Source organism: Microcaecilia unicolor, chromosome 13 (genome assembly GCF_901765095.1).
Source record: "Microcaecilia unicolor chromosome 13, aMicUni1.1, whole genome shotgun sequence".
In the NCBI taxonomy this organism is placed as follows: Eukaryota; Metazoa; Chordata; class Amphibia; order Gymnophiona; family Siphonopidae; genus Microcaecilia; species Microcaecilia unicolor.
The window spans coordinates 48367277-48510380 of record NC_044043.1 but is presented as its reverse complement, the minus strand read 5'-3'; the positions used below and the strand labels follow the sequence as shown (position 1 = coordinate 48510380).

At 42.5% G+C, this 143104-nt stretch overlaps 1 protein-coding gene across 3 annotated transcripts; it reads right to left on the bottom strand.

Annotated features, from left to right (window-relative positions):
* Positions 1–21837: 21837 nt before the first annotated feature.
* TBX4 (T-box transcription factor 4) lies at positions 21838–111414 on the bottom strand. 3 transcript variants are annotated; one of them, XM_030186198.1, is made up of 9 exons: positions 111348–111414; positions 90940–91089; positions 84131–84225; positions 50716–50835; positions 49052–49199; positions 34027–34179; positions 28474–28562; positions 26275–26519; positions 21838–23391 (listed from the first exon to the last, which is right to left on the bottom strand). In XM_030186198.1, exons 2-9 carry the CDS (start codon positions 91084–91086, stop codon positions 22760–22762), a joined length of 1629 nt encoding a protein of 542 aa, XP_030042058.1. In that variant the 5' UTR covers positions 91087–91089; positions 111348–111414; the 3' UTR covers positions 21838–22759. The 3 variants fall into 3 exon arrangements, with proteins under 3 accessions (XP_030042058.1, XP_030042057.1, XP_030042059.1); XM_030186197.1 differs by lacking the exon at positions 111348–111414 and adding an exon at positions 99655–100108; XM_030186199.1 differs by lacking the exon at positions 111348–111414 and adding an exon at positions 93054–93098.
* Positions 111415–143104: the final 31690 nt, after the last annotated feature.

Here is a 143104-nt window from a genome sequence, read left to right as displayed (position 1 = left end):
ACTGATTAGAGTTTTAAGTGGCTACACATAAAATCTATGCCTCAGAATGACCTGTATCGGTCTTTATGAGGTCTTTTCCTCCATGTTTTTGAACATTGTTATGTTATGAGAGTTTCCTGTATTTTTCTGAAATTCACCATCATTCTTTTTCACATTATCACATGACCATTAATACAAAAAATAGAAAATCGGCCATTTTATGGCTGTGGTAAAAATGTCCTTAGCACTGGAAAGGGCACATTAAGGACAGTTTTTTTTTCTTCTGCAGCTTAGCAAAAGAACCCCTATATTTGAGAAATAAGGAACTCCTGCTCACATGTGGTGTTTTATGGAATACATTTAAGCCCTTGTAGTCTGAAATAATCATACAAAGTTACTTTTTGCTTGCCTGAAAAGGATGTTTAAAAAAAACCTCCTTTCTGTTTTTTTTCCCCAGTCATCCTATTTTGCAGCTTCTTTCATTTAGGGGTCCTTTTACTAAGGTGTGCTGAAAAATGGCCTGTGCTAGTGTAGTTGCGTGTTTTGGGTGCACGCAGATCTATTTTTCAGTGCACTTGTAAAAAAAAATGCCTTTTTAAAAATGTTTGCCAAAAATGGACGTGCGGCAAAATAAAAATTGGCATGCATCCATTTTGGGTCTGAGACCTTACCACCAGCCATTGACTTAGCAGTAAAGTCTCTCTCATTAACCATGCGGTAATCGCCTATGTGTGTCAAGTTGGACTTACTGCCCAATTTATGCCGCACGCCAGAAAATAAAATATATTTTCTGGCATGCGTACCAGATGCAAGTCAAAAATTAAATTACCTAACGGGCCACGTGGTAGCCGGGTGGTAACTCAGAAATGGAGTGCGTTGGACACGCATAGGCACCTACGTGGCTTAGTAAAAGGGCCCCTTAGTTTATTAACCTGCTCTTATAAGCAGCCAAATAATAACAGGAAAGGTGACAGGAGAGTTGGTAAATAGGGTTCTTCTATCGGTTCAGATGTGGACTGGCTCCTGTAGCTCAGTGCTGAAATCTTAGCTATGGGATTAGAAGGTTGTAGGCTGAGATCCTGACATCACCAGTTGCAAGCACTGAACCCATCAGTCCTTAGATGTTGATGGTGGTCTCCTTACTTTACACACTATTAGGAAGGTCATCAGAGAAAACTGTAAATATTACCATTTGAACCATTCTCTCAGATCCTGATGCACTAAAGTGGGAAATCACTTTGGAAAAAGTGGACTCCATGCTGAAAATAGCACAAAGCATGCAAAATTTCAAAATTTTAGGATTTGCATGCTATTTTCCACTCAAAACCCACTTTCACGAAATCTCTTTCCAAAAGTTGGCTTCGTGGTAGTGAACTTTCTTTTGAAAGTTTAAGCAAAGTCCTTATGAGCTGTGAAAAACAGCTTGCAAAGCATCTCATTAGTGGGGAATTTAGCAAAATGGATGTGTGAAAAGGCTTTGTGGGCATGCCCCCCTTTAACTACAGCTAAGTGAGATATGATTATTATTAAATATGGCTGCCAAAGCCCAGTTTAATGCGGTAGTGGGCACTTCTTTAAAGGGGCAGTTAGTCTCTTCCAGGAAGATCTCAAATCCCTTGTGACCCACAACCCCCTCTGCCCCAATTTAGAGGCCTCCTCTGTAACCCAATCTCATTCTGGTTCAGGGATGAATTATAAAACACTGCATGCCTCCCTGAGATGCCCTGTCCTCTCATGCCAAGTCCTGTCCCTTATATATATATTGAAAAAAAAAAATAAAAGCTGTCAGGCCACAACCTCTAACTCAACACCAAAACATCCATTATAGGAGGGGGTCAGCAGGGATCCCTGTTAGGTTTTGCCATAGTGGTGCCATCTTGAAAATAGCAACATCTGTCTGACGTCTAGGATATTCTAATGGAAGAGCCAGGGCAGAAATGAGTGAGGATCACTCCTGTCTCCTGGAATGGATGGTCTGGAGGTGGATTTTGGGGCTGAAGGGAGCCAACTCAGCCCAGTACTGTTTTTTAAGAAGGCAACGCTTGGCTTTCCTACATGACTTTATACTTTTAACTCCAGATTGGTGTCAGGAAACAAATGATCTCATTCAAGGCTAGTGGCCACATTAAAAATAAAGAGGTTGCAGGAGGGAGTTTTTTTTTTTTTTTTTTGGGGGGGGGGGGGGGGGGGGTCTTTTTACTAAGGTGCACTAGTATTTTTATCTCACACTAAAAACCAGCTGGCACTAAACGCTGAGACACCCATAGGAATATAATGCGCATCTCAGTATTTAGCGCCAGCTGATTTGTAGCGCGATCTAAAAACTCTAGCGCACCTTATTAAAAGACACCCTTTAATGCTTAATTTTCTGGGAAATTTGCAATGGATACAGATGAGCCAGGTGCTGATCTGCATTCATAGTTACATTTCATGGAAAATGGCTGGCAACCCTTAAAAATGTTGTAGGTTTATTCAAGGGTCTCCTGGTAAGAGATTATTTAGAAAGGTTTTTATAATCTACAAAAATACACGGAAGGACTTTTTACCTCTTTAGGTGTGGCTAATAAAGCTGAAAGAAAAGTCTGGAATACCTAAAACTAATACGAAGTAGGAGGCTTAGAGTTTTCCCTAGTGATCATCACACTCTTTCCTTGTTCAGGATTGCTCTGCTGTAAGGAATATGAAAGCTTTGGGTAGCATAGATATCCGTCATGTTACAGTTCACTCCTCTCATACTTGCTTTTTAAACTACCTTTATTTTCTCATTTATAAAGTTAGACATGTGGTAACATAGATTACGGGCCATAATTCATGCAACTCCTCCTTTCCTCCAGCGCCTCCCCCACTTGCTTCACCTCTTCTTTTTTTCTTGTGTGCAGATTGCAGATCTCCATGACTGTGTGTATATTTTTTTCTCTCCAGTGCTGTCTTCCTAAATCCCTTCGTCCTCATAAGAGTACAGTATGTATGTTTGTCTGCCGAAGTGCATTCCTCTCTAAAGTATGTCATGTTCCTTGTGATGTCAGCCAGCCCTGAATCCAGATTTTCACCAGTCCTCAGATTGATATGTTTTAAATTAATGAAGTCTATGTGTTCAGTCTTGAACCTATTTGGAAAAGCTACTTGTAAATCGAATGACTTGAAAGGATAAATAGCTACTCTTCAACCTTTTGGGGTCTTGCAAAATGATTTGTTGGTGTTTTTCTTTGACTGTTTGGAGGTTGCAATGACTCAAATGAATACTTGTAAATTATAAGTATGATATACATGCAGATAACGTCTGATGTGTTTGCTGTTGAAACACCTTGGAATATAGTTATAATAGCTACTACTGCAGCATTCTCCAGTGAATATTTATATTTCTTGTAGAATTTAACCATGATATATGAACGTGTTAAATATTAAACCTTAGCTTTCCCTGGCCTTTTAGCCCTGTGGTTAATGTTTTCTGCTGCCAAGCTATGCTCTAGGCTGAATCAAAAGATGAACTCAGATCAGACATGATTGGAAAAGTTCTGTTGTAGATGCACATCACCCCTGGAGAAAAGGCTGAGCCATGTCCTGCTCTCATGACAACACCTGGTCAGAACAGCAATGGAAGCGTTTCTGGAATGAAATGATATAGGTAGACATGACAATGCTTGTCCTACACAGGACGGGAAGGGGCAAAAAAGAAAACACTGCAAGCCGTGCTTTGCAACTCCCTGATGAGAGCCAGATGGGAAGAGGATTAAAAACCCCATGCTTTTTATTGTAGCCAATTAAGAAAGCTCAGACATATCACCATCTGTAATGTGCTTATACCCAATGCATTGCTTGGCTTAACTAGGTACTTTATAGTAAGCAAAAGCACAGGTCTGGATGTTCATAGTGGAAGGTTTTATGCCAGGGATAAAGATAAGGAGTGTGTGTGAGCTGGAATTTCCTTACAAAAGGCACATTTCTAGAAATAAGACTCAAGGCTCCCTTTAATGTCCCATTTTCTTTTTTTTCTTGGGTGTCCTTTCACTAAGGTGCTCTGAAAAATGGCCTGCAGTAGTGTGGACATGTGCTTTGAGCACGCGCAGAATCGTTTTTCAGCGCACCTGTAAAAAAAGACCTTTTTTAATTTTTGCCGAAAATGGACATGCGGCAAAATGAAAATCGCTGCGCATCCATTTTGGGTCTGAGTCCTTACCACCAGCCATTGACCTAGCGGTAAAGACTCATGCGGCAACTGGGCAGTAATGACCTATACATGTCAAATGCCACTTGGCAAGCGCCCAATACGTGCGTCAGAAAATAAAAATTATTTTTCAGACGCACGTATCGGACACATGCCAAAAATGAAATTACCGCAAGAGGTACGTGGTAGCCGGGCGGTAACTCCATTTTGGTGCGCGTTTGGCGTGCGTAGACGCTTATGCAGCTTAGTAAAAGTGCCCCTTGGTTAAGTTAGTTTACTATTATTACTTCTCCTTTGTACATCTGGCTGTTTCCATCATCTTTATATTACTGTGTATGACTACTAATCCCATCAGACCTAAAATCTGAGTATTAACCCCCAGATTCTGTAAAGAACGTCTAAAGTTGCATGTACAAATCAGCATGCGTAGCCAATTTGCAAGTGCAAATTAATTGTTTAACAAGCTGATCAGCACTGATAATGGCCAATAACAAGCAATTATCAGCACTAATTGACACTAATTAGAATTTATGTGCGCAACTTTCTAATCATATTCTTTAAAGTGGTCAGCGTAAATTCTAATGCGTGGATCACAAAAGGGGTGTGGCCATTGGAGGGGCACGGGCGGGTCATGGGTGTTCCTGAAAATTAGGTGCACTGTTAAAGAATATGCCCAATCCATTCCTAAATAAGATGTTGGCATAAATAGCTATGCCTAAATTTTAGTCATGAGATGGCCTCTATGCATATTCTATAAACTGCACCCAACTTTAGTTGAGGTTTATAGAATAGTGCTAAGTGCACTTTTTTTCAGCGCTGATTTTTTTTGGGCGCCATTTATAGAATATGGTCGTAATAGCAGGAAAATATCCAATCTCCTTCAGTTACATAATTTATCACCTAATTCTATAACATTGCAAATACATTTACATAGACTCCCCCGGATTCTATATATCACACCCAACTTTATGCGCATCAGAGATGCGCATGCAAATAAATTGACTGAGCTTGGAAACATAAATAATTGGGTGCTATCAACCAATTGGCAGTCTTAAATATTTGCATGCATCTCACTGTGTGCTATTCTATAAAGCATGGTGCTTTACTTCAATTACACATATCTGAAAAGGGGGAGTGTTCCAAAAAGTTGCACATGGATTTACAGAATTTGCCCGAGCATGTGTAGTTGGTTGCCAGCATCTACACCTACTTTTAGCAGCTGTAAGTACAGCACCCAAAAGTTAGAACAGCGCTGAATGCTGTTCTATAACGGGCATGCTTTTTAAAAATAGCTCAATATTTTGGTGCTAAATTTTCAGTGCCCTTTATTGAATTCCCTCCATAGCATGCAAAATTGCCAAAGTATGTTGTAGAATGCTAACTGTTCTCCCCAGATTCAATGAAACTATGATAGAGGGAATCCATAGCACACCAAAGGAACACCGACACAAAAGTACAAGGGGCCTTCAAGGTTAGGACGTCAACTCTGAAGTTTATTGATCAGACCTGACACAGTCCGTGTTTCCGTGAAACCATCTGCATCAGGGGTCTTACAAATGATGGCGATAAAAGGCACAAATACTAAAAAATGAAAATAAACTCTCACGCGATACACACTCTGCTCTGGAAATGCAGAGACTTCTGCACAGTGTTTCTCTGCATTTCCAGAGAACAGTGTGTATCGCGTGAGAGTTTATTTTCATTTTTGAGCATTCACACCTTTTATCATCGTCTTTTTGTGACCTAAGAATTGGCATTCTCCTTTGAAGGGTTGCTATAATTGAACCTGTTCACATTTGTAAGACCCCTGATGCAAGCGTTTTGCCAAAACATGGACCATGTTGGGTACTTTTGTGTCTGGTGACCCACATATTCTACATAAGATGTGGCAAGTAGCGTGCATTAAATTGTGCATGTGGCCAATCTATACGTGCTACTCAATTGAGTAATGAGCCAATTAGTCATGATAATTGGCCAATAACAGATAATTATCACTAATTTGCAATAATTGTATCATCACTAATTTGCATAAATTCCAATGCATGTGCTGAAAGGGGTCATGACCGTAAGAGGAGTGTAGGTGGTGTCAACCACATTTACACGCGTTGTTATAGAATTCAGGGGAGCATGTGTACATTTAAGTATTGGCATTTACACCAGGTTTTCAGGCTTCTAAATGTAAATGCATTTCCCAGCCTATGCATATCTTACTATAGATGCGGTTTATAGAATAGTGCTATGTGCGTTTTTCCAATGCACCTGCATTTAAGATGCCTTACATAAAATCCGGCCCTAAGTGTGCGGCTTAATTACTGACACTAAGGAGCAGTAATTGGCATTAATTAACACTAACTGATTTAAATTTACCTTTACGCTTGTAATTATGATAAGCCACTATGCTAAAATGTTAGTGCCTAAATTGTATAGCACGCAAATGCACGGGAGTGTACATGTGGGCAGGGCATGGGTGGGTCTCGCATGTACATGTGTAACTTGAAGAACACTGTAAGTTAGGTACTAAAGTACAACACTGCGATGTGCGCATTTACACCTGCCATGGACCAGGCATAAGTGCTTGTGCAGAAATGTTGGTGTGAAAATGCCAACTTCTTCTCAATTCAATAATGGCTTCTGAGTGTCCAGATGCCATTACAGAATTTATTTTATTTATTTATTTGTGACATTTATATCCCACATTATCCCAAACAAGTTTGAGTTCAATGTGGCTTACAATAAACAGTATAGGATACATAACAAAGAATAATGGATAAGGGAGTAATTTGTTGTAAGAATCCAATTTTACAATACAGTATCATAAACATCCTGGGATATCTATGGATGTTTAACATTTAGAAAATCTATTATGAATGAGAAATTGTACATGCAGCAAAGAGAAAGTTAATGGTAAATAGAGTAATAACCAATTCAGGTAATAATTAATTGTCTGAGATATGCACTTAGGGCCAGATTTTATATATGCCACCTACAAATCCATGCAGAAAACATGTCCAACTAAGCATATTCTATAAGCAGAGCCTAGATTTAGGCATGGAATATAGAATGTACTTAGTCAATATCCCAGTGGCTAAAACTACGCTCATCCATTTACACCAACGAATACATGGCGTAAATCCTGACAAGTAGATTTAGGTGCAGAGGGCCATATTCTATAACTACGTGTGTAAATTTCAGAAGCACCCAGTTCCCTGCCCATAACCACGCCTCTTTTTGCCTGCAGTATGTTAAAGTTAGGCGCACTGCGTTAAAGAATACGCTTAGCGAGTTGTGCATGTAAATTGTAATTATTGCCAATTAGTGCTCATTGTTAAGTGCTGTTATCAACAATAATTACCTTGTTAAGCCAATTAAGTTATTCGTGCTGTTATAGAATACGCTTGGATTTCGGTGCGAATTTCTAGGTGCTCTATATAGAATCCAGAGGTTAGTGTCCTCCATTTCATGCGCGCTTTGGTGCCTAAATGTTGGTGAACTATACTGAATTTGCCACCTTATTAGATTCACCTATCACTCGCTTCAAAATGGCAACCAGCATTTGTTTACAAATCTCAGCAGCGGCAGTTTCTTGCCTCCAGTGCAAAAGTTGATAAAATGTGCCAGTTGATAACACTCCAGTGGTTGCTTTTACATTTGCATGTTAGAAAATCTTTATCATATTGGTTTTGTGCTATGAAATGTCCATTGACCCCGATGAGGGCTTATTAGGTGAAATGTGGCCACTTTGGGGGTATCCTTTTATCAGTAAACCTTGGAATTTCATCTTTGGACTATTTTGTCCAGGGCCGTGCCAAGGGTCTCTGGCGCCCCCCTTCAGACTACCAGTTGGCGCCGCCGCCTCCCCCCCACCCCGCACCTGCCTGGCTCCAAGGCAGCGATTCCCCTCTCTCCCTGAGCCCTACCCTCCCACCCATCCATGCCCTTCTGTCCCCTGCCCCCGCCATTCATCCCGATCAAGCAATTCCCCTCTCTCCCTTCCATGAACCCTGCCCTCCCATCTATGCTCCTCTCTCCCCTGCCCTGCCCTCCTGCTCCCATGTAGGAACTGCCCACCCTCTTCTCCCCCCCCAAGATCCCTTTCCTTTTTTTTCTTTTAAATTTACCTTCCTCCGGCAGCGCAGCGTCAGTGAAGGAGGCGGCGCTCCCACTCCCGACGTCTCTAGCCTTCCATTCGTTCGCTCAGTGTCCCGCCTTCTTCTGAGCGAACGAATGGAAGGCTAGAGTCGTCGGGAGTGGGAGCGCCGCCTCCTTCACTGACGCTGCGCTGCCGGAGGAAGGTAAATTTAAAAGAAAAAAAAAAGGAAAGGGATCTTGGGGGGGGGGGGAGAAGAGGGTGGGCAGTTCCTACATGGGAGCGGGAGGGGCAAGGTAAGCACGCAGCGGCGGCGCCCCCAGAGGATGGTGCCCCCCTGCGGCGCTTACCCCGCTTACCACATCGGCACGGCCCTGATTTTGTCTTTTGCTGCTATTTGTTGTTTCTATTGAGATCAAAGTTTGCACAGCTCTTACCCATCAATAGCAGCAGCCACCAAAATGCTGAAATTTTTAGCTGACTTGAGTTATGTAATTAATGTGTGATATCACTATTATTTAGACTCTATACAAACTTCGCTTTGTCTTACGCAACCGATAAACTTTGCCAGAAAGACTGAAAAGTATTTCTTGGCTGTTGTGACAGGAAAAACCTTCCTGCAAAAAGCACAGACCTGGGCATGGAGACTGAACAGACCAACTGCTGTAAAGCAAGCATTTAATAAGTCATTAAAATGCCACTCAGCTGGACATAGAGAAAAGCCGGAGAAAGAAAACTATTGGACTAATTAAGATCTTATGTTCAAAATCAACTTGCAGTCTGAGCACTGGAGGCAAGTTTTTCAGAAACTTGGCCTGGCTAAATCTAACCACCTAATAGATTTGTTTTAAAGTGTAAAGTGTAGTCTAGAATTCTGTTTAAACACACTTTGCTGTATATATTCCTGTTTGTTGTCTTAGCAAGCAGCTCCCAGGTCATGTATTCCCACTATTGTAGCCAATCAGGAGACTACCTGGCCCTCCAAGGGGTCCTTTTACAAAGGCGCGCTGAAAAATGGCCTGTGATAGTGTAGGCGCGGGTTTTGGGCGTGCGCAGGATCATTTTTCCGTGCACCTGTAAAAAAGGATTTTATTTTGTTTTGCTGAAAATAGACATGCGGCAAAATCAAAATTGCCGCGTGTCCATTTTGGGTCTGAGACCTTACCGCCAGCCATAGACCTTTTTGCTGGCCTCCCACTTAGTCACCTCTCCCCTCTACAGTCGGTTCAAAACTCTGCTGCCCGTCTCATCTTCCGCCAGGGTCGCTTTACTCATACTACCCCTCTCCTCAAGACCCTTCACTGGCTCCCTATCCGTTTTTGCATCCTGTTCAAACTTCTTCTACTAACCTATAAATGTACTCACTCTGCTGCTCCCCAGTATCTCTCCACACTCGTCCTTCCCTACACCCCTTCCCGTGCACTCCGCTCCATGGATAAATCCTTCTTATCTGTTCCCTTCTCCACTACTGCCTACTCCAGACTTCGCGCCTTCTGTCTCGCTGCACCCTACGCCTGGAATAAACTTCCTGAGCCCCTACGTCTTGCCTCATCCTTGGCCACCTTTAAATCTAGACTGAAAGTCCACCTCTTTAACATTGCTTTTGACTCGTAACCACTTGTAACCACTCGCCTCCACCTACCCTCCTCTCTTCCTTCCCGTTCACATTAATTGATTTGATTTGCTACTTTATTTATTTTTTGTCTATTAGATTGTAAGCTCTTTGAGCAGGGACTGTCTTTCTTCTATGTTTGTGCAGCGCTGCATATGCCTTGTAGCGCTATAGAAATGCTAAATAGTAGTAGTAGTAGTAAAGAATTTGGGCGGTAATGACCTACGTGCCACTTGGTGTGCGTCCACTACGCACGCCAGAAAATAAAAAAATATTTTTTCAAACACATGTATCGGACGCACGCCAAAAATGAAATTACCGCAAGAGCCACATGGTAGTCGGGCGGTAACTCCATTTTGGCGTGTGTTAGGTACGCGTAGATGCTTATGCGGCTTAGTAGAAGGGACCCCCAAATGTGCTGGTGGGTTTACAGTATTATTTACTATTGACTATTTACCTTTCTCTGTGGTTCCTTAAAATCTGAAACAAATTGCTATTTATGATTCTCAGGTCCACTGCTTTTTGAACTTTTAAAATAAAATTTCAGATTCCTTGTGTACTGTGTAAGACTGCAACTTGTTAAACCGATGGCTTTTCTACAGACAGCATCAGCAGAGAGATTTTGCAGGGCAGCCCAATGGGGCTGACTTTTAATTTAATTTAATATTGGAATTTATAGTGCGCTTAACCTTAAAGTTCTAGGCGAAGAACAAATAGGAGAGCATATCAAAAGGGAGACCCATGTCATACCATTGCCAAAAAAAAAAAAGTCTGCAAGGACCAGTGAAACATGGCCTGTTTTGAAAACTTTACAAAACTCAGAGCTGAAAGCTTTTACAGTCATAAAATCTGCTGTAGTGTTTATATGTGTGTAAATGCAATGGTATAACTGTACAGAGAGGGTCCAAAGTACAAAACACACTCCAAAATACAGCAAAAAGCACCAGGAGCCGTCAGAAACGGGACACAGTTCTATTTATTTAGACAGTAGATATTTCAGTATAGACCTGACACGAGCCGTGTTTCGGCGCACAGCGCCTCCGTCAGGGGTCCAATTATTTCTGACAGGAAATGAATATTATAAACAGCAATCGAATTTTCTCAATCAAATGAGAAGATATCCCGTCTGCTATGAAATAGTAATTCGATATAGGTAGACATGACAATGCTTGTCCTACACAGGACAGGAAGGGGCAAAAAAAGAAAACACTGCAAGTCATGCTTTGCAACTCCCTGATGAGAGCCAGATGGGAAGAGGATTAAAAACCCGCTTGCTAAACAGAAAGTACCGCTGGGCTACTTCAGCAGCCCGGAGGTACTTCCCACCCCTAGTATGCTGGAGTGTACCCGGCAAGCTGCCCGGTTACCCCTGGGTTAGTGCGGGAGTCCTTACTGCCACCTCAATGAGTGGTGGTAAGGGATCCCCCTCAAAATGGCCGTGCGGCAAGTGCTTTACTTGCCGTACGGCCATTTTCTGCAGGAAAGAGAGACTTCCCTTTTACCCGCTGCTGTAAAAGGGGGCCTTGGCAAGCGAGAAAAACACGCACCGATGGCATCGCAGGCCCCCTTTTGCTGCAGCTTGGTAAAAGGGGCCCTAATTTTCCCATTAGTGCATGAGTTCCCTCCACTACCTATTTTGTAGGCAATAAGGGCTTACACACTAACCATGTGCTAATCGGTTAATGCGCACAATGTAGCTACACTAACCGATTAGCGCAGAACACGCCTACTCTCCGCCCCCAGACCCACCCCCAGCGCTAAAAAATAAAATCTATTTTTTTTAGCATGTTGGTAGCGTGTGCTGATGACAAAATTACCGTGGGACACCTGAACACACCCCAAGGTAAGGCATTTTAAGCTATGGTAAGCACACGTTACTGTTTACCAGAGCTTAGTAAAGGACTTCAGTGTGTTTTCAGAACTTGATTAGAGCTGAGCCATGTGCCCAGCTTTTAACTGTAGAATATAAACCTGGTCCGTCTTTGTGATACTTCACAGAAATCCCTTTGGACATTTTTGGGCTGGCGTGTCTGATGATAAATGGTGGAAAAGGAAAAAGAAATACCTAATCTTAGAAAACAGTTCCCTTTTTAAGGAAGAAACCAGAGAAAAACTGCCATAGAAAGGTAACAGACCACTTAGTAGTAACTCACACCATGGCCTAGTCTTCTCTGTTTTGTGGTTTATATTTTTTTCTTACCCTCCATTGTTCATCTAGATAATCTTTCATTTTTAAATCTTTTATTTTGTAATGATTATTTTTAAAGTTTTTAAACAACATAACAGATTGAACCACTTGTAAAGCAAGATTCAAGAATTTGGGTCAGAAAAAATATTACTATGAAAAGTGAGGAGGATGAAGATGGCTTGAAGAGTTTTGTCGCATTTTAACTTTATAAGTCGTTATGATCTATTATAGTAATGTCTGCTAAATGCAATAAATGGTATGGAAATTACAAAAAGGAAAAAGAAAACACTCTGAATACCTTGACATTAGTCCAAAAAATATGTATCAACTAATTAAGAGGCACTTTTACTAAGCTGTGTAGGCGTCTATGTACGCTCAACGCACACCAAATTGGAGTTACCGCCCGGTTACCACGTGGCCCTTGCGGTAATTTCAATTTTGGCTAGGCGTGTGTCTGAAAAATATTTTTTGTTTCCTGACGCACGGCAGCTACGTGAATCAAGTGGCATTTGACGCGCAATGTCTCAGACCCAAAATGGATGCCTGGCAATTTTCATTTTGCTGCATGTCCATTTTCGGCAAAAATTTTTAAAAAGGCATTTTTTTTGTAGGTGCGCTGAAAAATAATTCTGCATGTGCCCAAAACATGTATCTACACTACCACAAGCAATTTTCAGCGCACCTTAGTAAAAGGACCCTTAAAAGAGAAATTCAATTTTGATATGTGTGGTTGTACCACATAGAGTTCTTGGAATAATGTTGGGAGCAGAGGAGGCGGGGGGTTAGGAAGTATAATGTTGGGGGTGGGAATTACCACCGGGCTCCTGCTGTAAAAAGGCCCCACAGTGGGGAAGATATTAAGCCAGTGGCGGTCAGCGTTTTTTTTAAACACTGACCACATCTGGCTAAATTACCCCCAGATATTCAGTGTCCAGACTAAACGGTGCTGTGCTGGCTGCTGGAGTGTGAAATTGCAAGAGGACCTTGGGATCCTAAAAGACCTGGCCATCCAAATAGCCAATGAAATTTAATGTGGACAGATGCAAAATAATGCACATCGGGAAGAATAACCCGAATTATAGCTACATAATGCTAAGGTCCACATTAGGAGTCGGCACTGAGGAAAAGCATTTTGGCTCATTATGGATAGTACGTTGAAATCTTCTGCTCTGTGTGAGGTGGCAGCCATAAAAAGCAAACAATGTTAGAAATTATTAGGAAAGGAATGGAGAATAAAACAGTATATCATAATAAATGTGTATTGCTCCATGCTGATACTGCTTCTTGAGCACTGTGTGCACTTTTGGTCACTGCATCTCAAAAAAGATGTAGTGGAACTGGAAAAGCTACAAAGATGGGCAACCAAAATGATTAAGGGATGGAATGACTCTCATGTGAGGAAAGGTAAAAGAGGTTAGGGCTCTTCAACTTGAAGAAACGTTGAAGAGCCCTAACCTCTTTTACCTTTCCTGTCGCTCCATGGTGCACCTCAAATATTGTGTTCAATTCTGGTCACCGCATCTCAAAAAAGATATAGTGGAATTAGAAAAGGTGCAGAGAAGGGCAACGAAAATGATGAAGGGGATGGGACGACTTCCCTATGAGGAAAGGCTAAAGCGGCTAGGGCTCTTCAGCTTGGAGAAAAGGTGGCTGAGGGGAGATATGATAGAGGTCTATAAAATAATGAGTAGAGTTGAACTGGTAGATGTGAAGCATCTGTTTACGCTTTCCAAAAATACTAGGACTAGGGGGCATGTGATGAAGCTACAATGTAGTAAATTTAAAACGAATCAGAGAAAATGTTTCTTCACTCAATGTGTAATTAAGCTCTGGAATTCGTTGCCAGAGAATGTGGTAAAGGCGGTTAGCTTAGCGGAGTTGAAAAAGGGTTTGGATGGACAGACGCCAGAGGGTGGTGGTTAATGGAATTTGCTTGGATGAGGGAAAGGTGAGTAGTGGAGTGCCTCAGAGATCGGTGCTGGGGCCGATTCTGTTCAATATATTTGTGAGTGACATTGCCGAAGGGTTAGAAAGTAAAGTTTGCCTTTTTGCGGATGATACTAAGATTTGTAACGGAGTGGAAAACATGAAAAAGGATCTGCAGAAGCTAGAAGAATGGTCTAAGGTTTGGCAACTAAAATTCAATGCAAAGAAATGCAAAGTGATGCACTTAGGGAGTAGAAATCCACAGGAGACGTATGTGTTAGGCGGTGAGAGTCTGATATGTACAGATGGGGAGAGAGATCTTGGGTATCTGAGGATCTGAAGGCGACAAAACAGTGTGACAAGGCGGTGGCCGTAGCTAGAAGGTTGCTAGGCTGTATCGAGAGAGGTGTGACCAGCAGAAGAAAAGAGGTTTTAATGCCCCTGTATAAGTCGTTGGTGAGGCCCCACCTGGAGTATTTTTCAGTTTTGGAGGCCGTATCTTGCTAAGGATGTAAAAAGAATTGAAGCAGTGCAAAGAAAAGCTACAAGAATGGTATGGGATTTGCATTACAAGACGTATAAGGAGAGACTTGCTGACCTGAACATGTATACCCTGGAGGAAAGGAGAAACAGGGGTGATATGATACAGGCATTCAAATATTTGAAAGGTATTAATCCGCAAACGAACCTTTTCCAGAGATGGGAAGGCGGTAGAACTAGAGGACTTGAAATGGGATTGAAGAGGGGCAGACTCAAGAAAAATGTCAGGAAGTATTTTTTCACGGAGAGAGTGGTGGAATGCCCTCCCGCGGGAGGTGGTGGAGATAAAAATGGTAACGGAATTCAAACATGCGTGGGATAAACATAAAGGAATCCTGTTCAGAAGGAAGGGATCCTCAAAAGTTTAGCCAAGATTGGGTGGCAGAGCCGGTGGTGGGAGGCGGGGTTGGTGGTTGGGAGGCGAGGCTAGTGTTGGGCAGACTTTTACGGTCTGTGCCCTGAAAATGGCAGATACAAATCAAGGTAAGGTATACACAAAAAGTAACACATGAGTTTATCTTGTTGGGCAGACTGGATGGATCGTGCAGGTCTTTTTCTGCCATCATCTACTATGTTACTATGTAAAGGAAAAGTTCATAGACCATTATTAAATGGACTAGGGGAAAATCCACTATTTCTGGGATAAGCAGTATAAAATGTTTTGTCACTTATTTGTGACCTGGATTGGCCATTGTTGGAAACAGGATGCTGGGCTTCATGGACCTTTGGTCTTTCCCAGTATGGCAATACTTATGTACTTATGTACATAATGAGCCAAAATCTTTTTCCTCTTCTAGATGGCTGTAGGGAGATATTGTAATATTCTTTAAAATCCTGAATGGAGTGGAACAGGTAAAATTGAATCAATTGTTTACTCTATCAAAAAGTACAAAGACTAGGGAAATCTCCATGATGTTATATAGTAACACATTTAAAACAGGAAGGAATTTTTTTTTTTCACTCAACGTATAATTAAGCTCTGGAACTTATACCAGAGCAAGTGGCAAAAGCAGTTAATATAGTTGGGTTTAAAAAAGATTTGGACCATTTCCTGGATAAAAAGTCCATAAACTGTTATTAAGGTTGATCTGAGGAAAGCCGCTACATGTACCTGAGGAATCTTGCTACTTTTTCAGGTATTTGGGAACTGAACTGGCCAATGTTGGAAACACTTGACTAGATGGACCGTTGGTGTGATCCACTATGGCAACTCTTATGCTCTTATGTTCTACTTTGATCCCCTGACCTTTGAACCCTATCTTACTTTTGACCCCACAACCTTGACCGCCTATAAACTTTATCAGTAGGCCATAAGCAGCTTATAATAAGTTTTAGGTATTATACTGGACTCTAAATTATCACCCCAGGGGTCTCGCGCCACCTTTCCACCTGGGGTCCCAGGCGGGCAAACAAAATCCAAAATTTTTTTCTCTGATACACACAGCTCCACTGGCCAGAATCACATGAGCTGGGCACAGGCTGGGGCTGGACTTACTCCGGTAGGCCGAGAGTACTCATTCTGTTTTGTTCTCTTGCACACCAAAGACTAGTCAGCAGTCCCAGTTGCAGAAAACTTTAACTTGCTTTACTAACGACAACATGAAAATCGTTCATAAACTTGTCAAGTTGGTCTGTACATTTTAGGGTGTTTTTCTTTCAGATGGTCAGCACAGCGCAAAACAGAATAGTCAATGATATTAGGAAATTTAGGGTTGTCAGTTCAATCTTAACTGAAAAATCTCCGTTATTTACAAAGCCAGAAACAGTACTTGGTGATTCTCCTCTTGATTCAAACTTAAGTCAAAATCGTCTCCACACACAACTGTTGCAGTTTGTCTAATAATCCCTCAGTTCCTTTTTATACTCCCTTTGATCATGACTTTTATTTATTTATTGCATTTGTATCCCACATTTTCCCACCTATTTGCAGGCTCAATGTGGCTTACAGAGTTTTGTTATGACATAGTCATTCCAGGATATCAGATACAATTAGTAATATACAGAGATTAAGAAAGGGAAGAGAGAAGGAAGGTGTTGGGCAGGATATTATAGATGGTAGATTTTAATAACTGGGTGGGTTGGTGAGGTAGTTTTGTAAGGCTATGGGTTCTCTTTGTAGGCCTTATTGAAGAGATGTGTCTTCAAAGATTAGCAAAAGTTAGTTATTTCGTCAATGGTTCTCAGGGCTGTAGGTAATGCATTCCACAACTGCGTGCTCATGTAAGAGAAGGTGGTAGCGTGTATCAGCTTGTATTTTAGTCCTTTACAGCTGGGAAAGTGCAGATTGAGAAATTTGTGGGCTGATCTTATGGCGTTTCTGGGAGGCAGGTCCACAAGGTTTAGCATGTAGATTGGGGCGTCTGCATGAATGATTTTGTGTACAATCGTGCAGATCTTGAACGCAATGCGTTCCTTGAGTGGGAGCCAGTGAAGCTTCTCTCTTAGAGGTTTTGCACTTTCATATTTATTTTTTCCAAATATGAGTCTGGCGGCGGTATTCTGGGCTGTTTGGAGTTTTTTGATAGTCTGTTCTTTGCAGCCAGCGTACAGTGTGTTGCAATAGTCCCAGATGACTTATTACCATTGACTGTACCAGGGTATGGAAGATTTGTCTCGGGAAGAAAGGTTTTACTCTCTTGAGTTTCCACATGGAGTGGAACATCTTTTTTGTCGTATTCTTCACGTGAGCATCGAGGTGGTGTGAGGTAACCATCTACACTATGTTTCCTTTAGTCCTTGATCATTTTTCCATGATTTCCTCAGTTCCTCTGCCCCAATAGAACTTTTAAAATAATCACTATTGTGTGAGAAAATAACTTTAGAAAAGTTACCATCTCCTTAAATTTCCTTAAATAGGACCTTTTTCTAAACATGTCACACTAAAGTGCCCACTGACTTGGATCAGGTCCTATTGGAAAGTGATGGCTTTTGGTAAACTTTATAGTGGAATTCACCAAGCCCCGAATTGTGAAGAAAGTAGTCTTTAAGGTCTGATTCTGAGGTTGCAATGTGCTAGATTTTTTTTTTACATATCCTCTGATAGCTTTCTAGCCCAGTTATCAAGGTTTCAGTGCCTCCTGAGAAGAGAAATAAGGGATTTGAAAAACAAAGAATGCCACCTTTGAGAAAATTCATATTTTCACAATACCATACTTTACGCCAAGGAGCTCTGATTAGATGGATCACTGGGACTGTAGACAAACCCCCCATAAATTGTTAAGAGGAGGCTGCCACTTGTCTGGTCTGGTGTTGATTCAGTGTCACTATGACAAATGTAAATGTACATTATAGCCTTTAATATTTACTAATTCTTTTATTTTCTCCAGGATATTCTTTTGAATCGAAGACTTGGCATTAAATATATCATCAAGATGTATTAGCAGTCCATTCTCAGTGTGGACGTTAACCCTCTCCTTTCATTTAACACGAGCAGTATTTTCGAGTGTGGACTATTGATTATCTCTGTGCCCAGAATGTGGAGCATCGAAATTACCCTTAAAGAATGGAATTCAAAGTATCAGTAAAAGTGACTAGAAGCTGGGGAAAAGGTCTTAAGTTCAAGTCTGTATCATGGGAAAAGGCAAGATAAATATGTCAAAGAGGGGAAAGGAAGAGAAAGATCACATCTCTACTGACTCATAGCCAAAAGCATTAATAAAGCAAAGAAATCCACTAACTGTACCCAACGTTGGCCTATAGGAAATTGTACCAATGGTATAGGTATTGTGTTTTAACTATGAAACAAGAAATGCTGTAATTACTGTATTTAATATAATATAGTATAGTATCTTTAGACATTTTAAAAATTAGCTAACGTATAACCATTTTGTGGTTATATCAATGTACAATAGAAAAAAAACATTCTTTCTAGAACCTTGTATTCATTTTTATTAAGTACTTCATGTGTAAAAGCAAAGCAGAATTGGACATGTGGCCTGCATTTGTGATTAATTATATATATTTATATGTAATTAGTTATATACAAAGAGCTATTCAGCATGCAAAACTGTAGTGATTTCTCAAATTTTAAGAACATCTGTACAGAATGCAGACTTTTATATTATAAGGACCACAAATCTGCTACCTGTTGTCTAGCAGAGCTTTACACCCTGATTTTTTTTCACTTGGTTTTAAAGTTTTAACCCTTTTTTGGCATGCTCTGTCATTGTTCCTGTATTAAAATGGGTGAAAAAGACAAGCAGATCATATATAATGGCAGATTTTGTTCACTGATTTATGTTCCAAGATTCTACACACACATGTCCAACATGGTGCATGATTAGCAACTGGTTTAAGAATCCAAACTTCACCAAACTGGTAAATATAGAGGGGCATAATCGAACAGAAACGCCTATCTCCATGGGCATTTATCTCCGAGAACGGGTCCGTGAAGGGGCGGACCCAAGCGTATTTTCGAAACAATTAGACGTCCATGTTTTATTCGCCAAGTTGTGAGCTGGGCGTTTTTGCTTTTCAGCGATAATGGACAATGAAATCGCCCAGCTCAAAAACGAATAAATCCAAGGCATTTGTTCGTGGGAGGGGCCAGGAGTCGTAGTGCACTGGTCCCCCTAACATGCCAGGACACCAACCAGGCACCCTAGGGGGCACTTTTACAAAAACAGAACAAAAGGTAAAAGAGCTCCCAGGTGCATAGCACCCTTCCCTTGTGTGTAGAGCCCCCCAAATCCCCCTCAAAACCCACTGCCCACAAGTCTACACCATTACTATAGCCCTAAGGAGTGAAGGGGGGCACCTACATGTGGGTACAGTGGGTTTGGGGGGGGTTGGACGACTAAGCATTAAGCAGCACAATTGTAACAGGTAGGGGGGGATGGGCCTGGGTCCACCTGCCTGAAGTCCACTGCACCCCCTAACAACTGCTCCAGGGACCTGCATACTGCTGCCAGGGAGGTGGGTATGACATTTGAGGGTCAAAATAAAAAGTTGTGAAACATCATTTTTTGTGGTGGGAGGGGGTTTATGACCACTGGGGGAGTCAGGGGAGGTCATCCCCGATTCCCTCCAGTGGTCATCTGGTCATTTAGGGCACTTTTTGGGGCCTTATTCGTGAAAAAAACAGGGTCCAGGAAAAGTGCCCTAAATTCTAGCTAAAAACGCATACTTTTGTCCCATTATCTGTGAAATGCGCCCATCTCTGTTCGGCAGATAACCACGCCCCAGTTCCGCCTTCGCCACACCTCTGACACGCCCCCATCAACTTTGTCCGCATCCGCGACGGAGTGCAGTTGAAAACGTCCAAAATCGGCTTTCGATTATACCGCTTTAATCGTTTTTGTGAGATAAACGCCCATCTCCCGATTTAGGTCGGAACTTGGGCGTTTTTCTCGTTCGATTATAAGCTGGATAGTCCCCCTGGTATAGAGCACTATTTAACCGGCCAGGAACAACTCCTGGTGGGTTAAATAGCATTAGCAGGCTATCTAAGGGGTCCTTTTACTAAGCCGCAAAGGCGCGTACATGTGTCAATTTTGAACTACTGCCCAGCTACCTCGTGGCCCGGGCAGTAATTTCATGTTTACATATGTCCATGAAGCGTGCCAGAAAAATTGCGGCGCACGGCACTAACTGGGCAGTAATCAGCATTGTTTGCGCATAGACAATTACCACCCAATTAACATGTGAGACTTTACCGCTAGGTAAATGGGTGGCGATAAGGTCTCAGGCCCAAACTGGACGCGCGCCAATTTTTATTTTGCGCACGTCCATTTTTCGGCAAAAAAAGGAGGCCTTTTTTGCAGGCATGGTGAAAAATGGTCATGCACACGTCCAATACATGCGTCTACACCAGCACAGGCCATTTTTTGGTGCACCTTACTAAAAGGACCCCTGAATATTCAGTGTGAGACGGCCAGTTATCTGTGCTGAATATTCACAGTTAGCGCATACCCGCGGATTCTATGTAGCGCATCTAGAGAGCTGTGCTGAAATCGGTGCAGATTCTATAACAATGTGCATAACTTAATTGGCTTAACAAGTAAATCAGCATTGATAACAGCTCTTAACAAGCAATAATGAGCACGGATTAGAATTTACATGCACAACTCATAAAGTGTATTTTGTAATGAATTGTGCCAAACTTCTAACACGCAGTGGGGAAAAAAGGGCATATTATGGGTGGGGGAATGGGCGTTTTGTGGGTGTTCTAAAATTTACATGTGTAGTTATGGTCCAGTGTGTGTAAATCTAAGTGCCAGGATTTATGCCACGTTTTCATTGGTGTAAATGGATGCATGCAATTTTAGGCACTGAGGTATCAACTAAGTGTATTCTATAATCGGCACCAGTGGTGTAGCCAGTATGGGGCCACGGGGGCCTGGGCCCTCGTAGATTTGCCCCTGGACCCCCCTGCTGACGATCCTCTCGACCCCCACTCCCGCCGCCAACCTGCCATCGCCTACCTTTGCTGGCGGGGGACCCCAACACCCGCCAGCTGAGCCGTGGTCCTGTTTTTCCCAATCCTGCGCGGGATTGGGAAAAAGAGGACCTCGGCTCGGCTGGCGGGGGTTGGGGTCCCCCGCCAGCAAAGGTAGGCGATGGCGGGTTGGCGGCGGGAGGGGGGTCGAGAGGGTCGTCGGCAGGGGGGGGTCAAAGTTGGTGGGGGGGGTTTCAGCAATGGCGGGGGCGCCGGCGCCGGGGGGGGGGAGCTAAAATGTGCCCCCTCACCTCGGGCTCTGGACCCCCCTCCTGCCAAAGTCTGGCTACGCCCCTGATTCAGGACTATTATAAAATACGCTTAGTTGGCACTGATTTCTGTGCTGAATTTTTAGGCGCCATATATAGAATCTAGTCCATAGCGACTAACTGGCTAAATTGTGCAATAAAGCCGGTTAGCACCGATATTCAGCACTCGGTTAAATGGTTAAATAGGATGGCATAAATAGTGTCCTATCTTTAATCGCGAGGAAATTAGGGGCCCTTTTACTAAGCCGCGCGTCTACGCGCACCCATTGCGGGCCAAAATGGAGTTACTGCCTGTCTACCATGTGGCTCTTGCGGTAATTTCATTTTTGGTGCGCGTCCGATAAACAATTTTTATTTTCTGGCACACGTCTGCTACGCGCCAAGTGGCATTTGACGAGCATAGGTCATTACCACCCAGTTACCGTGTGAGACTTTACCGCTAGGTCAATGGCTGGCGGTAAGGTCTCAGACCCAAAATGGACATGTGCCAATTTTGATTTTGCTGCATGTTCATTTTCAGCAAAAATTTTAAATAAAGGCATTTTTTGCAAGTGCGCGGAAAAATGGATCTGCGCGCCCAAAACCCGCACCTACACTACCACAGGCCATTTTTCAGCGCACCTTAGTAAAAGGACCCCTTAACCAGTTAGCACTGAATATCGGTTTACATTCCGGTGGCCAAAACTGGATATTTAATGCCAGTCACTGGGACTGAATATCCGGAGTCAGTGCTGACCACGGCATTTATACGGGCTGCCTCCCGCTGGATGCACATCAGCACCAGTGTCTCCAACCTGTGCTTCCAAATAGTGAATCATCCGAGAGCATAAAATAGTAAAACAAAAAATCTGCCGTCACATATGGTCTGCTCTTCTTTTTCACTCATGTTGGATCTTACAAACCGTCAGTCTTGTTGTTTTATTGGTTATTGTTCCTGGACTTTCATACTTTTCCTGTGGGCTGAAGATTTACTTCAGGGAGAGGCGAGACTAGTTCTAACATCTGTTTATCTGAGGCTCCTGACCTTGTGACACAGGGCATACGAGGCTTTCTTAGATGATGATTTTGAGGAAGTCTTTGAATCAAATATTATAAGTAATTTTATTTATGAAAATAAGGCATCTATTACTTTTTAGTCTCTTTAGATAGCATTCTATGAGATGTCATGATTTTTAAAATGACCACACTGAAAGCCTTCCCTAAACGACAAAGCAACAGTTCTAATTAATCTCTTGGCCGAAAGAACCTTCACTTGAGTGACCTGTACTTTCAAATTTTACTTGATTTGAATAAGTTACTCATGAAGACTACCTTTCCTATATATATTTTTTAATATGCTGCACTTATAAGATATCCTTATACCTAACCATTCTTATTGCAGTCTGACTGGATTACCGGGGTCTAAAGTAATACACAGTTCTGTACACAGCCTCTATTTTATTTTTGTTCAAAAGGTCTATTTTGAAGGTTTCAGAAAAGTACATAGTCTCTGACAGTGAATTTATACATATTCAGGTCTGATGAAAATCAGCTGTTTAGTGTCACAAGAAACCACAGTCATCCATCAGACCAGTTGTCCACGGTCCCCATTCCCGCATGATACTGTAATGAGGATTCTCTTGACAAGGAAAAGCTTTGTGAGTACAAAAATTCATTGGCTGTATTTAAGTGAGGTGAGGGGGGTTTCCTCTCAGACAAGGAAGGATGGACCCTCTCTCTTGAGTAGGAAGAGGAAAGAACTCTCTCCCTGCCCTGAGCCTGGGAAAGCTGGTTGTAGACACTGATGTGGGATTCACCAGGTGGCTGTGAGCTCTGACTTGTTATGGAAGAAAGGCGTGGCATCATGGTGGTGGCAGTAAAGTGTGGCGGGAAAGGTTGGTAAGGCACAGTTTCCATTGTCTGAACACTGTAGCTGGTGTAAGGCGCAACAGAAGTCCACATGTTACAGCTCAGAGGGGGTGGGGGAGGTGGCATGTCTTCAACCGTTGAAATGCTTCCAATTTCAGCTCCAGAGGTGGAATACATGCAGGCCTCTCTTGGGCCTACTTCACTGCGATATGAAGGACTCAGCATTTGCTGATCATAGGGAGGTGGAGACCGAAAATAATGATCGTCTCCCATTGAGGCAGAGGAGGAGGCTGCATCCAGATAGGATCTCTTGCAGGGCAGGTCCAAGTGACAAGCACTTTCTGTGAATAAGAAAAGTAGAAATAAAGGTCAGATAAGTTGTAGATGATATTATTATTAATTTGAACTTAGCTCACACCTCTTTTTGAGTAGTATCTCAAGGTGAGTTACATCCAGGTATACTAATAATTTGCCTGTCCTTGGAGGGCTCTTTTACTAATTCCATTAGCGCATGCTAAGCTTTAGTAAAAGGGCCCCCTAAGGGGGGTCATTTACTAAGCCGTTGTAGTGTTTTTAACTCGTGGTAGAAATCAGCTTTCTCTGGGTGTCTCGGCATTTACTGCCAGCTGATTTCTACCATGAGCTAAAAACGCTACCATGGTTTAGTAAAGACTTACTAAGTTTGTACCTGATGCAACAAAGGGTTACGTGCTTGCTCAATATCACAAGGAGCTGCAAAAGACTTTGAACGCTGGCATCCCTGGTTATCAGCCCACTGCTCTAACCACTAAGCTACAACTCCACTTTTTTCATTGGTTTAATACATCTTTGATTAGATTTCAGAAGTTAGTCTCCCTTCATTAGATTTGTCTAATACAGCAACCATCATTCTGTAAGCAAGAAAGAAAGAAATGGAGCTTAAGGTGATATTTGGAAACAGACTCCATTTAGGAGCCCTTTTACAAAAGGCTGGCTGCACGCCAATTCGGCAGGACCTGGTGGTAGTTCCCACCCCCAGTGTGTGTCATTTTTGTAGCACCAGGGCTTACCTGGCGGTAATCGGGCAGCCCTTACTGTCACCTATGGGGCCCTTTCACTAAGGCGTAGGAGGGGCTAACGCATGGGTAGCACGTGCCAAATCGGCACTACCGCCGGGCTAGCGTGTGTGTCTGCTGGTAATTCTGAGTTCGGTGTGCGCCGAATCCCACGGTAGAAGATAATTTTCTATTTTGTACCACATAGGGTGTTCCTGGCAGTAACCAGCAGTTGGCGTGTGCTGCATGGTTATCGTGCAGGTAACACATGAGCCCTTACCAATAGGTCAATGGGTAGCAGTAAGGGCTCAGGCCATAAATAGGCACACACTAGTTTTAATTTCAGCGGACACCCATTAAAAAAAAGCCCCTTTTCCCAGTCGTGGTAAAAAATGGCCCAGCGCATGACCAAACTGCAGGAAAGCAGGGCAAAGATTTCAAAACCCAAGTAGATTAATTCATATCACCCCAGGGATTAGTAGGTGCTGTTTTCATTTAGACTGTCTATCCCTCATTAGCATTCCAGATGTGGTTGAAGAGGAGTTCCCCTTGTACAAGAAATTGGTGCAACGTTTTGAGTTTGGACATTGGTTGGGATGTTATCAGCACATATTGCACGGTAAATATTGGATGGAGATATAATTATGCCTGGTGGCGTTCACAATATTGTGGGCATGTCCTTCTAAAGATGTATCTCTAAGCTAATGGTCCATAGTAATTTTTAAATAAATCTTGAATGAACATTGTATTTCACTGTCTTTTGAGATTATTGTATTTAGAGTCACAGCGAGGGATAATATCATTGCTTTTCAATTCCTTCTTGAACATCCTGTAGAAAATGGTGCTTCATATGCAGGAACAAAAAAGAGAAGGTGTGAAGAGTTAGAAGGTGCTTAAAGTCTGGAAACAGTATGTAAATTCCAGGAAGCCCTTGACATACTGCACTGATTCACTCTGCTGAACTAACACTACTCCAAGAAGAGTGCTGGAGAGATTTTGTTGTGAACACTGTGCTCCTGCTTGATGTGATTTAGAAGATTTTTATGATTTATAAGGACTATAATTTGAACCTTTAAGGACGATATCTAAGACACAAGTGGAAGATTTGAAATTGAGGAAACAACAATTGGGGAGCATGTACACAGATTGTGGATATATAGAAATGTGCCCACACAAGGTTTATGTGAATGGGTGGTGAAGTGAAGGGTGTGACTGGGCAAGTTCCGGAACTTACACAGCATAAGTGGTTTTATGTGATATATGTATTGTAATAAAAGAAATTAAATATTTTAAAGGAAGAACGTTTTTTGTGATATAGCTTCATATTTATCACCACCAACAAAAAGTTCCTCATTGCTTACATGTTTGGTAACTGTTCTCAGGTGAAAGGGAGTGATGGAGTTGGCCAGTTTCCATCTCAAAAGGTTGCGTTTTATTTATTCAGATAACCTGTACCGCTTTGCATTTTGCTGGGTTACCCTTGACAAATTCAAGAAACCTTTTACATTTTCTTATCTTGTCTTCTTTTCCTCCTTTTACTAGAATTACCAGCATGTCCAGGGCAGAAGAAATGTTTGAAGATAATACAGAAAGAGTGACTAAATATCTGCTGACATAGGGTCCCGCTTAATACTGGATAGAAATGCTTTCCTTGTGGATGTCAGAAGTTGTCAGACAGACTTCAATTACCTGTCTGTTGTTGCGATTTACTATCTAGTAAGATGCTGTCTTTGGATACTGTTACTTGAGATTAAAACAATACTTCTTCTCAAATGCGATGTTCTCTGCTCTGAAAAGGCTGCTCTATAATTATGCATATAGAAGGGAAAGTATGGGTAATTGCACTAAATGACTGTATTACAATTTTCCTCTGAATACATTTTACTTTTCATATTGCAACTTTAATAATTGCACACATTAAAAAAAAATCACAGTGTAAATAGAACAAAAACTGCTTTTATACATTCAAACCTGAATACAAAGTAACAGCAAGAGACCAAAGATTAAAAGGTTTGTAAAAAGTCACCAGCGTCCTCACTGCATCTTGACAACTTTATTATACAAGTGACAGAAAATCCAGGAAAAAGGTATTATACTTGGAATTTATGTTTCCTCAACTATATTTGTGAGTGTACCCAGGAAATTAAGGCCATCCATGCATTTATTCCATTTGTATTTTCCCATGCTTACCTCTTCTTTTCAGGCAGTGATAAAAGAGTCCTGATTCTCTCTGTGCAGCGAAGGTGTTGAGTGGCAGGTCCTGAGCATCGGAACTTCCAAACTGCACGTGAGGCCCATTTTCATACTGGTAATGCTGCAGGGCCTGATGGTTTCCATGAAGTGGATTTGCCTCTCCTTTCCCAGAAAGTGGACCATGATGGCTGGAAACCAGTCTCTGTCTCATGATGCTTTTGGAAATCACTGGATACTCTTTACTGGAGATAAAGTAGTTAGGTAGTTAGCAGCAATACAGGCCTAGGACTACACAAAATAGGTTGGTACTTTTTATTGTGGAAAGTACTCGCATATTGTAACAAACTTACTCTGGTTACTGGGGTAAAATAAGGGCATTAGTTGAGACCAAACAGTAGACTTTCTATGGGTAGGCCAGAAGATTCTTGGCTCTGGTTCTAACTGAGGGGGTTAGTTTTTAAGATGCCTTACAGCCATAATGCACATTATTTGCTCCTAAACAAATGTTAAATGGCAATAACACAGCTGGCCAATATTCAACAGGCAGCGGACAGTGTATTTTTTGTCTGCCACCAGTGCTAAAACCAGAAATTCAAAGCTCTAGGCCCTGTGTGGGCTTCAGCATTGAAATTCCATTTTTTTTTTAAAGCTGGCTACCACATGACAGGTTAATTAATAATCATACTTAACTGGCCATGGGTTAGCGCATAAAGATAGAATGGCTATTTATGCGATCCCATTTTTGCGCGAAACCTGGCCGATTAGGTCTGAATATCGGGACCTAACAGGACTCCACCTCCAGAATGCCCCCGGCATAGCCAGCGTTAAGTACCACCGGAAATGACCGTATAGCCATAACCAATCGAGTTGACCGGTCAGAGTCAGTTTCCGGCTGGTTAACTTGCTTTGAATATCAGCCAGATGTTATATTACTGTGAAGCACATTAATATTAGTTATCATGGGATACACAGTAAATAGAAGCAAAGCATGCAAATACATGCAAAACACCTAAGGGTTGATATTCAACACACAGCAGTAAGTGGCTTTTATGCTGCTCATAGCCACAGGCTGAGTTAACCCTGTGTATTCAATGCTGGGGCGAATCCGGCCTCCAGTAGCGACTACCCAGGTTAGTGTGGCAACCTAGAAATTAACCAGGCGCCGGCTAACAGTAAGCTCCTTTGAGCAGGGACTTTCCTTCATTGTTAAACTGTACAGCGCTGCGTAACCCTAGTAGCGCTCTAGAAATGTTAAGTAGTAGTAGTACAAGGCAGAAGCAATTTCCAGTCACCTCTGCCAGCACTGGGTTCAAAGTGGCACCAGTGACCTGTAGTCTTGTGGTACTTATGTAGGAGTAAACAGGGAGGAGAAGTGGCCTTTTGGAAATTGAAGGGTCATTGAAAATGGGGACCAGACACTGGCAGGCATTGTTTCGATAATATGGGTTTCCCCGCCCCTTCACCGGGATGTCCTGCGAGGACGTCCTCAGGAAAACTTGGGCGCCCCTTTCGATTATGCCCCTCCACATGACCCCTGATGCAGGCACTGAGCACTGAAACACTGCCCTTGTCGGGTCTTTCTGAGGATTGTTTTACAAATATGTATGATTAAAGGATCTGTGTCCCTATTTTGAAGGCTCCTGGTACTTTTTCTTTTGCTATTTGGACTTTTGTTTGTACTTTGCTCCCTCTCTCTGCTGCATTACGTAAACCAGAAGTACCACCAGGCTACTGCAGCAGCCCGGCGGTAGTTCCCACCCCCAGGGCATGCCGTTTCCAGTGCTACAAAAATATATTAATTTTTGTAGCTCCGGTGTTTACCCGGCAGTAAATGGGCAGTGCCACATGCTGCCCAGTTACTGCCAGGTTAGTGTGGGAGCCCTTACTGCCACCTCAATGGGTGGGGGTGGTAAATGCTCCCCCCAAAATGACCATGCGGCAAAAAAAAACAGCCTTTTACCCACTGTGCTAAAAAGGAACCTCAGCGCACGTCAAAAACACGCACTGACGCCAGTGCAGGACCCCTTTTGCCACAGCTTAGTAAAAAGACCTCTAAGCTGGGTACTGAGATATCACAGGATAGTCACACCTGTGATTAATTAAGGTGTAGCAAAAACCAAGACAAATATTCTCAACCGATAACTATTCTGCAATACAACACATTCACAAATGATAACTATATAACTATTCTCACACCTTTGTAGACGTGCCACACGAAGATCACTGTCATCACTGCCCCGAAAGCCTTTGGCAAAGGGATTGTTCTCGATTTTTAGCTGGGTTATCTTAAAGAAAGAAGGAAAAAAATCGATGAAGCCAAACTGCAACAGAATTATCTAGGCTTTATGAGTGCAATTCTACAAGGGGTACCTAGATTTAGGAGCTAGTAAAATGCTTATTTTAAGCCTATTCTAGAAATAAAAGTAGGCACCTACTTTTCTTTATGGAATAATAGTGTAAGTGTCTGAAAACATGCTATATTTAAGGTGCAAACATTTACATTAGCCATAGAGCTGGTGTAAATGCTTGCTCCTAGATTTAAAATAAACCACACAGAAATGGTAAGATTTTATAATCTGACCGCCCAATATTCAAAAGTATTTAACTCCCCATGAACGGCACCTGGCTGGTTAAATACCCTCAAGCCGGCTATCCGCCAATTTTCAGCGGGAGATAACCGGCAATCTCCTCCTGAATATCCCGGTCAGTGGTAAGCCCGGTCATTGACTATGTCACTGGCTCACAGGTTACGTTTAGTGACCAGATAGGCCCATGTAAATAGCAGCATCTAGAAGAAGTAGGAAAGCAGTGATCAAAACTGGAAGGGGCTATTGTAAGGGAAACAAACATTTTTGTAAGGAAAGTAAATATAAGTAAGAGGAAAAGCAGGCCGCTTTGGTTCTTAAAAGTAGTAGCTGAAAAGGTAAGGAAAAAAAGGTTAGCCTTCATAAACTACAAGAGAGTGCAGAAAGAGGACGACAGGCGACAATATCTGGAAAATCTAAGAGAAGCTGGTAGTCGGGAAGGTAAAGATGCAAGTGGAAGAAAAAGTAGCCAATACAGTAAAATTGAGGGACAAGACATTTTTTTAGATAAGTTAGTGACTGGAAGAAGTGCACAAGTGGCATTGTGAGACTCAGATGGTGAAGGGGAAGAAGATGTAGAAGCTGATAATGATAAGGTGGAATTTCTTTACAAATATTTCTGTTCTGTGTTCACAGCCGAAGAACTGGGACCAGGACTGCAGAAGACAAACACAAATAGGAATAGAGGTGTGGTATTCCATGAATGATTTTCAGATGACTGTGTTTGTGAGGAGCTGGCTAAACTAAGGATGCACAAAATGAAGGGGCCAGAGGGCATACATCTGAAGGAACTTAGGTAAGTGGCTGACCTTTTCAGTGCTTGCCTTCTCCACAGTCGAGAGTAGTCCTGGAGGACTGGAGAAGGGCAGGTGTGGTCCATCTCCACAAAAGTGGGAGTAAGGAAGAGGTTGGGAACTACAGGACAGTTAGTCTGACTTCTGTGGTAAGTAAATTAATGGAAACACTTTTAAAACAGAGAATAGTAAATTTTTTTTGAATCCAATGGGTTACAGGACCCGAGGCATCTTGGGGTCTTGTCTGACAAATCTGATTAATTGGGTGACCAGAGAGTTGGATTGAGGGGCAGTGCTAGATGTGGTGTATTTAGATTTTAGCAAAGCCTTTGACATGGTTCCGCATAGACAACTAATAAATAAATTAAGTGCCCTCAGTATGGGTCCTAAAGTGACTGACTGGGTTAGAAACTGATAGAGTGAAAGGCGACAGAGGGTAGTAGTAAATGGAGCTCACTGTGAGGAAATGGATGTTGCCAGTGATGTGCTGCAAGTTTCAGTTTTTCGGCCGGTTCTTTTAAACATTTTTGTAAGCGATATTGCTGAAGGGCTGTCTGGTAAAGTTTGCCTCTTTGCGGGTGATACCAAAATCTGCAACAAGGTAGACACCCTTGATGGTGAGGATAACATGAGGAAGGATCTAGCAAAGCTTGAAGAATGGTTGAGCATTTGACAGCTAAGATTTAATGCTAAAAAATGCAAGTTTATGTATTTGGGCTTCAGAAACCCAAGGGAATGGTGCAGTTTAGGGGGTGAAGAACTTTTGTACATGAAAGAGGAATGGGACTTGGGGTGTGATTGTATGTGTTGATCTTAAGGTGGCCAGACAGGTAGAAAAGGCAATGGCAAAAGCTAGAAGGATGCTTGGAAACGTAGGGAGAGGAATGGCCAGTAGGAAAAAGGAGGTGATGATGCCCCTGTATAAGAATCTGGCTAAACAGTAAGATAAAGGAAATCATTAGAGCCAAAAAACAATCCTTCAGAAAGTGGAGAAGAGAACCAACTGAAAGTAACAGGATAGATCATAAGGAATGCCAAGCCAAATGCAAAGCGGAGATAAGGAGGGCAAAAAAGGACTTTGAGAAGAAATTAGCGTTGGAAGCAAAAATACATAGTAAAAATTTTTTTAGATACATTAAAAGCAGGAAACCGGCCAAAGAGTCGGTTGGGCCGCTGGACGAAAATGGTGTTAAAGGGGCGATCAAGGAGGACAAAGCCGTAGCGGAGAAATTAAATGAATTCTTTGCTTCGGTCTTCACCGAGGAGGATTTGGGGGGGACACCGGTGCCGGAAAGAATATTTGAAGCGGGGGAGTCGGAGAAACTAAACAAATTCTCTGTAACCTTGGAGGATGTAATGGGTCAGTTCAGCAAGCTGAAGAGTAGTAAATCACCGGGACCTGATGGTATTCATCCCAGAGTATTAATAGAACTAAAAAATGAACTTGCGGAGCTACTGTTAGAAATATGCAATCTGTCCCTAAAATCGAGTGTAGTACCGGAAGACTGGAGGGTAGCCAATGTTACTCCGATTTTTAAGAAGGGTTCCAGAGGAGATCCGGGAAATTATAGACCGGTGAGTCTGACGTCGGTGCCGAGCAAGATGGTGGAGGCTATTATTAAGAATAAAATTGCAGAGCATATACAAAAACATGGACTGATGAGACAAAGTCAGCACGGATTTAGTGAAGGGAAGTCTTGCCTCACCAATCTAATGCATTTTTTTGAGGGGGTAAGCAAACATGTGGACAATGGGGAGCCGGTTGATATTGTATATCTGGATTTTCAGAAGGCGTTTGACAAAGTGCCGCACGAAAGACTCCTGAAGAAATTGCAGAGTCATGGAATCGGAGGTAGGGTATTATTATGGATTAAGAACTGGTTGAAAGATAGGAAGCAGAGAGTAGGATTGCGTGGCCAGTATTCTCAGTGGAGGAGGGTAGTTAGTGGGGTCCCGCAGGGGTCTGTGCTGGGTCCGTTGCTTTTTAATGTATTTATAAATGACCTAGAGATGGGAATAACTAGTGAGGTAATTAAATTCGCCGATGACACAAAATTATTCAGGGTCGTCAAGTCGCAGGAGGAATGTGCACGATTACAGGAGGACCTTGCGAGACTGGGAGAATGGGCGTGCAAGTGGCAGATGAAGTTCAATGTTGACAAGTGCAAAGTGATGCATGTGGGTAAGAGGAACCCGAATTATAGCTACGTCTGGCAAGGTTCCGCGTTAGGAGTTACGGATCAAGAAAGGGATCTGGGTGTCGTCGTCGATGATACGCTGAAACCTTCTGCTCAGTGTGCTGCTGCGGCTAGGAAAGCGAATAGAATGTTGGGTGTTATTAGGAAGGGTATGGAGTCCAGGTGTGCGGATGTTATAATGCCGTTGTATCGCTCCATGGTGCGACCGCACCTGGAGTATTGTGTTCAGTACTGGTCTCCGTATCTCAAAAAAGATATAGTAGAATTGGAAAAGGTACAGCGAAGGGCGACGAAAATGATAGTGGGGATGGGACGACTTTCCTATGAAGAGAGGCTGAGAAGGCTAGGGCTTTTCAGCTTGGAGAAGAGACGGCTGAGGGGAGATATGATAGAAGTGTATAAAATAATGAGTGGAATGGATCGGGTGGATGTGAAGCGACTGTTCACGCTATCCAAAAATACTAGGACTAGAGGGCATGAGTTGAAGCTACAGTGTGGTAAATTTAAAACGAATCGGAGAAAATTTTTCTTCACCCAACGTGTAATTAGACTCTGGAATTCGTTGCCGGAGAACGTGGTACGGGCGGTTAGCTTGACGGAGTTTAAAAAGGGGTTAGATAGATTCCTAAAGGACAAGTCCATAGACCGCTGTTAAATGGACTTGGAAAAATTCCGCATTTTTAGGTATAACTTGTCTGGAATGTTTTTACGTTTGGGGAGCGTGCCAGGTGCCCTTGACCTGGATTGGCCACTGTCGGTGACAGGATGCTGGGCTAGATGGACCTTTGGTCTTTCCCAGTATGGCACTACTTATGTACTTATGTACTTATGTACCTCATTTAGAATATTGTGTACAATTAAGACAGGAGTGACCTAGTGGTTAGGGTGGTGGACTTTGGTCCTGGGGAACTGAGGAACTGAGTTCGATTCCCACTTCAGGCAGAGGCCGCTCCTTGTGACTCTGGGCAAGTCACTTAACCCTCCATTGCCCCATGTAAGCCGCATTGAGCCTGCCATGAGTGGGAAAGCGCGGGGTACAAATGTAACAAAAAAAAGATAAAAACAGGATGGAGTTGGTTCAGAAGGTGGCTACTAAACTGGTTAGTAGTCTTCGTCATAAAGTATATAGGGACAGACTTAAACAAAAAAAGTAGGAGAGGGGAAATATGACAGATATGTTTAAATACCTATGTGACATAAATGGAGGTGAAGCTTTCAATTGAAAGGAAGCTCTGGAATGAGGGGGCATAGGATGAAGTTGAAAAGGGATAGACTCAGAAGTAACCTGAGGAAATACTTCATCAAAGAAAGGGTGGTGAATTCGTGGAATGGCCTCCTGGTGGAGGTGCTGGAAATGAAAGCAGTATCTGAATTCGAGAAATTTTTGGGACACTTACATAGGATCTCTAAGGGAGAGATAGGGAGATTAGATGGCATGGATAGGCAGACTGGATAGGCCATATGGTCTTTATCTGCCTACATTTTTCTATGTTTCTATGAATGGAAAAGTAATTCTGAGTTGAGTATGATTGGGTGGTAGAATGTTGTATGGTCAGAAGGTATGAGGAGGGTTCTGCAATTAAGAGGAGGAGCTTGGCACCCTATAAGAGAATGTGGGCACCTCATGGTACTTATCGTCAAGTTAGCAATATGTAGTTTGTATGTAATCCAGCATTGCATTATGATGTGACCTGGGAGGAGGAAGGGAGCTTTCAAATTTTGAGTTGTTGTTGTTTCTGTATTGTATTTTAAAGTCAATAAAAATATTGAACTAAAAAAAAGTCCTAGTATTCTGTAATATTAGGTATGCAAGAGGCACAAAAATGCAAGTGCCCAGTTATAGATTTACCCTTCACATTATTCAGGTTATCCTCATCAGCAGAACCTCTTTTCAAATATTTAAGCCGTTCAGCTCGTGAATTCCACAAGCTCCTGAAGTCTTAAAACCGTACAGAAAAGGTATCACTGTTTTCTTTAAGTGAGTAGAACTGACATTCCCTTTCTTTTAATTATGCAGGGAAATCAGGCCACTTTGTTCCGTATGCGCTACAGAAATGGTAATCATGGGTAAACATTATAAAACCACAAACCATTCTTATGGATCAGAAAATTAAAGAGGTTTTTAGGTACAGCAGTGTTTTGTAAACAGATGTGGGATGTTACATGCCTTACCTTGTGATTCTGATAGGATGTTACAGATATAAAGGTAGTCTCAGGAAAGACATGTGTGCAGAAGGCTGTGTTCTTGGAACCAAAGGCATTATTTTCATCTGCTTTCACAATGTGCAATCTCGGCTGATACTTGTGCATGGAATTCAGAATTATCTGCAATGTAAAAGTGAGGCTGGTTACAGCAGCCTCAGTAGTTCATCTATGACCATGTGAATAGGGAAGTTAATAGGAGCAAATGCACAAGGTAAACTCAATCTGGCCAATTTGTAAAACCAATTAACGGGCCAGGAATGGCTCCTGGCCAGTTAAATGGCACTTAACTGGCTATCTGGCAGTATTTAGTGGAATATAGTCAGCGATCTCCTGCTGAATATTGCTGGTTTGCGATTAGCGGAGAGCCGGTTATATTGCGTGCTATAACTGGCTATCTGCCAATATTCAGTGGACCACCAGCTAAGTTTGGTGGCCAAATTAGGCCACCAAAATAGCTAGAATATCGGCTTGGCCGGTTAAATTTAAACCGGCCAAAAAAACCCACCCGGATATTCAATGCCAGTTGCCAGAAATGGGCCGGCATTGAATATCTGGGCTCAGGGCTGACTGCGGGAGGTTGACCGGCTACCTCCTGCGGCGTGAATATCATTCCCAATCTGCTTTATTTTTGTAATATAATAAAAATGTCATGGAGGTCAAAAAGCAAATGGTATTATTTTGACTAATCTATCCACAACTACTGTCCATGTCATCAAAAACCTATGTAGGGCAAAATGTAAAAATCCAGGTTAATTTCTCTTTAGTTTTTTGCCAATGTAGTATGATCTAGAGCAGCGTTTTCCGACCCAGACCTTGGGGAACCCCAAGCCAGTCTGGTTTTCAAGACACCCACAATGAATATGCATGAGATAAATTTGCATGCGCTGCCTCCATTGTATGGAAATATATCCCATGCATATTCATTGTGGGTAGTTTGAAAACCAGACTGACTGAGGGGGTTCAACGAAGACTGGGTTGAGAAACCCTGTTCTAGAGGCTTCACAGGCCATAGGGGGTGGGGGGAGGGACATCCAAGGGAAACATACATGGAATTGAACAGTGAAGAAGACCACAAATGGAACAATGCAGAGGCAATCATGTGAGGAAGCAAAATTTATTGAGGGATTAGATTGAAGTTAGCAGAATGATGCACATGGGTAAAAAAAATATTGCTGTCCAGTAGGAGAGTGGGGGTCACACAAAATTTGTTGTGTGCTAGTGCTGGCTTAGTAAACACCTTGGTTTTGGTGTGCCATGCAGGGGCGTCGCTGCTATGGGGCCACGGGGGCCAGGGCCCCGTAGATTTGGCCCTGGATCCCCTACCATCGTCCCCCCTGCCCGCTCGCTCGCTGTTGCCTACCTGGGCTGGCGGGGACCCCATCCCCCGCCAGCCAAAGTCTTCTTCCTTCCTTTCAGGTTTCTGAGTCTGATGTCCTGCACGTGCAGGACGTCAGACTCAGAAACCTGAAAGGAAGGAAGAAGACTTCGGCTGGCGGGGGATGGGGTCTGCGCCAGCCCAGGTAGGCGACAGCGAGTGAGCGGGGGGGTCGAGTCGGCAATGATGGCGGCGGCGAGGGCGATGGTAGTGGTGGCACCGGGGGGGGGGGGCTAAAATGTGCCCCCTCACCTTGGCTCTGGCCCCCCCTACCGCTGACAGTCAGATACGCCCCTGGTGCCATGAGATTTGAACAAACTCAAAAATGTGCCACAAAATTTAAAAGATTGAAAGGCACTGTTTTAGACATTCATATCTTAGCTTTATAAAATTGGGGGTTGGATGTCCATGCAATATTGATCTCGAAGTGCCCTTTTTCAGATTCCAAACCACGAATAGAGCTTCAAAAATAAGAGCCATATTGTGGGAACCAACCCACTGCTGGAATGGAGGAGTAGCCTTAGAACCAGGGTAACCCAGTACAATTCCTACTGCAACTCTTTGTGACTCTGGGTAAGTCACTTAACCCTCTGTTGCCCCAGGTACAAAATAATAAGTATCTGTATATAACATGTAAACCACACTGATTGCCACAGAAAGGCAGCATGTCATATCCCATTCCCTTTTCCATTATTGCAGCATGGAAAAATAGAAACGGATGTCTCGTTAGAGATAGCAAGACTGAGTCAAGGAGTTTCTAGCTTGTCACTGATTCTTTAGACCTTTTCCTATTTTAGGCCTTTGTTGTAAGATGAGTGAGATGGATTAAGTTGATCTTCATTTTATAGCATGGCATGGAGTTCTATCTTGTGGCCATTTTGGGGTACCTGTGAAATTGAGCAGATGTCGAGAGCCTGGTTTCTAGTAAGTAGGCATGAAAGTCACAATAAAAATCTAACATTATTGGCATTATGTAAGCCACATTGAGCCTGCAAATAGGTGGGAAAATGTGGGATACAAATGTAACAAATAAATAAATAAATTCATTTTAAATACTATAGAGTTTTGATCAGTAAGCTGCAGACACTGATTAATTGACTTCATCTTATAATGTTTAGCAGTAAATAAATAATATGACCCCCCCCCCCCCCCCCACCATCACAATATGCTACTGAAGATCAGCTCCTTGTTCAAAAGTCAATTGTTAATCAAGAAAGTCGCTTTCTTTAAAAACTAGATAAAACTGAAAAGTCAAGTGTTTCTATTATGGTGCTCTTGATACTTCTGCTACCACTACTTATCATTTTTACAGTGCTTGAAGACATACTCAGCCTGCTACGCTCTGTTTTGCTTCATGAAGCTGCCAGAGCCAGGCAGGAGAAACAGAAGCCCACTTTGAATTTAAGGTGGATAAGAGACCAGGTATCTGCACATCAGATCTGGCAGTGCCTCATCCTACCCCAGTGCTCTATATAACATTTAAATGTATTTTTTATTGTTGACGTTTTCCAGATACCCCCAGGAGGGAGAATGAGGAATTTTGGACATGTTATAAACCATGCATGATTTCTGTTAACTATTTCATTGCCATGTATGGGACTAGTTATCCTGTTTTATGGAGAATATCTTAGCCTTAGCCTCTTCATCATATAGCCAAGGATTACAAGGATTCTGGAGGGTAATTTTATTACTGGATGCCGGTGTGTACCTGGCGGTAATTGGGCAGTGCCGCGTGCTACCCAGTTACTGCTGGTGTAGCACAAGAGCCCTTACCGCCACCTCAATGGGTGGCGGTGAGTGCTCCCACCTGAAATGCTTCACTTGCCGCACTTCCATTTCTTTAAAAAGAGGCCTGGGCATGCATAAAAAAACACCAGTTCGGGTCCCCTTTTTGCCGCAGCTTCATGAAAGGATTCTTCAGTGAATCAAGGCTAGAGTACACAAAGCAAAGATAATACATGACTACTTCATACTATGTTTACAATTGAATAAAAATAACTACAAAGAGACAGCTGGGTAAGAGTGATCAAATCTGTCGAAACAGGAGTTTCAGGACGCGCTCCCAGAAATCTGCTAAAGAGGAAGGTCTTCAGCATTTTTCAAAATGACATGATTACTCATTGCTGCTATATTTTTATGACCCGAAGTCCATCAATGTTACCTATATGTTTGACACTTGAAGCCTACAATGACTTAACACTGATTATTAGTTAGCTTCCATTAATATCAGAGCCATTGAGGGGCATAATCGAATGGTGCCGGCCAAATCGATGGCCGTCCATCTTCGGGGCCGGCACCGTAAGCGGGTGGAGCCAAGCATATTTTCGAAATACGCTTGGCGCTGGCCAAATCGCTCGCCGGGTTTAGAGAAGGATTGCCGGGTTTATATGAGATGGCCGGCTTTGTTTTTCAGCCATAATGGAAACTGGGCCCGGCCATCTCAAACCCGGCGAAATGCAAGGCATTTGGGCGTGGGAGGAGCCAGCATTTGTAGTGCACTGGTCCCCCTCACATGCCAGGACACCAACCGGGCACCCTAGGGAAAAAATGTAAAAAAACAAAACAAAAATAGCTTCCAGGTGCATAGCACCCTTACCTTGTGTGCTGTGCCCCCCAAATCCCCCCCCAAAACCCACTCGCCACAACTCTACACCATTACCATAGCCCTAAGGGGTGAAGGGGGGCACCTACATGTGGGTACAGTGGGTTTTGGGGGTTTTTGGAGGGCTCTACATTAACCACCATAAGTGGAACAGGTAGGGGGGATGGGCCTGGGTCCACCTGCCTGAAGTGCACTGCACCCACTAAAAATTGCTCCAGGGACCTGCATACTGCTGTCAAGGAGCTGGGTATGACATTTCAGGCTGGCAAAGTTTGTTTTTTTTGGGTGGGAGGGGGTTGGTGACCACTGGGGGAGTAAGGGGAGGTGATCCCCACTTCCCTCCGGTGGTCATCTGGTCAGTTGGGGCACTTTTTCCAAACTTGGTCCTAAAAATAAATGGACCAAGTCCGGCCGGTGAAATGCTCGTTCGAGCCGGCCTCTTTTTTTCCATTATAAGTCGAAGCCGGCCATCTCGTACCCATGCCCCCGCCCCTCGTCTCGCCTTCACTACCCTACCAATACGTCCCCTTGAAGGTTGGCCGGTGCCGTGACGAAACAGCAGTTGAAGCTGGCCAAAATCGGCTTTCGATAATACCGATTTGGCCGGGATCAGGAGATTGCCGGCAATCTCCCGATTTGTGTCGGAAGATCGCCGGCGATCCCTTTCGAAAATGAGCCTGATTATTCTCTGTATGTTTAAATACAAATATGCTGATTTTTAATAGATCCCCTGGACACAGTTATTATTGCCAACTCACCAGTCTATCAAGGTATGCATCAGCTTGCTTTGTGTTATAAATTTCATTTCTACATTTTAATAGATTTTTTTTTCTCAGAAATAAATATTTAATTTTAAGAGAGTACTCTTAGAGGGTGGTTTTGAAAGCCATTTTTACACAGGCAAAATTTAACTCACATAAATGATCAGTTTGAAAACCACCCTCAATGCAGCTAAAGGTTATGTGTTCCTGGGTGTGTGTTTTGGTTGGATAATATGATTCTACATAAGGTGCCTAAAAAATCTGTACGGTAAACATTTCCGCCTAAGCAAATTCTATAAGCAGCGCCTAGATTTAGGCGTGGTATATACAATACGCTTAGAAGGATATCCCAGTGCCTAAAACTACGTACTTTCATTTACACCAATGAAAATGTGGTGTAAATCTTTGCACATAGATTTACGCGAACTGGGCCATATTCTATAACTATGCGTGTACATTTTGGAGCACCCATGAGACGCCCATTTCCACGCCCATAGACATGTCCCTTTTGAACTGCATGCAATAAAATTTAGGTGGTTTATTACAGAATACACTTAGTGATTTGTGTGCGTAAATTCTAATTATTACCATTTAGTGTTTATTATTGTTTAAGTGCTGTTATCAACACTGATTAGCTTGTTAAGCCAATTAAGTTATGCGCACTGTTATAGAATACACCTGGTTTTCGGGGCGGATCTCTAGGCGCGCTCTATAGAATCCAGGGATTTGGGGGTAATTGTATAAGAAGCCACATAGATTTAACCAGGAAGTGCATGCACAAATGTCAGTATTCTATCATTTAAAAGACAGATTGGGATAGGCTGGAGTGGGCTTTGATTGGGACAGTGCTGGGTGGATTTCTACTGTCTATATCCCAGAAATGGCAAAGAAAGATCAGGATCAAGTATTTGTACCACATTCATAGTTTAATCACAAATTGATAATGAGTGTGACTGTTGGGCAGACTGGATGGACCATTAAGTAATTCATATTGCTAGAGATAATCCTTTTTTAAATAGTTTGACTTGGTTTCTATATTTTAATAATCAGTGCTGAATCGCAAAGATGAGTCATCAGTAGAATTAAAAGTCATTTCTCTTACTTGATTCCTATGTTGTAATGAAGCACTAGGCAGTGTATCACTGATTGTACATCAGTTTGAAATTAGAGGGAGATCCAAAAGATATAGAAAAGCTCTGAAAGATAAGCTCATGAGAATGCTGGGAGTTGTAGTTGCTGGGAGTCCCTGAACTGACAGGAAGTGAATTCATATTGGAGGCAAGCAATCCAGGAGATCTAGTAAGAAAACAGCTAAAACACAAGTAAAGAAAATTAAGCGCCATGGGCCAATGACAGTCTGTTAGTGCAGGGAAGAAGAAAAGCCCAGGAGCTGCGGAGCTGCAAAGCCATAGAATAAATTTAAAGGGCAGTCTGGAAGCGGGAATGTGTGTGGGTTGGGATTGTTGCTGTCCAGGGGTCCATGGGAACCTATCTTCTTGATTAAAACAACATCAAGGCTAAGGCAGACAAGGCAACTGTAAGTGTGTTGTAGATGTTAATTACCCCATGAAGGGTCAGAACAGCTAGGTCTAGAAAATGTTACTTGCATTTACACTTTGGATGGAATTGTACAAGGAATACTATCTGTTAGATCTGAAGTTGCTAATTAAAAGCCCTTGGTAAAACAAACTTGTAAATAAAGCAAATAAATGATATACCAGTGTTCTGCCTTACTTAAGAAGTGGGAAGTTAATGCTGAGTTCCTGACTCAGTTACGAAGGAGTGGTTGCAAATTTCATTAGTATTTACCGAAATGATAACTTATGTGTTGTTACACTAAACATCCGGAAGGAAGCATTAATGGTTACTGTCCTGCACACATCCAATACATGCGTCTACACCAGCGCAGGACACTTTGACGCATCTTAGTAAAAGGATCCCTAAGGTTCCTTTGTCATACTTACTTGCCTTTTTAACACTTAGCATTTCCTACTATTGGAGAACAAGAATATTTTAATACTTTTGCCTGCTAACATTAAGAAGGAGTTCTAGAAGGTAAACATGGAACCAATTTTTTTCCTGTCAAGGCTGTGTCTTGTGTGTTAATGTGCTGATAGGGAAACATAAGTGACCTGCAGTAGACAGCTTTCATCATGCTTGCAGCTTCTATCAAACATGTCTGGCACTAGAAGGAGACCAGGTGCTTCTTTTCAAGAAATAGCAAAGGCTAGGACAGGAGGCGGGTAAAGATTGAACTAAGATTGTAGGCATTGTTGAGTGATGTTTCACTCTTTCATCCATGCTACTCAATGGCATAAACTAATAAACTCAAGAAATGTGTATATTCATCATTTACTTAAGAAGACAAGCAAAGAAAACTTCTAAAATGTTACTTCTTTCATTGTTATGAGACTACGAATTTCAAAATGGTCGACAGGTTTAGGATTAACAAGCAAGGCATAGCTTCTATAGTGTTCCTTCTTTAATTACTACATATATTTCATTGAGATGTGGGATCTGTATGTGGCTTATTAAGGCCTTCAGAGGGGATTTGTGAACCTGGGTTGGTTCTTTTAAGACTGAGCTTTTGCTTCAACATTGAATACCAAAAACTGAACACACGCATTTACTTGCAATATGCACTGGTGGTAATTGCAGATGTAACATAATCAAGAGCAAATTGTTTGACTTCTCCCAGTAGATCACTAAATGTTCCGGTTCTACTGTGGCAGCACCTATTGTATAAAATGCAACAGTTCAAGGTTGAGAGCAAATTGCCTGCCCATAGCAGTGAGAGAAGAACTGTGGCTATCTGAAGTCCTTCATAGAAACGGAGAAAAATGATGACGGATCCAGTCTGCCCATCCACACCACCTACTAAGTTCTACACTCTCTTCTCACAGATGCTCTGTGCTGATCTGCTGTTAGTAATATGTAACCTGTTGTTAAAATTGTCCATAGTACCTGAAGATTGGAGGGTGGCCAATGTGATGCCAATTTAATGTGGACAAATGCAAGGTGATGCACATTGGAAAGAATAATCTGAATCATAGTTACCTGATGCTAGAGTCCACCTTGGGGGTCAGCACTCAAGAAAAAGATCTAGGTGTCATAGATAATACGCTGAAATCTGCTCAGTGTGTGGCAGAGGCCAAAAAAGCAAACAGGATGCTATGAATTATTAGGAAAGGGATGGTGAATAAGACCAAAAGTACTATAATGCCTTTGTATCGCTCCATGGTGTGTCTGCACCTTGAGAATTGTATTCAGTTCTGGTCGCTGTATCTCAAAACAGATATAGCGGAATTAGAAAAGGTTCAAAGAAGAGTGACCAAAATGATAAAGGGGATGGAACTCTTCTCGTATGAGGAAAGGCTAAAGAGGTTAGGGTTCTTCAGCTTGGAAAAGAGACGGATGAGGGGAGATATGATTGAGGTCTACAAAATCCTGAGTGGTGTAGAACGAGTAGAAGTAAATTGATTTTTTACTCGTTCCAAAAGTACAAAGACTAGGGGGACACTCAAGGAAGTTGCATGGAAATACTTTTAAAACAAATAGGAGGAAATATTTATGGGACTTACTATATTTTAACTGGAAAGTACCTCCAATCCCCCTCCTGGCCTCCCAAATAGCCCCACTTCTTCCTACTCCCCAAGCCCACCAGACTCAAAGCCCTCCAATCCCCCCCAGAACAAGCCTACCTATATCCCTGGTGGCAGGGCTGCCGAGAGACCAAGCCGGGCCCGGGGCAAACAATCTTAAGGACCTCCCGCCCAAACAGTTGCACATTGAGACATACATACATCAAATATCTCTTAAAGCAACGCCTTGTATCTCATGAGAATTCAACATCCATTCCTAGGTTCTAATACTAAGGATGTTCCCCATGCTGAGTCTATGGTTAAAAGCCTACAAAGGAGACCCAAATCCATCAGTTTACATATGCTGTTTTTGAGGATTGGGGATAAAATTTATATCAAAAATTTCTTGAAATGAGACTACATTGACTTGGTGGCTGCAGAAAAATGCCCATTTATCAATCAAAAATAAGAAGCCATCATTGTAAATCCAGGATATTTATGTGCTTCCTTGACCTGAAAAAAATGCCTTTTCTTATCTAGTGATGGTAAATGAATTTTGTGGGGGAGGAGTCTGAATTATGGGAATGACATTTTGACATAAATTAATGCAAATAGTCACAGTTTCTGTATAGAGTTTTAGCTACTGTATCAAGCAGTATTAGATATTTGATATGATACAATTGATATAACATTCACAGCATTACTATTTCCAGTACTTTAAAAGGTACCTAATTACAAGAAAAGCAAACTTTTTATTTAACATAGATAAAACGTATACTCTAAACAGTGATTCAAGAGCATAAAAAGTATTTACACCATACATAAACCTTCCTGTATCTTTCCTCAAAATTTCACTATCCTCTCAATCTAACTAAACAATAGCTACCATAATATCATATACACCACAGACCCAATATAACGTGGTAGATGGGGTCCAAATTTTTATACCACATTGTAAGTGAGTCTGCATTATATTGGGTCTATGTTATCCGCACTGGCACCCACACCCCAGTTCATTAAAAGGCTGCACGTTTCATTGATAAATCAAATGTACTTTATTAAAACATTGTATCCACATATTAATAGTGAATGTGGTCACAACACAGAAAACACAGGCTAAAATTAACATCCTGCTTTAGTAAATAAGTCCAGAGTTGACTGTTTTGCTGCTTCTCGTTTCTTCCGTTTTGTAATTTCAATAATCGATTTCAAATGAAGAATATGAATCATGTCAACATTTTGCAATTGCAGCCATTGAATAACAGTATCCATGGCCGCTAAAGCCGATGTAAGTTTTGGTGGTGGAGGTGGAGAATCATGTTCATAACTGCCATCCTGAGTTGGGTTTTCAGTTTGTGCTTGATGACTTAAAGCATTCGTTGCAATTGTCTGGTCATTTAGATGATCATATGTAGGACACTCGTTATCAATATTAATCCATTCCATTGTGTCCTCAATACCACACTGTGTGAACAGTTCTTGAAACAGAGCTTCCACCTTATCTTTGGAATCCAATTCACCTTCTAGTTTCCTTGAGTGTCAGCCGATTGAACTTCACCAGAATTGCAACTTTCCGGATGCCATGCCTTTTTTTTTAATCGGGTAAACCAACCCTTAATTGCTTTAAATTCCTTCTCCTCTGCTTGTAGCCCATGCTGGCGGTCCAGTTCCTTTTTTAGTTTTTCTATTTGACTCCTGATTATTTCTTTGGAGATAAGTGTTCCTTCTGCTCGTTCTTGGGTAAACCAAATGAACATGGCTTTATCTAGGGGGATATTGCTTGCATGCTTTAGCTGGTTTCATTGGAGACCCTCATCAGTGTCAAAATCACTTGTGGCTTGCTGTAATTTGCTTCTTCATCGATCCACCCCCGTAGAGTGGACTTGCCAATGCTCATGTGTCTGCACACCTCCACTTGTGTTTTTCCTAATTGTAAAAGATCTAAAGCTTGTAGCTTTTCTTGTACTGACCATGCTTTTCTAGTTTTTTAGAAATTTCCATGTTAGCCAGTACTGCCTTACATCAATTCAAAGAACTAGTTTAGAACTAATTAGCTCAAACCTAAAGCACATGAAAAATCTGGCATCCAAGCTTGACCGCGTTGTAACTGATCCCTCGTTACATCAAGCTGTGTTATAACGGATCTATGGTGTACTACTCAACCTCGACTGTTTAAATGAAAGAGAGCAGTTTTACTATTTTTAAATGTACATGACCGCTGATATTACACATGTACCTCAAATGTATAGTTTAGTCACTGCTATAGAATGGAAATTTCTCCTTTATAAAACAAAAAATGGACTTTTAAAGGATGTGTAGCATAACCTCTCCTCAATTGTAGATGGGAAAGAGTCTGCTCAGGGAGAAAAGCTCAGCCTCTGAGAAACAGCTGTAGAATCTCATTGGGTATTATCAGCCATGCGCCATGCTTGCTGCCTCCTCTGACTGCAGAACTCACCTTCCCTTCCCTTGGCTGTGTCCCGCCTGCGCAGCAACAGGAAGTTGCATCATAGGAGACAGGACGCAGTCAAAGGAAAGGAAAGCCTGGTCAGAAGCCGCCTGCTTGAATCGCTACAGCAGTAGCTGCTGCCAAATTTGAAGGCATCATTTCAGCACCAGGGGGAGGGAGGAAGAGGCAGAGACATTGAATGGACCCAGGGAATGGAAGGAGAGGGAGCCAGATCCGAGGCTGCTGGAGAGATACTTAAAAAACCGGCGACATACACAAGCAGGCCAATGCAGCCTTCTGCTTGTGTGTGCCTGCCTGCCTGCCACCAGAAGTTTTGCCAATGTGGTGGCAGCATTAGGCCCCCCTTGGAGACCTGGGCCCAGAGAATCTTGCCCCCTTCTCGGCATCCCTGCCTGGTGGTTCTAGTGAAGGCTTTGGGGGCCCCTTGTGGCTGCTGACTGCAAATGGCTGCTGTGACATCTCGCGGCAGCTTGAGGTACTTGGGTAGCACCCACTTTCCTTTATAGAATACTAGCATAACAGGTGAAATACACATCAATAATTTAAACATGAGCGCTTATGCCAGCCATAGACCTGGTGTACAGTAAGTCCTCACATCTAAATGCCAGAGATATGCACATAACATAGTATTCAATAAATGACACATGTAGGTGTCAGTCCTGCACAGACTCCATCTATATGTACACCTACCTATAAAATACACGTTGTGTAAGGAATACACATATCTACAGAAGAGCGATTCAATGGAATTTACTTTAATCATTGCACATATACTCAGTGTAATCTTAAAGCTCACTTTATAGAATTACTAGTAAAAAAGCCCCGTTTCTGATGCAAATGAAACGGGGGCTAGCAATGTTTTCTTCTGTGTGCATGTGGGAATGTGTGTGTCCCTGCCCTCTGGGCTCTCTCCCCTCCCCCCTCTGAGTCCTTCACTGTTACAGAGCCAGCGATTTGATTTCGTGCTCTGCTGTTTTCCTTCACTGACTGTGTTACAGAGAGGGCGGGGCAGACACTCATAGGGAAACCGGATATCTCGCCCCCTTCACACTTCCGGCTGGAGGCTTCATAGAATGTTGGTGTTGCCTTTTATATAGAGAGATTATTTTTTAAAACTTCATTGTGGCCCCCGGGCCAGATGGTTATAGGGCGGAGTTTTATAAGCTTATGGGGAGTGAAGTGGTACCCCCTCTCATCCGTTTGTTCAATAATATCGTAGAGGTAGAAGCCTTACCATCATCTTTAGATATAGCTAATATCATAGTCCTACCTAAGCCGGGTGGGGACCCTACGCTTCCAGAATCATATCGTCCAATCTCACTTCTGAATTATGAAGCCAAGTTATTGGCAAAAATCATGGCAAATCGTTTGGCCCGAGTTTTGCCCAGGATTATTCATGAAGCGCAGGGGGGTTTTGTGCATGGGCGCTCAGTGGCCAAGAGTATTCATAAAATACTTACGACAATGGAATATACTGTAGACGCCAGAAAGAGATGCACTACATCCTTGTTAGTTTTGACGCAGAAAAAACTTTTGATAGGGTGCACTGGGATTTTATCTTTGCATCGCTGCACACGTATGGGTTTACCGGGCGGTTCATCTCAGTAATAAAGGTATTGTACTCGTCGCCTAAGGCATGAGTGTTAGTGAATGGACATATCTCCCAAGAATTTGCGGTACACAGGGGCACTAGACAGGGGTGTCCCTTGTCACCTCTCCTGTTTGTGTTGACACTAGATCCTTTTATTAGGAACATTATGGCGAATCCTGAGATTAGGGGTATTCAGGTGGGTTCTTGCTGTTTCAAGGTGGCAGCGTTTGCCGATGACCTGTTAGTTCATCTAGCAGATCCGAAGGGGTCTCTTGCCGCCTTGCTGGAGTCATTCCAAGAGTATGGAGACTATACTGGATTTTGTATTAATGTTGACAAATCGGAAGCTTTACCGTCCTCATTACACCTTCAGAGGGATTGGGAGGGGGAGTTCCCTTTGAAGTGGGCAGGGAATTCCTTTAGGTACTTAGGTCTTCTCTTGGCGATGGATGTAGTATCCCTGTACCGGCTCAATGTGGGAATGCTCATGGACAACACTAAAAGACGCTTAGAGGCGTGGAAAGATCTTCCTCTGTCCCTGTTAGGGCGAGTGACTCTAATAAAGATGGTTCAATTCCCGCGTTGGCTATATGTTCTTCAATCATTACCGATTAAAATCACAAAAAGAGACATGAGGGGCTTGTATCGGCTCTTCAACGGTTTTTGTTGGAGGGGGAAAAAAACAAAGTTGCGCCTTTCAGTCTTAGTGGGGGATTGGAGCGGGGGTGGGGGGGGGGCATGGGTCTCCCTAATTTGCAACAATACAATCAAGCTTGTTTACTGCGTCACTTGGGAGATTGGTGTGGACAGACAGACTTTTACACCCACAGAACTAGAAAGTGAATATTTTGCACCCCATAAATTTTTTTCATTGCTACACCTGTCTAAGAAACAGACGCCTCCTCATTTGAAGGGCAGTTTGTTATTACATCCGTTGCAGGAGATGTGGTGCTTCCTAGTGGAGCAATTGGGAGCTAATCCAGCGGTAACTGATTTACTCACTCTTAGGGGTAATGAGTTTTTTCAACCGGGCATGGATAATCCGATCTTCGCTGAGTGGGAAAGGAGGGGTATTCATAATTTGGAACAAGTTTTGGAGAGAGAAGGAGAGTTGATTCCCTATGAAAGGCTGCAGGCGCAGGTGGGATCTCAATGGGGTAACCGATTCGCCTATGTGCAGCTCAAACATTATGTCTCATCCTTGGATAAGACACTGTTGGCACTGTAGTTAGGCGCTAAACTCCGAGAGTACTTTCAGGGGATTGAGCTTAGAGGCTTGTCGGTGTCAAGTCTTCGGAAGAACTTGATGAGGGATGCCCCAGAAAGAGACTTTACCTGGCTGAGGACACATTGGGAAGAGGATTTGGGAGGGCCATTGGGGGATTGGGATGTCGCTGCTACATTACGGGGGATCCTATCACTTACTACAGAGGCGAGGCTTCGAGAGTGTGGATTTAGGGTAGTTATGCGTGCCTATTGGACCAAAGTTAATATCACGCATATGGTAGGCAATGGGGAGTCAGTCTGCCCTAAATATAATCATCAGAGACATACATATTTTCACACTTATTGGCTCTGCCCTGGGATCAAACACTTTTGGGGGAGGGTTAAGGGCACTTTAACGCAAATGTTGGGCTGCCACCTTCAAGGGACAGTGGGAACAATTTTTACTAGACAAGCCCGGGTCATTTCATCCCATGGGCGAATATAACACTCTGCTGTGTCGGAAGCTGGGCTTGGTTGCTAAAAAAGTAATCTTGCAATATTGGACATCGGCAGAATCCCCAGCATTTTGGCATTGGCGGAATCAGGTTCATCTTCTGACCACTTGGGAGGCTAAGGAGGCACGCGGGTCCCACAAACGCAAACAATTTTTTTTGAAGCTTTGGAAACCCTACTTGCAGCGGCTGAGTCAGCATGGGCGCAGTCTCCTTATTAATAACCTATAACACTAGGACGATATGACTCTTCCGAGTCAGTAGTTGGAGTAGGAGATGGCGCTGATAACGACATCTTCTTGTTGCTTTGCTTTGCAGTAGCATGGGCTAGTGATAAAGGTTTTGGTTGTACATTGGAAGGGACACAAGAATCAGGATCCTTCGAGATATGGGAGTTAAATGCTTTAGGAAGGATAGTTATCAGTAAGTGGGTAGGTTAGAGGGGGAGGGGGGATGGATTTGACACTGCTTATTGAGGGGTCTATTATTTGGGATGGGGGGAGGAGGAGGAGGAGGAGGGTGGGGGGTTGAATATTTAATTGATGATGGCAGGCATATGGTCTTTCTCTTATTATGTTGGCGTATTTAACAGGTAGGTTCCTGAGTTTATTGACTTTGTGCTTTGATGTACCATCAATAGAAATGTTGGAATATATAGTTTATTGGGGGGGGAGGGATGGGGGCGGGGTTGGATTAGGTGCGGAGGAAAAATTAAAAGATTGATGATGAGGTTAATGCCTGCTTATGCTTAGCTTGATATGTTTATTGTTTCCAATTCATTGTATACTGCACTGGTTGGATGCTTTCTTTGCTAAATCATCAATAAAAATTGTTGAAACATAAAACTTCATTGTGATTTGGCAGATCGGTTCCTTCTAATTAATTGTTCCTTACATGTCCAAAGGGATCCAAGTGGTTGTTGGTGAGCTTCAGTTTTTGAAAGGAGACCAGCTGTCGCATCCAGTGGGATCCTGAAGCCGGGGAGTCCGGATGTACATAGAGCCTTCCGGGCATGGCTGGTTCTGCTTTTCCAGCCACCATCCTGGAACAACAATATCCATTTTCTTAGTTACACAGACATTTTCAGCCTGTTCCCACACTTATTTATACCCCTACAATCTAATCTCCTGATATTCAGCTGGTGACGGTGAGCGTTTTGCTGCCCGCAGCTGTTGTTATTCCTGGATATTCAATGCTGGGCCCTGTCTGGGCTTCTGCATTGAATATCCATGGTTTTTGTTTTTGAGCCAGCTAACACATAGTCGGCTAAATCAATACACATCCCTTCCTTGCATAAGCCAAACTGATTAAACATACAACTATTATTTATGTGGCCCGATTTAAATGGTTTACTTATTTGTTGAGGAGCCGAATATTGGCACTTAACATGACTCTGCCTAGAAGTTAGCCACTTTTGAATTTGACGCTAACCGGTCATTTTCAGCGAAGATAACCAGTGAACAAGCAATTTAAGCAGTTGGCGGCCGTATATGGACAGTTAAATCATTTTGAACATCGACCAGTAAATAATTAGGTGCAACTAGCATTAGACTTTATATTAATGAAGCAATAGACTCTTCTAGTGTTGAGAAATATAGAATCCATCACAGGGTGCTCAAAAACTAGGAGAACATTTTAATGACCATCAGACCAACAGAGAAGATAAAGGGTTACATATACTGATAGATCAATTTTTAAACACCCATTAAGTAGTAAGATAATTAGGTCATTTTGGGACCATTTTACTAAGCTGTGGTAAAAGCTAGCGTTCACCACGTGTTTTTGCCATGCGCAGAGTCCCCTTTTACTACGGTGGGTAAAAAGGTGGAAAAAAAGAAATGGCCATGTGTAAGTTCACACTTGCCACGTGGCCATTTTGGGGAAGCACTTACCACCATCCATTGAGGTGGCAGAAGGTCTCCCATGCTAACCTGGCAGTAAAAAATATACAATTTTCTATAGTGCTGGAATGGCACACAATGGGGGTGGCAGTAGTTCCGGGTTGCCTTTATCTGGTAATCTTGAGCCAGATAGCCAGGTTAGCATGGGAGCCCTTACAGCTCCCCCTGAAATGGCCATGCGGCAAGTGCTTCACTTGCCGCATGGCCATTTCTTTAAAAAAAATGAAGACCTACCTTTTATCTGCTGCAGTAAAAAGGGGCCTAGGCGCACGTTAAAAACACATGCCGACGCCAACGCAGGCCCTCTTTTGCTGCAGCTTGGTAAAAGGGGCCCTAAGTTTGCATGTGCAATTTTTAGTGCCAAATATAGAATTAGTGGGTTAGTACAGCCCGTTTAAGTGCTGCTGAGTATCGGTGGCTGGCCTACCAAGCGCAATTTGAGCGGACAGGAATCTTTCCTGCCTGCTTAAATTGCTTTGAAAATGGGGCCCATAGAGAATAAAACAAACATTATGATCTATGGATTAAGTACACTGGGTCAACTCCTTCATTTTTTAAAGTTTAATTTTAAAAAACAGTTATTAATACGGAAGGCAAAATGAAATAGATATGCTGTGATCTTTCAACTAAAAAATAGGAATCTCTTCAAATTCTTACCATTTGTTGTCACAGAACTTGTATCGATGATCATCAGCTGGGACAATGTCAATCAACAAGATGTACTTGGTCTTTGGATTCATCCCAGTTACTTTAACCTTGTAACTTGGAAACATCCTCCTTTATAGAAGCAGAGTTAAGAGAAATAAGTATGTATGCTTGATACATTGACAAATAATGCAAAAAAGAAACTATTGTCTAAAAACTAGTTTCTATTCAAGGTTTTAAGCATAGGTTTTCCGACTCATTGGTCATGGCATTATTCTCTCATTATTATGATGGGTATGATCACATCTCTCAGGGCCGTGCCGATGCGGTAAGCGGGGTAAGCGCCGCAGGGGGGCACCCACCTCTGGAGGGCGCCGCCGCGGTGCTTACCCTTGCCCCGCGCCACCGAGGCCTTTAAATCTTTTACCTGGTCGCAGCAGCGTCAGTGAAAGCACTGCCAACGTCTCCCTTCCCTTGCACTCATTGGTTCCCTCAGTGTCCCGCCTTCTTCTGACGTCAGAAGAAGGTGGACACTGAGGGAACCAAGAGCGCGAAGGGAAGGGAGACGTCGGCAGCACTCCGCTTTCACTGACGCTGCTGCGACCGGAAGTAAAAGATTTAAAGGCCCCAGGGCACGGAGGAAAGAGCAGAGAGGCATGGATGGGAGGGCAGAGAGACAGGCATGGATGGGAGGGCATGGATGGGAGGGCAGAGAGGCATGGATGGGAGGGCAGCAGCAGGGCCCAGAGAGAGGACAAATTGCTGGAAGGGGAGGGGAGAGAGGAGGATTGCTAGCTATGGATGCAGCAGGGAAGGGCAGAGAGGGACAAGGATGGACATGGGGGCCCAGGGAGAGGACAATTTGCTGGAAATGGAGGGGAGGGGAGAGAGGAGGATTGCTGGCTATGAATGGAGGAGGGAAGGGCAGAGAGGGACAAGGATGGACATGGGGGCCCAGGGAGAGGACAATTTGCTGGAAATGGAGGGGAGGGGAGAGAGGAGGATTGCTGGCTATGGATGGAGGAGGGAAGGGCAGAGAGGGACAAGGATGGACATGAGGGCCCAGGGAGAGGACAATTTGTTGGAAATGGAGGGGAGGGGAGGAGGATTGCTGGCTATGGATGGAGGAGGGAAGGGCAGAGAGGGACAAGGATGGATGTGGATGGGAGGACAGGACCTAGGGAGAGAGAAGAAATTGCTGGAAATGGATATAGAGCAAGAAATGAAGAAGAAAGGAGGAAAGTAAAGAAATAAATGGAAAGGAAGCCCTGGAAATGGAGTTAAGAGGACAGATAGCAGCAGACTCAGATACTGGGCCAGCATGATCGGAAAAAGAAAGTCACCAGACAACAAAGGTAGAAAAAAATCATTTTATTTTCATTTTAGCGTTTGGAATATGTCCACTTTGAGAATTTACATCTGCTATCTTATTTTGCAATGTATAGCAATTTGTTTCTAAGAATATTGCTGACAATTCCTGTCAGTGTAGCAAGTGATGAGCGATCATTTTCACCGGGGGGGGGGGGGGGGGGCGTGATCATTTTCACGGGGGGGGGGGGGGGGGGGGGCGCCAACTGATAGTCTGCAGGGGGGCGCCAGAGACCCTAGCCACGGCCCTGACATCTCTGTACAATAATATGACCTTCATACAGTTCATTATAGCTGGGACTTCCAGTTGAACATTTAGAATGAAATTTACACTTATGAAGGAATGGACACAGATCTTATTGGTAAACCACTGTGATCTACCAGCTAGGTATGGCAGTATATCAAGCCTCAATAAACCATAAACTGTATGATCCACTAGAAAGATCTACTACACGGAAAACACCATTACTATTTTGCTCGAAATTGCCACCACCCACTAGAAGCAAGTTACATCTACACTTGATAACAAGGTGTATCTTTACTATTGTTCTTTGCCAGACTTCTTTCTTGTCTCTTCATGCCTTGGTGTCACATGGCAGTCATTACAGTCAATATTCTCTTCTACTGTTTATGCAATGTTCCCATTCATTCTATAAAAGTATAAGATGTTCCATATTGGTCAGGCCAATGGTCCATCAAGCCCAGCATCCTGTCTCCAAGAGTGGTCAATTCAGTTCAAGAGTACCCAACAAGATCCCAAAGAGCAAATATCTTCATTTTTGTTCACGCCAAGAGCTAAGCAATGGCCAAGACAACATGGCTAATAATGGTTTATTGACCTTTTCTCCAGGAACTTTTCTAAATCCTTTTAAAAATCCAGCTATCAGTGACGGCCCTACCATTAGGCCAACTAAGGTGGGGGCCTTAGGCGACACTCATTATAGAGCGGCATCTTTCCCCCTTTCTTCCTCAGCTCCCCTCCACAGTCTACTATCTTTTTTTGTTTTTCAAAAGTCGTCGGCAGCAGCAATCCCCATGTGCTGCTCTGCCACCAGCACCGGCACATCCTCTGTACTTCAGCCTGCCTCTCTGATGTAACTTCCTGTTTCCTCAGAGGCAGGCTACAGTACGGAGGAGATGCCAGTGCCGGTGGCAGGGCAGCATATGGGGATTGCTGCCGCCTCTTACTTTTGAAAACAATAACAACAAAAAAAGAAGGTAGACTCGGGGGGGGGGGGGGAAGAGATGCTAGACCGCAGCTGGGGGGCAGTAAGGAGCTGGTGGGGGGGGGGGCATGATGCTGGGTCCAAGGCACTATTTCATCCCTGCTTCAGGTGGCTGTCCCTGCCAGCTATGCTAACTGCTTGATCACATCTTCTGACAACAAATTCTTCAGCTTAATTGTACACTGAATAAAATAAATATTTTTTCTGATTTGTTTAAATATGCTGTTAATAGTTTCATAGAGTGCTATTTATGCAGTCTTCTACCCAAAGCACTATTGTGTAAGATCTTGCTTAAGTGGCATAGCATGCAATTGTGAAGGGGACGTACACTTGGAAGGAGCATGAGCGGGACATGGGCCTATTAACCATGAATGTGCACAGCTTATAGAATAAGTTGCATGCATTGCTTGGTGCACCTTGGTAGGTCCACTTATGACTGCCATTGGCAGGGTAAGTGGGCCTGCCTTCTTTTGGGTGTGCCAATTGGGGTTTGTGCTTGTCTTTTATAACAGATACAGGATGTACTGATGCCAATATAGAATAGGCACTTTCTGTGCTGCATTGAGGCACCAATTTATAGAATTGCCCCTTAGGAAAGAGAAGAAGATCTCATCCTTGGTAGCAAAGGGTTAGGTGGATTAAGAGTGAGTTTGTAAACTTGCTATGCAATGATACTGGGATCTTATATCTCGCAAAATTGCTTTTCAGGTTCAATGTATTAGGAAGTTAGAAATGTTATGTTCTCCACATGGTTTTCAACTCAGTAAGAGTTAGATCGAGTGGGCATAATATACCTTCCCTGATAGCTCCATATTAAAGGTTGACAGGGTGTCAAAGATATTAGGTGTATATTTAGATACTTCATTATCTTTAAAGTCTCGTGTTGATGCAGTTGTAAAATCTACGTTTTATAAGTTATACTAGCCGTTGAGCCCGTAAAAACGGGCTAGTAAAGGAAGGGGGGGGGGGGTTGAAAGGCCCGCCCCCGGATAGGTCGTCGTCGCCGCCGCCCCCCCCTGGGGTCGCCGCCGCCGCCACCCCCCCCTCCCGGATTCCCCTCCGCCACCCCTCTACCCGGGCCGGGTACCTGGCTTCACTATTCAAACCGCCGGAATGCAGCACACAGCTCATCTGAGCTGCCGTCGGCCTTCCTTCTTCTCTGCGTGTGTTCCGCCCTCGTGTGACGTAACGTCAGCGAGGGCAGGACACAGGCAGGTAAGGAAGGCCAATGGCAGCTCAGATGAGCTGTGTGCTGCGTTCCGGCAGTTTGAATAGTGAAGCCAGGTACCCGGGCTGGGTGGAGGGTGGGTGGCGGTGGCGGCGACTCCAGGTGGGTGGGGGAGCGGTAGCGGCAACCCTGGGGGGGGAGCGGTGGCGACGGCGGTTCCCTCACTCGCAGGTGTGCAGGTTCCCTGTCACGTCCCCGTCATCACGTATTGACGCGGGGGCGGGACAGAGAGGGTCTCTACTGCGCATTTGCGAGTGAGTACGCCTCTTGCCATTATATGTTTGATTGTTTAAGAAAAATCCATTCTTGCTTTGAGATGAAACATTTTTTGAGTTTGGTTCAAGCACTGATCCTCTCTAAATTAGATTATTGTAATGGCCTATATTGTCTTCTTTCAGCCAACTTGACTGCTAGACTGCAATTACTGCAAAACACTGCAGATGATTATAGAGCAGAAGAGATCAGATCACGTTACGCCTACATTGATCAAATTTCATTGGCTGCCCATTAAAGCCTGAAATATTTTTAAGCTTGCATGTTGGGTATATAAGATGTTATTTTTATTTTCATTTCCATTATCTCCTATTTCATCACATGCTATAAATTTGTGCTTTATTTTCCATCATTTGTAAAAGTAAGATTTAAGAAATCTCTACCGACATCATTTCCGTATCAGGCAGTTTCAACATGGTGTTCACTCCCAGTTGATATCAGAAAGATTAATTCTTTCCTACTGTTTCAAAAACAATTGAAAGCTTATCTGTTTAAAAAAAATTCTGCTTCAGAGATAGCAATCTTTTTTTGTTTCTGTTTCTTTTCATTATTGTGTAATAGTTAATTCTTGTGTTATCAGCTTTGACTGGGAGTTGGCAGACTCTAAGCACTGTTACCATTACCATTACATATAAAAAAAATTCACAAAAATACAAGAAATAAAAAACATTACAATTATGCCTATTTTCAAAGCTACCTTATATTGGAAGTGGGATGATGAATAATGAGATGTCACTGATCAGTGTATTGCATTACATAAACCAAGGATGCTATAAAATCTACTTCATTATGCAAGTCACAGTACAAATGTCATAGATTTTTATATAGAAGTGTTTTACATTCTTGAAAGTACCTTTGGCACATCCTTGATATACCTAAGTGAATAATCCATATACACCTGAATAAAGTAGTGTGGTTGCCATGTTACTCCACTTGAATGAACAAAAATAAAGATTAGTGATCAAAATCAAATTGAAAAGTATATTACTTATAGTGTGAACTGTGGCATGTTTCCCTTTTTCTCCATATACAAACTCATGTATAGCTGTGTAGGGTAGGGACAATGGGAAGAGATATGGCAAAGTGTGTGTCGTTTCGGTGGCAGGACCTGTGGGGCTGTCTGAAGCATCTCTGTGAGAGGTGTTGTATAATTTTCTCTCTTTTGAGTGTATATGGAGGGGGTGTGGTGGGAGGTGTGTGAGGGCAGAGACAACCCAAGGGTATCTGACACCTTAGCAAACCTGGAGCTGTGCACTCCTCCCCCCAGGGGGAGGTTGAGGCCCTACTCCCCCATAGTCCAGCATCCTCCTTCCCCTCCCTGTCTCCCCAGATGGCCTTCTTCTCATGCATTCATACCGTCAACCATCCACTCACTTGCATTTTTCCCTCACACCTCTCTGCTCCTAATTTCCTTTCCTTAGCCTCTCTTCCCCTTCCCTCTCTTTTATACTCTCACTCCCGCCCTCTATTCCTCTCTCCAGACTCTCTTCTCTTTCTCATCCCCATTGCACTCATGTCCTGACCTCTATCCCCTCTCCCCCATGTTCCATTCTCACTCCCCCCTTTCATGTGCCCTTTCTTCACACCATCCCACTAGCCACAATTTCTAACATTTTTTAGCACTAAGAGGGGACGGGTCTCAACCCCTGCTGGCAGACATTGTAACATAGTAGATGACAGCAGAAAAAGACCTGCACGGTCCATCCAGTCTGCCCAACAAGACAAATTCACGTGTGCTACTTTTTGTGTATACCTTACCTTGATTTGTATCTGCCATTGTCAGGGCACAGACCGTAGAAGTCTGCCCAGCACTAGCCCCGCCTCCCAATCACCAGCCCCGCCTCCCCCCACCGGCTCTGCCACCCAATCTCGGCTAAGCTTCTGGGGATCCGTTCCTTCTGAGCAGGATTCCTTTATGTTTATCCCACGCATGTTTGAATTCTGTTACCTCTTCTCTGTAGCCATGATCTGCTGTTCCTTTTTCATCCGGCAGCAGGTATCAATACTTTTTGCCATGACCCACCTGCCCATCTTGTGTCAGCAAGGGCTGGGGTCCTTGCCAGCCCGTTAAAATGGCACGGCTTTAGGAAGTTGGAGTACATAAGTTACATAAGTAATGCCAGTATTGGGGAAAAGACCAAGGGTCCATCGAGCCCAGCATCTTGTCCACGACAGCGGCCAATCCAGCCAAGGGCACCTGGCAAGCTTCCAAAATGTACAAACATTCTATACATGTTATTCCTGGAATTTTGGATTTTTTCCAAGTCCATTTAGTAGCGGTTTATGGACTTGTCCTTTAGGAAACCGTCCAACCCCTTTTTAAACTCTGCTAAGCTAACCGCCTTCACACCATTCTCTGGCAATGAATTCCAGAGTTTAATTACACGTTGGGGTGAAGAAAAATTTTCTCCGCATTTTGTTTTAATTTACTACACTGTAGTTTAATCGCATGCCCCCTAGTCCTAGTATTTTTGAAAGCGTGAACAGACGCTTCACATCCACCTGTTCCACTCCACTCATTAGTTTTATATACCTCTATCAGTTCTCCCCTCAGCCGTCTTCTTCTCCAGCTGAATAGCCCTAGCCTCCTTAGTCTTTCTTCATAGGGAAGTCGTCCCATCCCGCTATCATTTTAGTCGCCCTTTCGCTGCCACCTTTTCCAATCTACTATATCTTTCTTGAGATGCTGCGACCAGAATTGAACACAATACCTCAAGGTGCGATCGCACCATGGGAGCGATACAACGGCATTATAACATCCTCACACCTGTTTTCCATACCTTTCCTAATAATACCCAACATTCTATTCGCTTTCCTAGCCGCAGCAGCACACTGAGCAGAAGGTTTCAGTGTGTTATCGACAACGACACCCAGATCCCTTTCTTGGTCCATAACTCCTAACGTGGAACCTTGCATGATGTAGCTATAATTTGGGTACTTTTTTCCCACATGCATCACCTTGCACTTGCTCACATTAAACGTCATCTGCCATTTAGCCACCCAGTCTCCCAGTCTCGTAAGATCCTCTTGTAATTTTTCACAATCCTGTCGCGAGTTAACGACTTTGAATAACTTTGTGTCATCAGCAAATTTAATTACCTCGCTAGTTACTCCCATCTCTAAATCATTATAAATATTAAAGGCAGCGGTCCTAGCACAGACCCCTGAGGAACCCCAATAACTACCCTTCTCCATTGTGATACTGCCCATTTAACCCCACTCTCTGTTTCCTATCCTTCAACCAGTTTTTAATCCACAATAGGACATTTCCTCCTATCCCATGACCCTCCAATTTCCTCTGTAGCCTGTCATGAGGTACCTTGTCAACGCCTTTTGAAAATCCAGATACACAATATCATACCGGGCTTCCCCTTTGTCCACATGTTTGTTTTACTCCTTCAAGAATTGAAGGTAAATTGGTCAGGCAAGATTTCCCCACACAAAAGTCATGCGACTCGGTCTCAGTAATCCATGTCCTGGATGTGCTCTGTAATTTTGTTGTAATGATACCTCTACCATTTCCCCGGCACTGACGTCAGACTCACCCGGTCTATATTCCCGGATCTCCCCTGGAGCCTTTTTTTAAAATGGGCGTTACATTGGCCACCCTCCAATCTTCTGGTACCACGCTCGATTTTAAGGATAAGTTGCATATCACTAGCAGTAGCTCCGCAAGCTCATTTTTCAGTTCTATCAGTACTCTAGGATGAATACCATCCGGTCCAGGAGATTTGCTACTCTTCAGTTTGCCGAACTGCCCCATTACGTCCTCCAGGTTTACCGTGAAGTCAGTAAGTTTCTCCGACTCGTCCGCTTGAAATACCATTTCCGACACCGGTATCCCACCCAAATCTTCCTCGGTGAAGACCGAAGCAAAGAATTCATTCAGTCTCTCCGCTACGTCTTTGTCTTCCTTGATCGCCCCTTTTACCCCTCGGTCATCCAGCGGCCCAACCATTTCTTTTGCCGGCTTCCTGCTTTAATATACCGTCTCTGTCATGCCTTTACTGAATTCATAAATTTGTGCATGAAATCTTTCTCGTACTTATTCATTATGAATATCCTGAAAACCCAAGTGGCTAGAGGTCACCCAGGATCTGTTTGGGAATTATTACCTTAGACTGTCTGAGGGAGACAACTTTCACCTGGACTAATCTAAGGAATTATCCAGTTAAATGCCTTTGAAAATTGTCCTTTTATTGTTGAGAGCTCCTGGACTCTGGAATTCGTTGCCAGAGAATGTGGTAAAGGCGGTTAGCTTAGAGGAGTTTAAAAAAGGTTTGGACGGCTTCCTAAAGGAAAAGTCCATAGACCTAACCGAAATCACAAATGAAATTAAACACAGCCTCCAAATAATGAATTCATGGGCAGACACATTCCAACTAAAGCTAAAGGCAGAAAAGACACAGTGTCTCATCCTATCCTCACAATATAACACAAACAAACACAACACCATAAACACCCCAGATTACACCCTCACCCTCCCGGTCTCTGACAGTCTGAAAATTCTGGGAGTCACAATTGACTGAAATCTCACACTCGAAGACCATGCGAAAAATACAGCAAAGAAAATGTTCCACTCAGTGTGGAAACTTAAAAGGATCAAACCTTTCTTCCAAAGGGAAATATTCCGCAGCCTGGTACAATCAATGGTGCTAAGCCATCTAGACTACTGTAATGCCATTTATGCCGGATGCAAAGAACAAATCATTAAGAAGCTCCAAACCGCTGAAAACACAGCAGCCAGAACTCATATTTGGGAAAGCGAAATACGAAAGCGCCAGACCCCTAAGAGAAAAACTACACTGGCTCCCATTAAAAAGAAGCGAATTGCATCAAAGTTTGCACCCTGGTCCACAAAATTATACACGGGGAAGCCCCGACCTATATGTCAGACCTTATAGACCTACCTAACAGGAACGCAAAAAGATCAGCACGCACATTCCTCAATCTCCACTACCCCAGCTGTAAAGGACTAAAATATAAATCTACATACGCAACCAGCTTCTCCTATATTTGCAACGCAACTATGGAACGCACTACCGAAGGCCATAAAAACAAGCAAGACCTAACTATTTTCTGAAGACTACTGAAAACTGACCCATTCAAAAAGGCTTACCACAAACAACCATCCTAATTACTAAATAATAAAACCGATCATGAACTAGACAACACCGAACTTTTATCACTTGACTGACCTACCTCACTGATATTAACGAAGAAGCACTACCACTCTAATCCTATGACGAAAATGATTTCTCTATAATTGATGAACTAACATATGATACAATCCAATCTATTACTCAGGAACCTACAGACAATAACATAACGTATTCTTCTTTACCATGTTTGTATGCACCTTAATGCAATACCACTTTCATCCTTACGTCGAAAAAGATTTCTCTATAATTGATGTAATCTTCTTTACCATGTATATATGCACCTTAATGCAAAACCATTGTAACTCTGCTAACCGGAAATGGCAATCGCCACTATGGCAAATGTAAGCCACATTGAGCTTGCAAATTGGTGGGAAAATGTGGGATACAAATGCTACAAATAATAAAAATTATAAATGAACTTGGGGAAAATCCACTATTTCTGGGATAAGCAGTATAAATGTTTTGTACTTTTTGGGATCTTTCCAGGTATTTGTGACCTGAATTGGCCACTGTTGCATCAGGATGCTGGGCTTAATAGACCTTTGGTCTTTCCCAGTATGGCAGTACTTATGTACTATGTATGTATTTGTTTTTCTGTAGCCTAGTGGTTAGTGCAGTGGACTTTGATCCTGGGGAACGATTCCCACTGCAGCTCCTTGTCACTCTGGGCAAGTCATTTACTACTACTACTACTACTTAGCATTTCTATAGCGCTGCCAGGGTTACGCAGCGCTGTACAAGTTTAAACACGGGGAGGGACAGTCCCTGCTCAAGAGAGCTTACAATCTAACGGTAACAGACTACGTAGTCAGTGTAGGTAACAGGAATGGGGAAGGTGGTTAGGCGCCAAAAGCAAGGGAGAAGAGATGGGCCTTGAGTAAGGACTTGAAGATGGGCAGGGAGGGCGCATGGCATATGGGCTCAGGAAGTCTGTTCCAGGCATAAGGTGCTGCGAGGCAGAAGGGGCGGAGTCTGGAGTTAGCGGTGGTGGAGAAGGGTACAGATAGGAGTGATTTGTCCTGAGAGCGGAGGTTACGGGTTTAACCCTCCATTGCCCCTGGTACAAAATCAGTACCTGAATATATGTAAACCGCTTTGAATGTAGTTGCAAAAACCTCAGAAAGTCGGTATATCAAGTCCCATTTCCCTTTCCCTTTAATTGATTGTGCAAGCTGTTAAGTAGCAAGAACGGCAGGACTCATAAATGCTAAGTGCTTTTTTAATGGCAGCTAAAATTAAGCTTGAGCATATGGAGCTCATGTGGGATAGACTTTAGGGCACTGGTAATATTCTTTGGTTTAGTCTTCTTAAATAAATAGATGAACCAGTGTACTACGGCAGGATCTACATATATGGATCTATCTATTTATACATCTATAGGTGTTATATCGATGTCTGCATTTCTATCTATAGTTACATATATACACAGTTTAAACTCATTACTGCTAATAAACAAATCACATCTAATTAGAGATGTACCTTAACTTGCAACAGGCTTCCCCATCTCATGGTGGTAGTTGCATTTTTATCAAGTCAGGAGGCTACAATAGTGTAATGAAATCTACCAAAATTGTGTGTGCGCTCTCTTCCAGTAAAGATTTGTTTAGAAGTCAGCGGGCCTGCTAGTTTATCCTCTTCTCATGATTCCCAGCTTTGGGTTGGTGAACTGACCTTTTCCTTAACAATTTACATAATGAAAACGGATTTTTTTTTAGCGCTTTTCTGGCAATCCAATTTCTGTAAATGCATTGCATCTTAATCTATGATATCAGACACCAACATAACCCATAGAAAGCCTTTTGTGAGGATAAAGGAGCTGTATTCAGAAATGCAGTCCTCAACACTCTGGTTTAAAAGGAGTGAAAGCTGTATTTGCGTCTTCTCTTTTTTCCATCTGTCCAGTGGAAGGAAGTTATTATGCTAGCATGCAGTTCTTAGAGAAAGCAAGAAACAGCCATCAAAAGCCATGCAGGACCCAGTAAATCAAGCTGGTTTTGCTTTTCCACTTTACCAAAAGTAACATACAGTACAATCCCAAACTTTCCAGAATCTTGAGCAGTGCAAATTTTATTGGACATCGTTATGAGGTTTTTTTTTTCCTTTGCTTAGATGTCTTGTGAAAGTAAAAGAGAGCCAAAAATGAAAAGAATAATAAGTAACTTTTGCTGGCTCATCTTGGGGGGCGGGAGAGCTTCTTCAGTTTATTGATGAATCCTTGACATAGAACCCACAATATCAGTTTATATTTACTGCACAGTACAACAGTGAACGCATAGCCCTCGCAAGCATTAATGGAAAATAATGCACACAGGGCAGAAAATGAATAGAAACCTTTTAGCTTATTTTCCAAATGGTTTTAAGTGGCCGCAATGCCGAGAACCTATTCATTCTGACAAAATATACAGTCAAACTCTTTCAGGCCAAGACAACTCAAAATCCCCTCTGCCAGAAATGTGTCATAGTGTTCTGTAGCAATACGAAATCTAAAAAGCAAAAACCCTGAAGTCCTTGCTGCGATGCTATAAGACCCTTACTTAATCTCTGGCACTCCTGATCCTTCTTCACTTTCTTGAATTCTGTACATGCTTGTAGAACAAACTTTTTAGGAGCTTTTACCAAATATCGGTACAAAGTGGCCTTAGCGCACTAGGGCCGTTTTTACCGCTGGGGTAAAATGGTCAAATTTTCTATTTTTGTTATTCATGGCCATATGCTAATTTTGCCATTAATGTGTGGTGATTAGCGCATAAGCCTCTGCCACCACCCATTATGTAGGTGGTAAGGGCTCACACGCTAATCAATTAGCGTGCAGAATGTAGCTGTGCTGATTAGCGCAGAACACACCTACTCTCTGTCCCCCAGTCATGCCCCCCTATGCCAAAAATAAATAGTTTTCAGCATCCTAAAATTACAGCGGGATGACTCAGCACGCTCCGTGGTACGCCACTTTTTGCTGCAGTAAATACACATTAGTGCTTCCTGCAGCTTTGTAAAAGGACCCCTTAATCTCTGGAACTCTTGATCCTTTTTCGTAATGAAGGATACTCTTCATTATCTTGAATTCTTTACATGCTTGTAGAACAAAATTCTTAGGTCCCTGTTTACGAATCTGTGCTAGAGATGAGCTAGTGTTTTTAGCGCACGCTAAGCATTAGCGCATACTAACTGTATAGATGCCCATAATATTCTTATAGGCATTACACAGAGCGTGCTAATTTTTAGCATATGCTAAAAATGGTAACACACCTTAGTAAACTGGGCCCATAGGGCCTCTTTTACATTCCGTGCTACCAATTCTCCGTGCGGCAAATGAGAAGAAGCCCATTCAATTCCTTTCATTTGCCGTGTGCGAATCGCTAGGGCGGCTCTGTAAAAGAAGCTCTCAGTTTGGAAAGACTGGCGAATGTCAAAGGATGGAGGGGAAGGTTCTGCTTTTACTAAAGATTTATTTTCAGTTGCTCGTTACATTTAGAGGGTCATTTGCTATTGGTTAGCACATGATATCAGCTGTTGGGTCCATTTTATTTTCTATGGGACCTGTGGCAGATAGCTCACACTAACCATTAATAAAATGACCTCCATTTTTATTTAGTGGTATTTATTAACCACCTTTATGAAGAAATTCACATACAAGGTATCATGGCATGGACCACTGTGGTCAGACTTGTCTTTTCAATATATGGAGAGAGATTTTGTAGCTGCCGCTGGTGTTAGAGACAATTTTTAAAAATTGTTTGAATTTGGGGGGTCAGAGTGAGTGATGAATCTAGTAGTATCCCAAGATTCCTGACCTGTGATTTTAGGGAGAGATCAAACTTCCCAAAAGGTATTTTGAAGTCAGGTACCTGTCCAGATGTGTTAGATACCCAAAGAATCTGTTTTTCTTGGGTTCAGGCAGAGTTTGTTGTTGTTTGCCCATTCCAGAGTTGTGGTTAGACAGGCCATAGGAGCCAACTTTTCAAAATTATTGGGGTGCTAAACCCAATGAATATTACCCCTTCCTTGGACAGTCGAGGAGTTTGATCAATATTGGGAGTGCTCAAACACCCACAGAACTGGCTCCCATGAGACAGGCAGTTTACTCAAAGCTTTGGGTAGATCTGGTTCAATGGGTATGAGTAGTTACTTGCACATCATCAACATAGATATAGCATTTTATGTCCATCAACCGAAGCAGCTCAGCCAGAGGCTTGAAGTAGGTATTAAATAAAAAAGAAGACAGTATGGATCCCTGCAATAACACCTCAGTTTTAGGAAATGCATTGTGCTTTTCAGTTAGAGCTATTCAGAAACACACATACAGATACCTCTTAGGTGTTTGATCCAGAAACTAATTTTTTTAAATGCTTGGAAACTACAAGACCACCTAAGAAAACACAGACCATCATTATTATTAGTGGTAGTGGCAGTACTTACAACTGCTATAAATACGAAGAAATTTTGGGTCTCATGTATGTGGGTGATTTCAGTTTTCCAAAGAGTAACTGGGCTTCATGTCAGACCTCATAGACCTACCACCCAGTAACACAAAAAGGTCAGCACGCACATTCCTGAATCACTACCCCAGCTGCAAAGGACTACAATATAAATTGACATATGCATCCAGCTTCTCCTACATAAGCACGCAACTATGAAATACACTACCAAAGGCCATAAATGCATGACCTAACAAACTTCCGAAAATCACTAAAAACCAACCTGTCCAATAAGGCATACCACAATGATCCATCCTAAATACCAGACAACGAAACCTATACCAGAAATGGACAAAACCGAACTCTCTACAATCAACTGCTTCATTCACCATGTTACTAATGAACTTTAATGCAATACCACTTTATTTCTTATTCCGAAAATGAATTCTCTATACATGACTGCTTAATCTACTCTGTCACTTATGAACTTTAATGCAATACCACTTTGTATTCCTCATTCCGGAAATGGCGATCGCCATCATGGAATAATGTAAGCCACATTGAGCCTGCAAATAGTGGGAAAATATGGGATACAAATGCAACAAATAAGTATAAACAAGGAGTGGTGCTCACTTACAAAAGATGACTACCTGCGTACATCAAAAATCATTAAAAAGGTCAGGCAGAATTGCAAGAGACCCAGTGGCATAGCCAGGACTAGATTGCAGCTTTGACGTCATGCCCCAAAGACTTACTGTCGTTAGCCTGCCTGCTATTCTGCACTGCTGGAATTAGGGCTGCTTCTAGGTGTATGGAATCAGAAATGCTGGTTTAATGAGATAAGCAGCCCCTTCTGGAGAGCAATTTTCAAAGCTATTCAGTTGGCATGCATGGGAGCTTTTGAGTTCTGCTATACCTGAAGGTGGTGTAGATTAGATTGGATGGGGGGTGTACATGAATGTTCTCCTTTCCTCCCACTCCTGGAGATTGCCTCTCACACATGCTCCTCCAGAATGATCCCAGGGCTCTCCGCTTTCTCCCCTCTCTAGACTGGATTCTTCTCTTTTCTGCATCCAGTCCCAGCCTCACCAGCCTCTAACTCTGCCAGAGATAAAGCTGTGACTGGAAGCCGGTTCAGCAGCTGCTTCTTTCTCCTTCCTGTGGCTCATTCAGCCAATGCCTCTGCCACTTTCTGGGCCAATTCAGCTATAACCACTGCATCCTAGACCACACAGATCAGTTCAAATGCAGCCACCTCCTCCTTCCAGCCAACGCAGCCAAGCTTAGATTTAAGAATAAGCAACATGGGAAAATGTCTAGGACACCACATTCTGAACACTCCAAATACCTGGGCTAACCAGGATCTGGATTCCACTTGCTTTAGCAGAAACCACCGCTCACCCCTGTTCTCTGGTCCTGCCTATGCAGTGAAACCCAGAGAACTCTTGGGTGTCTAAATTTAACTGGCTGAAAATTGCTGTTAAGTCAAACAGGAGAGAGGGGTAGTCCAAAGCGCAAAATAACAAGCCAAGTGAAGCACAGTGGGCCTCCAAGGATGAGTTGGCATCCAAAGTTTATTAAAGTATCCAACATGAGCTGTGTTTTGGCAAAGCATCTGTGTCAGGGGTCATCAATATAAATCCTTTGTTCCTTCAAAGATTGGTAAATGTTGCCAACACATACAATGGTTAAAACAACATGCTAATTTGTACAGTTAAATTAAGGCTGCCAAAGCTGTCCAACAACAGATCTCTGCTCAGTAAGATAGACGAACGATCTTTTGTAGGGGAAAGACTGGTAGAGTTTCTTTAGTGGTGGGGCTTAATTTTTAAAAATGCAAATGAATGAAATGTTTTTCATTTCAAAAACAAAATTAAATGAAACAGGACATTTAATTGCAAGCACATTCTGTAGCTAATGTTTACCTTGTAGGGATTTTGTGGTGATTGAAAGTACTAATGTAAATCTACAATTATGCCCAAATGTAAATCTAGAGCTATGGTGGGGAAAAGGTGACCGTGGTCTCCTGTGCTTGTTAGAGATAATGATGCATTGCAAAAACAAAAAAAGGGAAAAGTTCTTGATGCAATGACAGCAAATGCACATAAGCACTGCCACGCTGGGAAAAGACCCAAGGTCCATCAAGCCCAGCACTCCGTCTCCGACAGTGGCCAATCCAGGCCCAAAGAACCTGGCAAAACCCCCAAATTTAATAACGATCAATGGACTTTTCCTTCAGGAATCTATCCAGACCCCTTTTAAACTCAGCAAGGCCAGCTGCCGTCACTACCTTCTCCAGCAATGAGTTCCAGAGTCTAACTACGCGCTGAGTAAAGAAAAACTTTCTCCGATTCGTTTTAAATCTACCACATTCTAATTTCATCTTGTGTACCCTGGTTCTATTATTGTTAGAAAGTGTAAACAAACGCTTCACATCTGTCCGCTCTACCCCACTCATTATCTTGTAAACCTCTATCATATCACCCCTCAGCTAAAGAGTCCTAGCCGTCTTAACCTCTCCTCATAGGGTAGTCGTCCCATCCCTTTTATCATTTTTGTTGCCCTTCTCTACACCTTCTCCAATTCATTTATATCTTTTTTGAGATGAAGCGACCAGAACTGAACACAATACTCCAGATGCGGTTGCACCATGGAGCGATATAACAGCATTATAACATATTCATGTTTGTTTTCCATCCCTCTTCTAATAATACTCAACATTCTGTTCGCCTTCTTAGCTGCTGCAGCACATTGAGCTGAAGATGTCAATGTCCTATCCACAATGACTCCCAGATCCCTTTCTTGGTCCGTAACTCCTAAAGTGGAACCTTGCATAACATAGCTGTAATTTGGGTTCCTCCTTCCCACATGCATCACTTTGCACTTGTCAACGTTGAACTTCATCTGCCATTTGGACGCCCAATCCCCCAGTCTCATGAGGTCTTCTTGTAATCTTTCACACTCCTCCTGCGACGAGACGACCCTGGATAACTTTGTGTCATCTGCGAATTTATTTACCTCACTAGTTACTCCCATCTCAAGGTCAGTTATAAATATGTTAAAAAACAGCGGTCCCAGCACAGACCCCTGAGGGACCCCACTAACTACCCTTCTCCATTGAGAATAATGGAGTGTTGTATGAAAGAGAGTGAATGAAGATACAACAATACCTTGAGAAAATATTAACACTTAATAATTGGTCTATTTGTAAGAAAACTAAAAAGTAACAAAATTGAAACAAAGTCACCTGATTGAAGAGTAATGAATACATATGAGATAATTCTCTATCTCCATTGTATGCAAATCTATTTTATACATGTTGCAAACCTGGCCTGTCTGTGGCACTTGAGGCCTGAACTCCTGCAACCATGCCCTAAACGAACCTTCAGCCTTATGTCCCTTCCTTCCCCAATTACCTTTTGGCCTCTTAGATGCCCCCCCCCCCCACCAATATTTAATAATTCAGCTTAACAACCATCATAATCCCAATATCATTCCTGCCAGAACGGTCCTATAAAAACACATACATGGACATCATACTTTAAAACATTAAACAGTTAAACACAGGTTGATGGTTCTTAGAGTTTCTGTGACTGTCCAGATCTATTTTGCATTGAATGCATCTTCTATTTGGTGAACCACCCCTCTCCCCCAAGAAGGTACCACCCTAGGTGACTGCCTAATGTTTATGTTTATTATAAAAACTTAGTATACCACCTAGCTAATAAAGATCAAGGTTGTTAACACAACAATAAAATCATAAATTTAAATAGAAAAGAATGCCATTTAATTAATAGAGAAGACCTGACCACATTCACTGAAGGCATACATAAACATACACAAGGCTTCACAATACGAAAACTTAATAGATTCTAGATTCCTCTTGTCCTATAAAATTGAACACCTATCTAACATTAAAAAACAGTTTTTAACATGATCTTAAACTTTAGACCCGACCCTGGGTCTAAAGACAACAAGTAGAGAAAAGTGTCCTCAAGAGATTGTGCGTTGGAAATGCAGCTTATTGTACTTTAGATCCAAGTACTTTAAAAGCTCCCTTACAGTTGCTATTAATTATAGTAAAAGGTTTCCTGCTACAGTTCTCCCTCTCGAGTTTTGAACCATATGGGAGAAGAGATCATAAAAATGTTTCAATAGTATAGCAACATGCATTTCTAATGCGCTGAGAAGACCAAAGCTTAAGAATGAGCAACCAAAATAAACAAGTGACAGGATCTCATTACCCACCACTGGCCTGGGAGCTGGTATGTGAGCAAGTCGCTGGCTCTGATAATACAGCAGGGCAGTTTTTCAAAATGTTTATTTAATTTTTGTGTGCCGTGTGCATTTTAATCTTGCTTTAGGCTCACAAATGGTTTTAAAATGAACTGTGTTGTGATGAGCTCTTTGAGTTACATCTTGTTTTCTAAGTCGAGTTCGCTCTAGTTTCTCTCATTGAAACAGAGCCAACTCTAACGAAGTTCCCTTGCTTTCTCTCTCTCTCCATCTCATGTTTCATACTAGTTTATTACCGTCTTTTGTCACTGGTATATTCTGCTTATACCATATCTTACATTAAGTGCCCTTGGTATAGGCTGTGATCTCTCTTAGCAAAACCACAGCAGTGCATGGGGACCTTCCATGCACCTCAACTTCATTCTGTGAACCAGTGACCAAGTCAAGCAGCAGCTGAACTTTGTCAAGCCCTGGTTGGGTACTTTTTTCCATGAATGTGGCTTCAAGGGCAGACAGATACAGGGTGAAAACTGTAGTTATTACAGATTCTAGTGAATGAAACCAATCCAGCAGTCATTCACCGTGGTTTTAATACAACTTTCCTCATTTATAGTAATATAGTATATGATGCAAATAAGACCACATGGTCCCATCCATGGTGGTCAGAGACACAACTTGCCACTCTGTGCAGGTTACACTCCTTTATATCAGATGCCGGCCATCACAGATAGGACAGTCACAATTTGCCTTGATACCAACCAATTATATTTGCACAAACATGAATGAGGGGGTTTTATAATTTGGTTGCAGCATAGGCACATTCTTGCCAATATTTGATTAAACTAGAAAATCCAACAATGTAGTATTCAAGATTCTGGCTTTGTCCCTCAGCTAATCACCAATTGATTGGTCTAGTTTATTCGGGTTTTGAACTTGCAAAACAAGAGAAGCTTCTGTTCCTTTTGACTCACACCCAGAAATTCCCCTGTTTCTTTTGGAACTTTTGGCCCCTTTTCCCTTCACAGATTTCAGTAACTTGAGAGTTTCTTTACCAGCCATTAGCTGCTAAGACATGCTTTTAAAATAGCATCCGTCACTGCCTTCCTCTGTCCCAATTCATACATTAACACCATAAACTTAGTATGGCTCGCTCAGATCATATCACCCTGGCTCTGACACGGCTTCACTACTTACCTGTTGAGCAACATATACAACATAAGGTACTTATATTCTTGTTTAAATCACAATGGTATAGACTTTATGTTCACTTCTTCAGCTGCATATAATGAATGGGCCATCATGTATGTTTTCTCAGTCTACATACACTTTCGCTGATGGTAGGTGTGAGGGTATCTATGGGATGCTACCTCCGTCCATCACAGAGTAAGGACCACCTTAAGCCCCATAGTCCCACCCAAAGAGGAAGTGACATGGAAAGGGAGGAGCAGGAGGACAGGAGTTGTGTTAAGGAGGCCGAGAGAAAGGAGAAGCATGTCTACAGCATATGCCTTGACTACCTATGTGTAGCTACCTTAACCTGGGTCAGGTAGGCTAAACCTTACCTTGAATCATTGTTAGAATCCTATTCATGAGGCCTGGCTGGAGTAGGGCTGCCAACTCTTTGACAGAGAAAAACCTGACTCCTGACCTGCTTTGTGCCCCTCCTTTACCCCACCCATGCCCCTTGTCTCACCCAGTGCCCCACACCAAGCTCCAGTACCTCTCTCTCTTCTTCAGCTCCAGCCCTTTTGCCTCCCACTGGTTCAGCACCTCTCTCCCTTCCCTTCAGCTTCAGCCCCTGTCCCTCCTTCAGGTCCAGCACCTCTCTTCCCTTCCCTTTAGCTTCAGCCCCCCCCCCCCACAGGTCCAGCACCTCCCTCTCTTCTCTCCAGCATCCCCCACCATGGGTCTTGCACTTTGTCTTCCTCCATCCCCTCTCTCACCATGGTATTTAGCTTATGCAGCCAGCAGCTACCAAAAGGATCCCCACAGGCCTGCTCCAAGGCTATCCCTCTGCCAGGTCCTGATGCACCTTCTGATGCAACTTCCTGTTTTTGCAAAAACAGGAAGTTGCATCAGAAGGTGGGACCTGGCAGAGAGAAGGCCCCGGAGCATGCTTGTGGGGATCCTGCTGGTGGCTGCTGCCTTATGTAATACAACTGTAAACGTGTTCCACAGGGGAGGTGCATAACAAGAAAAGGCTTGTGCACGGGTTAGCGTAAGCCTACTGTGATATGAGTGAGGGTTGAGGGTGGGCCTTCAGATTATATAACCAGACAACGTTACAAAAGTAAAGCACACTCTTTATTAACTCAAAAGCTAAGGACTGTAACTTTACAGCCACAGAAATTAAGGGGTAAAGTCTTTTGCAATTCAGAGGAAATCTTTGCATAGGCCTGCAGCTGACAGGCCCCAAGAGGCACCAAGAGGTCCTGAGGCACCTTCTGATGCAACTTCCTGTTTTTGCAAAAACAGGAAGTTGCATCAGAAGGTGGGACCTGGCAAAGAGAAGGCCCCAGAGCATGCTTGTGGGGATCCTGTTGGTGGCTGCTGGCTGCAGATAAATACTGCGACTGGAAGGAACTTACCATGGTGGGAGAGGCTTTGCCTCAGAGACTGAAAAAAAAACCCCAAGAGAAAAACTGTAGAAGCTATGTCTTGGGGCCTGTCAGCTGCAGGCCTATGTAAAGATTTCTTCTGAATTGCAAGAGACTTTACCCCTCAATTACTGTGCCTGTAAATTTACAGTCCTCAGCTTTTGAGTTAATAAAGAGTATGCTTTACTTTTGTAACGTTGTCTGGCTATATAATCTGAAGGCCCACCCTCATCCCTCACTCATATCACAGTAGGCTTACGCTAACCCGGGCATAAGCCTTTTCTTGTTATGCACCTCCCCTGTGGAACACGTTTACAGTTGTATTACATAAGGCAACTGAGGCTGGTGATTTCTGTAGGCGTTTAAAGGCTTATTCATTTAGAAGTGTTTATTTTTGTTAGCCTTCTGTAATTTGCCATCTGTTTCTTCTGAGTTTGTGTATTATGTTTTTTAAATATTGTAAATATTTGATTGTACATGATTCATTGGTGGGTTATAAGCGATAAAGAAATAAAATAAGTGGACACAGAAAAATAATTATAAATAGAGGTTTCAGATAAAGAATCAACTGTAAAGTTTTATATCTTGATTTATACAGCTCATAGAGTTTCTGCTCCACAGAACTCAGCTGACATGACTTTTCACATTTTACTAAAAATAGGCAAAATACAGGTCTATGTGATTTGCTCTGATGAATAGTTTAATTCCCAGTCCTTGACATCCATTAGAACAGTCATTACGGCTACAATTACTAGGGCTAATCCTCCCTCTGTAGTCAAGCAGGAGTTCTTTCAGACAAATTACTCATCATGACTGGGCTGGTCTCCTCTTCACCAGCCAGACCACTACTTAACCAAGAGATATATTCCTATGTCCACGGTCAAATGTAAACCTCCAACAAGGCAGCACAATGTGCTCACCATTTCTTGGAATGGGGTCTGATTGTGGCCCAGTTGTTGGGATCTGTGTGATACAAGCAGGGACGTAGCCAGACACCCAATTTAGGGTGGGCCTGAGCCCAAAGTGGGTGGGCACGACAACCCCATCCCCTACCTGGCATCTCTCCTTCCCCACCCAACATCTCTCCCTCCCCTCCCCGCAGGTGATTGTGTCTCTCAACTCCACCCCCCCCCCCAACTCTCCTGGTACCTTCACCGGCAGCGAGCAACAACTCCTAGCCCTGAGTCTTCTCTCTGGTCCTGCCTATGCAGAAACAGGAAGTTGCATCAGAGAGGAGGCTTGGGGCCAATGCGAGCAGCAGGTATGAGTTGCTGCTTGCTGTCAGCAAAGGACTGAAGGCTTTAAAAGGTACCGAGGGGGGGGGGGGGGGGTTAGGGGGATGGAGCTGTGAGACTTGATCGACTATGGTGGTAGAGAGAGAGATTCCAGATTTTGTTGGCAGGGCTTGGGGATTCCTGCCAGCCACATCACAGCTCTGCCTCTGCTATGGGCCTGAGCTCAAAGTGGATGGACCTGTGCCCACCTGGACCCACCTGTTGCTAAGAACATTGGTCTTTTAGTCCTCTAAATATATATCATACTACTCCACCTACTTATCATGTCGATAGCACTACTAGACATGAGCTTATACCGGTAATGTTTCAAGTTATGAGGCAGTCAGATAGAGGCAGTAATAATTACTGAAATTTTGCAAGTAGCTTCACTTAAGACAGCATTTTTACATAGCCAACAATGGTTGGCTTTTGTTTTTGCTAGAGTGAATCTTACCCAAGTGATTCTTAAAGAAAGAATTGTTGTATTAATTCAGAGTCTTAGAGAAATGCCTCCAAGAAATACACAAATAGCACTTTGTGGTGCTGGACGCTTTTTTTTCTAGGTTTTATATGACATTTTGCTGGATTTTTGCTTTAGAAAAATAATTTAAAGAGATCAAAGAAAAAGGGTTTTCCTTCCCACAGAGTCGTTTTCTCAGTGAATTTGGCCCTTTCAGTCCCAGATTTCTCTTATCACCCATGCCACTCTGCGATAACTGCACTGTATACAAAGTAAGGGCAGTTAGCTTTGAAGTGCTGGATTAGTTTATCCCAGACCCCTGCCTCTGAATAACAAACAACGCAGGTTCAACAGGAGTTCCCATCACTGGTTCATTTTTCAAGCTTCCAATTTCACTGTCACTACCACATGCAACATTGAACTCAAAGTCTGGGAGAAGAGAGAAGAGATTTATCTGGTTGTAAGGCTGAGATCTCCTGATGAGAAAGTCAGTCACTTAGGGAATTTCTGGGGATAAGGGTGACGAATTCAGATGTTCTGTGCATTTTGTAAAACATTTCTATTTCACACTTTTCTTCTCTTGCTTCCAGGCAAATGAAATTTCAGACACAATGCAACAGTTTCGCCCAAATTCTATATATGGCGCCTTAAGTTGTACGTACTAATTTGGCTGAATGGCCAAATTGCGCACACAACCTAATTGATTAACAAGCCAATCAGCACCGATAATTGGTACTTAACCAATTAGCAGCACTAATTGGCTTTAATCAGAATTTACATGCACAACTCTCTAGGTGCATTCTGTAACATGGTGCACGTAAATTCTCATGTGCACAGTTGAAAAGGCGGCATGGCCATGGGCATGGAATGGGTGGGTTGTGGACATTTCAAATTCCTTCAAAAAGGTGGTAAATAAATCCTAATAAATAAATAAATAACTATGCACACAGTTATAGAATACACCCAATCTGCACCTAACTTAGGCGCAGGTATTTAGGCTCAGTTTTAGGAGGCCTAAATGGGTGGTCCTAAATTTTAGTTGCAAGAATGGAGTATGCACTTATTCTATAAAATATGCATAACCTTAGTTCTAGTGTATAGAATCACATTAACCGCATGTTCGGCGTCAATTTTTAAGGCACCAATTATAGATTTTGAACCTTTACCCCAACTGTTCAGATGGAACCCTCTCTGCTGCTCTACCGGAAGCAAATGAAAGCATTTTATTTTACTGCCGCTTTCGGGACCTGATTTCCTCCTTCCAGCATCTCTGCTTCGTTGGACAGGTGCTGTTTTGGCTCCGCAGAACTTGTAGACAGTTTGTCTGTTTGACTTTTGTGGTTTGGTTTGTTCAGTTTGTTTTTTCTTTCTCTCCTTTTTTTCTTTTCTTTCTCTTTCTTATCTATTCAGATTGTCATTCCTTTCTATTTTAGGGCCCCTTTACCAAGTTATGGCAAAAGGGGGTCTGCGCTGTCGTCAGCACGTGTCTATCACGTGCGCCGAGGCCCCCTTACCACCAGCTGATTTCTACTGTGAGCTAAAAACACCATCACAGCTTAGTAAAAGACCTCCTAAGGAAATATGGTGGAAGAGACATAACTGTAGGCATGTTGATGCATATAAGTGCTATCACTTCTTTGATCTGGTTTTTAGTGTGGCCGACTCACATTCAGCTCGCAGGATGTGAGCCTTGAGTTCCTTGTGGATGCACAATTGTCAATCTCTTATTGTATGAATGAGGTTCATTCTTTTTCTTTTTAATGGAGTTGTTTTATGTTATATGTTTTTATTGTAAACTGTATTGATCCATGCATAGGAAAATGTGGTATAGTAAGCATTATTAAAACATTCATAGGTGCACTACCTGCTTAATTTGAGGTGGTGCCTAGTTACAGAATTGCCACCTCAGTGTAGCTTTTTAATATGCTAAATAGTTTTAGCAGGAGAAAAAATATCCGTTACTGAGATATAACCTCTGATCCTGTTAATTCTCATCATCAGAGTCTGCAGTGGATTAGAACAATGCTATAATTCCAGCATTTAACAACATGCAGAAATGAAAAGAGGAGAAAGAAGGCTTATCATGCAATACCTTTTCAATAAAGTTAATAATTTATGATCAGCTCTTTACAGTGAATTACAGTAAATCTTGATTATCTGACATAAATGGGACAGAGCCGTTGTCAGATAAGTGAATAGTCGGATAATACTGAAAACAATGGTAACCCCTTAAAAATGAATGTTATACATACTTTATGCACAAAGAACAGGGTAACTGTATTTAAAATACAAAAGCACGGTCTCAGGTTATAAAAGCACAGTCTCGGGTCAAATAGTGCTGCCTTTGCAACACGATGTCACTAGTGAGGAGAGGGATTGGGGGGGGGGGCTGTCAGATGTGCTGAATGGTCAGATTAGCTAAGGTCGGATAATCAAGACTGTAGTATACTTGGTTAATACAAAATGTACAGTAGTTACTACATTTCTTTGAAGGGGTGAACAAACATGTGGATAAAGGTGAGCCGGTTGATATTGTGTATCTGGATTTTCAGAAGACGTTTGACAAAGTACCACATGAAAGACTCCAGAGGAAACTGGAGAGTCATGGGATTGGAGGTGGTGTTCTATTGTGGATTAAAAACTGGTTAAAAGATAGAACACAGAGAGTAGGGTTAAATGGTCAGTATTCTCAATGGAGAAGGGTAATTAGTGGGGTTCCCCAGGGGTCTGTGCTGGGACCGCTGCTTTTTAACATATTTATAAATGACCTAGAGATGGGAGTAACTAGAGAGGCAATTAAATTTGATGATGACACAAAGTTATTCAAAGTCGTTAAATCGCGGGAGGATTGTGAAAAATTACAAGAGGACCTTACGAGACTGGGTGTCTAAATGGCAGATGACATTTAATGTGAGCAAGTTCAAAGTGATGCATATGGGAAAGAGGAACCCGAATTATAGCTACGTCATGCAAGGTTCCACGTTAGGAGTCACGGACCAAGAAAGGGATCTAGGTGTCGTCGTTGATGATACGTTGAAACCTTCTGCTCAGTGTGTGGTGGTGGTGGCTAAGAAAGCAAATAGAATGTTAGGTATTATTAGGAAAGAAATGGAAAACAAAAATGAGGATGTTTTAATGCCTTTATATCGCTCCATGATGTGACCATACCTCGAATATTGTGTTCAATTCTGGTCGCCGCATCTCAAAAAAGATATAGTGGAATTAGAAAAGGTGCAGAGAAAGGCGACGAAAATGATAAAGGAGATGGGACGACTTCCCTATGAGGAAAGGCTAAAGCGGCTAGGGCTCTTCAGCTTGGAGAAAAGGCGGCAGAGGGGAGATATGATAGAAGTCTATAAAATAATGAGTGGAGTTGAACGGGTAGGTGTGAAGCGTCTGTTTACGCTTTCCAAAAATACTAGGACTAAGGGGCATGCGATGAAGCTACAATATAGTAAATTTAAAATGAATCGGAGAAAATGTTTCTTCACTCAACGTGTAATTAAACTCTGGAATTCGTTGCCAGAGAATGTGGTAAAAGCGGTTAGCTTAGCGGGGTTTAAAAAAGGTTTGGATGGCTTCCTAAAGGAAAAGTCCATAGACCATTATTAAATGGACTTGGGGAAAATCCACTATTTCTGGCATTTGTTACCTGGATTGGTCACTGTTGGAAACAGGATGCTAGGCTTGATGGACCTTTGGTCTTTCCCAGTATGGCAATACTTATGTACTTATGTAGTGTCTGGAAGTAAAGAATATGTTCTGGCCTCAGCTCGCTAAGATTTTAGCAGAGACAGCTGAACTCACAGTAGAAAAGATTTATCAAATGTTTTATGACCAAAATATGAATTTGGATTTGATCCCACGACATTATCCCTCAGATTCTATAAATTTGTGCAGGCAAATTTGCATATGCAAGTTATAGGATAAGGGCAGTTACATGCAGAATTTAATTTAATTATTGGCTGTTAATTGGAAGTTAATTGGGCATTTACACCACATTTTCATTGATGCTAATAGACACGCCTACATTTATGCGTGAGCCCTGTGCTTAAGCGCTATTCTATAAACCAGTGCTAACTTTAGGTGCAGCTTATAGAATAACACTTAAGCATTATTTTAGGCACAATTTATAGAATTCACCCATTAGCATGCATTTTCCCAGTGCCTACATTTTGGCACTCTTTCTTGAATCTACCCTTGTAAGTGCAAGGTGTGTATTAGAAAATGTCAAGCAAAATTAACTTGAAAATAGAGAACAGACATACTATATAAAGGAAAAGCAAAAAAATGTAAGCATTAAGGAAAAAACAAATCCAACTTTTAGTCCACAGTAAGAAAATTAGGAGGAACTACAGGAAAACTCATAAGATAAATATATATCAAAGAAAAATCATATTTAACAAGAGTGACAATAGACTACAAAACCCTGTAGTCGGTACAAGCATAATTATGGGGGTCTAACCAAAAACCCTGATTCCCTAGCCACCAAGAAGTTTAACAGTTGCTTCGACTCAAAGAAAAGAACATTTTACCAGAATGGTTATACAACATTTTGCAGGAAATTTCAAAATAAAGGTAGCACCTAACGCAAAGACTCTTGACCTCTAATGTTAGAAAATTTTCAATATTTTCCCTGAGTGCCGACAGCAGGGAGCACAGATCACTGCATCTAGGAATGCACGCTGATCCTTTGAAGTACACCTCAATTTGTCTTTATTGTACACATATGAGACAGTATGAGGGATTCAGGAATGTGTGCGCCAGTATGAGAAAGTACAGTCTGTATAAAGCTGAATACATCTCGGTACCCTACATAAAATATCTCTCTGGGCAGATGCTTCTGCACTTCTTAAACAATGTTGTTCAGACTCAAGAGCAACTGATTTAAGACAGAGTATTTCACTTATAGTATTGCAAGAAATATACATTTTTTAAAGGTTCTATATTTAAATCTACTATTGTCTTCTCTTACCTGTCCCTTGCTGAGCAAAAGAAAGCTATCATGGGGAGCCATCAGCAAAGGATGAAAAGGCAGAAATGAACAGCCAAATTAGCGTGCACAACATAACTGATTAACAAGCCAATCAGCACCAATAATTGATACTTAACCAATTAGTGGCACTAATTGGCTTTAATTAGAATTTACATATACAACTTTCTAGGCGTATTCTATAAAGCGGTGCATGTAAATTCTCATATGCGCAGTCGAGGAGGGGGCATAGTTATGGGCGTGGAATGACTGAGTTGTGGGCATTTCAAAAATTTTATGTGCACTATTATGGAATACACCCAATCTACACCTAACTTATGTGCAGGTATTTAGGCCTGGTTTTAGGTGGCCTAAATGGGTGGGCCTAAATTTTAGTCGCAAGAACGGGATGTGGGCAAATTTTATAAAGTACTTTAGTCATAGTTTATAGAATCACGCTAACTGTGTGCTGCTGCGGCTAGGAAACCAAAAGAATGTTGGTATCATTAGGAAAGGGATTGAAAACAAAAATAAGGATGTTATTCTACCATTGTATCGCTCCATGGTGCGACCGCACCTCGAGTATTGTGTTCAATTCTGGTCGCCGCACCTCAAAAAAGACATAGAGGCATATTTTCAAAGCACTTAGCCTTCCAAAGTTCCATAGGAACCTATGAAAATATGCCTCATAGTGGAATTGGAAAAGGTGCAGAGAAGGGCGACAAAGATGATACAGGGGATGGGACGACTTCCCTATCAGGATAGGCTGAAGAGGCTGGGGCTCTTCAGCTTGGAGAAAAGGCGGCTGAAGGGAGATATGATAGAGGTCTATAAGTTAATGAGTGGAATGGAACGGGTCGATGTGGAGCGTCTGTTTACGCTTTCCAAAAATACTAGGAAAAGGGGGCATGCGATGAAGCTGCAGTGTGGTAAATTTAAAACGAATCGGAGGAAATGTTTCTTCACTCAACGCGTAGTTAAACTCTGGAATTCGCTGCTGGAAAAAGGTGGTTAAGGCAGTTAACTTAACGGACTTCAAAAAAGGGTTGGACGGCTTCCTGGAGTAAAAAGCCATAGAATGTTATTGAATGGACAAGGGAATAATACAGTATTTCTAGGATAGGTGGGACAAATTGCTTGTTCTTTTGGCCACTGGCAGTGACGGGGTGCTGGGCTCAATGGACCCTTGGTCTGTGCCAGCATGGCGATACTTATGTGGTTTTTTCGGTGCCAATTTTTAAGATGCTATTAATAGAATTTGACCCTTTGTCTCTGCTATTTCTACCAGTGGCTAAGAAGAAAGAAAATAATGTATTTACTTTTGAAGTTAGGGAGGAGAATTTTCAAAACCATTATGCAAATGACTTGCGATTTAGCTGTGTCAAGTCATCTGTATGAAAAACTACCCTCCCTCACTGCCGCTAATAGTGCTTTTTACTTACTTTAGCACAGGCATTTCTGGGGCTTTGTTTACATCAGGCGAGGGGAAATCACACACCAAGGTGTGTGGGCAGGTGCTAATGTCAGGGGGGCACTCTGTATTCTCATCAAGTTTCAAAGTGAAAGTATGTGGGTGCTTCTGTTTCCATGTCTTTGGGTAAAAAAAAATAATACCCTTAAGCTGTGATTGTGTAGATAACTTGAAAATTGCTCACTATGCTGTTGACGTCTGCATGTACGTCTGGGACCATTTTAGACTCTCTTCCCGTTCCCCCCCCCTTTTTTTCTTCTCACCCTGTTCCTTCTATCCTCTGGTCTGGCGCTAGCCTAATCAGTACATTGTAAGCCACTTTGAGCCTGCTAACATGTGGGAAAAATGTGGGATATAAATGTGCTAAAATAAATAAATCAATAAATAAATGGGGCTGAGGCAAATTCTCTCCTGTAATTCCCTGTGTCGGGAGTGGGTCTTGTCTTCCCCTGCAACCTATTGGATGGCTAAGGAACAATGACCAATGGGCTGAGTTGGAGAAGGCAGCAACAGCTGTGTAGGATAGACAGGTTTCCTGCCTTCCGTGTGCCTTGTGGGTGGGGAGGGGACGGCGAAGGTGCTGATAGAGGTACTTGGAAAGAAATGTGAAAGGGTAAGAGGAGCTGAAAAGGGAACAGGGGAAGGAAAGAAAAGCTTAGCCTCGATGCTCAAAACTCCAGCATTGTTCTGAATAGCGCTATACTGCCAGAACAGCGCAGAAAAAACAATGCCCTAATGCTCAAGGCTAATGAGATGCAAATGTAGCCATGCTTATACGTTGAGCATTAGGGAGTTTGGCGGGAGGATTGGTGCTTGGCACATACACCGAAGAGTTCAGCGTTAAGCTCAGCTCCTTTGCACACACGCTTGTAAAACCCAAAACCTGAAGCATACATTGGCGCCTTTCTGTGGCCTAAATATATGCATTTTAAAACATTTCAGCTTGGACGCTTATATTTAGATGTATGAAACAGACGCCATGTGTGCTTTCACTGGGCATTTTAAAGTTTTTTTTTTGTTAGCATGGACACTTTAAATTTAGACGCAGGAAAGAGATGCCAATGGGTGGGGTCTGCTGTTTCTCACGACCAGCACTTAAGGGCTTGTATGGACTTCCTTCTGTTTCCAAGAGCAATTAAAACTGGCAGAATCATGAGAAAAGAACGAGGATCATGGGCAATCCTCTTTCAACACCCTAGCGCCTGCTCCAACCTTATACAGTGGTATGGCAGTTTTGTTTCGAGTGCTCTTTTCTGAGCATTTGGGAGGAATGCAGAACAACCTCATGAGCTTGATTACATGTGCAAGCTATCTGCGTGAAGGCATGGGGGGCTCGTTGTTTTCTGCACAGGTAAATGTGGGGGGTACTATGGTTCTAATGTCCTCTAGCGTCCACATTTACTTTTAAGCGTCAGACTTCAGAGAGGGGCAGAAGACCTATGAAGTAGGTGTCAGGAGTGGTCGAGACAGGTGCTGAAAGAGGGTCTGGGAAAAAGGAGAGGCTAGCTGTAAAAGGGATACTGGCTAGAAGATATAATATTTCCATAAGGTTTTGAGTGAAGGAATCTTGTCGGAACTGAAGGAAAGTGAATGAAGAGAGCCAACTGTGGGATTATGGGAGGGGGAAAAGAGTAGATATAGGCTATTGAGGGCTGGAAGAGGAGGATGGGGTGTGAGAGGAAGAACAGAGCTGAGAGAAGAGAAGGAAATGCAAGCCCGCAGAAGAGAGGAGGGTGAAGGTTTGGTTGAAGAACGAGAAGTTGAAAGAGATAAAGAGAACTGGAGGCAAGCTGTGCAGTACTCAGAGGAGGGGGCTGACAAGGAAATAAGCTAAGATAAGGATTGCGAGAAAAACAAATCATGGTTTTAGCATAAAGGCATGAACAGGTGAGGCAGACGAGGTGATACTTGGATGAGGTAAGAGAAGGCAACAAGCTGTGGAGAGATAGCATGCATAGAGAACGAGATACTCACATGAGGAAAATTGAAAGAATGGGAAATATATATATACATATTTTCATGTTCTTTTAATTGTATATTATAATTCTGTTCTACTAATTATATATATAACAGCCAGAGAGGAAACAAAGAAAATGCAAAAGGCAAGAAGAAAAAAAAGGATAGATTCAAATGACTGAAGCAAACATTTGAAAACTGTGGGCCCCATTCAGAAAGGCCCCCTACAGAAAGATTTTATACAGTTGACTGTATTTGCCTGAAAAGTCCTTAAATCAATCACCAGCCCTTTGGATAGAATCATATAGGTGATTCAATTTCCAATAAAGGTAGGATATAGGATGGAAAAAAAATAAGACATTTGCATGCCAAAGCTGAAAACTATAATAAAGAAAATGGCTCTACGCAATGAAAAAATTATGTGAAAATCTTCAGTCTAGCCTCACCAATTTGCCACATTTTTTAAAGGCATGAATAAATATATAGATAAATGTGAGCCAGTTGATGTAGAGGGGCATTTTCGATATGATGTCTAAGTCTAATTTTGGATGTTTGACTCAAAATGTCCAGAATCTGAATAGCAAATATAGCCATTTTTGAACCAGTAAACGTCTAATTTTTTAAATGGCTACTTGCTAGATGTTTTTGTGTTCTGTGCATTTATCTTTTTGGTCCATTAAAAAAAGACAAAAGTCTAAACGAAAATGCACAAAATCAAGCCACTGGAATGTAGGAAGAGCCAGCATTCTTAATAGACTGGCCACACAGACATCCCACCAGAACAATGGGGCACTGCAGTGGACTTTACCTAAAAGCTCCCAGGTACACATCTCATGGTTGCTCCCTTACATTGTATAGTGATCCCTCCAAAACCTACCATTTCTTAGCTATTCACAGAACTGAGACTATCACTAAAGTCAAGCAAGGCGGGAAGCATGTTCAGGTATCTGATTGGTTCTAGTATTTAGCTGACAAGCTACAGAGAGCACGATAGGTCACATAGGCTACGGAGCAGAACACAGCAAGTGGGTCTTTTACTAAGGCACACTCACGTTCTTGCGTGCACTAAATTTGGGCATGCGTTAAATGTTAGAAATGCCAGTAGGAATACATTCAAACAAAGAGGAAAATGGGAATGTGAGCCAGGATTTCCAAAGACAGGACCACAGAAGTGATGAAGTGAAGCAATATTTATTGAAAATCAAATGACTCAGTCATTTTGATTTTCAATAAATATTGCTTCACTTCGTCACTTCTGTGGTCCTGTCTTTGGAAATCCTGGTTCTCATTCCCACTTTTCTCTTTGTTTGAGTTTCTCCATGGGATTTCTTGAGCTCTCCACTCACGTGGATTCTCTTTGGAGTAGGAATGCATTGGCATCTCCAACGTTTAGCGCGCACCAAAAACGTGAGCGCGCTTTAGTAAAAGGTAAGAGACCCCCCCCCCCCCAAGTGTGTTTGCAGTATTCTGTGGACACAGAGAATCCACAGTTACAAGATGTTAGTTTCTACATTAAGAGTTACCACCGAAGGAAAGGATTTAGCTGTTATTGTGGACATTGATATCTTCTGCTCAGTGTGTACTTGAGGCTCTTCAGCCTGGAGAAGAAACAACTGAAGGGCAATATAATAGAGGTCTATACAATTCTGAACTGAGTGGAATGGGTAAACATGAACTGATTGTTTACTCTTTCAAAAAGTACATAGACTAGGGGATACTCCATGAAAGTTATATAGTACCACATTTAAAAACAAATAGGAGAAAATATTTTCACTCAGTGTATAGTTAAGCTCTGGAACTCTTTGCTGGAGCAAATGGTAAAAGCAGTTAATGTGTCTGGGTTTAAAAAAAGGTGTAGATAAATTCCTGGAGGAAAAGTTCATAAACCATTATTAAGGAATCCTGGAGAAACCCATTGCTTATTCCTGGGGTTAAGCACTAGGAAATCTTGCTACCTTTTGGGACTGGCCACTATTGGAAACAGGATACTAGGCTGGCCCAGTGGGGCAGCTCTTATGTTCTTATATTCTTAAACAAGCCAATGAGACCATTAAAACGGGCAAGAAAGCGGTCAGAGCCCTGCCGAGTCCAGCCAAGCCCCTGCCCAGGAAAGCTGCCCCGGGGGATGGTGACAGAGGAAAGCGCCCGGGTCACAGCAGCGGCAGCAGCAGCTCATCGGACCTGTTGGATTGCGCCTCGGAGCTGCTGTCGGACGATCCCCGCCCGGTGCTCGCCGGTCACCCATAGCTCTGTTCCTGCCTCCTCTAACAACATCGGAAGAGATTTGTGACATGCCACGCATGCGCAGAACAGCTGTGCTGTTCTGCGCAAGCACGGCACATCGGTCACTCTTCATTTATATAGTAGGATAATACAGAAAATGTTACCATTACTAGACAGAAAATGTTACCATTACTAGCCATCAAAAGGGAATCATTGTGGCCTCGAGGTAAAATTGAACTGTCACAGAGTATTACACGAGTCCCATCAATGCATTACAAGCACTCAAGAAAACAGAAAAAAAAAGCAAACAAAATAAAAACAAAATAAAACTAAGAGAGATCAGAATTAAAAGCCCCACAGCTAAACCCCTAACCATCATCCCTGCTAATCATCTTCTCCTCCAACTATCAATCTTGCAAATAATCAGTTTGCATCCCTACCTCATCAACAGACAACTTCATCAAATGTAACAACATTTTATTCAGTAAACCACATTGAAACAATGCAAATTGGAAAATGTGGGTTATAAATGCCTTTATAAAGAAAGAAAGAAAGAAGTCACTAACCTTCCAGCTTTGGTAATGATCATTTCTGTGCCAGCTTCATGAAATTTCTTCCACAGTTCTTTCTCATGGAGATATACTTTGATGTTTTCTATTGTCTAAACAGAAATAAATTGGAAAAATAGGGTTAGACCTTTTTTTTTCACCCTAGACAGCAGAACACTTCAGACTTTGGATTCCATAAACTTTTTTTTTTCCATAACAGTAAAATAAATATTCTTTGTGATGACTTTGTTCTGGACATATTTTTGGGGACACCTTGTAAATCATATCTAACTTGTCAATAAGCTAATTCTAGAGTTAAATCTAAAGAAAGCCCACAATTTACAAAATTGAATGAAGCTTTCATGACGGAGCTCAAGAGCCCCGCCCTCCTTACCCACCCCCAAAAGTCTTCATACAAGATTTTTATATATATTCTTTATCTTCAAATTATATAAGAGGCAGGGAAGATTTAGACCAGGGGTGTGCAGACCAGACTTAGAGGCCTTTTTACTAAGTTGTACTAAAAGGGGCCGTGTGCTATGATTAGCGTGTGGATTTCCCCATTCACTGAGGCCACTTTTAGCACAGTTGTAAAACGGCTGCCTTTCCATTTTTTCTATTAATGGCCAGGTGCTATTTCCAAATTAACGTGTGAGCCCTTACCAACACTTATTTAGTAGACAGCAACAGGGGTGGACTGACAGTGGTCAGGGCCCCTACTACTACTATTTATCATTTCTATAGCGCTACAACGCATACACAGCGCTGTACACCAGACACAAAAAGACAGTCCCTGCTCAAAGAGCTTACAATCTAGATAAGACAGGCAAACAGACAGGACAATTAAGGTTAAAGGAATAAAGAGGTGAGGATAAAAGGACAGGGCAAGTGAGTAGGGGTTAGGAGTCAAAAGCAGTGGTAAAGAGGTGGGCTTTAAGTTTGGACTTGAAAACGGCCAAAGACGGGGCTAGACGCACAGGCTCGGGAAGTCTATTCCAGGCATGAGCTGCAGCAAGACAAAAGGAACGGAGTCTAGAATTAGCAGTAGAGGAGAAGGGGACGGATAAGAGAGATTTATCTACAGAACGGAGTACCTGAAAGGGGGGCGTAGGGAGAGACAAGAGTGGAGCGGCAGAGTGAATACACTTATAGGTCAATAAGAGAGAGGCAATAAAGGTTATTGGGGCCCCCTGGCCACTGCCTGCTACCCCACTGCTGCACTGCCGCCCATCTCCTGCACCACTGCTGCCCTCCTTGGTCCTACCTTGAAGGGCCTAGTGGTCTGGTGGCTTCTTCGGGGGCAGGAAAGAACCCCACTCTTTCCTGTCCACTATTACTGTGCCCAGTGGCTGTGTTTTTCAAAATGACTGCTGAGACTTACCACGGTAGTCTTCCGGGTCTTGGCTGCCATTTTGAAAACACAGCGGTGCCGGCTTGTCGTCATGCGGAGTAGGGGCAGCGGGCAGGAAAGAGTGGGGCCTCGTGGGCATGGTGGAGCATGTAAGGACAACTTAAGGGCTATTCAGCTTTGGATAGCAGACAGCTTTCACTCATTTAATTTTCAGTTACTGTGACTATGTTCCTTGCTTGGGTAAAACATTTGTCATATTTAGGTTTTATTATGTTTTACAATAATCAAAGCTGAAGCCATGTTCTAATATCAATATTGGGAATGTTGATGTCATTCTTTATCCTCTTGTATTTTTTTGCTATAGAGAATATACTAATTTGTTCAAGAGGCTGGGCATAATAACATGTAAAATAAGTGTGGTTATGCCATGTTAGAAGCCTGGTGTTGGGTTCAGTTAATTAAGAAATAAATTAATGAGTGGGAGTAAGTTCAAGTTCATTAGTATCACTGGTGCAAATGTAGTCTCATATCCCCTTTTAATACAGACACAAACCTACGTACCAATTTGCTAGAAAAGCAATGAGGGTGTCTTAAGAAGTTTGGACCAAGGAATTGATGGTCTTGCTTCCATGAAAAAAAACAATACACACACCATAAGCAGGAAAAATGAGATTAAAAAATGTTTTTTAGTGGCTGAGAATACTTGAATGCTTCTTCTTTTAAAATAGCATGTTAGTGGTAAAATAATGTGTCTTAACATTGATAACTGTCCGTCTTAGTATGAAGAGATTCAGTCTCTGGTAGCCAGAGCTGATATTGGGATGTCATAATGCCTCATTCCACAAATGCCTAAGACCCAACCTAATCAGTGATGTATGGCTTGATTGCCCTATACTTGGCTTCTTTTATTACATATAGAAGTGATTTCCATTTCTAGAGACATTTCTCTTTTCTTTAATTATTTGATGTAAAATAACCTATCTTAATGGTAGCCACATGTTGATTACTTCCCCCACCCCCTCAGTGTATCAGTTCTTAGAAGCAAAACAAAAGCTTGTTCTTTCCTTGATGCTGTACACTGTGTATTGTGATTCTGGCAATTCATATTGAAGTGTTGCATGCGGGCACCCAAAGAGTTTGCTTTTAGCAGCTCTAAAACAGGTAAGGGGCAAACTGTATTTTTCCAGTCACAGGTATGAGAATTGGCAGGTGTGCTTTAAGGTAAATGACTCATCTGAAGCTCGTCCGTTAATGATGGGCTGAGCTAACCCCCATTTTTGGGGTGAGCTATGGCGGGCTCTGGCAGAGACCTTGTAGATGGCTCATGGGTTGGGCCTTTGCCCCAGAAGGCCTAGAGGAGGGTCACATGGGTAGCCCAACTGGGCAGTTTACTTTTGAATCTGGCCCAGCAGGAATTGTCCTCCAATGGGGACAATTCCCCTCGGGCTTAGGGGACAGAAACAGAGGGGCTATTAAAGGCTGCTCCCTCTGAGGACCAGGATCCTTCCTGCTTTTTGGAGGTGACTGACTTACCTACCCTCCCACCATTCTTTGGAGTGTTTGCTTGGGCGAGGTGATGCATTTGTTTGTCACAGCTGGGGGGTGGGAGGTACCCTAGCTAGAGTCTGTTCAAAAGGAGGTCCTTCTGGACAGGGTCTAAATGTTCACCAGAAGGTGAATATTGGGCCCAAGCCCTAAAACAGGCTTGGGGGTTCACATCTATAAGTTAGCCTTGCTGCTATGGTGGGAAATTGATTGTTTACTGCACTACAACTCCTTGCTGATAATGGCGGATAGTCCGATTATTGTTTTATAAATAAATAGCTTTGCACTTGTTTTTAGTAGCACGGGTTAAAGCTGTCACCAATAAACAAAGCTGTGGCCTGTTTTATACTATAAAGGTTTAGTCTTTATTATTTATAATTGATATAGTATGTGTTATGCCATTGTTTATATCTGGTTTAGAGAGGGAGAAAGGGGGGGGGGTGATTAGTCTCGTATTTCTCATCAGGAAAGCCTATAATCTGCACATCTAGCAGTGCCTGCACTTAAAAGGGGAGCATAAATGGCAGAGAACATGCGGAAACATTTTTTAATGCAACCATTTGTGGCAACGACAGTAAATTACTGTTTTTATGATAGTTCTCCAATGAACCATTGTGTAGCATATTTTGCAACCAAGGGCTTGGGGGTTGATTTTTTTTTTTTGTCCAACCCCTGTGAAAGGATTCCTCAGCCATATTAAGGCAGGAGTGTGGACTTTGAATTTTGTTATGGAAGTAGATATTTCATGAAGCTCCTTAATTGGGTTTTGAGGCTAAAAACATACATACCTCCTAGACAAAAATGCAGTGTTAGTCACAAGGAGCTCTGAAGTAAGGAATATTTTACATTATACCTGAAACATAATAAATTAAAGTTTTAAAATAAAAATGCTCTTTCCTTTTTAGCACTTTTATAAAACAATAATGTACTACTTCCTTTGTCTGTGTGCACATTATCACACAAGCCATTTTTCTCTGTTTCTATATTTCATTTAACCTAGATCAAACCAATGTTCAGGAGAGGTATCACTATATGCAAGCTCGAAAATAAAATATGTTTCAAAAAAAAAAAAATTTATGGAGCCTGTGTGAAATTGTATTTAGGGGAAAAGGTGCAAGCAAATTTTTCAGCTATCCTTTTGTTGTTTATCTGTGCTGTTGTGAATGGAGGAAGGTGAAGGGTTACAATTATTATCACACTTAGATCATGCTCTCTATATAGGAGAACAGAGACAGGGTGGAGGATAGGAGGGCTCCCTTCACCCAGGAGGACCTGTGGCCCTAATCACCAATTGATCTCTAAGCTGCGGTAAAAAGTGGCCTATTACCATAGGGAGTGTGGGAGCGTGTTTTTGGCACATGCTAGGCCATTTTTTACCACAGCTGGGAAAAAAGGCATTTTCAAGGGAGCAGTTAAAGGCTCTGTCTTAAAATAAAAGGCTATTTACTGCCTTAGCCCTAACCACCAGCCATTGATCTAGTGGTAAGGGTTAACATGCTACTTATGCGGTAATCATGAAGCGCATGCCAATGTGAGTCCAAAGAGAATCCACGTGTGTGGAGAACTAAAAAAAATCCCACAGAGTAGCTTAAGAAGAGAAGAGTGGGGGACAGAACCACGGTTTCCAGAGAACGGAACACAACCGATCTTGAATAAATCCAGTATTTATTAAAAATCCGAACAACTCAACACAACGTTGTGTTTCGGCCAAAGGGCCTGCATCAGGAGTCTGTGTGCAATTGTCAAAAAGGAAAATCTTAAGGACCACAGAGAAAACCAAAATGGTCTTTAAAAAACCGTTGTGTGTTAACGCTGCTTGATATAAAGACGTGGTGTCCTATACTATGCTGAAAAAAGAGGCACTTAGTTTTTATACTGCAGGAACCAGTGCATGCCAAATTCAGAATTACCACCGGGCACCCAGCGGTAGTCTTCATTTGGAACATGCTACCCACGCGTTAGCCCTACTGCTGCTTTGTTAAAGGCTCCCTGAGTACCCAACATGCAGGTTTGTGCACTTACTAGAACCAGTAGTGATACAGCCGAACACTTATTTTGTTCTGTGGTACAAAGACCAGGGATCACTAAATGAAATTACATGGAAATACTTTTAAAACAAAGAGGAGGAAATATATTTTCACTCAAAGAATAGTTAAGCTGTGGAACTCGCTACCAGAAGATGTGGTAACAGCGGTTAGCGCATCTGGGTTTTAAAATGTTCCTGGAGGAAAGGTCTATAGTCTGCTATTGCAATGGAAATTTATTTATTTGTTACATTTGTATCCCACATTTTCCCACCTATTTGCAGGTTCAACATGGCTTACATGGGACCGTGAAGGCGTACGCCAACACCGGCAGAGAAACAAATACAAAGTGGTGTTATAGTCTAATTAGGTTCATAGTTACAGAGACATTGGGAATAGTAGAGAAGAAGAGATATAGAGTGTTCATTACGAGCTTAGGTTACGTTGTGTTGCAGGATTTAGGTGCTTAAGTTGGGTCGGTAGGGTACATGGGGGAAGCCACTGCTTGCCCTGGGATTGGTAGCGTGGAATGCTGCTACTAATTGGGTTTCTGCCAAGTACTTGTGATCTGGATTGGCCACTGTTGGAAGTAGGATACTGGGCTAGATGGACTATTGTTCTGGCCCAGTATGGCTATTCTTATGTTCTTATGCTATATATCACCATTTCATAGCCAAGCAGTACTAGATAAAAGGTGTGAAATTTAGATATGGCACAATGGTGCAGGAGATGAAAACAATCACTCCTACAACTAAATTGTATTTATTTGGATGTATTAACCGCCTTTATGAAGAGAATCAACCAAGGTGGTGTATAGCAGGTACAGTTTAACATAAAAAAGCTACAATTTTGTTAACAACATAACAATAGTAAAATAACCAAGTATAAACATAAATACAATAAATGAGGTAAACTTGAAAACAGTAATTTGAAACCTAATAATAGAACTACTGTGAAACAGTATCAAAAATATACACATTTAACAGTACTGGAATTCAAATACCAGAGATATAATACAATGTTAGCATGCATTAGAACATTCAACAAACACAGATATGATGTTAATGATTTTCTAAAATACTGCTTACCAAACAGCTGAGGGACCAAGATGGGAGCAAGATTGGTGGTACAGAGGCAGTTGGGATAATTAGATGGTTAGCTAAACTCAAGGCAAATTCTTGCTATAGTTAAGCAAGAGCTAAGTTACAGTGTGTGTAGCAAGCTAGTCCAGGTGCAGTGTATAGTCAGTCACCCTATGTATTAAAAGCTTGGGAGAAGAGCCAGGCTTTCACCTGCTTTCTGAAGTAGAGGTAGTTATACGTAGCCCCTCTGGGAGTAAATTCCAGAGCGAGGGGGGGCTACTCCTGAGAAGGCTCGCTGGCAGATATCACATCATACAATTTCTTTTGATGAAGGTACAGATAGTGATGATCCTTGAGAGGACCTTAGAGGTCTCAAAATGTTTGCTATACAGTAGGACAGAAATACAGAAGGGAACTTTAATTGGGTTATGAGAGTCCTTTCCCCTCGAACAGTAATCATGGAATGCCGATACTGGTATCTTTTACGGTTATTACAACAGATACTGTATGGGATGCAGAATCCTTTAAAAAAATCTTTTTATTGAAAAAGTTTCTTAAATGTTTACAACATACAATTTAACAATATAACTGAACAGGAAAGCATCCATTGTACCTGGTGTGATAATTCACAGACTGGTTATTTAAAGTCCAGAAGAACTAAAAGGTAATAATAAAGGTATCAATAAAGGTGATCAGGGCACAACTATGAATCTAACATCGCCCAAGTTTTTAATGAAGATTGAGCCTCACATTTCACAAGACTTAGAAACAAAACACCCGTGCAAATCAGTAGTTTGATAAGAGAGAAATAATGACATCATATACCTGCTCTGAATCCTGGTTCTGGGAGCTGCTCAGTCCGGCTACTCCAAGGATGGGTGATCCTGCGGCGGACTCTGTGTGGCCAGTGGCTGGGGCTGCTGCTGCTGCAAAGCCTTCTTGGCTCTCAGAGGGACCCTTCTCCTGGAGCATTGCCTTTTTAAACAAAGAGACACTGTGTTATTTACCCTTTCAGAACCAAGGCAAACCAAAACACAAAAGGTAAATCAATATATATGCGTACATGTAACTATCTATAGAAACTGACCAGGAAGATCAATCTTGCTAAAATGTAGTAATGTCTTATATATACACATCTCAACTTGGAAACCATAAAACATTTAATAATCAGCATCAAAAAACAGGGTAAAAGTTTATCCTAGTGATATTACAACCCGAATGACTGTACTTAAACTTTTAATCCCATCCACTTGATCCTGGTGCTGTTATACCTTTAGAACACATCTCCCAATCTCCTCATGCACTTCCCTCTATCTTTCCTTACCATCCTTCCTTACCCTTCCCTATCTCTTTTCCTTTTGCTATCCCATCTTTGCTTGCCTCTATCTTCAACTCACATTTTCCCAAACCTCACAACTGTTTACTACAACTTGTAATATTCTCATCTAGACTTTGTAATTGTATTTACTATGTAAGCGGCATTGAGCCTGCAATGGGTGGGAAAGCGCGGGGTACAAATGTAATAACTAAATTACATTAGGTTACATTTCTGACTTGCATCCTGCTATCACCTCAAGAAGCCAGCACCATCTCTGGGAATTACACAAACCTTACCTAAAATGTCATTACCTTAAAAAATACTAATCTTCTTGTAAAATGAATTTATTAAATACATTTGTTTTGACTTTTTTTTTCTAAATACAAGATACTGTTGAGGAAATGAGTAAAATTTAGCAAGATATGTAGGTATTGTCTCATCACTCTCCAGATTGCTTTCTACACAATTTTCCCTCCCATGTATATAAGGAAAATCTTCTATAAAAATCGGGTCCCTGGAGCTCTAGTTAACTCCTGCTCTTATACTGCCTTTTAAAAAAGTTCATTGTTTGCCATTTGTACAGCCCCAGTGTATACAGCAAAACAGAATGGTAGAACCCCCCTTTTTTTTAATCAGTCCCCAGAAAAGAAGAAAGTTAAACTGTTTATGTTCATACATTGAAGCAAGATGAAAGCCGCTGAGATCCAAAGATGGAAACTCAGATTTACGTGAGCTTTTTAGATGGCCTGAACTTGGCCAACCTGTAGCTGGTTTCTTATTTTATGAGGCAGGCTGCTATTGTTTTCATTTCAGTCCTTCAGTATTTTGCAGATTAAAGCCATTTGATATCACTGTCCAGCTCAATGAATGGAAATCCCTTCCCAAATAAAACTCTCAGCATTGCTGTTAACAATTACATTAAAAAATATAAACCAGCCTCGCGCAGACCCTAAAACTCAGCCTTAGCAAGGCAGAACTGAGAAAGTAATAGAAAGCAGTTTTTACTAATAACCCCGGAAGTCGTCTAAAAAGGTTTAACATTTTAATTAAATGCAACACCTGCAGTTTATTCTCTACTGTTAAGTTTGTGGAAGCCTTTATTTTTTTTTCTCGGCGGGTTAATGCAAATTTTGTGACACTTCTATTGGCTACTCCAACACCAAAACATTGCGAGCCAATACACTGGACAGGAGAAGAGTTTATGATAGTTTGAGTCTGAGCAGTATGCCAAGTTTCTTGCTAGATGGATTCTGTTTCAGCAAGCGATGGGGATTAAGCGTTTGTTATGACGAAGCTGGATCAAGGGATGAAGCTGAGAGTTCGGTAGTGAACTTACCGATATTAATATATTTCCATTCAGGCAGATGGTAGTTTCATTATGTACACCTAAGCTGGTTTAGGAAAGATTTGCGCTAGTTTTGCGCCCGTGCAAATCGTTAGTAGAACAGGCACAAACCTTTAATAAACAGATATTTTTCTACAGTTTAGAATTATAGCATAGACTCCCTTCATTATTATGTTGTAACAGTTGCGGGAAGCTTATGTTGCTTTATTATAATAGCTCAAAATATCATGTTACTCCTTTCTGTGCTAAGTAAATACAATGGAATGTAGAAGTTACCGTTAAATCCAAAGGAAAAACTTTGACGTCTCACTTTTCTTCCCACGGCTTTATGCGTAGTGTTTGTAGACGTCTAAGTTAGACATTCCAAAAATATATCGATTAGAAGGAATCGTCTGCTTTTTTTTTTCTACAAACTCCACTGTTCTCGTTCTCAAAGTCTATTTCAAATGGGTCTTCCGATTTTCCAGCAAAATATGAAGCAATGTATCACCCTGGTCTCTATTTTTAACTATCATGTATGGTTCTAAATACCGAAATTACATTTACCTGTTCGCTCTACATGAAACTTTAAAGCTTTAGTGCACACTTAAAATGGATATTCTAAACACTGACGACCAATTTAATTTTCCTTTAAGAACCTTGATGGTCATTCTCCTTCCATTTTTAAACACTGTACGCTTACAGTTACAATAGAAGCATTTTTCAACAGGTTCTGCCCAAATCACCACTTTTTCAAAGAAGTATTATTTTCTAATATAACTAAAATGGATCTGTACTCCTAGTGGTTCTAAAAGAATCTTCGCTGATTCCATCCAAAATGAAATGAACATAGACATGATATACAATCGCTTTTTAGCGTTAAAACGCACTTAGGAAACTGCCAAATGCCACCTCAGTCACAGTGTGAACAAAAATACAGATGTCAGTTCTTGCATTGCTATTGTCTACGTGTGCCCCATTATTTTACAGATAAATCTTTTCTGATCTGGTCTATGGGGTAATTGTGGGTTGAGGTTTAGAAATCAGTGGCAGAACATAATTCACGCGCAATATTATCTTGGAAGAATTATATATCCTACCGTCTGGCCTGGCAGAATACTTGAGTATTCCGATTTTAAAGATAAACTAGATGGTATGAACATAGAGATTGTTCATTACAACAAAAATTAAGTGACCCATGATACGTTATCTCCTTAAGAACCATTTTGGACATGGTTTGGACGATTGCCACCTATAAGGAAGAGACCAGTGTAGGTCTGAAACTCCATAAGCTTTAGTTAAAAAAAAAATTAGACAGACCGTAAACGCAGTAAAATAGATTAAAAACCCGCTTCACAGGAAAGGTCTATGTTCACTGAAGATGTGGAAGAAAATAGCCCGAGCTGAAATTGCTTTACTTGATCTGGTCCACCAGGATTTCTCTAGTAGGTTTCAGTCCCCTGCCTCACCAAAGAGCAAAACAACTCCATTCCCACAGTGATTAAATGTTTAATGCTGGAGCACTTTAGCACATGAAATCTTTATAACATTTTTTTCTACTATTACGCCCCATGATTACAATTTACTATCGTGAATGTGGCAAAGTTCAGGCATCTTTCTTTTTCCAAGATTTTCTTTTGTAATTAAACGGAAACATACTGTATTTGGCTTCCATTTTTAAATGCCCCTCCGAAGTCTCACCAAGTATTCCGGTTTACAGCTCTATTTTATTCCAATATTACCCATCTTTCCACTTGATGAACCCATTTTAAACCGTGGGTAACACTGGAACAAAAATGCCTTCTATAAACAGGCTAAGTGCAAGCCCACTTAGATAATAGGGACTCGCTTTTAAACTTGGACAGAGACTGGGAAAAGCCAATAAAGATAAGGCGTGACAGTTATTCTGAGACTGCTGCTCATCAGCCCGACTTCTGTTAAAAATGTGCACAACAAGAGGGGAGCTGCTATTTACGCTTTAAATTGCACAACATTGAACTGGCATATCAATACGCCAATCCACTAATTTCAGTTTTATAGGTTGACCGAGTCACATCGTTTGTATAACTATTGCTTTTTTTTCCTTTTTAATAAAAAAATATATTACGGTCCGCTTTAATTTACAGTTGAAACTTCTGCACATGATCGTGATCTCTCCTGGATAAACAAAAATCACAGAACTGTTTCTATTTTGCTTAAGTATTTCAATTAACCTAAACGTGCCAGATTTATCAACTTCTCTCCATCCCCCCCCCCCCCCCCCAAAAAAAAGCCATTATTTATTACTGCACAAACTTTTAATAAACCAGCGCTATGCTGTTACTGCAGTGTATTTTTTCCGCATTTTAGATAGCATAGGAGCGTTTATTGAACAGCTTGGATTGTGTCTTTCTTCGGTATTGTAACAGTTGATTATAGAATATTGTGGGGAAAACATACGGTTATATGGTATTAATTGCACAGCTTTCACAAGTCCCCTCAGACAACACATGTAGGCATTGCAGGAAGTGTTCGTGTGTCTTTCACTTTTTCCTACGATGATATATAATCGAATTAATCATGTCGAAATTCTTATTTCATAACTCGCTTCAAACGTGTTTTTGTTGTTTGTTTTTGTACTTTTGGGGATGAAGGGGTTGTTCTGTTTTTATGTTTTCGTTTTTTTTTTTTAGATTGTATTGTTATATCCAATTTAAATTGATCAGGTCCTCTCTGATCATGGTGGCTGCAACCTGTAACATGCCACCTTGGCTGAATTTCTTCATAAAGGTTGTTAATAAATCCCAATTTAAAAAAAACACAACAACATGAAAGGCACATGTACACTCAAGGATCAGAGAAGAAAAGAAGGAACTTTTTCATATTTTAATGATTAGAATAGGGTCTAGTGCCATCTTATCCCCTATGTCTCCACTGGTGCCAGTCCCGAAACCTGTTAGCTATCCCCCCCACCCCCCCCCCCTCGAGCCTCATGCTCATTTGAAATTCACAAGTTGTGCGGCCTTCTTTTTCCTTCCCCCCTTCCCTCTGGAACATCCTCTGTGTGCTCTTTGAAAGGAGTCCTATAAAAGATTCAAGACAGATCTTAAAATCCAATTCTTTACCCTGGCCCCCAGTCCAAGAGTCCAAAGGACAAGATCCAGCTTCTATTTTCCTTTGACCTACCCTCTTTTTAATAGAGTTCCTTTTGATTTTCTGATTTCTTTGAATTGTATTCTGAACTACTTTGTCGTGCCCTCCCAAAAGAAGATATAGCAAATTTTCTAAACTTAAACAGATATACAGAGTACACACATGCATTCATATATGTGTGTATGCGATCTATCTGTAGATATAGATGTATATCGTGCACTTTGGAAGAGTCTTGTATCTCGAAATTATATTATATATAAAAGCAGACCTGGGAAATTCAGAGATACATTTCTGCACATGCTTTCTCTCTCTCTCTGGAGCTCTTTCCCACACTGACATTTCCCATTCTGCATCTGTCTGGAAAATAGGCCTCAAGCAGTCCCTTGGTTGCTTTAAGACCTACGGTATAGACTCGCAAACATTCCTGCGCCAGAGGGAAACTGAAGAAAAACAGTCTTCATAAATGAGAGCAAACTATCCATACATAGAATTCATTCTGCTTAAAAACAAATATGCTATTTTAAAGGAACCCCTCTGACAAAAGCATCACATTAACTACTAATGAAGGCCTGATAAGACCTATGGGTCCCTGGTTTCTTAGAAAAGCAGACTGAAAAGGCCTTTCATCAATTAGGATTCATGTCTTTCTGGGAAACAGATGTACAGTTGGGACAAGTACACGGGATCTCTAAGGGAGAGGTAGGGAGAGTAGATGGCATGGATGGGCAGACTGGATAGGCCATATGGTCTTTATCTGCCTTCATTTTTCTGTGTTTCTGACAAAGGCCAAGGCACACCAAAGATCAGATTAACTTAGAAATACTTCCATAGGCCTAACATCAGACCCTGCTATATAAGACTGATGACACAGGAATTGCCTTTAAACTACACACATTTTTAAATAAATATCACTTCTAATATTCCAGTGCTATTCTCATAATCCTAGGCCTTATTAAGACACATTTATTCTCTGAGGCCTTCAGTTGAACTGCTCCCCCCCCCCCCCCCAGGCTTCTTTCCTTTTGTATCTCTGCCCCCCCTTGATTTTACTGTTTGTAAACTGTGTAGTAGCCATGTTTGGACCCCATGTGGTATACCAAGAACTTGGAAATAAATAAATAAATCATATATAAGCTCCTGGTGGCAGGAACCTGTATCCTTCCATAAGTCTGTTTATTTGTACCCTTGTATCCTCTAATTTGTATGTTGTTTTATAATCTTCCTTCTCTTGAACACTGTACATTTATTTGTACAACAGTAATGATTAAAATGTTACTGTGTCTCTGTAATAACTGAACGCGAAATAAAATATCAAAATTAACATAACTAATATTCAGATTGTAACATTATAAATCATTTTTGCCATACAGAGGAAAGGCCAAAGCAGCTAGCTTGGAGAAGAGATGGCTGAGGGGAGATATGATAGAGGTCTATGATATAATGAGTTGAATGGAATGGATGGATGTCAATCACTTGTTTACTCTTTCCAAAAATACTAGGACTAGGGGGCATGCAATGAAGCTGCACAGTAGTAAATTCAAAACAAAATTTGATAAAACATTTCTTCACACAACGTGTAATTAAACTCTGGAATTCATTGTCAGAGAATATGGTAAAAGCAATTAGCTTAGCGGGGGTTAAAATAGGTTTCTATAAAAGTCCATAAGCCATTATTAAAATGGACTTGGGGAAAATCCACTGCTTATTTCAGGGATCATTTCTGCTGGTTTGTGTATTGTATTTCTAGGATAAGCAGCATAAAATCTATTTCACTGTTTTGGTATTTTGCCAGGTACTTGTAACCTGGATTGGCCACTGTTGGATACAGGATACTGGGATTGATGGACCTTCAGTCTGTCCCAGTATGGCAATGCTTATGTTCTTATGTTTAAAGAATGTTTGACTATCAGGAAACTACCCAGGATATCTTTATAAAGTATTCTTCATTGGATTTCTGAAGCGTTGGTGGTGGTGGTGGTGGTGGTGGTGGTGGTGGGGGGGGGGTAAGTTTTAAACAGCACACATTTTTGCAAAGGCAGTAACACAAAGCTAAGATATCTCTTTTCTATAATGACACAAACTCTCTAAATGAAAATGTTTCAGTTCTATACAATGCCTGTTGAAATCAAAGTGATAAGGATGCACTACCACCCCCACCTCACATAAAAGATACTGGAGTAACCCACAATCTCATTGATAAGAAACCATACCATCATAAGACCCAAACAACAAGGTATTTCGAGTAGGTGGACCTATCATTAAAGCCCCGCAATCAAACTCAAGTATTCCTGCTTAGTTTAGCCTGCATTAAAAAAAAGAGGCAGATTGAAATTATGTCAGTTTATTATTTTTCTACCTATAGGCCAATGCTAAGCATAAACCCTATTAACACACAACCATTTTATTTGTAATGTCTCATATAGAGATACATCCCAGTTGTGGCATATTTTAAGGAATGCAAAAAGTTTAAGTTTATCTACTTATGGTAAAAATTCATATGAGTAAACTCTGCATTCATTCACTTGTCCATTGCAATTTCTTTAAACCTAACCTATCATTGCAGCAGCAATAAACTTCTTGTTTTCCTGCAACAACTCAATTAAAAACTCTTCGTAAAGGCAGTTAATAAACCCCATCAACCAAATAAATAAATATAATAGAAATGCATAGCATTAAAAAAATGTTGAAATTATTACAGGTCGTTTTACTTAAATATTCCATTTTGTAACCCAGCTCTATTGAGAACATTCCGAAAATATCGGCAAAAATAAAATTATTCTTCAACTAAGACGAAGTTTTCCTTTCTTTCCGAGAGAAAAGTGCAATCAAAAAAAGGTTATTAAATCTCCACTCATTGAGAACCCTCAAAAGACTGAAGATAATGTAAACCACTTGCTCAAAGGCCCCTGATCTAACCTTACTAAATCTTAAACTGCTTCAAATGGAGTTTAAAAGCGACAGGCCAAATGTGTGGTGCACAAAATCCTGCAGACTGGTTGGAAGACAGTTTTAGAGCATTAGAGGTGGGGGGGGGGGGGGGGGGAGAGGTACAGGAGGTCAGCAAAAGTTGCAGCACTTAACCTGCAAAATAGAAGATAAGTCGGAAGGTTGAAATTCAAATACTATTATTACCAATATTAAGCAAGCTTGCGCGCGCGCGCACACACATACGTGCATTATCCATGAAATTATTATATTGGATTGGAGGAAACTAATAATCTTATTTAGTTTGAAGTTCTTGCTTTTAATTTTCGTGATCACAGACGACATCAACATTAATAAGAGCATTTACGAGTGCCTTTTCTCCCCTTCACCCTTCAGGACCTTTTAGAAGGCAGAATTATGTTATGTAATTTTGTTGGGAAGGTGGAGAGAGACATCTAAGCAAGATATGGTATATTTTTTTCTGCCTTTATTTAAATTGTCGTTTGCAAGCTCTTTGCGATTGTACTATATTCGGAGTAGTTTGCTGCTAGAGACAAAATCAAACGGCATCGTACTTGGGGGGGGGGGGGGGGTGGGGAACAATTTTCTACAGCTGTCACGTATGTATCCATAGCAGATATTTAGTAATACACAGGAATGGACACTTGAAGAAAATTCAAGAGACAATATTTCAAGCTCACGCTCTAAATACGAGTCTCACACTTGGTCTCAGCTCATTTGGGCTACAAGTCCTCCAGCAACTGTAGTGAGTAAACAGCCACGAGATAAAAGCTTGGGACGAAAGCAAAGTTATTAGGAAGGGTCCCAGGCAGTCACTTACACTGATTGCAGAAGTTCGCTGCTTTGTAAACCTCCTGTTAAAAGCATTCAAAGTATGGACGCAGCATTTCTGGAAAGCCGGGTCCCAGCCTCTGAGTTCCAGATTTCTTGCTTGCTTAGATTTAGGCTCCGGTTCGTGGACCGTACGGGTTATGGAGAAGGAGAGGGGTGGGAGATCCGAAGTAAAGACTCAGAAGCAGCTCAGGTCACTCGCAGAGTCACTGACTATTTCCAGAGAAACCATTCTAGATCCCACCAAATCTTTGCCTTGATCTTGTCTCCAAATGCTCCATAGAGATAAAGTTTTTGGCCTTCCCCCCACCCCCATTCCTTCCTCTCCTCTGCTGACGTTGCTGCCGTCAATCAGACCCAGCTTAGCTGAGCTGCTGCCAGATTCCATCCGAAGGGACTCCTTAAAAAACACAACGAACGCCCCAAATTATTAGCCCCCATCTACCCCACGTAAATACCTTAGCTCACCACAGCAAGGGATGAATCCTGCCCCTCCCCTGCCCTCCTCCCCCCACCCCCACTTTCTTGCAACTTTTTCTCCAGTATAAGAATCGGACTCGTTTTAGGACCCTCATTTTCAAGAGCTTTAACCCATTCTTTGCCCATCAGAAAAATCCGAGATGGTAAAACACACAATAATCATATGTAGTAGGAAAGAAGGTTCTTTTTTTAAAACTAAAGATAGATAAACGCCTTCATTTATCCTTTTTATAAAGGGGAGGGGGGGAGAGGAGTATCTGATTTACAAGCACAGCACTTACTCCTTAAAGAAGATGTAACAAGTTACATTGTGCATTTTTTTGGTTCTTCTGCTGTATATTTCGGTTTGACAAATGGCAAACCTTTTATTCTTTTCCAAGAAAGTTTGCAATTCAGGCAAAAATAAATCTGAAAAAAAAATTTGTACTGAACCACTGACATCAGAAATAGTGAAAAGTAGGGGCAAAAGACCCTGCCGTCACTCAGATGACCAGAAGCTAAACACATAGGCAGCAGGATGGGGTCATCCAATATTTTGCCCAACACAGCATCAGCAAATAGAGAACTTGGGGGTGAGGCCACAGATTGGTTTGCTTGGCCCCTCCAGCCCATTCTGCTGCCCCTGGATAAATAACTTCAGTTCTATCGCTTATTACTATTAAGCAACATGTGACTGCTTACAATAGTTTTATTTATCTTAATATTATAAATTTCAGAATCAACAAATGTAGCCCAGCAATGCAATATCATCTCTACATCCATCAACACATAATATCACAGTTCAGTAAGCCCCAAATATGCAAGGCCACATTATACCCATTTCAATGAACTCTGTATATATTGTAAATTGTTTTTGAAAAAAAAATGTTTATTTCAATATATTAGTGATACATTTTCAAACTGCAGATGTGTTTCAAGTAAGACCTAGTGATGTCTAGTCAGGATGGTAGGGTTGACCTATGGGCATTTTATCTTGCAACAACAATTGGAAGGAACGACTTGTAAGTAGAAAATACATTTTAAATAGTGAAGAAAGTGTCTTTTAGCACAAACATGGCACTAAAAATTCACATCAGGACTCCTATGGTGACTGTACTTCTTAATGCTGAGTGTGTTATATTGAAACATATAATTACGGTGCAAATTGTAAATCAAGGTGATGTTTAACTAAGCCACCTTCAAATCTGCAGTTATGGCAGCTTAAGGCAGGATTTCATACTTTACCTGCAAATCTAGAAGCCCTTTAAAGCTTAGTGCATGCAATGGACATGACCATGCACTAAGTGCCAATGGCCCATCAGTATAAAAGAGCACATGCAGCATTTACAGACCCTTTTACTAAACCACGGTAAAAAGTGGCCTGCGCTAGTTTTGGTGCATGAAATTAGCATGTACTGGGCCACATTTTACAGTGGTGGGGAAAAAAGGCCTTTTTAAAAATGGCCAAAAACAACCACAGAAGTGTAGAAACTGGATCCACTACGAGGGGAAGCACAGAAACAGAGGAAGTAGCGTGATCAACAGGATGCTTCCAAAAAAACCAAGGAGGCGAAGAATAAGTAGTAAAAATATCCTTTAATAGTAGAAAATAAGACTCGACATGGCACTGTGTTTCGGCAAGAAACGCCTGCCTCAGGAGTCTGTATACAGTCAATGCCAGTGGGTGGAGCTAAACCAAATCAAGACCTTAGAGAGACTAATGATTAGTAGATATATGCAGGATACGAAAGCACAAGCAAAACTGAAAGGAGAATCGTGTCCACAGTGATATTTTTTGTACTACTTATTCTTCGTGGGCTTTTTGGAAGCGTCCTGTTGATTATGCTACTCCTCTGTTTCTGTTTTTTAAAAAAATGGGGCAGCAAATGGCCATGTGCTAATATTAAAATTAGTGCACGGCTACTTAGGGCCTCTTTTATTAAGCCACGCTAGCTGTTCCCATACGGCAGCATTGCCGCATTGGAAGTCGCCAGCGTGGCTTGATAAAAGAGGCCCTTACTGCCACCTATTTAGGAGGGGGTAAGGGCTCATGCACTGACACTGCAGTAACTGGGCAGCTCGCAGCAATGTGGCCGCACTGCCGATTGCTGCCAGGAGCGCAGCCCTGCATTAGAAACTAGAAAATGATTTTCTACTATGGGAAACTGCATATGCCAACTTTTGAACTACCGAGCCTGGCTGTAGGACTGATTTGGCATGGTAGCCCTATCGTGCCTTTAGTGGGCAATGAAGCCCCATTCAATTCCTATGGGCTTTGTCACAGTTGCCGCAGCGGAATCACTATTGCGGCTTTTTAAAAGGAGCCCAGTGTGCGCTAATGTCCATAAGATTGAGTAAAAGGACCTCTTAACGTGGCAAACATTGAGGGATGTTGCCAGCATTAATATGTACGTTTTTATAGAAACAGCTTAGGAGATATATATATATGGCGCTGAACTCAGCGCTGACCAAGCATATTCTATAATCGGCACCTAGATTTAGGCACCGATTGTAGAATATGCTTAGTTGATATTTCATTTATGCCAATGAAAACCTAGTGTAAATCTCAGCATGTAGATTTAGGCGCACAAGGCCATATTCTGTAACTATGCGCCTAAATTTCGGAACGCCCATGAAACGCTCATTTCCCCGCCCCTAACCATGCCCCCTTTTGCCTCTACATATTAGAAGTTTGGTGCACATCGTTACAGAATACGCTTAGCAACTTGTGCGCCTAAATTTTAATCAGCGCCAATTAGTGCTCATTATTGCTTCTTAAGTGCTGTTAAGCCAATTAAGTTATGTGCAGTGTTATAGAATCTGTGCCAATTTCGGCACCTAAATCTAAGCACATTATATAGAATCCGAGGGGGGGGGGGTTAGGGTATAAGCAGGTTAAAAGTGGTTTAAATAAATAAATAAATAAAATAAATTTGTCCTTACAGCTGCCATATTAAGGTACTGTGCTTGGTGTTAGCCCTTAGGGCTGCCTAATTAGGGGCCAGTAAGGGGCCCTTTTACTATGCTAAAGTAAAACATAAGAGTAGGGCACCCTAACACGGGACTTTCCAGTGTGCTAAGCCCATTTTTACTGCAGCAGTAAAGCAGGGCTTTTTTAATTTGTAGTTTTGCAGGTCCTGTGCTAATTTTTCAATTAAATAATGCACAAGCACCTACTGCTTCCTATTGAGGAGGTATTAAGGGCTCTCACTTTTAAGTCCATTATACAGTTAGCACAAGCTAATGTGATTGAGCAAGCTGGATAACCCTTCCATGCCTATTCTTCACCCATGCCACACTCCCTCCCAAAAATGAATACAAGAAAAATAAATAATGAGCAATTAGCACACACCTGCGGTTAGAGGGCGAACAAAAATGGAGTTTTTGGTTTTGACCAAAACTGAATCTGTGGCCAAAATGTTTGGCTAGAACTGAAGATGAAACTGAAACCATAGCTCTGCCCTCCTGCTGCTGCCACAAGTCCACCCCCCTGGTCCAGCCTCTGCTCAACGGAAAATCCACCCTCTCAGGCCGCCCACCCCCCACCTGTTAGCCCTCCCTGGTGTTCTAGTGGCCTCTTTGGAGCAGGAGCAATCCCGTTGCTCTTGTTCCTGTCCACTGTGTAGTCAAAATGGCAGTCATGACTTCCCCTGGCAGCTGCCATTTTGAGACTGGAAATGGGCATGATCAGGAACAACTGGGAAATGCTCCTGCCTATGCCAGTTCCAATCCCAAAATAGTGGCTGCAGCCTTGCGAGGCTTCTCCAGGAAGTCATGGCCGCCAGTTTGACTATGCAGCAGGCAGGAGCAGGAGCAACTCAGGATTGCTGCTGCTCAGAAGTTGCCACTAGGCCACCTGGTATTTTAGATGGTAGGCCCAGGGAGGGTTTGAGGGGTGAGGGAGGGCGGCATAGGAGGACAGGTTCAGGGGAAGGTGGGGAGGGGAGGCTGGCCCATGCACAGATTGGTCATGGAAACAGGATGGGGACTGCATTTTGGGCCAAAACCTGTATCCAGATTTTGGGCAGGTGTTGGTGCCTAATCTGAAACTGAAATTTGGTCAGCTTGTACCCGTGGTAAGCCTTTTTTGGCATGCTAAGCCCATGTTAAGGCTTAATGCACCTTACTAAAAAGGCCCCTTAGTATGCTGACTACAAAAGTACTGATTAGCACAAGTTATTTGTAGCACTCTAATCACAAAACATCTTCCAGGCCCATTCTCCTCCTAGGATTGGCCCCTTAACCCAAGAAACACTTAATGCAGGTTTACTGTACCATTACTACAAAAATACTACAAAGCCAATCCACATAGTTGTGTGCTAGCACTGTAGTTACGGGGCAGTAAAAATGGCGTTAGTGCATGAGAAAGATCAGTGTAATGGTGTGCTAACGCCATTTTTACTGCAGCTATAATGTTACCCCTATTGCATGGCCATTTTTAAAAATTACCACAGGAGCACTCACTATCATCTTTTTAGAAGGCAGTAAAGACTCCCATGTTAACCATGTACTAACCAGTCAATGCATGATAATGCAGATGCACTAATGAGTTAGTGCAGGAACATCCACTCAGGGCCGTTGAGAGGGGGGGCAGAGGGGACAAAATTCCCCAGGCCTGGGCCTCCAAGGGGGGCCTGGCGCTGCAGTCCCCGGTCTCATCTGCCCTTGGCTCCATCGACAGCCCCTCTCCGTCCGCCACCGGGCCCCCTGCATTCAAATCGGCAGCGCCTCACCTCAGTGTGAAAGTGCAGCGGCAGATCGCCTCCCTTCAGGCTTTCCCTCCCTGTGTCCCGCTCTCATCTGCTGCCCGTCTCATCTTCCGCCAGGGTCGCTTTACTCATACTACCCCTCTCCTCAAGACCCTTCACTGGCTCCCTATCCGTTTTCGCATCCTGTTCAAACTTCTTCTACTAACCTATAAATGTATTCACTCTGCTGCTCCCCAGTATCTCTCCACACTCGTCCTTCCCTACACCCCTTCCCGTGCACTCTGCTCCATGGATAAATCCTTCTTATCTGTTCCCTTCTCCACTACTGCCAACTCCAGACTTCGCGCCTTCTGTCTCGCTGCACCCTACACCTGGAATAAACTTCCTGAGCCCCTACGTCTTGCCCCATCCTTGGCCACCTTTAAATCTAGACTGAAAGCCCACCTCTTTAACATTGCTTTTGACTCGTAACCACTTGTAACCACTCGCCTCCACCTACCCTCCTCTCTTCCTTCCCGTTCACATTAATTGATTTGATTTGCTTACTTTATTTATTTTTTGTCTATTAGATTGTAAGCTCTTTGAGCAGGGACTGTCTTTCTTCTATGTTTGTGCAGCGCTGCATATGCCTTGTAGCGCTATAGAAATGCTAAATAGTAGTAGTAGTAGCTCTCATCTGATGTAACTTCCTGTTTCCTCAAGGGCGGGACACAGGGAGGGAAAGCCTGAAGGGAGGCAATCTGCCGTTGCGTTTTCACACGGAGGTGAGGTGCTGCCGATTAGAATGCAGGGGGCCCAGTGGCAGACGGAGGGGGGCTGTTGATGGGGCTGGCGGGGGTGGGCGGGTGGAGACCAGGGACTGCGGTGCCGCCGGCCTGAGTAGCGATTGGGGGGATGGCTGTGGCGGCGGTGGGGCCCCGGGGGTGGCCTTGCCCTGGGCCCGGCTCAGTCTCTCAGCAGCCCTGCATCCACTATCTGCCCCTGGCATGCCCAGTCAAAAAATATACCACATGAATGACACGCACACTCGCCAAAACTAAGGTGGAACATTTTAGTACATCCGCATTAGGCTAATTTTGCTGTATTAATCACCCATAAATGCTTAACAAAGCTTAGTAAAAACAACTGCACTGTGCATACACCAGGCCTTAATGACTAGATTCATTAAATGCCGCCCAAATTTGAGTGCCAAAAAATCCACCCTGGAGTGCTATTCTATGAACGGTGCTTCGAGTTGCACTTAGCACTGGGATCTGCATCCAACTTTGGGCACGAGGATTTATAACCGTAATGGCAATTGCCTTTACGATACCTTGTAAGCCACATTGAGCCTGCAAATAGGTGGGAAAATGTGGGGTATAAATGTAACAAATAAAATAAAAAATAAAATAAAATAAATACCAACTGAAACCTGGTATAAATCCTGGCATGCAAGTTATGCATGTGGATCTCCCAAATATTAGAATACTAAATGCATCTTTAGTGAATGCCCCTGACACACCCATGCCCACCATGGCCACACCCCTTTTCAGTTGCATGCAGATCTTTACAGAATAGTGCTTAGCAACATGCATGCGCACAATGGCGTACCAACGACAGGGAGGTGAGGGTAGGGCGCACTAGGTGCAGGCAGCAAGGGAATACGCTGAGCAGTCATGCGGTTGTCGGCTCTGCTGGTCTTCTGCCCCAAAACAGGAAGTTCACATCAGAGGGGGGCAGGGGACCGGCTGGGCAGTTCACCTCCTTGCTTGGAGGAGGGAAGGCGGGGGGAGACATGCCTGAAGGAGTGGGTGCTCCACCCCAGAGGGTATAATGTGCATGGAGGAGGGGGTGCTCTGCCCCAGGTGGCAACCAAGGTAGCTATACCACTGCTTGCGCAAATTCTAATGGGAGCTAATTAACTGCAATAATTGGTTCTTGGTGCCCAATTTTTACTAGTTAACAGCTTAGAAGAAGGAAGACTGCAGAAGTGGAAGACTGAGGTCCACTATGTATAAGAATACAAACAAAGGAATAGTGTGTCCAGCAGGGCACTTCCAAAAAACATAAAGGAAGACAGAGCCACAGTAAAAGAACTTTATTCTTATAATGCTTGACACAGCACCATGTTTCAGCCAATTGCCTGCCTCAGGGGCCTACAATAAACAAACACAATAATTTAAAACAATGATTAACAGCGTGCACAACTTGGGCACACCCCCAAATTTGGTATGCAATTTTGGGTGCCATATATAGAATCCGGTGGTAAATGCTTAACACAGTTTATTTAGTAAAGACACCTATATAATGGGCATTTTGGCATTTACTGCCAGCTGATTTCTACCACCAGCTAAAAACACTACCGTGTCTTAGTAAAAGATTCCCGAAGTTCTTCGAGGCCTAAGCTATTCTTTAACCTCTATGACTAAAATCACATGATTGCCCTGTTAGCCGACTGGATACCTAGAAATAATTTTTTTAAAAGTTGTGTTAGCTTTTGTTTTAATATCTAAGTGACTAGTTTTCCAGAATTAAATTGGTTCATTTAAAAGGCATCAACATAGCATAGGGGCTGACTCACATTTCTTTTTCTATGGCAAAATCTTACTACTACTACTACTACTACTTAACATTTCTAGAGCGCTACTAGGGTTACGCAGCGCTGTACAAATTAAGGCCCTGCTCAGAAAAGCTTACAATCTAAAGGACGAAATGTCAAGTTGGGGTAGTTTAGATTTCCTGAGAAAAGGTGTAGTGATTAGGTGCCGAAGGCAACATTGAAGAGGTGGGCTTTGAGCAATGATTTGAAGATGGGTAGGGAGGGGGCCCGGCGTATCTTCAGAATCTTCAGAAAATAAGGTTCTTTGTGCTTGTATAGAGGGCCACCGAAAGGGGGGACAGGGGCAGTCCCACCCACCCTCCATTGTCAACCGTCTGCCACCGGGCCGGGCCCCCTGCATTGAAATCACAGCGCCTCTCACCTCCGTGTGAAAGCGCAGCAGGGCAGCAGATCACCTCCCTTCGGGCCTCCTTCCCTCCCTGTGTCCTGCCCTCATCTGATGTAACTTCCGCGAGGGCGGGACACAGGGAGGGAAGGAGACCTGAAGGGAGGTGATCTGCTGCCCTGCTGCCTGCAGCGCTTTCACACGGAGGTGAGAGGTACTGTGATTTCAATGCAGGGGGCCCGCCCGGTGGCAGACGGAGGGGGAGAGCGGCGACCTCAGGGGGGTGGGGCTCCAGGGGCAGCCTTGCCCCGGCCCGGCCCAGTCTCTCGGTGGCCCTGCTTGTATACAAAGACATCATTTTAACCAATGGTCCATTTTATTCTGTTTCTATCAAAAGGATCAGTACAGCCTAACAGTTCACTAACCAAAGAACCCTGGAGCATCTGTGGGATTCAAAGGCCTTCAGTCAGTGAAAAGATTTCTCATAGACCCATATTCAAAAAAACAGGTTTCAAACACACCGATTTCAGTTCAACCAGTTCAGTCTTTCTTGGGCAATATCGGAATTATTCAGGTTGTATCACTCAGAAAAAAAAAACCCCAGCAAAACGATTTTGCAAGGAAGTAATTCTCTTTAGAAAAAGGCAGATATAGAAAACTGAACAAAAACATCCATTTATTAAGTTGGTCCATACAGATATGGTTAGGGGACTGTGTGTTTAAAATAAGCCTATCTTTAAACTTGAGGAGGGTCAATTTCTGGGGTTTGGAAAATATTGTATGGAAATCAAGGCGCGATGGACGTTGAAATACTACAACTGCTACACAAACACCAGGCAAATTCTGTAGGAATGAGGGAAACAAATATTTTAAAAAAAACCCCAAAAACAGCTTTGTGTGAATTTCTGCCAAAAGACGGTAAATAGATCCTAATACACAAACGTGAGATGCTCTCCTAGAGGCCACATTTCCATTTTGTACATCTTTCTCCAGGTTAGAAGATGACTGAGCCTCCCTTTACTCATCGTTCTATGGAAATTTTCAATCGGGGGAGACGGGAAATCAAACACTAGTTTAAAAATGAACCATTTTCCAATAAGAGACTAATTTGTAAAGACATCACTCACTGCAGACAACAAGGCACTGTTTGTTCTTGTTTATATACTGTAATCTACTATTACACAAAATTCCAACTATTTCTCCTATTCCTCTATACGAAATCATACTTCTGGCCATCCTTCATGCCCTTCTGCGAGAAAACCGGGGGCTACAGGAGGAGTCCGCAATGATACAGGAGGGAGGTGATATATAGAGTGCCAACCCCAATTGATTCTATATAGGATTAAGGGGGCAAAAACGGAATGACTCACTATTCTACAGAATGAATGTGCCTGTATTTATTCACTGTATGGGTGTTTTAATAAACCCCTTAGCAAACCTGAGCAGCTAGGTCTGGAGTTATGCTTAACATGGGTTCACATTGTTGAAACAGGCAGGCAGATTGGCCTAGACCAAAAATAGTAAACGTGTGGGAGCAGCCCCCCCCCCCTAACAAAAAAAGAAAATAAGGGAAATAAAACAAGAATATTTATTTTTAAATGTGGGATCGCAAAGGTTAATTCTTAAATTTCAATTTAACACTCACAATGATACTTTATTTTCTGTCCCACTATCTTTACACCAAAGTACACCATGTAAATAAGCATCTATCCAGAGAATAATACATACGTATTTGGAAAAGTATTACGCATTTCTAGTTCCCGAGTTCCTTCCACAATTTATATTAAACTAAACCTTGAGAAGCACAGGCCCAGAGACCTAAGGAATGATGTCCAATCACTACCTTAATGAACATACCCCTTCCTCTTAATAGCTTAGAGGCACCGGAATAATTTTGTTTCTGAATTTTGATCCACTTACAGACTGCGCTGAACTACCTTCCTCGCCCTTTTCCATTCACTGGCGAGACCCACCTTGGTGTCTCTTTCTACCCCTTTGGACAACTATTTTTTTTTTAAATAGCAAAACATTGATGTTATTTCCAATCGGAATTAAACATTTAAAAAAAAAAAACAGTAAATGAATAAAAGTGCGACAGAAACGCGACGTGATTGACTGGCTGACCAAAATAATTCTGAAACATTAAGCCGTAAGTTTCATTCACAAATAGATATTGTATGTGAGCTCTGCCACAGACCGATATGATGATCATATGTAGCTGTGCATCTGTTCCACGTGTGATCATGCTCCAGAACCTGAACTGTAGAAGGATTCTTCAAAATATTACTTCTATGAATTGAAATGCCGCATTGTAACCTCTTTTATCTATACAAAGAGAAAGTGGGGAGAGACACACAAGCCCTATTGCGAGAAATGACCGTCATCCAAAAGCTTTGCTTTAATATATGCGTTTATGGACCTTCTAGCTAAAGGCGTTTTCGTCTCCTCCTTCCCCCTCCCCTTAACCTTTATGAGAGCTGGCCTCGATTTCTGTTGCCACCGCAGAAGGTATTATATTAAATTGTATCAGAAGATAAAACTTCCAAGAGTAACACAAAACCTATTTCTCGGACCTTATAAACATAATAATCATTATTTGCACGTTCGCCCTATGTCCGACACCAGATTAATGAAGCAACACCAAGGAAACGTTTCAACAATTTTCAATAATCTGAAAGTTTAAGACAGTAATAACAAAGGATCAAAAAATCCTGATGCTTCTCTTATATGTCTAAGCAAATCCAGCAGGGCTCCAGCGTTATCAAATATACATTTTTTTTCTGGAAACTGAAGCTGATATACTACATACACTTTACTGTGGAATCTCTGTTAAAGCTGTTTCAATCTAACTTTTTAGGAAAAAAAAATTTTCTTTGGTGTAACTGAAACGTGCAAAAGAATAAATCTATTTTGTGAGAAATATGGAGACAAATCTATCCAGCTGCTAAATCTTTCCACTACCGTTTGAAAGAAAAAAATGCTCATTTTATTGGTTCTGAATATTCTTTACATACATTAAAAGAAAAAAAAAATCAAACTGATTCGTAGAAGACAAAAGGTTTCTCTTATTGTCATTACCCTTTGTGGTCATCAATTTAACCTTTTACAAATTAATAAAAGGTAAAACCCATTTTCGAAAACGTTTTGAAAACTTACTTAGATGAAAAGATGCCAATATGTGTTACAGCGGCTACGGATTGATTCATTTCTTAATAATAAACCTCTTATTCCATATTTTACAGTCGGGTTATAAATGTATCTTCCTAGATAGGCTTTCATTAACACAATGATATGTTATATTCCAGGGCTATAAAATTGTCTAATCCAAGTGTGTATAGAAATGAATCAGTCTGTAGCCATTTCTGTTGCAAGTTTGGTACCTTTTTTTTTTATCTAGGTAGGTTTTCCAAATTTCTCCTCAAAATAGACAGCTAAAAGGCAAAACACACTTTAGTTCACTGTTAGGAAGTGAAACAGTACAAACAATACAGGGTGTTTGGTTTTTTTTAGATTAAAGATACATATTTTTTGTGGTATTTATTCCTCCAGCGGACTGTTTGAAACAATTGAAAATATAGGACAGATCTTACCAGAAGTAGCTGTATGCTTGGTCCAGTCTTTTCTTATCTCCTGTCTTAACTTTAATTTTGAGTGGGAGACTCTATTCTCGAAGACAATCCTATAAAACTACTGATTCTTTATGGGGCTAGATTTTATCGGGTTTTCTTTGAAAGTGAATTTTAAAGCAAACGCACTCCCACCGTCACGTGGTGCAGAAATTGGGAACAGGAGCAGAATAAAAGTAAACTGAGGTCAACCTCTTAATGAACCGTTTTCCCAATCCCCCAAAACTGAGATTAGGGTGAATAAGAGGAAAACCTCATTCTCAGATCTAGTAAGATCCCTCAAAACACAACAGAAATAAGTTATTTTATGGTTTATTGCAGTGTGTGTGTGTGTGTGTGTGTGTGTGTGTGTGTGTGTGTGTGTGTGTGTGTGTGTGTGTGTGTGTGTGTATGTATATATATAGCAATAAACTGTAAAATCAATTCTGCAAAATAAATTGCATATTAGGAAAATAAATGTGTATACGTTTGTCTCTATAACAAAGCGTGGAACAGAGACAGGGAAATCTCTAGAATAGAATGGGAATGCCAAGAATCGATTACCATTAGAGTATGAGGTAGACAGAGACAGGCAGGCTGGATGGGCTTTATCTGCCGACATGGTCTAGGTTTCTAAGTTAAAACTTTTTGCAAATATTTGATACTATGCTGCTCATCGAAATGTTTTCAGTATATGAGAAAGCAAATTACAGATATTTAGCTTAAATATCTTTGCTCATCTGTGATTGTTATTTTTTACACATTTGATATACTACTAATAATAATTTATAAAGCTATTTTAACTTTTCTCTGTCCCTAGTGGGCTCACAATAAGATATTTTTTGAACCTGGGGCAATGGAAGATTAAGTGACTTGTCCAGGGTCACAAGGAGCTGCACTGGGAATTGCACATGGGCCTCCAGGATCTCAGCTCACTGTATTAACCATTAAGCTACTCCTCCGAGGGGATGGGATTTGATATACCACCTTTCTGTGGTTACAGTCAAAACGATTTGCATATTTTTGCACCTGGAGCAATGAAGGGTTAAGTAATGAGAGTCACAAGGAGCCTGCACTAACAATTGAACCCACTTCCCCTGGTTATCAGGGCACTGTACTTAAAAAAAAAAACTATAAATTTTAAGTGGGTTTTTTTTTTAAATTTAACACACAAGCAATATGAAAGCAAGAGGAAAAAAAGATCTTGCATGTAACCTACTAAAGTTTTCAATATTTTACTTTCAATCATTTCTCCGTAAGACGTCCATTCAATCTCCATGTCTAGTAAATGCTGTTTTGGGGAGACTTTGCACATGATTTAGGCAAAGATGAAACCTTTTAAAATACCCACCGCAGGTTTTGCTCAGTTTTTATGTTTATAGTGTTTGGTATGAAAACAGGTCCTTAAAAAGGACAAATATGGTGACCATTAGTCGCTGACTGTGTGATTTGATTAGGTTGGGATGGAAGATATTTTTAGCTTTTTTTTTTTTCCAGATTTTGAGCTAGGTTCAAGTTTGAACTCTAGGTGTCTCTAAATAAGGACTTGCTTCCATTCCAAACACCTATAAACATAAAACTGAGCAAAAATGATTAAAATCTCCATCTGAGAACAGCTAATAAAATCCTACCGTCTCCAGATCCTCTTATAACCTGCCCAGATGTAGAAACCGTAGAGTCTCCTTTTAGGGGGTAATCTTGACTCATGGTCACTATTTTTGTCCTTTAAGGATCTGCTTTCGTTCCTAACACTATAAACAAAAAATGAGCAAAAACTACGATGGTTATTTAAATATATTTCCAAAAGAGTGAGCAATTATTATGCTTTTTGAAGAAATTCAGTCATGAAGACATCTAGAGCATGTATTAGGAATGTCTGTTTATCTTGATGAAAACTTGATGTACAGTAGCTCTATAGAAATGATAAGTAGTGGTAGTAGTAACATATTTCATACCTAAAATGGATTGTAAATACCGCAAAATCACAACCATGGATTTCAGTACTGGTGGTGGTGGAGGGGGGCGGGGGACAGATCTAAGAGGAAAGAATCTGGCCCGGCACAATGAGCCGAGTCTTAAAAAAAACCCCAAAACATGGTTGGATCAAAAGCTGCAAGGACACCATAGTTTTAGACAACTGCTATTGGAAGGGCAGACTAGAAATGCTTTGAAATAAATTCATCTTTTCCGCTGTTTTGCTCTGCTCAATTACCAAACGTTCGTTTTTACGTTTGCTCCATCTTCAGATTCCACACATCCTAGAGGGCATGATCCCAGCAACTTTCCCTTAAAGTTTTGCTCAAATTCTGGTGGACCCTGAATCTGCATCTCCAGGCAGCTCAAAGGAACCTGATTTTGTGAAAGGGTTTTTGTTTTAGAAGCAAGGAATTAAAATATCTACATACAGAGAGCCATGGAGCTTTAGATTATAAAGAAAGATCTATCGGCTGGTTCTCTACTAACACTTTTACTATGTTTCTCCTGGCAAAATACTGGAGAAGGAGAAGGAGAAATGTCATTAAAAATGCAGGTAAAGGTGGACAAGACCGATAAGAGTGAAATATTTGCATAGGTGTCTATCATGTTTCATGTTAACTTGCACAGGAACAGAAAGAGCATAAAGGGCTGAGGGGCAACAAAATAAATTTGATATTGCTTTAGGAAACCCGTCCAAACCCATCAATTAATAAAATCTAATACCGTCATATAAAACACACTTAGACCAGTCAATATAGACTTGTATGAAATATATTTGTTGTATGAAATATATTTGTGAAAGGCTGATCTTAGGTGTTAAAAAAAGATGTGAGAACATACATTCTCAGAAAGTTAAAACAATCAAGAATGATACATACACACACACAAAAGATGAAAATAAGTGTTAGCGACTTAGCAAAACTTTTCCTATCATGTATGTCGGATCTTCTTACCTCACAAATTGAGTTATGGCATACAGGAAGGCTTTTCTTCCACTTTGGAACCATAGGGAACATTCTCTATACTCTAAATCTTAACAAATATATATATATTTGCTATTCTGTGACATGCTTAAGTGAAAACGTTTATATCTTTATTCTTGCTTTTTAAAATATATGTTAAAAAACTTTTGCTTTTTATTATTTAACTGAGGTTTCTGTGTAAAGCAAAAAATAAATTTGTAGCGATCATATTTACCAAATATATTGCATTAATATTTTATTATAAGGAAATATGTACTTGTGGGAGGAGATAAATAATTGTTCTGCATTAATTAACATAATTCATTTTTAGAAGTGAATTGTCAATGCTTTGACTGTTCCTGTTGTAGGGGGAAATATGTCATAAATCTTTGGTAACAATGACTCTGAAATGCTACAAGCTGAGCACCTGAGTAAAATCTGCAACTGCCCTTGATTCAAAGAAGCTGCCCTAGAAATAAAACTACTCTCCGTTTTCAAACGTTCTTATTCCAAAGACTCAAGTTATGTACACGTTTTTTTTATTACAATCCCTCTCCCCCTAAATAAATAATCAGCTGCATGAAAGTCTAGGGAATGCAATTAACTTGAGGTAGATTTGCTTTAACCCTCAAATGATTTCTTCGGGGATCCCCTCCCTCCACACAGTTTTCCGTTTAGGCGTTCTTTTCCTTAAATATGTTTTCAAAGCATAGAAATTGGAGAATAAAATAGAGAATTGTATAGGCTGAAGCAAAGATGTAAACCTTATTCCCAAATTTCTTCGACTGCCATTACATTTAGGCATTAAGATAAAAATAAACCCATTTCAGAGGTCTCCACACTCCATAGTCAGACGCTAAAAAAAAAAAAAAATTAAACACAGGAAAAAGTATGTCAGACAGTAAAAACATGCAGGACATGTAAACATAGAAAGTGGGCCTCTACTAATTCTGACAAGTCTTACCACTTTGAACTTTTCCCTGCGGATTCTATTTAAGGATTTTTTTTTGTGGGGGGGGGGGGGAGATGAGAGCTGACTTTTTTTCACCAGTGCCCAGGCCAAAAATATTTAGTCAAATCAATATGTTTTCTAACACTGGACGATGAGACTTGTGGCAGACTTTATCTGGTGACTGAGACGGGAATGTTTACAGAACTGGAGAGAGCATTCATTCTTCATAAACACTGAATAGTTGGCTAAGAAAAGATTGTGTTACTCCAGCTTTATGATAGGAAAGAGACCCTCAGCACACTGTCACACAATGTATGTGAAGATTTCATTTGACCATCACATCCCACCACCAATTTTGATTTCTTCCGACTATTTTCTCGTAAATGTCTCGTTTTGCTCCTTCTGTTCTGACCTGAAGAAGCGGGTGTTGGACTAAGGTCTCGACTAGCTTTCGGAAGCCAATATCAACTCACGTATATATTTATTTAACCGTTATTTTTATACATTCGACCCACTACTAGAGTGAACCATATAAGAGAAAAACGTGCTCCAAGGCAGACGTGAAGCCAGTTGCATTCATTGTAGTGTCCGAAAAATAAGGGCGTAGCCAAAATAAAGATATCTTTCGTATAGAGACTCATGTTTATTGATCGACTTACAATTTTAGAGTTTACCACAAGTAACAGGTTTGCTTAGATCAGATAGTGGTAAACCATTTGACTTGCATGAACATGTCCAAAACGCTGGGAGCTGTTCGTTTAAATGTAATCTTCATACGAGTGGCAGCAAAATATCAAGATTAGTAACATGCAGTGACAAATAAGCAACTCCATCTCATGCAAACTTGACGTGGTTACTGCTGTGGCTAATAAAATAATTTGTGCTCATCCCATGCAGACGTATATTTGTAATTAATTACAATTTCATAGGAATCTACAGTAACTACAGTCTAATAAAAATTATTCTGTTACCGCGCGCACATTACAGAACGCAAAGATTAAACTAACATGAATGGAAACGTGCGTTCTTCTTTTAGCCAACGTACACGCTTTCTTCAAACTTTTTTTTTAAGTAACAAAATGAGTAAAAACCATTAAAGCAATGCAAGTTCCATTTGCAAAGTTTGAAAAGTTGGAAGTGTCGGCAGAAGATCTGTGTGTTTTTAAAAGACTGTAGCATCTGCTTGGGAAAACTCAGCAACACTCACACTGTCATCACTCATTAAATAGAGAGACAGAGAGCATGCAATGAAAATACACACAGAAAAAAAAAGACAGAGAAAGGGAGAGTCATGCACCCCATAGCTCCAACCTTTCTCCCCTTTATCTATCATGCATGGATCCCCATTTTACACAGAAGGTCCAAATGGGAATTGAGACCTTTCAGTCCCATTTTAGAAAAGGATCTGCATTTTCTGACATAACTGCAAGGAAGCACCTGTATTTTTACCAGCACGTGCAATGGGAACAGCCATTTCACAAATGTACACATTGAAAACTGAAATTACATGGACCCAGCAGCTTCCACAGGGAGTTGTCAGCATTTACATGTAGCAGTGGTGATTTCACAACTGCCACCTGTAACTTGCACTACTTCTACCTGTAGCTGTCTCATTTTACAAACAGTGCAAATGTTGCCAATTAAGCAATGAGGCAATTCAAACTTTGTTTCATTTTGGAGGAGGAAATGCACTATGCAGTTTGAAGGAGAATCATTTGTTTACTCTTTCCAAAAATACAAGGACTAGGGGGCATGTGATGAAGCTACAAAGTAGTAAATTTAACATGAATCGGAGAAAGTTTTTCTTCACTCAATGTGCAATTAAACTCTGAAATTCATTGCCAGAGAATGTGGTAAAGGTGGTTAGCATTATTAAATTGACTTGGGGAAAATCCACTGCTTATTTCTGGGATAAACAGCATAAAATGTATTGAACTTTTTCAGGATCTTGCCAGGTATTTGTGACCTGGTTTGGTCACTGTTGGAAACAGGATGCTGGGCTTGATGGACCTTTGGTCTGTCCCAGTGTGGCCATACTTATGTACTTATGAGAATGACTCCCTTAATCCCTCTTGCAAAGCTCTGAACAAAGCAAACACTTTTTAAAAACCTATCCATGCCTCTGAACTAGTTTAAAACTTGAGATGGAATTTTTTTCTCATACACATGCATTCCCTTGGTACCTTAAAATGGGGAATTTAGTGCAGATGTTAGTGTAGCCCAAATTTCTGAGTGGTGTAGATCTCCATCTGTAAACAGCAGCTGTCTGAAATCAGTGTTTACATGTGTATGCAAAATACATGCAAATACTGCTATTTACAAATGAATAGGTTTCTAAAATAATGGCCTTAGGGAACCACCTACACTCTCAGAGACCTTACAAATCACTCATGGCTGGGGCAGATAATATTTATTTTATTTATTTATTTGATACATTTGTACCCCACATTTTCCCACCTCTTTGCAGGTTCAATGTGGCCGTCCGGTGTATACAAATACAAAGGTGAAGTTGTGATTGGGTAAGGTTCATGTGGTAGGACCACATAGAGGAAACGTTCGACAGGGGGGTTCGGTGATGGCCATTACGAACTTTAGCGTTGTTGTGTCGCTGAGATCAGGCAGTTATGTTTTGATCTGCGGGGTATGCCTTTTAAACAGGTGGGTCTTAAGTGTCTTTCTGTGTCTTTGGAACGCTATACCCAGACCAATCCGATTAATAAACGACTTCTTGCCCTTTAGAAAAATGCTGAAAGCTCATCTCTTTAAGCAAACCTACCCAAATGCCCCAACCTAATCTCACCAACTTCCACCCCCAATTCTGTTCTGACTTAAATACCAACCTCCCATCTTTCTCTTTCCATCTCTCCTTAATTTTACCCTCCTTACCCTTTCTCCCAAATTACACTATCCTATCCTGTCTACCCTCTTTTATCCTAGTCATATATTATCTAGCTCAACTTATCATACACTACTAAGCCCAACTTTACATTGTTTTACTACTGTTTTATTAAAATTCTATTAACTTTGTATTTCAAATTACTATGTTAGCCACATTGAGCCTGCACTATGTGGGAAAGCGCGGGGTACAAATGTAATAATAATAATGGTTTTCAAATCTTTTGGTAGTGCGTTCCATAGTTTTGTGCTGATGTAGGAAAAACTGGATGCGTAAGTTGATTTGTATTTGAGTCCTTTGCAGCTTGGGTAGTGTAGATTTAGGTACATTCGTGTAGATACGGATGAGTTTCTGGCTGGAAGGTCGATTAGGTCTGTCATGTATTCCGGTGCTTCACTGTATATGATTTTGTGGACCATAGTACAGATTTTGAAGGCAATGCGCTCTTTGATTGGGAGTCAATGTAGGTTTTCGCAAAGGGCTTAAGCGCTATCAAATCGTGTACTACTCATTTTGGCCTCTCCATTAAAGTCTATATAACTCAGTACTATTTTCATATAATCTTTACTAATGGACACAGTTACTTTGCTCTACATAAAGATGATTAAATCAGGATTTTGATTCAGAAAATAGTGTTACAATATTATCAATTCAGTAAATATCGAATTAACTCTTCTGCTACGGCTTTCTGACACATCTGCTTTGTCTCATTCTTTCTTCCTTATATGAAAATAAAAGCCAATTAAAAAACAAAACAAAAAAAAAACAGTAGATCTTTTTTCTTCTTGTTCAGTTTGAACCAGTGCTGGGATTCAGCCCCACCATCCCACTGGTCTTTGCAGCAATACGGGAATTCAGTATCATGGGTTTTGAATTTAGATACCAGAACTTAGGGGCAATTTTACCAAGCCATGGTAGGGCTACCATGGGCTTGGCATGAGGCGATTTGGCCCAATCACCAGGCTACTACAGGAGCCCAGCGGTAATGCCAACTCCTGCTGCGTGGCATTTCCAGCTTCAAAAAAATTTAAATTTTTTGAACTAGGGGCTTACCCGGCAGTGTGGTGCTGCCCTGTTACCACCAGGTTAGCGTGGGAGGCTTTACCACCTCCTAAATAGGAAGCAGTAAGGGCTCCCCCCCCCCCTTGGAAATGGCCGCACAGCAAGCGTTACACTTACCACACCACCATTTCCATTTTTTAAAAGTCCTTTTACCGACGGCAATAAAAGGAGTCCTTGGCAGGCGGCAAACCTGAGCACCAGCTCCACCGCAGGGGTCCTTTTCGCCTTTGGTAAGAGGACCCCTAAGACTCCATCCCCCAGGGGCTCTGAACATTGTCTCTGCAGCATCCCCTGCTTCAAGGTGGGAAAATCAAATCTGAGTGGAGGAGTGGCCTAGTGGTTAGGGTGGTGGACTTTGGTCCTGGGGAACTGAGGAATTAAGTTCAATTCCCGGCACAGGCAGCTCCTTGTGACTCTGGGCAAGTCACTTAACCCTCCATTGCCCCATGTAAGCTGCATTGAGCCTGCCATGAGTGGGAAAGTGCGGGGTACAAATGTAACAAAAAAACCAAAAAAAAAAATCCAGGAATCTCCAGAAGGCAGTACTCAACGGTGCCCCAAACTACTGAGAAAGCCCACGTTCCTGGCTAGCTTTCAGGCACTAACACTTTGCTGTTCACATCAAAACAAAATAAGCAGGTTAGAAATGAAAACGACATTGCCTAAATCTACACAGGGTTGTTTTTCAGAGGCACGGGAAGCAGAACGCTTTTTGGTGGAATGGCCGAATAAATCAATTTGTGGCCTAGTTCTCAAGCTCTGCAGTTCTGTCAGGCAAAATATTGGCCAGGTCATGGCTTCAGTGGCCCACCCAATTCCACTACCAATATCAAGGGGGTGCTCGGTACTGAGGGTTCCTTTTACTAAGTGGCGGTAAGCCCGACGCGGGCTTACCACTCACTATACAGGAAGTACCACCGGGGTACTGCAGCAGCCCGACAGTACTTCCCACCACTAGCATGTCGTCTTTTTAGGAGCTACAAAAAAAAAATTATTATTTTTGTAGTGCTGGAGTGTACCCAGCAGTAATCAGGCAGTGCCGTGCGCTGCCCAGTTACTGCAAAGTTAACATGGGAGTCCTTACTTCCACCTCAATGGGTGGCGGTAAGGCTCCTCCCTGAATTGGCCACATGGCAAGTGCTTTACTTGTTGCTCGGCCATTTTCTGTAGGGAAAAGGGGTAAAAGGGGGCCTTGGTGTGCATGTAAAACACATGCCAGCGCCGGCCCCCTTTTGCCGCAGCTTGGTAAAAGGTTCCCTGAGTGTTTCTGTGATCCCCAAAACACATACCTAGAGAGTGTCAGCTATTGGCGATATTGACATCTCCGTGGTCTCCTGCAGGCCCACAGGCTATAAAAGCCCAAACTCTGTGAATTTGTTTTCAAAACTCTATATGGGTACCGTTAACCCCAGATTATATGCAACCATTAATTAATCTACCCATACGTACTGTTCTTCCTGGTTCCAGAGACTATTTAGTTCTCCAATATCCTAGTTGCAAAAAATTGGTAATAAATCAGTTTTCATGGCAGAGTTCCCTTATCAATGTACCAAATGGTGGAACTCCTTCCCAAAACTAGTAATCTGGGAGCATAATTATTTCAAATTCCCCCCCCCCCCCCCCCCCCCCCCCATAAGAAAGAATCCTAATGCTAAGTTTTCATTCTTTTTCACTTCATAATGTCATTCTTTCAAATTAATTAGCACATTATATTTAATCATTGTTTAATACAACCTCACAAGTCTTTTATACTAATGTATTCACTGACTAATTTGTATTACTAGTTTAATGTTAGCTACATTGAACCCAATATGGGTGGGATACAAATGAAATAAAAATTTCACCTGCCTGCAGGAAGATGTATAGGGCACATACTGCACCCAACCCATCATAGCCCAGCCCCTGCAAAATGAGGCAGAGTTGTCCAGACAATAAAGATAGAAGGGAAAAAGCATTATAGCTTTGGTTTAGTGATTTGAATATGCCGGCTTTGGAGACTTGAATGTGCAGTATTTATGGTATCTTTGCATTGTGCACAGTATAGGAGAAAATGCTTTTCTTTTTCTATTTCTCTAGTATTGCACAGGACCCCTTCTACAAAGGCGCACTAGTGTTTCTAGTGCACGCTAAAAATTATGCCCGTTATCCCCGGATTCTATATATCATGCCTAGAGTTACGCACAGTTCTGCATATAAATCTGGATGTATTCTGTAATTATGCATGTAGACTAATTGATTTAACGAGCTTTTAAGCATTGTTAACAGCTCTTAAACAATAATGAGCACTAATTGGCAAAATTTATAATTTACGTGCCCACATAGCTAGGCATATTCTGTAATGTATTGTGCCTAAATTCTAATGCATGCAGGCAAAAAGGGGCATGCAAATGGGTATTTCATGGGTGCTCCAAAATCTAAACACATTGTTATAAAATATGGGCCAGTGCATGTAAATCTACGCATAGGGATTTACACCAGCTTTCTGTTTGTGTAAATGGACGCACATAGATTTAGTTGCATGAACTACACCTAAGTATATTCTAAATACCGCACATAGATTTAGAATATGCATAGTTTAGATTAGGCATGATTGTCTAATACGCATTAATTTTAGGCTCCATATAGAAAAGTTGGAAAAATTAATTGCTATATATTGAACATTTCAGTATTTGGCCTGTTATAGCACGGCCTACTTGAGTAGTTTGTTTCATTAAACTATATACTGTTGTAATATGCAGCAACGCTAATAAAATCTGCTTAAATATAGCGGAAAGATGGAGGGAGAGAAAATGTTAAAGATATTGGTTGATGGTTAATTGGGTTTTGGCTCTGGCAGAATGGTTTGATTGTGCAAACAGTTACATGGAAAGTTGTAATGTTATTATATATGGAAATGCCAATAAAATCGTTTAAATATAATTAGGTTTTGTCTGCACTTTCCTACTTCCAATTTGTTCTGTATTTGTGGGGCTTTATCCATTTCTGAGTATGCAGTTTCTGCATAGAGATTTATAGTTGTCTGAATTATTCTATTTTCCTAATAAGAAAGGTGTTCTAGGGATGTGTAATATTTGCAATGCTGTCTTTTCATAGACTGTGTTGCAAGAGTTTATTGTAGGGGCAGGTCCCTTAAGTACAAGCACACTTTTTGCTACAAAATTTTAAAAAAACCCACATTGAATCTACCTGTTGATCTCTATTTTCACACATTCGAGTGAACTCACAGGACAATCACATGCATTCTTCCCCCTGCAAAACTGCATAGAATTATTAAGACCCCCTTTAGAAAGCCGCGCAGCAGTGGGCAAAAAAGCCTGAAAATCATGGCCATGCAGTAAGATTGCTCATATCACATGGCCATGCGAGGGGGAGCACTTACCACCATCCACTGAGGTGGCAGTAAGGGCTTCCGTGCTATCCTTGCAGTAACTGGGTAGCTCACGCCGCTGTCCGATTACTGCCAGGTCAGCGCTGTACTAGAAAATACCTCCCTATTTTCCCTAGCGCAGGAAATGGCTGATTCTTGAGGTATTACCCTGCTGGCCCAAACAAAAAAGAGAGGGGTGGGAAAGGTTGGAGAAATGTTTCCACGTTGTAATTTGTCTTATATTTGCAGCCTAGGAGAGAAGGATGCCACCGGTTCTTGCTACAGCAGCTGCTGGCTACTCAACAGAGTTTCTACTGTACTGGCCAGGACATAAGGTGATTTTCCTATACTCAGGCCCAATGTTCCCCTAAGCTATGGTGCAGTCCTCCAACTGCATTGCTGACGATAGGGTTGATGATTCAATATCAAGATCAAAGCACACATATCCTTCAAGATCTGTTCTTTGGCCTACAGATTAATTTTTGGCCTCTCACCTGGCCACATGACCAACCTAACAGACCTACCAATCCACAATGCAACTAAATCAGCAAGATCCTACCTTACTCTCCGCTTCCCAAGATGCAGAGGCCTTAAATACAAATCAACATAAGCTACCAGTTTCTCATACATTTGCACCAAACTCTGGAACACACTGCTGAGAGACTTAAAATTCATGGACAACTACTTAATCTTCTGGAAACACCTGAAAGCCCATTTATTCAGAAAATTCCTTCACGCTGAACCAATCTAACCAAGCAGATCACCAGGAAGCACGTCACGACTACGACAATGGACAGAACTGAATTAGGGTTACGTCAACCCAAACACCTCACACATTTATCTGAGACAACTATAAAACACATACAATTTGTCAAATTCAAGACCAAAGTAAGCTGCATTGCTCTATATAAATTGCAACAAATTATAACCTATTTACTCTGAACACCTGTAAGCCACACTGAACCTACCAACAGGTGGGAAAATGCAGGGTATAAATGCAGAAATAAATAAATAAAATATTGTGTTTCCAATCACTAGGGACAGGCAAGTCTTCTTGAGTTCTGTAGAACTTGTCCGTCACTCATTACTGAAAATTAAAACAGCACCCCCCACTGGCAGGGTGGAGGACTCCCGCACGACAGAGAGAACATTGCTCAGTCAGTATGATAATCTTATGTAGTAACTCAAATAACTCTGATATGACAGATACGAACTGCACAGCCAAACTCTCAGTATATATCCCTTTCACAAACATTTTGCTTTTGACAATAATTTGCATCCTCTATTTAGGAATGCAAAGCAAAATCGTTTCTTTTTGGTATAGAGACCTTAGATCACATTAGAGTGTTTTTTTTTAACCTGATGGCATATTTTATTATGAAAAATAAAAATACAGGAGTTGATACTCAAAAACAGTTATTCAGGTAACAGCATCTGCTACCTGAATAAATCTACTGAGAAACATATTCACTGACACTATCCGAACAGTACTGCTAAATATCTTTATAGACCAGTGTGGCTCTATCCAGATACAAACGAAGCAGCTAGAAGAGCTGGCAAGTAAAAGAAGTTTATTAAAAGAGCAAATTTCTTTTTACTTGTTAGGCTCATTGTTGGTTCTTTTGGCTGCTTCTTTTCTTACTTTTGGATTGTTACTGCAGCTTTTCTATGCCTCTTTTCTTCTTGGACTATCCAGATAGCGATAGGGCTCTCAGGGGCAAAGTTGGAGTGGAGACCTAAATTATCCAGGTGACATAAGGCTGCCAACTAGATCCAGATTCGCAGGACAGGGTTGATCCAGTCCTGGTTTTGCCCCAGTGCACTTTGGGACTTAGGGAAGGCAATGGAGAAATCAAAACTACAAGTCCCTACATGCAACAGAGTAAACCCAGGACTATCAGGATATGGTGGGCATTCACCACAGCATAAGTACAAGCTCTGTGGGTGCAGTGAGCACTCCCAATATTAAAGCTCCTTTAGGGCCTCTTTTACCAAGCTGCGGTAAAAAGGGGCTGGTGCTGACATTGGCGCTTGTTTAACAAGTGCTCCAAGGTCCCCTTTTAACGCAGCTGGTAAAAGGGAAGGTCTCACTTTTCTGCAGGAAATGGCTGGGCGGCAAGTGCCGTGTGGCCATTTTGGAGGGAAGCCCTTACTGCCACCCATTGAGGTGGTGATAAGGGCTCCCGCAGTAACCAGGCAGCACGTGGCACTGCCCGATTACCACTGGGTACAGTCTGGCACTAAAAAAATAAATGAAATTTTTGTAGCACTGGAAATGACGACATGGTAGGGGTGGGAAGTACCACCGGGCTGCTGTGGTAGCCTGGCAGTACTTCCATTATAGCGAGCGGTAAGCCCGCTTTGGGCTTACTGCCGCTTAGTAAAAGGAGCCCTTATTATGTTCAGGCCGGTGTAGTTTCTGCTGTGTTTTGCACCACCAATCATATTAAAGAGTTAGTGTCTATGCACAGCACTATCTGGGTGCTACCAATGAATATCCAGATTTGCCTGTTGTGCCTGGAGTTTTTAGAAAATTCTGTCGCAGGCTGAATATCAGGGGGAGAATTGATATGCACATATTCCTAAAACCACCACAAAAGATGCAAGTTGTGGAACGATGCTCAACTACTGAAAATAGTAAATAAAGAGAAAATAGGGATAGGGTGAAGGAATATTTGTCATATTACCCTCAATAAAGCAGCAAATCACCCATTCACTCAATTTAGATGTGGCCTCTATAAAAGTGAAAAGGTTAGAAAGATGGTGCATGCATAAAATAAAACCAAAAAGCTCATACAGTATTCAAGGGGAAAAAAGTCAAGCCTCCCCGATAGTCAGTGATAATTAACCAGGCAGAATGGCTGCTGACCAGTTAAATAGAGCTTAACCAGCTACCCACTGATATTCATTGGGGAATAACCATCCATCCCCTGCTGAATATCCTCAGTTAGCGGCTAGCTGATTATATCAAGCAACAGAACCAGCTATTTGCCAATTTTTTAAGTGAATTTTGCAGCCAAATGTGGCCACATGAAACTGTAAAATATCTTTGCTTGGTTTTAAGATAACTGGCTACATTTGAGTATCAGCTTAGCCAGTTATTTTGAAAGAGGCCAATAATAAACCGGATATTCAATGCCGGTCACTGGAAGTGACCTGGCACTGAAAATCCAGACTCAGTGCTGACTGCGGGTCGGGAGTTAGCCGGTCTAACTGCCGTGGTCTGAAAATTGGCCTCAAGGTGTTTTTATTTCTTCTTGAGAGTAGAGAGGTCATTTTGTTTGTGTTTATTTCACTTCATGTACTTCAAAGGAAATGAATTTTAAAATGGGGAACCACATCCAAAAAGAAAACAAATTTGTTTTGGGTGGGCTGGGGGGGGGGCAGAGTCCCTAATCAACAAACACAACAACAACAAAACAGCACCAGTACACTCAAATTTAAAAAATAGATCTTCCCCCCCTCACCCACCCACCTCAGGTTTTCCCCTACCCTCTACAACCATGTTACACCAGCTGTGGCATCCAGAAGTTAAAATGGAGCACTTCCTAGTCAGTCTTGATCCACCAGCTGATATTTCTCAATGCAGCTGGTGGGCCCCGAGGCTAGCATGACAAGTAGAACAAAGGAGGCGTTGATGCCCCTATACCAGTTATTGGTGAAGTCCCACTTGGAGTATTGTGTTCAGTTTTGGAGGTCATATCTGGCTACGAACATAAAAAGACTTGAAGTGGTTCAGAGAAAAGCGACGAAAATGGTATAGGGTTTGCACCGTAAGACGTATGAGGAGAGCCGTGATGACTTATGGAATGTATACCCTGTAAGAAAGGAGAGACAGGGGTGATATGATACAGACGTTCCAAAATTTGAACGTTATTAATATGCAAACAAACCTTTTCCAGAGATGGGAAGGTGGTAGAGGACATGAATTTAGGTTGCAGGTGAGTCAACTGAGGAATAATATCAGAAAGTACTTCTTGATGGAGAGGATGGTAGATATCTGGAATGCCCTCTTGCAGGAGATGGTGGAAAAGAAAGCGGTAATGGAATTCAAAAATGCATGGGATAAACGCAAAGCAATTCTGTATGGAAAGAATGGAACTAAACAAACTTAGTAGTGCTTAGATGGCAACTCCAGTAATTGAGAAGCAAAGCCAGTGCCTGGAAGACTTCTAAGGTCTGTGGCCTGATCATGGCTGGACAGATTTGGATGGGCTGGGGTGGGGCTTTAATGACAACTTCAGTAGTTGGAGAAGACCAGTGTCGGGTAGACTTCTATGGTCTATGCCATGAAAATGGCAAAGACAAATTGAAATGAAGTATGCATATGTAGTATATCACATATGCTATAAGTTTATCTTGTTGGGCAGACTGGATGGACTATACAGGTCTTTATCTGTCATCACCTACTATGTTCCTATGCATGAAGGTGAAACAAGAATGGGATCTGGGGAGGATTGTATCTGAAGTTCTTAGTGGCCAAACAGAGTAGCTCAGGATGCTCGGATATATAGGGAGAGGAATGGTCAGCAGGTGATAGAGCCTCTGTATAAGGTTCTGGTGAGACCTCAAAGGACTACTGTGTACAGTTCTGGAAAGTGCACTTTCAAAAGGATATAAAACTAAATGGAAGATGGTTGCTAAAATAGTCAGTGCTCATCATAAAACATATGAAGAAGACTTAAAGATTTCAGTATCTATTCTTTGGAAGAAAGGTGGGAGAGGGGAGATAAGAGAGACATTTAAATGCTTCCATGGTATAGTTCTTTATAGAAATGGTGGCAGATGCATGGAACACTCTCCCAATGATGATATGCAGGTGACGATAGTGCCTAAATTCAAATAAGCATGGGGCAAGCACAGAGGATCTTTGAGGGAAAGGAAGAGATTGTAGTGCTTAGCAGTTAGTATGGATAGGTGGACTGAATAGGCCATATGGTCTTTGTCAGTCATCATTTTGTATATAAATGAAATTAAAGCATGTTCGTTGTAATGTTCTCCCACCAATACTTCCCCTCATCCAGGACAATATGAAAGAGAAATTCCAATAGGCTCTTCCTGCTTCCTTTTAACAGGAGATAACCATGTGCCATTCTCTCCTTCTCAACAGAAAATGTTAGGAAGCCTGCACTTTCCCCCAAGAAAAGAATCCATAGAAATGTTCTTTCAAATGCTTTAGTTCTCTTTCAAAGTCAATCAGCAAGGCTCCCCATTTACTCAGGGTGAATAATCATAAGGCATGTTATTTTGTCCAACATCCCCCTCCAAAGGTTTCCCTGGTAACCTGTCACAACGCTTACCTTCCTTGTGCTACCTAGCGATCAGTCCGGGGAATACCACTTAAGAAGCAGGCTTCACAGGATATGCAAATTAACCACTCTGAAGGCAAGTCTTCTCTCACTGGCTATACTTCAATTACTCTGAAGGGGTATTCTTTTTGCGCCAAACACTTTAGCAAAAGCTCTTGAACTGAGCCCTCCACTGGGGAACGTGTGGGTCAGTTATACAATAGTCAGTTAGCCGGCTTCCCAGGATATGCAAATTAACCACTCTAAATGCAAATCCACTTCAATTAGCTTCTGCTAACCACTCTGTAGCGATTACTCTTCTTTTAACAAACAATTCATTACACTCTCTTCAACTGAGCCCTTCACTGAGAGATGAGGGTCTCAGATAAAAACAGCCACCACCCCTTGGACAAGCTCCATCTCTGGCCATCTTAAAATCTAAGCTAAAAGCCCACTTTTCTGATGCTGCTTTTAACTCCTAACCCTTATTCACTTATTCAGAACCCTTATTTTATCATCCTCACTTTAATATTCCCTTATCGCTTGTTTGTCTGGCCTAATTAGATTGTAAGCTCTGTCGAGCAGGGACTGTCTCTTCATGTTCAAGTGTACAGCGCTGCGTACGTCTAGTAGTGCTATAGAAATGATAAGTAGTAGTAGTAGTAGGACTTCACTTCAACTTTACAATCCTGTCCTCCACCCCCCGGCTGTTGATATTAGAGTCTTATTTCAAGGCTCACAGTGTTCCTTCCACACTGTGGTCAAATCAAAGTTTTTTATCTTTCTCATTATTATGGACTTCAGATAAATAAATACATTGTCTTTCTTTAGGGATCCTCCTTTGGGGTCCAGGCTCCAGGGTTTCCAGCCCATCTTTATAGATCCTTTCCTTTACTGTCTAGTCACTTATCATCCTTCATTCTTCTTGGAGGACCTCCTCATTCTCCTCTCTTCTTGGGGAAAGACATTTTTAAAGGGCTGCTTCTTACCAACCTCACCCTTCCTGGACTCCTCCTATATTTTGGAAAAGGTACAGAACCTTATCCAATGGGCTTGCCTCCTGAAGGGAACTATTCCTTCCTTCTGCCACAGGCCCTTCTCTTTTAACTTAACACAAGGATAACCTCTGCCCCTCCCCACCCATCCATGCCCTGCCTCTTCTTTACTCTTCTTTATTTCTGTACCCATTCCTTGTGATATCAATCATACGTATCTGACCCCTGAGACAGACGGCAGATCAGTCGAAACACGGTCCCGTGTTGGGTCATATAAAGGGGCATAATCGAACGGAAACGTCTATCTCCATGGGCGTTTATCTCCGAGAACGGGTCCGTGAAGGGGCGGACCGAACCGTATTTTCGAAAAACATGGACGTTTATCTTTTTTTGAGCTGGGCGTTTTTGTTTTTCAGCGATAATGGAAACTGAAAGCACCCAGCTCAAAAACGAATAACTCCAAGACATTTATTCGTGGGAGGGGCCAGGATTCGTAGTGCACTGGTCCCCCTCACATGCCAGGACACCAACCGGGCACCCTAGGGGGCACTTTTACAAAAAAAAAAAAAAAGGTAAAACAGCTCCCAGGTGCATAGCACCCTTCCCTTGGGTGTTGAGCCCCCCAAATCCCCCTCAAAACCCACTGCCCACAAGTCCACACCATTACTATAGCCCTAAGGGGTGAAGGGGGGCACCTACATGTGGGTACAGTGGGTTTGGGGTGCGGTTTGGAGGGCTCCCATTTACCAGCACAAGTGTAACAGGTGGGGGGGGGATGGGCCTGGGTCCACCTGCCTGAAGTCCACTGCACCCCCTAATAACTGCTCCAGAGACCTGCATACTGCTGCCAGGGAGGTGGGTATGACATTTGAGGGTGAAAATAAAAAGTTGTAAAACGGCATATTTTGTGGTGGGAGGGGGTTTGTGACCACTGGGGGAGTCAGGGGAGGTCATCCCCGATTCCCTCCAGTGGTCATCTGGTCATTTAGGGCACTTTTTGGGGCCTTATTCGTGGAAAAACAGGGTCCAGGAAAAGTGCCCTAAATTCTCGCTAAAAACGCATATTTTTTTCCATTATCTGCGAAAGGCGCCCATCTCTGATCAGCCGATAACCACGCCCCAGTTCCGCCTTCACCACGCCTTTGACACGCCCCCATCAACTTTGTACGCATCCGCGACGGAGTGCAGTTGAAAACATCCAAATTCGGCTTTCGATTATACCGCTTTATTCGTTTTTGTGAGATAAACGTCTATCTCCCGATTTGGGTCACAATATAGGCGTTTTTCTATTTCGATTATAAGCAGGATAGGGTCATATAGGGTCTGGTGCCTAATAAAGTTATTTCAACCTACCACCGGCTGATGAGATTCCTTGGTCCACCCCCAAGCCTTTGTTTTGGCTGTTGGTCTATACGTGGGGTTTTCTTACCCTGACCTGTTGGTTTCTGCTCTGACGCAAGTTTTAGTAGGTACAGATTCTGATGAATCCTTCTGTGAGAGATACAGTATTCATCAAAGAATCATTAAAGTTTCATAGTTGAGAAGGATCTGGAAAATCTTGCTACTAGCATGCTAAGAGGCCCCTTTACTAAATGCACGGCAACAGGCTTGCCACGTGCCAATCCAGAACTGCCGCCAGAGTTCCCACCCCCAGTGAGTGCCATTTTCAGTGCTACAAAAATATTTTCTATTTTTGTAGTGCCAGTGCTTGCCCGGCGGTAACTGGGCAGCATTGCACGCTGTCTGGTTACCGCCGGGTTAGCGAGGGAGCCCTTACCGACACCTCAATGAGTGGCAGTAAGTGCTCCCTCCAAAATGGCCGCACAAGTGGTTTAAATAACCACATGGCCATTTCTTTTCCCGAAAAAAGGCAGCCTTTACTCACTGCAGTAAAAGGGGGCCTCAACGTGCGTTAAAACCACACGCTGACACTAGTGCAGGCCCCCTTTTACCGCAGCTTAGTAAAAGGACCCCTTTATGACAAAGAAGTATCCATTCCTGGAATAACCAAAGCAGGTCTTGTTTTCAAGATTTCCACAGTGAATATTCAGAAGATATATTGCATGCATTGGTCAAAGATCACAGGCTAATTTATTGCTTACTCTGATAACCAAACCTCTTTGGGGTTTCTCAGGGACTGGATTTGGAAGCTACTGTTGTGCAGCATTGCCAGTGTATAGAAGGTTGTCTTTACACCTCATATTTAAATGAATCAATACACGGACTCTCTATTACTGAACTTATAATAGGCAGAAGAAAAGAAAGCTATTACCATTGAATTTTTGGTTCCCTAATATTTCATTACTTTTTATACAACAAATATATACTGCAGGTCTGGTTTCCTGTTAAAACATTAGCTTCATATCTAAAATGCACAAACAAACTCTTCCCTGATTAAATTAATCTCTGACCTACCAATTTAAAGGGATGGCCTGAGTGATTTCAGGGATTCCACTGGAAGGCATCACCATATTGTTACAGGTAATAAGAAACATATGAATTGGAAAGCAAAAGTATTTGTCAAAATAATGAACATAAATCTGTTCTTTTTAAATTGAAAAACATTATTGATATAAACTTTCCTGATAAAAATTGGATCTTCCGTCTGTTTTTCCGTAATAAAGAAAACCCCATTTTTGGGTTATAAAATATTATTATTTCCTGATGTCTCTAAAGAGACACGGAGACGGAGGAAACAATTCTTGCTCCTTAAGCCCGAAATAATGCCCTTGGGAGGGGGTACCTTTTTTTTAAGATACCCCTGCAAGTGCATAGTAAGACTTGATGAGAAGAAATATGTATTCACAGAACCAGCACATGTATCTGCTCTTATAGCCTCGGCGAAAAAGGATAAGCGTCAATGAAATAATTAACTCATCTCAGTAGAATTTGTGATATCCTTGTAATTTTATTCCTTTTTTTTCTCCCTGAATTCCAAAATTTTGGATCTGCAATTATGGACTTGAGTGTCAATATTTACCTAAATGAATATCAATTTCCTTTGTTACACTTTTACTTTTATGATGCTTTACCAATCAAGATGTTTCTTGTATGAATTTGTTTAAATTGAATAAATAAATAAATGTTTTTATATTAGAAAAAGTAATGCTATTGAGCAGCAAGAAAATCTACAAATCTTGTGGGCTTCTCACAGTCTATTAGAACGAAACGGAAGCAAAGATTTCAAAAAAGATAATTCAAAGGCCTGCTTGTTCTAGCATTTCTAGGCTATGAATCTTTACATTATTTATTAGGTTTCATTTAACCTCAACCATTTCCCCCAATATAATTTATTCCACAGCTGTCATTCAGGTTTACTCCAGTATTAACCTCATAATCCCTATTGATTCCTTCATTATTTCAGCAATGTTTTGGTTGCAGACACATTACTGAACAGCCTTCACACATTAATCCAATGTTTGTTTGAAAACAGTCATTCTGACTAATTTATTATCCTCTGTTTTGTTTTCTGAGTGGGACTTTCAGTCTCTGCCTGTCCAGAATCATTTCCAAGTGTAATCACCCAGGGACCTAGTTACTAAACTGTAGTAAGGTTTTGCACAGTAATTGCCAAACTTTACCCCTTTCCCCAGCCCTCCCCATTCTAATTCCCCTCCCATAATATCCCAATGCTCACTGAATTGACCTTCTCACATTATGACACCCTCTCCCACCCCACAGACATCCCCTTACAACATCTTAGAACCTAAATGCCTGTGGTCTCCCTGTCTGGCAGCTGAAACAAATTACCCAGTGTGTAAATTCATAAAACTCAGTAAACAGTGCAGCTTTAAAAAAAAACCAAAAATATTATTCAGCAGTATCATGTGTAACTAAGTACCGCTAACAACATTAATCCCATCGCTTAGTTCCACACATCTGGATAGTCATTTCAGCAGCATCATTCCTCCTGTCCAATAATCGATGCAAGTCAAAGCTCCTGCCAGGAGCCTGACCATCCCACTCGCCATCCCTTAATCCGGCTCACCGGCTCCAATAGAGGGAAGTTGCCATGATGGACCACTGTTAAATCATCTTTAATATCAAGCATTTGAGATGTGACTAGAATGTCCTCTTCTAGAAAACATTCCTCAGGAGTCATGTACTCATCCAGGCATCTCCGAGCTTCAATTCCAATTTACTGTTGTCCCATGAGTGTGATGACACAGTTAGCTCGTTTCATCCACTTCTTCCTCAGGGACTGTAAAGTGGTGGCAAATGACGCCGCAGCCTCCGGTGTTTCAATAAAAATAAGCCTGGTCGAATAGAGACATGCGATGCGTATTTTTGCTGAAAATAACTTGGAACGTATGGGTGAAAAAGCTTTCCATTTGGTAGCCACCCCTGCTGAATAATCCTAAAAGCAAAGTAGTCGTTTGTTCTCATACTGGAGTTTTTTCCCTCCTTGGAGTGCTTGAAGGATTGCCGCTTTATGCGCATAGTTCAATATTTTCAGGAGACTGATTTACGCGGGCCTAATCTGTGGGCTCGTTCCACCTGCAACAGTCCCGGGTGCTCTGGAAGTCCCAACTCTTTGATAAACAGCTCCTCCAAAAAACCCAGGAGCTCAGCATCCGTTATAGATTCAGGGATGCCCAACAACCGAAGATTGTTCCTTCGGGAACAATTTTGCAGCTCCTTGATTTTATCTTGACAAGTAGTGAGCTCTTGCCTTAGCTGGGAATTAATAGTTTCAGCTGCTTGCATGCGCTCCTCAAGTTCACTAACCCGCTGCTGGTATAGGGCCATGTCTTTACCAAACTCCATTATTGCCGCATGTATTTGGCTTATTTTCCCTTCCAGCTGGGCCAGACATTTATCTAAAAGCATTTCCATTAGTGTTGCTACTTCGGCCACCACCTCCAAGACCCAAAGTGAACTTGGTGCAGTATGTGTCAGGCTTGCTACCACTGCCATTTTGTCTTCCTGCATACAGGTCCTCTTGTGCCCTTTCCTCGCCGGTTTCATCGACATTATTGCAGCTCACTGCTGAAATCCACTCCACACTGATCGCAAAGGTGTAATGATGGTGATGGTGAACGAGGGGACCAACAGGTCAGTAAAATATTGGGGTTCTTCAGGTAGGAGAGTAGAAGAGCTGCAAATCAGCGTCTTCTCCTTCCCATAACATCACGTGACTCCGCAAAGGTTATGTTTAAAGAACTGGAGGTGCAGAACTCATACTGAGATTCTGCCCAATCCTACATAAACCTTAGATTTCATCCCCATATAGGAGAATTGTTTGCAGGGGTAGGAAAATATTTAGAAAAGTTATGTGAGAGCCAGAAAAAAAACATTAAATCTTAGCTGCCAAATTCTAGACCATTCTTCAAGCTTCGCTAGATCCTTCCTCGTGTTATCCACACCATCAGGGACGTCTACCCTATTACAGATTTTGGTATCCTCCGCAAATAGCAAACCATTCCAGACAGTCCTTCCACACTATTGCTTACAAGGAGCAGCAGAGCAGTGTTATTTTCCACTGCTACATGGCACCCTCTGTAGCTCATCCCCATCACCTCCTTGCCAGATGTTTGCCATGCCTTCTCATCCCAAGCCCAGCACTCTTCTCTCTCCTTCCCCTCTCTCCCGTCCTGTCCTGGACCCAATCTTCCCATGCACCCCTTCTACCTGTGAGTATGCCTGCCTGTGGTTCTGCGGCCCCAAACCATTCTTTCTCCAGCCCTTCTCTGATCTCTGTATTGTGCTGCCTCATTGCTCAGAGTTGAGTCTCATAGGTTCCTTCTGTTCCCCCTCTGACAGTCGTCAAGACTCACAGGTTTTGCCTGTCCTCCTCTGACAACTGCTGAGTCTCATCTTTCTCTGACAGCCACTAAGTCTTCCAGTGGCATTTGCATGGGTGTATAGTCAGCCACAGACACACACCTAGGTGAAAGGCATGTAGATGCTCTGGAAATTCTTTAAAAGCACCTCTCTCCCTAAAAGAGCCTGGTTTTTATTCAGAATGTTTTTCAGATCTTTGCATTAGGAGTGGAGGCGTGGCCTAGTGGTTAGAACACCAGTCTTGACATTCAGAAGTGTCCAGTTCAAATCCCACTGCTGCTCCTCGTGATCTTGGGCAAGTCACTTAAACCTCCATTGCCTCATTGCCTCAGGTACAAACTTAGATTGTGAGCCCACCTGAGACAGGGAACTACCTAGTGTATCTGAATATGACTCACTTTGAGCTACTGCTAAAAAAGGTGCAAGCAAATCCAATTAAATACATATTGCACAATTCCCTAGGCACCTTGAGATTTTTAGCCTCCATAGCCAGTGATTTTAAAACAGGACTGCCTGTTCTCACCATAAGGCTGCCACAAAATTGAAGAATCCTTAAAAATGGTTTCTTTCGAGGGGGTGACAATTAGGATCATTTTTGAAAGAGAAGGACATCCATCTTTCAACATAAATCGGAAGATGGACGTCCTTCTCCCCGATTTTGGACGTCTCCAACTACAGTCCGTCGCAAGGACGTCCAAATTTCAAGGGGGCATGTTGGAGGCATAGCGAAGGCGGGACTTGGGCGTGCCTAACACTTGGACGTCTTTGACCCATAATCGAAAAAAGCAAGGATGTCCCTGACGAACACTTGGATGTTTTCACCCAGACGTGTTTTTATTACGAATAAGTCACAAAAAGGTGCCTGAAATGATCAGATGACCACTGGAGTGGCCTAGTGGTTAGGGTGGTGGACTTTGGTCCTGGGGAACTGAGGAACTGAGTTTGATTCCCGGCACAGGCAGCTCCTTGTGACTCTGGGCAAGTCACTTAACCCTCCATTGCCTGCTGCATAGAGCCTGCCATGAGTGGGAAAGCGCGGAGTACAAATGTAATAAAAAAAAATCAGGGATGACCTCCCTTTACTCCCCCAGTGGTCACTAACCCCCTCCCACCCTCAAAAAACATCTTTAAAAATATGTCGTGCCAGCCTCAGTTGTCATACTCAGGTCCATGACAGCGCATGAAGGTCCCAGGAGCAGTTTTAGTGGGTACTGCAGTGCACTTCAGACAGGTGGACCCAGGCCCATACCCCCCTTACCTGTTACATTTGTGGAGGGAACCGCGAGCTCTCCAAAACCCACCACAAACCCACTGTACCCATACATAAGTGCCACTCTTCACCCGTAAGGGCTATGGTAGTGGTGTACAGTTGTGGGTAGTGGGTTTTGGGGGGCTCAGCACACAAGGTAAGGGAGCTATGTTCCTGGGAGCATTTTATGAAGTTCACTGCAGTGCCCCCTAGGGTGCCCGATTGGTGTCCTGGCATGTCAAGGGGACCAGTGCACTACAAATGCTGGCTCCTCCCACATCCAAATGGCTTGCATTAGGATGTTTTTGACATGGACATCTTTGATTTTGAAAATCGATGAAAGTCAGAAACGTCCATGTCTAGGGACGTTCAACTCTAGGGACGTCCAAATTTAGGGATTTGGACGTTTCTGACGGTATTTTCTAAACGAAAGATGGATTTCCATCTTTTTTCGAAAATATGGTTTTCCCCGCTCCTGGATTTGGATGTTTTGCAAAGACGTCCAAATCGCAACTTGGACGTTTCTTTCGAAAATGCCCCTCAATGTCTCCAAATAGGTTAGATTTCTGCATACCATGACAGGAATGAATCTCAGTCCTAAGCCAGGGTATGTGAAGTGTAATTGCAGACTCTCAAATGTATTGTTAATACTCACTGTAGAACTTACAATGTGCCAAAGAGCATGGGCGCCCCGTATAAGAGGCTTGGAGAGGCTAAGCCTCCCCAGCCCGCCACTGCCCCGCCCCCGCCTGCTGTACCTTTAAATATTATATTTTTGCTGGAGTCGCGGGCAGCGCCGGCATTGAAGGCATCAGCAGGCTCATTGCGGTTCCAGCAGCCTTCCCTCGCAAGTTGGATGATGGCTCCGCCCTCGTAGAAACAGGAAATACGTCAGAAGAGAGCGGAACCATCATCCAACTTGCGAGGGAAGGCTGCTGGAACCGCGATGAGCCTGCTGATGCCTTCAATGCCGGCGCTGCCCGTGACTCCAGCAAAAATATAATATTTAAAGGTACGGCGGGGGGGGGGGGCAGGAAGGAAACGAGGGCAGACAGGACAGGAGAGGAGGGTTGCTGCACATGGTGGATGAAGGAGAGGAGAGGGCAGGAGAGAGGAGGGTTGCTGGACATGGGGAGAGGAGGGTTGCTGGACATGGGTGGATGGAGGGGAGGGGAGAGGAGGGTTGCTACACATGGTGGATGAAGGGGAGAGGAGAGGGCAGGGGAGAGGAGGGATGCTGGACATGGGGAGAGGAGGGTTGCTGGACATGGGTGGATGGAGGGGAGGGGAGAGGAGGGTTGCTGCACATGGTAGATGAAGGGGAGAGGAGAGGGCAGGGGAGAGGAGGGTTGCTGGACATGGGTGGATGGAGGGAAGGGGAGAGTAGGTTTGCTGCACATGGTGGAAGAAGGGGAGAGGAGAGGGCAGGGGAGAGGAGAGGAGGGTTGTTGGACATGGGTGGATGGAGGGGAGGGGAGAGGAGGGTTGCTGCACATGGTGGAAGAAGGGGAGAGGAGAGGGCAGGGGAGAGGAGAGGAGGGTTGTTGGACATGGGTGGATGGAGGGGAGGGGAGAGGAGGGTTGCTGCACATGGTGGATGAAGGGGAGAGGAGAGGGCAGGGGAGAGGAGAGGAGGGTTGTTGGACATGGGTGGATGGAGGGCAAGGGAGAGGAGGGTTGCTGGACATGGGTGGATAGAGGGAAGGGGAGAGGAGGGTTGCTGCACATGGTGGAAGAAGGGGAGAGGAGAGGGCAGGGGAGAGGAGGGATGCTGGACATGGGGAGAGGAGGGTTGCTGGACATGGGTGGATGGAGGGGAGGGGAGAGGAGGGTTGCTGCACATGGTAGATGAAGGGGAGAGGAGAGGGCAGGGGAGAGGAGGGTTGCTGGACATGGGTGGATGGAGGGAAGGGGAGAGTAGGGTTGCTGCACATGGTGGAAGAAGGGGAGAGGAGAGGGCAGGGGAGAGGAGAGGAGGGTTGTTGGACATGGGTGGATGGAGGGGAGGGGAGAGGAGGGTTGCTGCACATGGTGGATGAAGGGGAGAGGAGAGGGCAGGGGAGAGGAGAGGTGCTGGACATGGGTGGATGGAGGGGAGGGTGGAGTGAGGAAGGAGATGAGATGATGGAAAAGGAAGAGAGTAGAAAACTGCACATGGATGATGGATGAAGAAAATAGGCAAAAGCTGGATCCACTGGACAGTCAAGTTTGCGGAGGACCCAGCTTTTACTTACGGATGTAGGACAAGAAATGAAGAAGAAAGGCGGAAAGTAAACAAATAAATGGAAAGGAAGCCCTGGAAACGGAGTTAAGAGGACAGATAGCAGCAGAATCGGATACTGGGCCAGCACAATCAGAAAAACAAAGTCACCAGACAACAAAGGTAGAAAAGATCATTTTATTTTCATTATAGTGTTTGGAATATGTCCACTTTGAGAATTAGGTGTTCAACATTAAAAGTTTATTTACTTATTTATGACATTTTATCCTACATTAAACATGAATTAGGATGTTTTGTGGCTCTACATGAGAATTGTGATATTATGATCCCTTGTTTCATATTGTTGACGGTCTGCATTTTCCGTATTGGTGGTATATTGGTGTATTAGGTTCTGCCCAGTGTAATATTTATGGTACAGTAAGGTTCAGAGTGTGTTTTTGCACAAAGTTGTGCATAGTGTTTCGCAGTTGAGCGATTGTGGTTAGTATATGCTTTGAGCAACCACTTTATTCTTTGACATATGATACATAACTAATATCTAAATTTAATAAAATGTATTAATTGTGACATTTATTTTTTTTTTTTCTGTGTGTGATCAGACAATTATGGATTTAAGCTCCACCCCTGGCCCCACCCCTACCCCCGCCCCCTTTAGCCTCCCCAAACAGTTGGGCCACCGACCGCCTATGCCAAAGAGAGCTTACCTCTGGAGCAGAGGTTCTCAATCCAGTCCTCGGGACATACCAAGCCAGTCTGGTTTTCAAAATATCCACGTTGCATATGCATGAGATAAATTTGCATGCACTGCTTCCATGGTATGCAAATCTATCTTATGCATAGACATTGTGGATATTTTGAAAACCAAACTGGCTTAGTGTGTCCCGAGGACTGGGTTGAGAACCTCTGCTCCAGTGGGAAACTCTCTTTGGCACAATTCAAGAAAAAACAGTAGTATCATGGATTACTGGTCATTTTTCTAAGCTGTCCATTACTCTCTCTCTTTTTGGTAATGTTAACACACCGGTTGTTTCTTTCAAATATCTGGGGGTTTGGTTGGACTTCAGATTGTAATTTGTCTGGCAAGTATCACTATTTTGTAAGAGCTTCTTCTTCATGTTGTGTCAATTGCGTTCGGTACAATATCTCTTTGATCGAGACATATTTCACGGTATTTTGTCCCTGCTTATTGCCAGATTTAATTATTGTAACATCATCTATTCAGGTGTGCCATGTTTACAGATAAAGAAACTGCAACCGATTCAAAATATTGCAATAAAGTTACTATATCATGCTAAAAAAGTCTTACCATGTTACCCCTATGTTTACAGAAAAGCATTGGTTACCTTTAGAACAAAGAATCATTTACAAATTATTATTACTTACTTTTAAGGCATTTAAGGTGGGTGGCCCAGATTATTTAGCCACTCTTATAATTCCATATACTCCAGCAAGAGTTTTACGTTTGATTAATTATCGATAGGTCCTTCTCAGACAGAAACAGGCACACATCGAATCAACGAGACATAGTGCCTTCTATTTTACAGCTTCTGCTACATGGAACAATTTACCATTTTGCATCCGTAGTAATACTTCCATCAAAGAATTTAAGAGAACTATAAAAACATGGCTATTTGAGCAGTCAATCAGACTGGCCGCCTTGAGTGCTGTAGTGCACTGCAGCAGAGCAGCACCACGAGAGCAGCTAGGGTCCAGGTAATGTCTTCCACAAGCGCCCTGGTCGCTCCGCTGCTTGAGGCCAGCCCAGATCGGTTGCTCTGCAGCCCAGCTGCCCTAGCTTTCCCTGGTCCACCCGAGCCAGCTTCTCTCTGCTTGCTTGCTCCAGTCCGACGGTTCCAGCTTGTTCCAGTCCGCTGATCCAGCTTCCTCCCTGCTTGATCCGGTTCATCTGCTCCGGCCTGCCTGCTTGCTCCAGTCCAGCTGCCCTAGCGTGTTCCACTCCGCCTGATCCCAGCCTCCCCTGCTTGCTCCAGTGTTCCAGTCCGCCTGCTCCAGCTTCTCCAAATGCTCTAGTGTGTTCCAGTCCGCCTGCTCCAAGCTTATTCCAGTCTGCACGACCCCATCTTGTTCCAGTCCGCCCGATCCCAGCTTGTTCCAGTCCGCCTGCTCCAGCTTCTCCCTGCTTGCTCCAGCCCATCTGCTCCAGTCTACTTGCTCCGGCACACCTGCTCCAACCTGCCTACTCCAGTACATCTGCTCCAACGTGTTCCAGTCCGCCTGAACCAGCTCTCCCTGCTTGTTCCAGTACACCTGCTCCAGTCTGCCTGAACCAGCTTCTCCCTGCTTACTCCAGTACACCTGCTTCAGCCTGCCTGCTCCAGTACATCTGCTCCAGCGTGTTCCAATCCACCTGAACCTGCTTCTCCCTGCTTGTTCCAGTCCATCTGCTCCAGCCTGTTTGCTCCAGCTTCTCCCTGCTCGTTCCTGTTCATCTGCTCCAGTCTGCCTAACCAGCTTCTCCCTGCTTATTCCAGTACAGCTGCTCCAGCCTGCCTGCTTCAGTACATCTGCTCCAGCGTGTTCCAACCCACCTGAACCTGCTTCTCCCTGCTTGTTTCAGTCCATCTGCTCCAGCCTGCTTGCTCCAGCTTCTCCCTGCTCGTTCCTGTTCATCTGCACCAGCTTGTTCCAGCCCACCTGCTAGCTTGTCAGCCATTGACTTACTTGCCTGCCTGCTAGCTTGCTAGCTCGTCAGCCATTGACTTACCTGCTCTCCAGTTTCTCCCTGCTCGTTCCTGTCCTTCTGCATCAGTATGCTCCAACCCGCCTGCTAACTTGTCAGCCACTGACTTACCTGCCCCCAGCCTCCCCCTGCTCGTCCCTGTCCATCCGCACCAGCTTGCTCCAGCCCGCCTGCAAGCTTGGCAGCCACTGCCTCACTTGCCTGCTGCTGTCGGCCATTGACTTACCTGCTCTCCAGTCCACCTATCCCTCCAATTCCAAGCCTCCGGCTCACCGCTCTATCTATCTGCTTCTCACCTCAGTCACTACACTTACACCTGTTACACCGCAATCACTACTTATGGCCCCTGTCCACATCCTCTTCCTTGCCCTGTCCCTTCCTAATCTTTTTCCCCCTCCCCTTACCGCTGTCTACCACTGGAACTCATTACCCACCTGTTTTCCCTCCCGTCCTGCCCGCTTCGGCAACACCCTATTCACCCCCACCCCTCACCATCTCTCTTATCCCCCTCCTCCTTCCTAGCCCTCAATCTTCAACACCTCCTTCCTGCCATTAACCCTTCACCATTCCTCCTAAGTGCACCCCGTCTTCGTCACCTTCGTCGCCCGACCGCCCCCACCCTCCTCCGCACTCTCCTACTCCTCCTCCTGCTATCCGCGGGAGACATTAATCCTAATCCAGGTCCCCTCACCTGTCCTCCTCCTATCCATGCAAACGATTCCGTGATGTCTCCAATCTCGTCTCTATTCCCCTCCTCCCCCCTCTTCCCTCCCCTTCTCATGTGCCTTGTGGAATGCCTACTTGGTCTGCAACAAACTGCCCTTCACCCATGATCTCTTCATCTCTCGTTCCCTTCAACTGCTCGCCCTAACTGAAACCTGGCTCTCCCCCGACGACTCTGCCTCAGTTGCGGCCCTTTGTCATGGAGGTTATCTCTTCTCCCACACTCCCCGCCCAGATGGTCGCGGTGGAGGCGTTGGGCTACTTCTCTCACCCTCCTGTAGTTTCCAACCCCTCCTCCTACCGCAGTCTCACTGCTTCTCGTCCTTTGAAGCTCACTCCATCCGGCTATTCTACCCATTACCACTCAGAATTGCAGTCATCTACTGCCCCCCTGATAAGCCCCTCTCTTCATTCCTTACTGACTTCGACGCTTGGCTCTCCGTCTTTCTTGATCCCGCATCTCCATCCCTCATTCTTGGTGATTTTAACATTCACGTTGACAACCCATCCAACTCCTACGCTTCTAAATTCCTCACTCTGATATCCTCCTTTAACCTCCGACTATGCTCTACCACCCCTACTCACCATGATGGCCATTGTCTCGACCTCGTTCTCTTCTCTTCCTGCTCACCTTCCAATTTCTGTACCTCAGTCCTTCCTATCTCAGATCATCACCTAATCACCCTCACACTTCATCACCCTCCCCCTCAACCTCGTCCAACTATAACCACTGCCTTCAGGAATCTCCAAGCTGTCGACCCCCCTACCCTATCCTCTCACATCTCCAATCTCTTCCCTTCCATCTCGTCTTCTGAATCTGTCGACACGGCTGTCTCTACCTACAATGAAATTCTCTCCACTGCTCTGGATACCCTAGCTCCATCTGTCGCTCGCCCCACTAAGCGCATTAATCCTCAGCCCTGGTTAACCCCTTGCATCCGTTACCTTCGCTCCTGCACCCGATCTGCTGAACGACTATGGAGGAAATCTCGCACTCTGTCAGATTTTACCCATTACAAATTCATGCTATCCTCCTTCCAGTCCTCCCTATTCCTTGCCAAACAAGAATATTATTCTCAATTAACCAATTCTCTCAGCTCCAACCCTCGTCGCCTCTTCGCCACCCTCAACTCCCTACTCAAGGTGCCCTCCGCTCCCACCCCCCCCTCAATCTCTCCTCAAACACTAGCTGACTACTTCCGCGCTAAAGTGCAGAAGATAAACCTTGAATTCACTTCCAAGCCTTCTCCTCCCTGTGACTTCTTAACCCACTCCCTCAACCAACCTAACATAGCCTCCTTCTCCTCCTTCCCTGAGATCACCGAAAAGGAAACTGCTCGCCTTCTTTCTTCCTCTAAGTGCACCACCTGTTCCTCTGATCCCATTCCCACCAATCTGCTTACCAACATCTCTCCTACAGTTAACCCCTCAATCTGTCCCATCCTCAACCTCTCTCTCTCCACTGCTACTGTCCCTGACACCTTCAAGCACGCTGTAGTCACACCACTTCTCAAAAAACCATCACTTGATCCCACCTGTCCCTCCAATTACCGCCCCATCTCCCT

Excerpts from the sequence above, each read along its gene's own strand:
- TBX4 (XM_030186198.1), bottom strand. The coding sequence starts at position 91,086 with ATGCTCCAGGAGAAGGGTCCCTCTGAGAGCCAAGAAGGCTTTGCAGCA. Across the intron at positions 50,836-84,130 it reads ATCATTACCAAAGCTGGAAG|GAGGATGTTTCCAAGTTACA; the intron begins GTTAGTGACTTC and ends GCTTCTATAAAG. Across the intron at positions 23,392-26,274 it reads TCACTGCCTGAAAAGAAGAG|AAAGTGCTTGTCACTTGGAC; the intron begins GTAAGCATGGGA and ends TCTTATTCACAG.